Genomic DNA, 144,179 nt, shown 5'->3' on the forward strand with positions numbered 1-144,179 from the left:
CTAGCTAGCTAAAGGCTATATGGGGTTTCACAAAATCTAATGTGGCGCCCTCTAGCGGACAAAACATACAGAGTAAAAAAATAAAGTTAAGATAAATATGCAGTGTTTGGTATCATTTGAAAGCGCTTTACTTGTACATTTTGAATATGTATATATTACTAGCATTTGCTTGTGACTTTACCTGTATTCATGGACTGATTGCATATAATTCACATCTTTTCGTTCATAGCTTTTTTATTAGTTCATCAATTTAACGGAGTCCATTCCACCTGACTGTCAATTATAAAAATATAAAGCAAACATTTCGTTATATGGATTTTTTTCTTTTTCAGATTTTTCCCCTTTGAACCAACGAAAATGTACGGCACATGAAAAAATATTATCTATGCATAAAATACTTTAAAAATAAATTTATTTCGTGTTGTGTCAAATGACCCCCTGGAGTGGGAAAAGAGAGGGGATTACAACTCTCGATTTTTTCCCCTTGTCCCCATGATTTTTGTACGGCGTTGCGGAATAATGGATTAAAAGCAGTATAGCAATAGTATGACACAGATGCCGTGCATGGTCAAATGACCAAATTTACCCCCGGTAACTCTCGGAAATTAAATAAAAATTCCGACTTGGTGGACCACCATTTTTGTACGGCACTGAGCGGTTTCTTATTATTTTTAATGGATCTATCGATGGTTAAGAATGCCGTACAAAAATATATGACCAAAATTTACCGAGTCTACCTGTACTTTTCAATTCTCATCTGCACTCAGTTGGACAGCTTACAAGTGACGGCATAGTGATGAATCTTATTATTTTTTGCTCTGCTATCGTTCTAGATATGTCCCCTGGTGGTTCATTTGACCCATATTTTTGTCCTATGCGGGCTTGTAGTCTATAAACATTAATTACACTTCAATTTATAAAATTATTATGTATTAGTATCGTACGTTATTTTATTAAATGAATGACCAATATTGTCCCTTGAGACTAAATACTACTTATTAATTATGACGTCCGCGTCATTGTGTAACATTATCGCCAGCAAAGCCTATGCGTATGTTCCCGCTGCAGCTGATATGAGTTAAATTTAAAACGAACCACTTATTTCGTTTTCGTCGTTTAACAAGCGACACTTGTCACTAACATAAACTGCTAACTTGATTAGTTAGTTTAGTTAGTTCTTTGTCAATTGACAGTTTTTGTAAGCAGAAAGAAACATGCGCATTGTCTGCCAAATTTTTCGCATGGAGAAAAAACATCCATACAATATGAATATATAATACTTACCACTTGCAAATAGAACTTCCTATTCTCTTTGTATTTCTTCCTGCAAGTCATACCAATTATAACTTGCAATTTCTCTGTCACATTCACTTTATCTACTTGATAGTCATAATAGTAAAGACTGTGAGAGATATTCAAAAGCAGGTCTAAGGTTTCAGCATTTTTGACGCAGACCATTCGTTTGTTTAGTTTCATTAAGCCCATACCTAAGGGGCAACACTTACTTAAACAATATCCACTATCACACATATTTTCTTTTCTTAATTCCATCTTGACTACTGTTATATTGGCTGCTGAACTAGCAGCAACTAATAAAAAAGCTACACTTCTAAGGAACATTGCTAATTTACCAGACGTTGCACTCACTTTAAAGTTGAAAGACCAACTGAAATTTGAATTTATAATACACACGACATTTCGTGCTATAAAGCTAAAATTCGCAAGGGATTCAATGAAACATGGTTTATCAATTAAAATTTTAATACTGTTAAAATTCAACAATACAAAACATACCGGCACGAAAGTTAAAATAGAGCTATACACATAAGAGCTAAATAACAAAACATAAACATAATATATATTATAAGTTAAAGTAAATGGAAGAAACTATATTTATCAGTTAAGTACAATATGTATAAGCAGAAAATTTGTAAACGAATTTGTGCTTAGTTTAAAATTGTCATGAACGCTCAGTAATTCTTAAAATTTCTACGATATCAAAATTTTATAAGTATGGCATTGATAGATATCCGATCCAATATTAATAGCTTTAAAGATATGAAGTCTTATAGAAAGCGTCACTAATAAATAGAAAGAGAACTTTTTGTGTTCACACTCGCATTCATGCTATACACTAAGAGATCTAATTAAATTTACATCTCACACACGATAAACTTAAATTTCTACAGCATCTGGGAACACATGGTCTAAGTACTTTTGATCACAAAAACTTTGTAAAGGCTTAGGTCTCTCGTTTTTTACATTCAAATATTTAAAATTGTTAATGCTGTGCTTGTCGAATCGTGATGCGATTTCTTTTACTTTCCCTGGTCGAGGCATATGCTCATCTTCAATATTTCTACATTGTACTCTCGGTTCCTCTTTTAAGTCTTCAAACGAGCGCTCCTTTTCATTTATATTATTATCTACTATGTATTCTTTCTTCCTTTGCGAAGTTCTACGCACTTCTTCCTTATTAATGATATCAGTGAGTTTATCCGGTGCATTATTAACGTTTCTTGCAGAGTTATTTTTTTCGTACACATTCTTTTTGCTTCTGCGTAATCTGTTATTTCCCAAAGCGTCATTGTGTTCTGTCGATCTAACTTTTCCGAAGAAAGGGTCTCTCGAATATTCGATATCAAAATTGGTGTTGGAAACAAAATTGTTTTTATTTCTACTGCTTCTTTTGCTGCTTCTGTCAGACCGTCTAACTTTAGGCGGTTCCTGTTTGAAAGTGGTGAACATAATATCGTTATTGTTAATTTCATTTTGTTTAAAAGTTTGCGGGTCAAAGGCGTGCGTTCTTTGGTGAGTTAGAGGCTTAGACAGCGATAAATACTTAGGCGGTTCGCCGTGCTTGTTTATCATTAACTCATATTGTATGTGCGGGTCTAGTACCGCATATACGTTTTCTTTGGCTTCTTTTTCCAGCGACGATAAAGCTGCCTGCACAAAAAGAAAAATTAACTTTAAATATTGTCAAATAAGGTATGAAGGAGAGTGTGGGTAAGTAGAATTTCTTTGATACGCTTGGGAGTATTATATTACGAGACATTTTTCAAGATTATCTTTAAATTTTTAGCGATCGATTTTATAAGTTGTGTAGCCATAATCAATATCAATAAATAGCCTAGCTGGAAATATTGGAAAATTCTAGTATTCAAGAAGAAATCTTTTGAATCTGACTTTTAACGGACTTTAAGCTCGATTTATTAGTTATATTATTTATCCCGACGATTCGAATACTTTAGGATCTTTCTAATAATTAAAGTGCTAGTGACAAAACTCGTTAATTCGTATGTTAATCCCTTAAAAGCGAAGTCGTATGTCTGTTCACTTAGAGTAATTAAATGTCAGTTTACGGTAAATCATTGTGACAGGATAAACAATGAAGGTAGAACTATTTGGGTAATGAATGTCTCGTAATGAAGACTGCCTTAAAAAGTATTTAAATTTCACGTGTTATTTGAGTTTATTTGTTTAAATAGTTTGAATGGATCATTTCATATTCACATATCGATCCCACGAAAAAATGTTTTTAATAGATTTATAAATAAGTTTATTATCTTGACTAAAATTGACAATATACCTATAAAGCACAGGAGAGATGGAGGCTTCATCTAATTATATGTACCTATGTATATTGATATACGTTTACATTGGATCAATTTGGTATATGTGTAATTTTACTACGTCGTAAAAAGCACATGGACAGTCACGATAAATTTGAACACCGCGCCTCAGAACGAGTAATTTCAATTAAGCTTAATGGTAATTAATTATGTATTTACGTTTATTACAAGTTTTAGGGAACTAAAATAAAGTTATTTATTACTCGTAAATTAATTTTATGGCTTCTTAATGGCAGGTGGCAGGAATGGTTTCCCAATTTGATGCTAACCAAACTATGATCAATTCGATCATCATCGATTTCACTTTTTATTGTGTATTTTTTTATTTTTTTTATTCAACGATTTTTTTTATGTACTAGTACGCTATCTAGGTCTTTTTCATGTCACTTTTGATATAAAGTTGCATTTTCTATTAAAGTCGAGTCATAAAAAGGTAAGTAGATAATACAATTCTTCGGGCATAGTTTATTTCAGTAGAAAAGGACTTAAGTGCATTGCAAGTGATATCAGTGGAAAATTTAAGAAAATATACCAAAATCCCAGAAAAACCAAAGGTATTATTAATTTATACCTACACTACACTACATTATATCATTTTGCTATCCCAAGTTATCATTGTTAGTTTAATTATGATTGTTAGTTAATTCAAAACTAATCCTTCAATTCTTGTTAAAGCTTAGTTCTGTAGTACCTATCTGTAGTCAACCACATCTCGCTATGGCAAATTTACAGAGGCCACCTTTGCAAATGCGTTTCCCGCGAGTTACCTAAGGGAAGGATTGACGACTACGAGAATAATAGAGCGAACTGAATAAATGAAAACGACGGTTGGTAGCAGCAGAACAGCAGCGCGGCGCAGTTTGTCGTAATTATTCACCAACATGTTATTCTGCAAAGCTCCTTGACCAGTTAGTGTAAAACCATCTACCTCTACACTACTACAGTCCAAAAGCACCCGACCAGTTAGCTAGACCCATGAGTGCGTATCACACCTGTGCAGACACAGTTCACACGGTGGTGGGGGGCTGCAGCACAACAGCAGCACACCGCACCTGTACCGGCATGACGACCTAGCAACAAATTGTTCTGCGAGGCTGTTCGATCTGTTAGTATATAACCATCTACTAGAAGTACCCGACCAGTTAGCTAGACCCATGAGTGCGTATCACACCTGTGCAGACACAGTTCACACGGTGGTGGGGGGCTGCAGCACCACGGCGGCGCGGCGCACCTGCAGCGCGGCGGGCGAGTAGCGCGGGTCCCGCTCGCGCGGCCGGGCCACCTCGCGCGGCGCGTACACTGCGTCCGCGGGGAGCACTGTCTTCTCGCTACGGAATTATTTAGAATTAGCTTAAAAAATATAGGATATAAAAAAGTATAGTAAGTGTACCGAGCATACGTGTCAGAAGTGAAACTTCTTTTGGCAAGAATGAAAGATACTAAAATCGTTGCCTTACTCCATGACATTACGGTACCGTATTGCCATGACGCGACCTTGATATTTTACTCTCAACGCGCCTAAATAAATTTCACTTCAAAAACTAGTTCTTCTGAAGCTACTAAAAGTAATTGTAAGTTTGTTTCTAAAGTAGAGCATCACCAAAAAAAAAATATAAGTTCATGAAGTATGAGAGCTTGAATTGTATGAATCTGAATATCAATACTTCATATTGTCAATACTAACTTTAAAATAAACAATTTAACAGCTTACCTATCTAATTCATCAGTTTTGTACTCGACGCTTTCTAGAAAAAAAGGAAAAATACAATTATTAAATACACTGATAAATAATCATTATGTATAAGAATATATAAATAAAAAAGGACATGTACATAATACATATAATGTTTAATTGGCTATTTATTGTTAGAATAAACAATCACAATTCACACGATATATCCACAATCTAGAAGGTTTAAAACAAATGTATCTGGCAAGGGCATTTTTTAACTTCTGATAACAATTTAAAATAAGATCTGGGATTTAAAAAAGAAATAAAACACATATTTGACATAAATCTTACCCCGTCTTCGCCTGCACCGTAGAATAAGACACAGGACAATAACCAACAGAGCCGCTATAACCAGAGCGGCCACTATGAGCGGAGCCACGTGCGCGGTCTCTGTTAGCGAAAAATTATCTGTGAGAAGAAATTGTTGATGCTTTTATTTTTGTTATTGCCAATTAGTTTGGTGAATTTGGATTGGATAAAAGCGATGTTAAGTATAGGAATTTTTTTTTGCTTAATTACTACTAAGCAGTACATGTATGTGCACTAATAATAATTATATTTTTTATGTGCTTGACGATATTTAGGCACAGATAGAGCTTGTAGAAATTAATTAGATTAAGAGGCTCTCATTCACAGGTAATAACAATAAAGAAAGCAATTTGCATTTCAGTGAACGTGTTTTTATTGTTACTGATTAAAAATAGTCTGTTTTCACAGGTTTTTAGCAATGTTAACCTTCCATCATAGCAAATATGAGTGAAACAATTAAAAATAATGTGTTATGTCGTCACAGAATACTTAGATAATAGTACGCTATGTCGTGTAATATCTCTTTACATTATAATTAATCCATAACTTATACGTATGCTATATATTTATTTGTACCGGCAGTATACATAACATATTCTGCTAAGCACTCACCATGTACAGTGAGCGACACAGCGTGCGACGAGAAGCCGCGCTCGTTCTCGACGTGCAGCACGTACACTCGCGCGTCCGACACGCTCACGCCGCTCACGGTCAGAGTGTAGCGGTAGCAGCCGTTCACGCTTGATGCGTCGATCGCATTGTACCGACCTGGTGAATAAAGATTATGATTGCTTGGTAATATGATTTGAAATATTTTTTGGCATTCTTGGAAAAGCAGTAACAAATAGCTCTACAATTGCTGAAAAAGCAGATATAAGCAGATATATATATGAAAAAGCATCTATAAATCAATAACTCCCTAGTTCTTATTATCCCAACCAAATCTTTAAACAAGTTTTTCCGAAGATGCCATACAACCAGAGGATTCTACACGATAGCGGCGGCATATCAATTCCTTCAAAATATATCTTTACAACATCACATGGATATCTACAGTCTACACCTCTCACTTTCGCCTTTATAAACATCTAGGCTCTTCTACAACATTACATCAACATCTACTCTTGCAACATCTCTATCTCACCAATACAAGATGGCACATCCAGCCGCAAACTGCCCCACAGCCAAGCCGCTCTCCGTGGTGGCGGATCAGCATTCACCGTCGCCTGCACCTTCACCTTCCACACTAAGACACTAGTTATAGTCTCCAAACAACAAATCTCACCAATAGAAGACGGCACATCCAGCCGCAAGCTGCCCCACAACCAAGCGGCTCTTCTTGGCGGAGGATCAGCACACACGGTCGCCTGCACCTTCGCCTCCCCGCCGCTCCACGCGTGCGCAGTGCCTGTCTCCGCGCCCACGGGTGGGCCCAGCACGTTGAGTGTTATCGCTTCCGATTGGTGGGTTCTGTGGTACAACAAAAAGTATAAAATACAGTGAAACTTGGTTAAGTGGGACCTGGATAAGTGAGAAACCTCCATAACTGGAACTCATGCTGAGGTCCCAACACTTTGGCACTGAATTACCTCTGTTAGTGGGACGAGGTAAACCTCTATATCTGGGATTTGTTCTTTCGATTTATCATCATAGTTACCTCTATAACTGAGACAGCGAGTAAATTGTATATGCATAAACCTCTGTAACTGAGATAACATTGTTTGTTTACTCATTCTTATTCAACCCACACATTTCACACGTAATTCCAAGTACGTAAGTACAAATTTTGAGCTTCAATTACCTTCAGTTTTAGTTTCGCTTTACTATCATACAGATGTTTATTTGAAAAATGTCAAAACGAAAGCTACAATCGTTATCACCCCTCTGTAAATGAGACAGATATTTATTTATACCTGTATATCTGAGACACTGGGTAAGTGGAATACCTCTATAAGTGAAACGACATTGCAGGTCCCTTGATGTCTCACTTAACCAGGTTTCACTGTAATAACTTGCAACTTGGAATTTTAGTAGAAATATATGCGCTAAACAATGGCAATAAATTCATGTTTCTACGATGAATGGTTTCATAATGAATGGTCAAAACAAACTCAATGTAATATTATCACAATTATATGTATAAATTAAATCGAGCAGGAATAACGAGCTAAATCAATTCATTAAGAAATCGATTTAACTTTATACTTTCATAGAAATTAAAATTTAAAATTCCATTTTTTTCAACTTATTGCGTAGTTACATTAAAATAATAAATTTTGTTTGGACTCATAATAAATTTTAGTATTTTACCTTTCTTCAAGACCAATCTGATTGATGGCCACACAGGTATACCTCCCGTGTTGGGTGTACGATACATTATGTAGTTGTAACTGTGGCGTGGACGAGATTGGATATCCTTCATCAGGATGCGCGGTCATAGAGGGTGTTGGGCTGTAAGAAAATAAAAATAAAATATAATTACTGTATATTATCTATACTTACGTTAGTATTATAAAATATTAATTTGGCAGAATCTGTTGGATCGTTACTGTACCAATTGAAAAATAGTTAGGTCATTAAGAACAGCTACTTTTTGTGTTGAAGCATTTATGCAGTTAGTACAGAAATAAGCAAAATATAATGGATGTATTTATTGGTTGACTATTTATACTAGAAAATGTATATTATATTCCTATGATCATTTTGTATGTCACAGGCAATTCCACTTTCTATGAAATGATATGCTCATCAAAATCAGCATTCTCATCTATTAGACAGACTATGTATTACGAAATTGTTTAATGGAACAATATGTACTAAACTATATACTTACTTATGATACCACTGGTAGCTAGGCGGCGGGTTCCCCTCAGCCTTACACTCCAAAGTCACTTGAGTGAACAGATTGGCTTCAACCACCGTGTCCGGCCCGACCCATATCACGCGCGGCGGATCTGAGAATTCTCTTAGTTTAATACTTTCGGAAATTAAATGGGATTCAATAGTAATGGAGCGAATTGTTGTGTGTTTCGGTTTATATCCTAGAGATGATAATGCCATTTTCGCAAACGTTTTAATGTAGGTCATGGAGATATAAAAAAGTTTATGCGTCCATGATGTAAGTATGTAATATTGAAAGGAAGAGAGTTTTCAATTTGCTCTGTTTCGTTAAATAAAAATTCCAGCAACTCTAATAAGGCTTTTAACTTTAAATCAATTTCAACATTTCTGCGAAAGGAATCTGCGAGATTTTTCATAGAATAATATATTGAAACTGGGCATTCTTCAATAGGTAGGTGAATTAGTTTTAAAGAAATTATTATACATTCGTTGATCATTATAAAAATCAAAAGTAAATATATATAACAAATATTAATGAATAAAAATTAATTCAATTGTACCTACCTACATTAACAAGCTTACAATACTTACATTTTACATCGATTTCTATTTTAACAGCTTCCGAAGTGCCCAATGAATTTTTAGCTTGACACCCATAGATACCTATAAAATATTTTTTGTCAATAAACATTAATTTATATTAAGATCTGAAGAATTACTAACGATTACAATTACAAACTCTGTGAACAAACTATGTCTTCAAAATTATAAATCTTAAAGTTCTACTATTAAGAATATTAAATTTTGATCACGAAATTGGAAGAAGTTTGATGTACTCTTATTGAAAACGACAATTGAAATTTGGCGCTCAGCCAACGCTCTTCCAACATAATATTGTAGACATATTTGAGAGTATACAACAAGTAATACCATTTAAGAAAGAAATTCACAATATGTGAAATGGATAAAGACGAATTTTGTAGAGCATTGTCCTTTATCTTTGGATCTATCATTCTGTTATGCCTGTAGGTGAAATTTCAGGACATTTGGAACTATTCCCAGATTATGGCAATATCTTTGCCTTCTGCAAGGAACCCGAACATAAAGGCGAAATGGTTATAGACTTTAACCTCCTACAGTTTACGATGTATCTTAAGCCCCGTTTACAACATCTAATCAAAGTTTCCAGGAACATTTTTGATCAACTGCTTCGCCTCAAATGTTTACCAAGAAAAAGAGGCATGAGGCATGACAAAATTGAATTCATCTTCTGTAACTAAAATGATCATATCAATAGCTTACCCGAATGATTTCTATAAACCGGTGCTCGTATAAGTCTGGGACCATTTGTAGCGATGACCTGGCCATCTTTAGTCCACCATACATAAGGACTAGGGTTTCCATCCGCCCTGCACTCCAAGGTAAGAGCACTGGAACCTTCTTCGAGACTGGCTAGACTACTCGCATCAGATCCCACTATTGAGACTACAGGTACAACTGAAATTGAAGAATAAGAATTGTGTCAGATTATAAAGCTTCGTTAAAGTACACAGTATCTTCCTTTTCCAGATACCTATAAGTATACATCGGATCATTCCATTTTCTCAAAGGGCTTCTTAAATCAAGTCTATTTAACAATTAAGGAAACACTGGATGTTAAAAAAACATGCTTTTCATTATATTACAATATGTCATCAATAATACTTAAAATCCTAATTTTAAAAATTTTATCATAATTTTATGGCGACAATATTTAAGTAAATCATTCACTTTTTTTTAACACTTACTTCTCTTCGCAACATCTATTTAATTTTAAATTACAAACAGTACTTACAAGTAACATCAAGCATGGTATACGAGTCCCTATAGTACGGCGACGGGTACGACGGGTGGTGGGACCTGCAGGCCAGCTGCCTCCCATGAGCTGATCTTGTAGCACCAAGCTCTAGTACAGATCTAGCCGCCCATACACGAGGTCGCTCTACTTCTGAAGCATTGGTTTGGCTCCATGCTGTTAGACGTTCTTTGTCTGAAAATGTAATAGAAAGTTACGTGAAGTTAATCGTTATAAATATATTAGTGTCCTGGACAATTTTCAATTTTCCCAATTCGGAATACATAAAACATGGCTTTCATGCACATTGAATTTGCGAGACTGAAGTTGGTTTTAATACAAGTGGTATTGGAACTATATGTTGTTTTAATATTAGCATTTAATATTAGGTAGCGAAGTACTTCGGATAACTATCATTGTGTCTAGATTGAATTAACTGTCAATTGTCTGGCTCAATTCTATCATCTTTAAAATCTGAGTGTAACATAACTTCAATCGATAATCCCACGATTTGACACAAAATTATATTCATTATATCAAAATTGTGGTTTGGCTGTATATCAGAATATTTAGGCAATTCTAACCACTAGCCAGAGCGTGCTTTGTGCAATTGTCCGCGGTTTTAACCGATTTACAAATATGGTACTAATGTACCTATTTGACGCGTAGTGTTTTAGTCGTATATAGGATCAGAATGACCACGATTTTACAGTTATTGATAATTGAGGTTTGCATTTGAATCAAAATAGAATTATCAGTTTAATCGAAATGTAATAAAGTTTTGATACAATTTCATTAACTCATATATGCTCTGAACTCTATTATTTAATAGCTTAATGTTTGGAACATAAATACCCATTGACCACCGAGCGCCCCGATCGGGGCGCGACACAATAGATTTATCTATTGTGTCTGTGATTCCGGGGACTGATGGATTAATATACTTTCTTATAGATTTAATCAGGAACGACGGGCAATACAATGCAACAATATACTGCAACTAACAGTTACATAGGTATTTAAACTGCTCCTCTACTCTATCTTGTAAATTAAAAAAAATATGTTACTTACCTAAATACCACTCAATATACGCCGGCGGGTTGCCATATCGCGCTTCACACACCACAGTAGCTCTCGAACCAGCGGGGACAGTTATATTCTGCCCTGGCAGCACATGGGATCCATTGAACAGGATCCTAGGCGTTTGTGGTGGCACCCGAACTGCTAGCGCTGCGGGTGGACTAGATAGAGCATCCTGGAAATACATTTTAATATGATGTTATAAACATTTAATCAAAATTAATAATATTATAAATGGGAGTGTGCTTCTACTATTGGAAAGGGAGCGATTATATGATATGATTTTTGTGTCCGTGGATAGTCAGGATTGAATATGAAATAGGCTGGAATATGGACTATGCTGGAAATAGGCTACTTTTCCGGAGTTGAAATATCTCACTCCCATCGGAATTTATTTTGAAAACACAGGCGAAGCCGCGTAAAACTAGCTTTGTTATATAATGTTAAGACCTTTAATAAAGGAGTTAGAATGTGCTAGTTATGAAATTTTGGGTATGAAAACCGTTAGGTTTTAACCAATTAGTGAAGTTAGGGTTTCATTATTTAGATTTAGTGTCTGAATATTGTATTGTTTAAATGTTTGTTACAGTTAGAATGTTAGTTAGTTAGTTACATGAAGATATGCAAAAAATATCTACCGTTCTGATTTTTATTTACCAAAAAGTTGACAGTGATAGTAAGTACCTATATCACGCTTTTTACCCACAGCTAAAACAAATTTATGAATAGTGTCTTTCTACAGAACCAGTTTCGAATATTTACCTGTACATCATAGTTGCTGGCTGTGACCTGGCACTGCCACTGACCATCGTCGAGCTGAAGAGTGGCCGCTCTCACCCAGAGGGAGCAGTCGCCCCCCACAGGACTGTGCTCGTTCGCCCATTCGTACTTGCCTCTGTAGATGCCGACAGGCTGAAAAGGAAAATTTCAAATTGTTATGTCTTGAAGAAAAAAACATACGTGTGGCACTCGAGGACTGCCGCGGTAAAGCTATTGCATAGCATCGCATCGCTGTGCCGGTTGTAGTGGGGGTAGGTTTTTTCATTACGGAATTTTTACATTCGGTCGCCGCGCTCTAATTCTGAGATCAAAGCTATGCAATAGCAAATTTACATTAACCTACATGGCTTTATAATCTTGAATTGTGACGTGTGACGAATGCTTTACTTCTCTTCGTAATAAGAAAATGTTGACGACGAAAGAAGAAGACAATAAACTTGTGCGTATATAGTTTAATATTTAAAATTACAAAGTGCGTTTGGTAGAATTAATTAATTTTAGTGAGGGAGTGTCCTGCTCAGCGGTTGCGTGGCGAGTCCAAGTCGTAGAGGACAGTGGGGTCAATCCGCGGCCAATCGCACGACGCCGCGACGTGACGACGCGATGACGCAGTCGCAACGCTCCGTTCTGCACGATTTTATCGCGGCAACATGCTCCCGGCCTTGGAACGTGCTGGTTCCAACGAACTGTCGACCACGAAGCGAAGAATCAGCTATCTGGTGAAGGAAGCGGACAAATTTTAGTGAACGCCCGACGCACGATGCCGTCTGCAGTACGAATGTCGGCCACTCGTGCTACTCCATCCTTCCCCGGATATGTCGCGTGGATGCGCCCCAAGCTCCACTTCAACGGCGGCAATCGGTCGTCCTTAATGAGAACGAGCGTGTTCTCCTTGAGCTCCCCCTTGTGCTGGTGCCATCTGGTTCGCGTTTGCATCTCGGAGACATACTCTTTGGACCAACGATTCCAAAAGTGCTGGCGTATTTGTTCCACCCTCTGGAACCTCGGGAGACGAAGCTCAGGCACGTCGTATAGCAGCTCAGCCGTTACAGGTGCAGTCAGCGGACGACCAACCAGGAAATGTGCAGGGCTAAGTGGAAGGAAATCATTGGGATCTGTGGAAAGATGGGTCAAAGGACGGGAGTTCAGGACAGCTTCAACCTGGGTCAATACTGTGCTAAACTCCTCGAACGTTAGATGTGCGTTACCTACTACACGTTTGAGATGGTGCTTGCAGCTTTTTACTCCAGCTTCCCACAATCCCCCGAAATGACTAGCGTAAAAAGGTATCATTTTAAAATTAATATTTTGCGAAGTTGCATATGCTTTAATTTCATCAGAACAGGTAGCTAAAAATTTTTTGAACTCATTCATGAGACCGACAAAATTCTTCCCATTGTCAGAAAAGATAGTCACGGGTTTACCTCGCCGCGATATAAAACGTTTCAAAGCTAATAGATATGATTCCGACGATAGATCGCTAACAAGTTCCAAGTGAACCGCGCGTGTAACAAAACATATAAATAAGCATATGTACGATTTTTGTAACTTAGCACCTCTGCCTTTGCGATTCAACGTGAACACTGGGCCAGCGTAGTCGACACCACAACGTATAAACGGATAACCTGGGTCCAGACGCTCCTGCGGTAGATTCCCCATTATAGGCGCGACCGTAGTCGGTTGCAGTCGTGCGCAGCGCATGCACGAATGTACCACCTTCCTAGCGAGGTTTCTGCCGCCGACCGACCACCACATCTCTCTGAGCGTAAACAGTAGAAGCTGTGGCCCGGCGTGGAGTAAACGTTCATGCTCGAACCGAAAAAGCAAAAGTGAAAAATGATGATTAGCTGCGATTAAAATAGGAAATTTTTTATTAAAACTAAAATTTGGCGAATTTTGAATACGCCCACCTACACGAATTAAATTATTATTTGCGTCAAAGAATACATTTAATTTAGAAATTTGATTGTAGCCTGATATATTCGTTATATTTTTATTATTTTTAAGCGCATAGTAAATATCGGGAAACGATTCCTGTTGACTCAACTTTGCTAACGTTAATTCAGCACGATTTAATTCCTCGACTGATAATAAACCTGTCCACTTATTAGTTTTATTTCGCGCGTTATTAATAAAACGTAATACATAAGCAGCTGCGCGTTTAAGTCTATTATATTGTGAAAATCGAGAAAAAATAATTAAATTATCGTTTAAATTATTACTTATGTGACAACAAATATTTGTAGATTTAATTTCCGGTAAATCTGTATTAATTAATTTGGAATGTTTTAAATCGGACAATTCAAAATGTACATTATGTAAAAATAACGGACCCTCCCACCATAAAGATGAGGAGCTAAGCGCTTCTAGACTTTGCCCGCGTGAGACTAAATCGGCTGGATTATCCTTGCCTGCGACGTGACGCCATGGATGTTCCTTGGTCAGCTCGTGAATCTCTGCCGTCCTATTTTGGACATAAGGTTTTAATAAATTAATAGGCATACCTAACCAACCTAAAACGATAGTTGAATCTGTCCAAAATACAATTTTATCAAAATTTGAACGCAGTGATCCAATAAGCTTATAATATAATCGTGCACCTAACAACGCACCACACAACTCTAATCTAGGTATAGTTGTAGGTTTAGTCGGCGCGATCTTACCCTTCGAACATATCAAGCGCACTGTGACATCAGCTGTTGCATTGATCGTACGAGCGTATGCGCAAGCTCCGTACGCGACCTGTGAAGCATCGGTAAATATATGTAGTTCGGTTCGCACTGGATCAATGCACATAACGTGACGCGGTATTCGTAAACTACTAAGAAAAGATAATCCATTTATAAACTTATCCCATATTTGCGAAATTTCGTTAGGAACCGATTCATCCCACGTCAATTTTAACAACCAACATCTTTGTAATAAATGCTTTGCGATAGTAATAAACGGACTCAATAATCCTAGCGGATCGTATATTTGTGAAGCACACGATAAAATAATACGTTTTGTCACTACTTCACTCTTTTGTATAATTTGCGTGAAATAATAAATATAATCATCGAGACTATTCCATCCGATACCTAAAGTTTTATTGTTACAAGTTTTATTCAGTAAACATAGATCGTGTGTTTGCGATTCATTAACGCTAGGCGTAATTAAATTTAAATTATGACTAAAAATCCATTTTCGTAATTTAATACATGCTGAATCTAAAAGACTACTAGTTTCTTTACAAATATTTTCTAATTCGGATATAGAATTCGATGAAACTATGAGATCGTCAACGTAAAAACAATTATTAATAGTATCGGCTACATACGGAATATTCGAGTGTTTGGCTAATTCCTTTAAACATCTACAACTTAGATACGGTGCGGATGCCGTCCCGTACGTCACGGTGTTGAGTCGGTACACCCTCAGCGGCTCTGAGGGATCATCCCGCCACAAGATCAGCTGCAGGTCACGCTGATCTTCAGCAATATTCAATTGCCTGTAAAATTTTTCAATGTCAGCGCATGCAACATACCTATTCTCGCGAAAACGTAATAAAATAGAAATCAAGTCACCTTGAATAGCAGGTCCAATCATTTGTATGTCGTTTAATGATACGCCGGAACTAGACTTCATACTCGCATCAAAAACTACGCGTAATTTAGTTGTGGTGGCGTGCTCCCTAAACACACCATGATGCGGTAGGAAATAGTGCGGATTCCCATACGTATTGACGAGACTCATATGACCTAAATTAATATACTCCTGTATAAAATCAGAATACATCTTTTTATAATTAGTATTTTGCTGAAGACGTTTCTCTAACGCGTAAAAACGACGTTCAGCTTGTGCGCGTGTATTACCTAATAACTCAGGTGATTGTTTCAACGGAATTGAAACACAGAAACGACCATCGGAAAGTCGACGTGTTGTGCGAATAAAATGTTCCTCACAAGCAATATTATCTTCGCTCGATAATTGCTGTAATTTATTGCTAGGCGCGGATAATTCTTCTAATTCCCAGAAATTCCTAACTAACTTATCGAGTGAATCATCTTCCGTGGATAACGTCGAATAATTACAATTAATATGTGATAATTTTTTATTACTAGTATACGGAAAAGATTTCATTGCACCTGACACTATCCAACCTAATTTGGTGTTTTGAAGGAAAGGACCACTTTTCAGGCGCATTTTTCCTTCGGTTATTAATTCCCAAAATAAATCAGCACCGATCAGTAAATCAATAGGTTGACTTTCGTAAAAATTGGGATCAGCTAACAATAAATTGTGAGGAATATTAAACTGATTGAAATTAACCGTGGTTGTAGGCAATTTTGATGTAATTTGGGGCAAAATCAAACATTGAAAACGGGCAGTGAAGCTCCCGTCGCGCGATTTAATTTCAATGTTACAAGATTGCGAACATTGCGTAATAGAATTACCTACACCGTGAATATGTTGAGTGGACTGTAATATTCGTATATTTAATTTATTTGCAAACGATTGCGTTATAAAGGATCGCTCGCTTCCGCTATCTAGAACTGCGCGTGCGCAATAATACTCACCCGATTCATTATATACATCAACTATCGCCGTAGACAATATGACAATCTGTTGCGAAGAATTGTCATCCTTTGTATGCATAACGGTTTGTGCGTGATTAATACATTGAAGTTGCATGTGTGCGTTATCTACTGAAACCACTGAAACGGGATGCGTATTAGTAAGCGAGGGGTGCTCGTACGTAGTTAACGTCACTGTATTTTGTTTAATTGGTGATAATTTAATTGCATCACAAAGTAAACTATTGTGCTTTTGTTCACACTTTCTACACGGACCAAAAAGACAAGTACCAACTAAATGACCTGGGCGCATACAATTAATGCATAAGTTTTTATCCTTTATGAAATTAAACCTATGTTGCGGAGATAAGTCGAGAAACTTCTGGCATGAATACAGCTGATGCCTTTCGTTACATAGCAAACATGACTTGTAATGGCTGCGCGACTTATTGGATTGCGATTTAGATTGTTTGTTATCCGAAACTATGTTGCAATGAATTTTGGATGATGAATTTTTATTTTGGTAAGTAGAAAATTTATTTGAGTTATTTGACATACTAGGTTTATTGTGATTTACGGATAGTGTAGTTAATAAATCGGCTTTTTCTTTAATAAATTCTAATAAATCGTTTAGTTTAATAATTTTGTCCTTATGTAATTTATAAAATGTGTTTTTAAATTGTTCCCACTCGCGTTCAGTGGTAGGATCTAACTTTGAAACTACGATATAAATAATCAAAGTGTCCCAGTATTCCGTGGGTTCTCCTAAGATTTTAAGAATACGTAAATTTTTTAATACTGTATCAATTAAATTGTGTAATTGAATAGCCGATTCTCTTGAGACGTTTTGAAGTGAAAATATTGCTTTAATGTGACTTTGCACTATCAATCGCGTGTTATTAAAACGGTGTAATAAAAGCTCCCATGCAACCAGATAATTTTCGGATGAAAATTCAACGTTTTCTATAACGATTTTGGCATCGCCTTTTAAACTCGCCTTTAAATAATGGAATTTTTGAACCGGTGGTATTGTTTTCGAATTATGAATTAAGGATGAAAACGTGTCGCGAAATTCTACCCAGTGTTCATGTGAACCGTCAAAGCTAGGTACAGAAATAGTCGGTAATTTTACTGAATCGTTATTAAAATTGTTACAGGTCGTATGGTCGTGCGCTAAGGAACAGTCAATGGATTTATTAGATCTATCCTCGGAATTATCTGGGTTTACCATGCAGTCCAGCATCGCCAGGACAACATAATATTCCCTCTCAAACTCTACGCGTGATTCTATGAGTTTATCCGTTTCTGACTCCGGGACAAGATCTTCGATTTTACTTTGTACTTGGTTGAAATCGTTCATTAAACTTTGTGCACCTGGTATACGTAATTTTAGTTCTGCCCTTTGATGTGTATCAAGATCCAAGTTTTCAAAAGACGAAACATATTTCTTAAAATTCGTTAGCCTACATTTGATTAATCCCCTTTTTTTTCTCAAATCCTTAAGCTCCTTTTGCTCAGAAAGAGACATAATGACTGAAGTAAAAAGCTACAAGTACTTACGTGCCACGTGAAGCAGATTCTTCGGTAGCGTAAAAGCACGTGAGGAGGCAAGCAACACCGAAAGCTCTGGAATATACAAAGCACAGTATCACTCAGATGAAGCTTTACAGGGTTGGATAAATTAGCTGGCCGTCTTACCAAACTGCACTGTAATTTTGCGACTTCTTCGCCGATTGCGTCTCCAAAATCCAGGATGTGATCCGGTGTCGAAGGTCCAAAAATGTTGACGACGAAAGAAGAAGACAATAAACTTGTGCGTATATAGTTTAATATTTAAAATTACAAAGTGCGTTTGGTAGAATTAATTAATTTTAGTGAGGGAGTGTCCTGCTCAGCGGTTGCGTGGCGAGTCCAAGTCGTAGAGGACAGTGGGGTCAATCCGCGGCCAATCGCACGACGCCGCGACGTGACGACGCGATGACGCAGTCGCAACGCTCCGTTCTGCACGATTTTATCGCGGCAACAGTAAACTATAACTATGTTAATACGTAATTCCTTATATCCATAAAATTACATTTCTATACATAATTATAAAATCTGGTTAGGCATATCCGAAATGCCAGATATGCATTTCGGATATGCCTAACCAGATTTTAAACTAAACTAACTTGTATTTACTATTTGTGTATAATAATAGATCTCGTTGCATCAATCCCGCAATGCTTCAATCAACCTTTCAAACGCAAGCTTTCAAACATGTATCCTGTTTCAAAGTTCAGTCGAATACGAAAAAGCAGGATTCACTACGTGTCCTAACTCACAATATCGTCAGTGAGTTAGCACTAAAATGTAAGTGACATGTGATCTGTCATGCCTTTGCAATACCTTCGCTTATAAATCTGATTGTAAATGGATTGACCACATCCGACCTTTGTGGAATTGTACTGTGGCAGGTTTGATAGAGATAGAAGTAGTTTAACGTAAGGTTGATAAAATGTAATTTAGGTAAACTTTTGCTATTTCATGAATTGATATATCCTTTTATTCATACGTAAACCTTTATTGTACAACTACTTCTAAAGTGTATCCGAAACAGTTACAATACATAACAGTTTGCATATAATGCTAAATCTAGAGACATTTAATTTTAACAGTTGTGTTTTTATTTTAATAATTATACCATTAACACTAATTATAATATTGTGTTATAACTTAAACAAGTGGGTAGATTGTAAATATAAAAGTACCTGAGTCCTGACACTAACTATCTCTGACGAGGTGTCCCTGCGGAGTCAAAGTTTTAATTGCCTCGATCCTGTTCGGAGTTTTTGGAACTTATTAACATTAACCACAAGATATTGAACAGAGTGATAGAATTTTAATTATTACAACGTACTTATAAATATAATAGAGCTATCGCATATATCTAAAATGTTTAAATCGGGCAAATCGATTGATACATAAAAGTTAATAAACATACTTTAGAAGTGACCGTTGCTTAAAACTCTACATTTTAAAGTTAGAGATTTAAAAAATTCAATTAATTTAATTAAAAAATTTAAATAAGGTTGCTAATTAAAATAGCACCTTATATAAATTACAATCTAGCCTACAAGACTAATAAGTAATTTTATGTTAACTTAAATTTCTAAATAACTTATTCTAAGAGAGTGTCCATTGTCACTTGCTTAGTGTATGTTAAGGAGAAGTACCTAAATCACTTTGCTCGTGTGCTTTGGTAATGGTACCACATAAATATATTCTATGACTAGTCGAGCTAAGTACTAAGATCACAACTTCAATTCTCTTGATGAACATCGAAGTTATCAATACATATTGACAGTTAGAATTCGTTGAGGGTTCAGTATTTTTTACCTTTTCCATTGCCTGTACCAGATCAGTAGAAAACATAAAACTTAACTATAGTAACTTAGAATATAATATATATACAATAGAGGTTAAAACGAGTGTTAAAACTCGAATAGTTGTTGTAAGGATGGATCTGATCACTTTATATTCGCTTTACTATGTAAGTAGGTACCTCTTTTCTTGATATGGGTAAATGCAAAAGGTAGGTATGATGTTTGCATAGAAGCAGTACCTAATGACTACCAATTAGGTATTTCGAGAAGTTGCATTTAGATTGATAGCAAATACTGGGAAATACTAAGAATGCCATTCAGGGCGAAGCATCGATATATTCCTAAGTATAAAATATAATATAAAATATAAAGTAAAAATAAAATAAAATCACTTAAAGCCTGACCAACCTGGACCCTAAAAAATTGATTGAAACAAAAAAAAACGACGCCATCCAATTTATCTAAGTGCAGTGAAAAAAACATATATTTTTTATTGAAACTAAAAATCAACTCGTTTTGAAAGCAATATTTCATTCTTAATTAATTTTTATGTTGCAGCTCGCCACTTCACGAACGCTTCCATGATTGATATGAATTTATTGGTTTTTCATCGTGCTTTTGCATTTTAATTAGTGTACCTATATTTATATGGATATTTTTTCAATTTATTAAAACACACCACTCATTTAAGAACATAAAGAACTCTACAAGTACCTGAAGAATATGTTTGAACATTATTATTTCGACTTTTGTTAAAAATAAAATATTATGATGACTTTATTATTTCACCACTTTCATGATAAAGCTAAATAGAATTCTGCATTATCTCTAGAGTGATCGTTTATTATCGGCTTTTTTATAAACAAAGCTGTCGGTAATGTACGAAATGTTGTTCTTTGAAAAGCGAAATATACCTATTATGGATTATTTCAATGAGAATTACCACCTTATATAGTGATGAATATATTCATTGAATATGTCTTACTAACCATGAAATAATTGTGAATCAAAGAGGGTTTAAACACAAGAAGGGTAAGGGTTTAAGCATTCGCAACTTAATGTAAACATGGTCCTTTGCGGTATGGTCCTTTCGGTACCTTTGTTCTAAGCTTTTTTGTCAATTTCAAGTTTAAAATACATATATATAAATATATATGAAATGTATAGACTCTAGTATTAACCATTGGTTTAATGCTCTAAGATTAACCGAAAATTCCGTACAAAATAGTTAAACCTTCATATTTATCTACAATTAACGTATTAAAATGAAGCGTAGGTATGTAGGAATAATATCATAATGGTTAATTGCCTACGAACTCTATAAAAAGTAATTATTGAAATCTCATACAAAAATAAATATTCCATATTGCGTCCATGCGAGCGTAATGAATTAACTGAAAATTTTCAATTTAACAACAGTTAATTCCGAATGTTTGTGCCATTGTAAAATTTTCTGTTTGAAAGCACTTTAATTGCTACGTTACGGCGGTATTCATTAACTGTATGTATGTATGATGCAAGTAAAATATTTTCAAACAATTGGATTATGCTTTCAAAGGCTTATTATGGCTTAGTTAATGACATTTTATTTATTGAGTATTAACCAAGCCTTTTACAGTTTGTTAAATACCAGGTCGCATTAGTTTGTTGAATAAATATTGTTTAATTTCCTACCGCACTGCATAGTGTATTAATGTACTATTTCTATGTTGAATTATTAAATACAATTAATAGCATTGTAACGGATTTGCTCAGATTATTTAATGCTTTAAATTTACATGATGAAAAACAACAACGCCTTACAAAAATATTAGCAATCTCCAAGAACTCTTAAATACATAAGCTACAGGAGTAACAAATTATAATAATATATTGAGATTGATAATTATTGAGATACGATATTAATTAATTTGACAGTAGGTAATGATAATATCTTTGCCTTATAATACGATGCGAAGAGAAATGCGATTACTCAATTTACATCAATTGATGATGACACATCGAAGCTCAATTATTATTGACAAACCAAATTCATTATAATATTAAACTTCTGAACATTCCCATTACTTTGAATAGACGAATAGAAATAATTCGTCCGGAAGTCGATAGCTATAAAAAGGGTCAGGGTTTCTTAATAATACTAGGGATTATAATATGCTCTATACAAACCTTAACAATAGTTAAAATCCATTGAGCGTTCTTGATACGCTGTGGAATGATTTAATCTATATTTTTTATACAAGACCATACATCGTCTAAAAATAGTATTAGAATTCGCGGTACAATTTCAATGTCTGTATTATTCTTTTGAAGCCCACATCATTAAAACACTTCAAATAAATTTAGGTAGGCGTTAGGATACTTAATATTTATGAATTAATTATTTGTAAGCAATAATTTTAAAGTAAAAACGCAGAGAAGAATATTTTGCAATTAGTATTTTAATGAGAACGTGAAGTATTATTTTTTTTAGATGTTAAATGAGAGCTGTGATATTGATAATCTTATTACATAGGTCATAGAGTATAGAGGTATGAGGAAGTGAATATAATTATTATTACATAGAAGGCTTGTATCATAAACGGTATAATAATTCGTATTGGGTGTGGATCATTCAGTAAGTATCTTCGAAAGTTGCATGCTTTGTTTTACAATTAAAAATGATACGAAATTCTTATTATGCAGAAATATTTGTTTTCATTGTATTTTAATCTATGTAAATAAAACTCAAAGGTGACTGATATAGTGATCTATCAACGCACAGCCCAAACCACTGGACGTATCGGGCTGAAATTTGGCATACCTACAGGTAGATGTTAGGACGTAGGCATCCGCTAAGAAAGGATTTCCCGAAATTCTTGCAGGAACGGGGAAAAACGGGGATGCACATACAAAGTCGTGGGCGGAAGCTAGTCTAATATAAAACATGTCACTCGCAATATACCCACTTCATGTTATAAGCCATACAACGAACGTTCGCTGTTGAAATTCTAAGAAAAATAATAAATGCAAAGGAAACAGCTATATTAAGTTGCTGGCTGATTCCTACGATTTCATCTACGTGATATAAGTCTACGATAGCACGCAAACATAACTTTAGATTTTACTACGATTTCAGTTTTATTTTCAGTCGCTACGATATTTTTTTGTTTTATTTTTTTTCTCATATATTCGGGTGAAAAGAGTCAAAATCAAGGATAACTCATATTTAGATATGCGAGACTATTAGACGTTTAAGAAATTAGTTGTGTAAATATTAAATGAGTCTACAATAGTCTCGTTATCAATGAATGTACCTTACCTATTAGTTATATATCTTCTTATATATAAAAATGAATCACAAAATGTGTTGGTAAGCGCATAACTCGAGAACGGCTGAACCGATTTCGATAATTCTTTTTTTATTATATTTCTTGAAGTACGAGGATGGTTCTTATGTAGAGAAAACGTAAATATTATGTACCACGGGCGAAGCCGGGGCGGACCGCTAGTCTTATATATAAAAATGAATCGCAAAATGTGTTGGTAAGCGCATAACTCGAGAACGGCTGAACCGATTTCGATAATTCTTTTTTTATTATATTCCTTGAAGTACGAGGATGGTTTTTATGTAGAGAAAACGTAAATATGTACCACGGGCGAAGCCGGGGCGGACCGCTAGTAACTTATAAAAATCGTTTAAACCTTAAGACGTTTTTGATAACATCGATAAAAAATAAAATGAAATCTTGGAATAATTGTTTTATTATTTTACTTCTCTTTTATTGGACAATATCGATAAGTATGTTTTGATTGAATGACGAATAAGACCCTCGTGTATGATAATATTTTCATCTTTCAAGTACTGCGGATTTCTTATCAATTTATCGATTAATCATAAATAAAAAATGAGGTAGAGTATAAATCTATTAAATTAATTTATTACTTATATTTATTATTATCGGATGAGCTACAATAAAACTATATTATATCAGATAAGTGCGAATCGGACTTGCGACACTAAAGGTACCGTACAAATAAGCACTTTTCTTTGAGAAAAGAAGAAAGAGAAGAAGAGAAAAGAAGAATTAAGAGTCTTTTAAATAAAGATTTAAAAGACTCTTTTGAATCATTTTCTTCAAAGACTCTTTTGACGACGCGGTTGGCGCAGTGGTAAAGTAACTGCCTACTGAGCCGACGGTCCCGGGTTCGATCCCCGGTCAGGGCAAATATTTGTGTGATGAACTCAATTATTTGTTCTTGGGTCTGGGTGTTATTATCTATATATGTATTTATTAAATATTATATTAATTATCGTCGCCTAGTAGGTACCCACAACACAAGCCTTAATTGAGCTTACTGTGGGACTAGGTCGATTTGTGTAATAATGTCCTATAATATTTATTTATTTATTTTATTTATTTATTTGAAAATAGATAACTTTTATGCTTTTATAACAATAACTAGCTTTCCGCCCGCGGCTTCGCCCGCGTTTTCAAAGATTTCCGGGATAAAACCTATCCTATGTCCTTTCTCGGGTATCAAAATATCTCTATACCAAATGTCATGCAAATTCTTTCAGTAGTTAAGGCGTGATTGAGTAACAGACAGACAGACAGAGTTACTTTCACATTTATAATATTATAGTATGGATTATACTGCCTGTATAAATATATTAAATTATAATTATAACTAGCGACATAGGGAGTAGGGATATAGGGACAGTGAAAGCGACTTTGTTTTATACTATGTAGTGATGACGAGTAAAACTGGCATATAAGTTTCTATCATAAATATTTGTCTCATTTCCATTTCATTATTCTTTTTCTTTCGTAAATATTCTAAATATTCTTTTAATTTAGAAATTTTGAATATGTAGATGTAAGTAGTTACTAACCTAAAAAACTTTTCATTTTGAGAATTTTGGAATGTAATTTTTACAGACAGACTGATAAGAATAAACAATGAACAAAACATTATATTACGATTTATGAAACATTTGTAAAGAAAGATTATTAAATTAGTCGAATATATTATACTTTTCACTATTTATTTACCCTTTTATACCAAATTATGTTTTTATATAAATTCTTAGCATACTCTACATCATAATATCATTTTCCTATCATTGATCATCAAAATTAATTTTAAAATGGCTCATAAAGATGCATACCTAAAACCGCTCCAGGATATCGCAACAAAACAGATCTCCGGACCAAGTTTGTAAGCTTGAGACATTTGTTATTCTGCATTTAGTTAGCATTATTAAAGAAAACTTGGTATAAAGCATTTCTACAAAAATAGCGAATTTAAAATTGGCTCCAGACTTTAATAATTTTAGTTTGTATGGTATTCACATCTAGATGCAAATTTGATGGCGTTTGTGGTCTCTCTTACATACGTTGATTAGAAAGAAACTTGGTCTGAAGAAACTAGAGGATTTCAAACATAGGTTTTCAGTATACATTTTGACCGACCGCAAAGTTTCAGATGGAATTATTTCCTAGAAAGCTTGTGAAATTAATGAGTTGATGTACAAATGTTTAATATAAAACGTCTTCAGGTAACTTTTTGGTTTGTACTGGAACCGATTTAAATGGAAATTTCACTATTATAATATATAAAGCTACACTACCACTCACTCACTGACTGACTGACATCGGGTTTCTCGGAAACTACGCGGAAAGTGGGGGGGATAATTATGTGATTGTGTAGAGGTGCGCCGAGTGAGCAGAGGAAAAATATAGCGATCTCGATCATCTTCGAAAACCAAGTGGACCCCTGGTGGTGCGCAGAAACGGTGCCACCTGGAGGGGGGGTGTCTGAACAAAAAATGCTCGGAACTGGTGGCGATTACCAGGGGTGGTGGAAAAATGGCGATTTTCGCGAAAACAAGATGGCCGCCGTACTTTGCCAAAATCGCCGTTTATGAATCCTTACGTCTCAAATTTGGCACACGTGCTCTGTTCGAGCCGGCGAATCGATCGGTGCCCCGTTCGAGTGGCTCCGGGCTCCCGTTTCCGACTTTCATACATTGGAAAATCCAACGGCCCGCGGAAACGGTGCGAGTTGGGTGGGGGGTGTCGGAACTAAAAATGATCACCACCCTGGGACGCTACCAGGGAGCCATAGTGGGACGCTCGATTTTGGAATTTTCCCATTTTTGGCGCAAACATAAAAACGTAAATTTAGACGAGGTGGCGCAACGGAGAAATACACCAATGATGCATTCGTACTCGCCCAGCTCCCAGGATATCCAGAAAAATACGAAATCTTAAACTTTCCCTCATCTCTCGAAGACGGTCAACGGCCCGCGCAAACGGTAGCAGCTACATCTGGGGTGCTCAAACTAAACTTGTAGTAGACCTCGAGCAATTACCACAGATAGTGAAAAAAATTCAAAATGGCGGAAAAAATGGCCGCCGCCATACAAATGCTAAAACGGCCATCGCTGGTCCGATCGCGCTGAAACTTGGCACAGGGGCTTTAATCGAGCCTCACATTACGTTGAAATACTCATCATCGAGTTTCCATCGCTGGTTTCCGAGTTTCATACAACGCGAAATTCGACGGCTCTCCGAAACGGCGCCAGATAGGTGGGGGGTGTAGAACTAAAAAATGATCAGGAAGATGGGGCGCTACCAGGGCAATGGAGAAATTTCAAATTGGACGCAATTTTTTTTTCAAAAATGGCCAATTTTTCAAAGCAAGATGGTGGCGCCGGTTACTTTACGATCGGTCTGAAAATTGACTTCTATGCTTTAATCGGCCAGATTTACAAAACTGCATACTCAGAATTTCTCTCCGACCCCCGGTTTCCATTTTCCATACATCACGAAATTCAATGGTTCTCTGAACTGGTGGCAGGTAGGTCAGGGTCGCCGAAGTAAAAAATGCTTCAAAACCTGGTCCACTTCCAGGCATATAATTTTTTTTGTTAAAAAGCGAAATTTTTTTTTCGAAAATTTTGTATGGAAATTTCCATAGTAGGAAGGGTAATTGAATAGCAACGGCAAAAGACGGCGCCGCGGGCCGCTTGCTGCCCGCGCACCGCGCAACCTCGAAGGTCGACAGCCTCCCGGAGTAGAAAATATTTATTAACTTTTGAACTACCGCACGAGCCAAGCGAGCGAAGCGAGCGAATCACGGCAGCGGCTGGCGTAAATATTCAAATTGGTAGCGAGGAGCGAAGCGACGAGCGAGTTAGGTTAACTTTTGAACTACCGCACTAGCCAAGCGAGCGAAGCGAGCCAGTCACGTCAGCGGCCGGCGTAAATATTCAAAGAAGTAGCGAGGAGCGAAGCGACGAGCAAGTTAGGTTAACTTTTAAACTACTGCACTAGCCAAGCGAGCGAAGCGAGCAAGTCACGTCCGCGGCCGGCGTAAATATTCAAAGAAGTAGCGAGGAGCGAAGCGACGAGCGAGTTAGGTTAACTTTTAAACTACTGCACTAGCCAAGCGAGCAAAGCGAGCAATTCACGTCCGCGGCCGGCGTAAATATTCAAAGAAGTAGCGAGGAGCGAAGCGACGAGCGAGTTAGGTTAACTTTTAAACTACTGCACTAGCCAAGCGAGCGAAGCGAGCAATTCACGTCAGCGACCGGCGTAAATATTCAAAGAAGTAGCGAGGAGCGAAGCGACGAGCCAGTTAGGTTAACTTTTGAACTACTGCACTAGCCAAGCGAGCGAAGTGAGCAAGTCACGTCAGCGGCCGGCGTAAATACTCAAAGAAGTAGCGAGGAGCGAAGCGACGAGCCAGTTAGGTTACTTTTGAACTACCGCACTAGCCAAGCGAGCGAAGCGAGCAAGTCACGTCAGCGGCCGGCGTAAATATTCAAATAGGTAGCGAGGAGCGAAGCGACGAGCGTGTTAAGTAAACTCTTTAACAGTTTATTATGAAAAGTCACTGCCCGCTATCGATTAGACACCTCAAAATGATGAAATTCGGGGATCACGTTTCAAGAATTTAACCAATATTTGAATAAGTAATTTATAAACAGTTTCGACTGACTGTAGAATCGCTGTTAGCAGATGTAACAAATGGACAGGAAATTCAAATGCATTTTCAAATGACTGAAGATTTCTGCCCTGGGATGAGCCGCGAGCTGCTTGCAGCTCGCGCACCACGCACCCTCGAAGGTAGACAGCCCCCCGGAGTAGAAAAAATTTGAATGGGAAATTTATAAGCACTTCCGATTGACTGTGGAATCGCTGTTAGCAGATATTAACAAATTGACGGGGAATTTTTATGCATATTCAACTGACTGAAGATTTCTGCCCTGGGATGCACCACGTACCCTCGAAGGTGGGCAGCCTCCCGAAGTGGAAAATACTTGAATGGAGAATTTATACCTAAGCATTACCGACTGACTGTAGAATCGCTGTTAGCAGATGTAACAAATGGACAGGAAATTCGAATGCATTTTCAAATGACTGCCCTATTGCTTCAACCCAGAGGCAAAAGAGGCTCGCGGGCTGCTTGCAGCCCGCGCACCACGCACCCTCGAAGGTCCACAGCATTTCAAAATAGAAAATATTTGAATTGGGAATTTATAAGCACTTCCGATTGACTGTGGAATCGCTGTTGGCAAATAATAACAAATTGACGGGGGATTTTGATGCATTTTCAAATGACTGCCCTATTGCTTCAACCCAGGGGCAAAAGGGGCTCGCGGGCTGCTTGCAGCCCGCGCACAACGCACCAGCTAGTTCTCTTATATAATTATATCCTTCTTTTTATCGTGATGATAATAAATTCATATGATAAGCTTAGGTATTAAAGAATCACGTTAAAATATATTTTTGGAAATAAAAGTAATCACAAAGATAGTTATTAATGAATAATGTATTCTAATTTCTAAGACACTCAGGGCTGATTTTTGTCCTTGTTTTAAACTTATTCGTCTTATCGTACCATTTTAAAAATGTTTTACCTTGTTTTACTATCCGACAATTGGTTAAGATTGGATAAGTTTTAACCAAGGATTGAAAAATCGGCCTTTACACAAATTGACGTTGACTAATCTCTCTAATAAGTCTGTCTCTTTCACTTTTAACTAATAAAACCTAAGAAAGAAAGAATCAAAGTAGTAAAAGATTTAAGTATTAATTAAAAAAGTTTGTAAGTGCCTAATTAATCGTGAGCTTGTTTTATTAAGTGCTTTTATACATTTGCGTGTCTAGTAGAAACCTAATTACCCATTTTAAACTGCATTAGCGTTACCGCCTTTTGACTGACGCCATTTTTCTTTCCTATACAGTCTATTGAACCGGGGCTATGTTGGGATTGTTTACAAAACGAAACAGAATCCAATCTCATACGCTTTATGTGATTTTGAAATAGCACTGTTTGTTTTGACGTGTTTATTCAGAATTATACTTGTACGTTTAATATTTTTTAGGCCCTGCAAGGAAATAAACAGCCACGAGTTATGTGATAGACGCCGCAGTAAAAACGATGATATATGGCATTGAAAATAGTTTGGTGTTATTCAAGTTGCACGCATTGCTCGAACAGATATTACAGTAATCCATTTGCTAAGAACTGGCTGAATAGTTTTTGATACTTTCCTCTTTCTAAGAACGACATTTGAAGCATTGATAAACGATTTAATTTTAATAAACTTGCAGAAATAGAAACCGTTTATAATGAATGTGAAAGGAATATAAAACCTGAATTAGAAGATTATATTTGCATTAATAGAAGAAATCTAAAAAATCCTACAATTGAATTTATTCTATGAATTTAAATCAAACACAAAGATAAAATATATAAGCTTTGAATATAAATGCGAGAGCATTAACCTAAAACGCTAAGGATTATTTAAACTAGGGATGTAACGATACCGATACCGATACCGATATATCGGCCGATATATCGGCAAGCCGATATATCGGTATCGCCGATAATAAATCAACCGATACCGATATTTTTTTATTAAATTCTTTCTTTTCTTTTATGTATTTGCATTGTATTCATTCATATTGTTTTATTTCTGTTTCTGTAATAGTGTTAAGGAAGAGCGGAACCTCCTGACACAAGCATTTTATTTGCTTACTAGGAGTGTTCCAATCACAAATTTGTTTATGTAAAGGAAAGAAATAAATAATTTTGATTTTTTTTAATTATTAACGTGATAACGTTTTTAAAATCGTTTTAGTCGGGTGACATGTTCATAAACTTGTGTCACACCAAAACCTCACGAGCGCAATCGCAGGTATAACGAGAGAGAGACGGACCTATCTCCCGTTTCATCTCGAGCGCTGCCACTGCATTATGTTATCACGTAAACATCTCGATCGTAAACCTACTTTACAAACAACCAATTTTTTTGATATCAAATAATTCAAAAATCCGCGCCCAATGAACGATGCGGGAGGCCGCCCGCGCGTGCGCACTTTGTTTTCTGAAAATACTCTACCAATTAATAGTAAACTTTTGTTAGGTACTGATTGTATGTGTATTACTTAAAGTTTAACTGACTTCGTAAAATAATAATACTAAAATAAATGGTTTTGTTGTTTTTTGATTTGGCATTTTTATTTAAAAGAATACGATTAACAGTTGTCTCTGTTAAATGTTGGTAACTTTTTATGCTTAATTCACTATTTATTTTTCTACCAAGCCATCGATATCGGTATCGGTATCGGTATCGCCGATACATTACTACAAATATCGGTATCGGTATCGTATCGGCAAAATCATGTATCGTTATATCCCTAATTTAAACCTAAAAAGGTCTAAGAAAAGAATATTTAGCTGTCTTTAGGGAAACGTAATGAATGTATACAACAACATTTTAAATTACAACCGTAAAACTATGCCACAAAATAGAATTGTGGCCATGCTATGCAAGTAAACTTAGAAACGTTTCTGGCCGCAAAAAGCATTGCAAACTTTTAACTCGTTTATTTTCTGGAATGGCTTAAAATTACTTTAATGATCTAATTATTCAAATTTTCACTAATTATTGATATCTTAATTCATAACCACTTTCAAATGAACGTTTTTTAATAATGTAGAAATATCTACATCTCCTTTCGAGGATCCTCAATGAAGATAGGTACTAAGCTTGGTAAACAAGGTAAAGTAACTCCATAGACAAATCATGGTAACTCTCCCTTTTCTGTTTTATTTTTTACGAACAGTTTCATAAAGATACTATAGCTTATGAAACCCCCTTAAGGATTCTGTTGTTCTCGAATATTGAAAAGAAGGAAGATTCTCAGAATGAAAATTTACTCCACTTTCTTATCGGAACACTAGTTACAAATGATTTTCGCCAATGTTCGAAGATAAAATTGCTTTTGTTATTTATAAGCCTCAATTATTACCCACTTCACATAAACGAATAAAACAATAAATCGCATAAAAAATAAGTAATCAAACAATGACAGTCAGATAGCATACAATAATGTTAGAAATAACAAAATAAGGGTACTTTTCTACCAATAATGTGCGAGGATGTGTAGCGAGGAATGTGTTTGTAATTAGCCAATAGTATCGCTTCAAACTTCAAACTAAATGAAGCGATATGATTGGTTGTTTACAAACATATTCCTGGCAACACATCCTCGCACATGAACTGGAATCCCTAAACTGGAAGTATCTGTACACATCAAGTACACATTAACCTTCATAAATAAATCCAACATGCCAATACCATATTGTTCCCCAATACAGTACGTATACATATACCAAAATATTTCATGGTTCTTTAAAGAACAATGGCTATGCATCGTAACATCCTGGGTGTGGTCTTGCGATTTATGGACCGTGATCCGTAATTCAATAATTTCACTTTGGGATATAGGTTACGCAAAATAGTACTACCTAGTATAGTATTATCTCTTGACTGTACAAGTGACAAAAAAGACCATCTAGGTATTAACTTATTCTAAACTGCAATAATATGTTCAAATTCAGTGCTTAAGTATTAAATGCCTATTGACGAAAAAAACTAAATTTTGTATCGAGAAACATTGCAGTTGAACAAGCAATATTTGACTTATATTTCTAACAAAATATCGTAGGCAATAGTGTTTTATTCATATAAATAGCTGGTGTTAACATATATTTTATGCAAAGTTCATCAATATATGTATACCGTTTTATCTCGAAGAATCAATATGTAGGTACAATTGGATGAATATCCGGCTACTCTACATTTTTTCAAACAATGTTAAGTATCAAATTAATTCAATTTATTCGATCACGATTCCAAGTGTGGCTCCCAGTGCATTAACCAAACATATTTAAGGATGTCCGCACACGGACAATAATTCAAAAGATAACGTCATACCCCAGATTTATGGGCGAAGCGTCCGTTGGTAAAACTGAAAGCAAATATTAACTGATGACCGTGCACTATGAGTGTTATGTCTATGATTTCATATATGATAGTCATTAAAGACTTCTAAATGCATCTGTAAGGGTGGGTTCTTTAGGCGTTTAGCGTGCCGTTTGCGAAATCTTCTTCTTCATTTCGTCTTCCTGAATTATTAAAAAACAAACGTCAGGCTTAAAACTGATTATATCAATATTTCAATAGCAATTTCAAATTGATATAAATTTGTTTTATTAAGTCGATATATTCCAGACAAACGTGTGACCTTACAAATGGATAATTTTATCATAATCTTATTAATTTCAATGGATTCTATCAATCCATACTAATATTATAAATGCGAAAGTAACTCTGTCTGTCTGTCTGTTACTCAATCACGCCTAAACTACTGAACCAATTTGCATGAAATTTGGTATGGAGATATTTTGATACCCAAGAAAGGACATAGGCTACCTTTTATTGCGATATATGTACCACGGGCGAAGCCGGGGCGGACCTCTAGTTGCCTATAATTGAACTCAACAAGATTAGAAACAATTTTAAGTTAAAGACTCTATAATCAGTTTCATTTAATCATTCATTACTTTTATTAAAATTTCTTGTGAATGTAATATGTAAAATTAACACAATTTACAAATTTAAAATGTAACTGTTTCAGATTTTATCATTCTTCCTTTATGTGTAGATATAAATTTCCTGTAAAATGTAAACTATTTTTGTACAATTGAACGTGGAAATCAAGATTACCCTTGACACTGAAGTGAACAATTTTATTTTCAAAAGAAACTATTTTATTACCAGCACCATGCGTTTCATAAATGTATGTTATAATATGTATTATGTCTAGATATATCCCTTGTATATCATACTAATTCTTATTTATTATATATTTTTCAAAAAATTCCTAGACTTGATGCCACTTTTGTTATTGTGATAACAACGACGTGGCGGCCTAGTAAAGATTGACTGTCTGTATCAAAGCAGTAAAACAAAGCTGCTTTATCTTTAAGATATACAGAATTTTCCAATGAAGGGCTCAAGACATATTAATACTTTAATTTATTACTAATTCCTATCATTGATATGAAAATAAAGTATAAAACCCTTGATTTTTTAGTTTCAGTATCAAATACATTTGAATTGTAAGTATAAGCACATGTTAATTACTGCACTGTATAAAAATATAACATATCTATAAATAAAATTAAATACTATCTCAATATTGGTGTATATGTATAAACATTTGTAAATGTTGTTCGCAGGAAAAAATGAAGTCCTTCATTGCATTCGCTGCCCTTCTTGCCGTGGCTCTCGGCAGCCCCGCGTACCATGTAAGAAAAATTGTTACTGGACCAGCTGTTATTGAAGGTGCACCGATTTCCGTCGGACCCACTGTCGTCGATGGTCTCCCCATTTCCGTTGGACCCGCTGTTGTCGATGAAGAATCTATCAACGTCGGACCAAATGAACCCGTCAACGTTGGACCCCCTGAAATCGATGGTGAATCGATCAACGTTGGACCAAATGAACCCGTCAACGTCGGACCCCCTAACATTGATGGTGATTCCATTTCTGTAGGACCTGCAATCATCGATGGTGAACCCATTTCTGTTGGACCCGCTATTGTTGATGACTACGAGCCAATCTCTGTCGGTCCCGGCATAACAGTCGATAATGCTGCTAGCATCCCTCGCATTAAAGTCGTCGTTCTTATTGAAAATGGCGAAGTTACGGTAACCACAGAGTAAAGGATAGTACTCTTGTATAAGTCCTCATTCTTTCCATATACATAGGTAATTCATTGTATCTGTGATTGTCCTGGACAATCTTTAGCCTACTAAAATCTGAATATGTTCAAACTTTTATGTGATTCTCTACGTGATGTACTAATGCATTAATAAACGTTTACTTTTACAATTTTTTTTATATATTATAATTTCCTTTAATTTGTGCAAGAAATCATAAGACACAATTAACAATTTTAGGCTTACATTATAATATTAGAAGGTAGTACTTAGGTTGTTATACATATTTTTAAAAAATGTAGATTTTGGTGGTTTTTTAAATCGTTGACATATCGACCTTAAGAACAGGTACAGTAGGCTGAGCAAGTCATCAAAGTTCATTCGCAAAAGGGTCTGAGAATTAATGAGTTACCTTCAAGAAGCATGACTCTACACTTGGCATGTTTCTGCAAAATTACAAATACGCAGTAAATTTATTCCTCATTTTATTTGGCTTTGAATCAAGATTTACAAAATATTGACTTTTAGTAAACAGACTAAAAACGAATTATATCGGAAGCTAAATTAATATGCCGAGTTAAAAAAATTACATAAGTAGGTACTTCATTTATTAGTACCTACTACCTACTGTACTGTTGGGTAAAAACTGATGTGTGAAAAGATTTTAAATAATTATTGCATTAATGTATATTATACCTACTTATAATCTACGTCACAATTTTACATCTAAATTTTTACAAAAAATTCCATAAGCAGTTTCAATATTTATCGATACGACGCGGACGCTCAAATGGACGACTAATACGATTTTTCCATCAAATTTGCCCCATAATTGAATTTATTTATTCTCGCTTACCTGCCGATTTTTATCGTTGAAGGACATAATTATTCAGATTTCACATTATAAAGGTCAAACTCCTGAAGCTCGATGTTTCCTCGCACCCATTGATAAAATAGCTTTCAATATAATAGGCATAAATACCTAGTTATATATAATTCGATAACTCGTTAGGCTCACCATATTCGCTTGTAATTGCGGATAGGTCCCATTGTGTGTAAACAATGAGTCATTAAAATCGCGCTTTACAAAACCTTTGTCGGCGGTAATGCGAAAATATTGTTGGGCGGTTCGTTTTAAAGGATCAAAGTATTATGAAAATAAATTTTATTAAATTATGTTAAAATTTTTGTTCGCGCGAATTCGGTAAATAATGGTCCTAATTAAGATGATAATAATGTTCAGTAATAAAAGGATACAATGATGTTTTAAATACTTTACAGAATATTTAAATATAACAAGCATTCAATTCACTTTCTCTGCGGTAAAGAAAAATGAAGTTTTAAATAACTATAGGTAAACTACCACTAACACAAGAACACCGCTGTCTTAATTTAGTTTCGGAATATTTACATCATCCCAATTTTAATTTTATGTACGGACATTTTATTTAAGAAATAACGACTAAAATTAAACTTGCATCAAATCAAATACCAAAATTCTTCATAATCACATTTCACAGACAATTTTGTGTTTAAAGCTAACATTTATATTAGATCACTGGGAAAATAACATTCAAAGCAACGCATCTCCATAATTAAGTAAAATTCACCTCAATTACTTATAAATATTTTTATTTACTGTATCTTTAAACGTGAAAGAAAATGTAATATAAACGAGAGCAAATGTGTACATTATTATAATGGGATCTCATCGACCCATCAAGATTATTTGACTCAAACGCTCGTTGAATTTCAATTTGTAAGCGGATGTTAAAACGAAAGAGATCTAAAGGTATATTGCAATTTAAAGAGCGATTTGTTCAACATTTTTTAAGGTGAACATTTTCCCTTCCAATATTCTGCACAATCTTTTCGACATTTTGACTTAAAATTTGAATCGCGATGAGATTTTACTGATGTTTGTTTGAATTCATCTATGTCAAAAGCTGAAGATTTGATTGGTTCTTTTTATACCAGCTAATCTCAAATTTGTTCCCAATTGAACAATTATTTTTGTGTGTCCACGACCAATAGACTGAGGTTTAATGGAAATTGTTGCAAAAATAGGAAAATTAATCCCTTTGAGAACAGGTGATTTAACATGGATCAACTAATTAAAATAAATAATGCAATTAAGTATATTTGGATCGTTTTGGTCGAATGTGAAAACCTTAAATACGATTAAATTTCAGCTGGTGGATACGATCCGGTCATCAGGCCTGCTTGACCTAATTATGTTATTTTACTAAAATTTATTCCAATCCACGCAGGAATATATTTAAAATACGATTGTATACGAATTAAATGATTAATGTTCGAAAGTTCTGGAATATGAATTATGAAATAAGGCAAAGTCATTCATGAAATAAGCCTTAGATGTGAATTGAGCAAAATATTTAGACGTACTTGAAACCATATTGTATATTTCATAGAAAAAAGAGAAATTACTCAATTAAAAAATCATTATTGCAAACACCAAAACCAACATACATACGCGCTAATCATTTGCATATGAACGGGATAGGATCTTAAGAATACTTAAGATAAATAGGTAACATTATATACATAGATGAGTTTGAAAGCCGACCCCATTAAATCTACAATACTTCCTTAGCACTTGATAGTCTTCATATCCCATCCTCGATTATGCTTTTGAGATGAGACCGTTTTTTACAATTCCTGCGTGTCTCTTACTATAAATATGTTATGTTTGCTTACCTGTAACAAAAATTAAAACAAATTAGCTACAATATAATACCATAAATATTTCCCGTAAAACTCTGATTTTCATTTTCCATTGAAGAAACGAAGTTTATCTTTACAATAAAAATTACTTATTGAGATTGTCTACTTAAGAATATTAGTTTAAGCCTTTATTTCACCATACTTTCTAGTCATAAATTTCTCTTTAATAAAACTAATCGAAATCCACAAACATACTACCACATGGTGTTCATATTCAAGGCGTACAATGTAGTACCAAGCATGGCCAATACGTTTTGAATTCACAATAGCTCTATTCAGCTTAACGATATACGCGAAGGACGTAGGTTTACGAATATTTAATTGTTCCCATAGTTTTGAACATATCCTATTGTATAAGAAATAATTACACGTATATGGTATGAGTTGTGGGTATGTGGAATACCGATGTAACGAAAATCGATTGTGTCTATAATAGCTATTGTTTCTACTCTAGCTTTGATATATTGGTAACTTTTTTATTACACGCTGTTACGTGTTGTATAATAATATTCTTTTAATAGTATTTAAGGGTGCGTATAAAGCAAAATTACCAATCTTCTATTAGATGATACGTGTAATATTCAAGACCAAATCTAAAAAATAAAATATATATCAAACTAGATGATATGTTCAACGATTCTTTTTTTCATAAACAATTATATTAAAACATTTGCAAGATATTTGTCAGAGCATTTTGTGTAATTACTTTTAGTTTTGGTTTTATCTGCGATAAACCAGTTTTGGCGCTCTTTTTTTCACGAGATAAACGTTTGGTTTTGTCACGATAAAAGTGGTTTATCGCAGATAAAACCAAAACTAAAAGTAATTACACAAAATGCTCTGACAAATATCTTGCAAATGTTTTAATATAATTGTTTATGAAAAAAAAAATCATAATAAGTATTACCATGTCAAGTAGAAAACGTAAAAGTGTGAAAATTAGAGCTAACTTGGTGATTTTTTTTATCAAGTCAATTTTAATATTTTATGTTTTTGATTGAACAGAATCGTTGAACATATCATCTAGTTTGATATATATTTTATTTTTTAGATTTGGTCTTGAATATTACACGTATCATCTAATAGAAGATTGGTAATTTTGCTTTATACGCACCCTTAAATAGATTGCGCAGTTAGTATGCTATATTATCTTAAGGTGTTTACTGTAAGGAAAATTGGTGTCAATGTTATCAAAATTATTTAGATGATTGAAGCATTTTTGTCCCTTAATCCTATTCTTATTTTTACACATTTATTCCCTCATATCATAATAATAAATCCATTACTGATTTTATTGGTATCGCCATTAAGGAACGATCCATCGTTGCTAAAATTATAAATGCGAAAGTAACTCTGCTTCTGTAACATTTCGCAAATTAACTGCTAAATGGATTGGTTGTCATTTGACATATTGATATATTGGACTTCGAGAATTACATATACTTGTATCAACCACAAAAAGGAAAAGTTTAGAAAGACTTTTGATAACGTGAAGTTAACGGGAGCTAAGCTTTCATATTTATTTGAAAATTGTATGTTTAGTAAAAACGTTACCTGAATATGACAACTGTATATAAGATACCTACCTAACTCAACGCAAATGTTTGTTTATTTTTCTACTATTTATTTTAATCTTATTATATTAACTGTATGTATTTTTGTTTGTTATGGAAGCGTGTTTGTGGCACATTTTCTAAACAAAGATTGTATCTTTTGAACGACATGGTTTTATTCATTTTTGGCCGTTTGTTCAATAAGGGTGCATCGCTATGGTTACTTGCCACAGGTAAATAATGCAAGTTATAACCGTTCTTCATTTTAACAGCGTCGTCGCTTTGAGTAATGAGTAATGACTCTTGTTGTAAATTTGTTGAATGTTCTCCTAACAATTTGGTATAGTTTTAATTGACTCAAAGGTTTTTAGCTAATCAATAATTATGTTTAGTAAGTAAATACCAATAACTCATATCTGAAAATTAAGTGAACCAAGATTACAGCAAATGATTGCATTAAGAAAAATAACGATGTATTTAATAACTTGGAGTTATAATAACATAAAAACAATTCAGCAAAACAGTTGAAATTAACAAATGTTGAACTTTAACAGCTTCAAATTTTATTACCAGTTTAAAAGTGTTTATTGTGTTTAGTAGCGTAATAAAACGCTTTCCACCTTCTAAATTTTTAACTTATAGCTGTTTAAGATTTTATTATATTTTATTTTGCAATATCGCGTGAAATATGAAACTAAGCAGTTATTATCACACTCAATTAGTAGCTGCGGAATCGATATAAATGAAAATATAAAAGTACTATGGCTACTGTGGCGGACACATTCCTTTTAAATCCTTTACAAATCAGTCTTTAATCCGGTAGGTTTATACTTTCCGCGACAAGCTGACTCACTCATGCGAAAGTATGTTCCCACCCCACCTGTACATCAAACCGTACAACCTATAATATTATCCTTTGATTACCCGCATATACTAAACGCTCCACGTGTGCCCAAATAAGATATACCTAATCCCCTGAAAGAAACCCATTCACTCGGATGCATTGAATCGATTAAGTCGTATTAACATCGATAATGTACCGAGTGAAGGGCCTTTATTCGGTCCTCCAGGAGGCTTAAATCGAGGGAGCAATGAATTGAGGGGATTCATCGATTCAATGTGCTTTCTTTGATGTGTACGAGACGATTATGTAATCGATCTCGCTTTTCGGCATTAACTATTGAATAGCGCAGCGTGTGATCAATATTTAGAATGTGGGCCGTGCGTTTGAATGTAAATTTGTTGTTTTGGTTTATATTTATAACTAAGATATTGTTCTTTATTACTAGATAGGTATTAGGTAGGTAGATTGAATATGACAGTCTTAACCGCTTTGAAAAAATCAATGTCCTGTAAATCCTTCACTCGACATTCGTCAGTGTGTGATATTTATCAATTATTCATATTTAACGGTAGAGTTCACACAAACAAAATGTACTTGAATCTAAATTAGAATTTTGTAAATGTAGGTATTAATTTCTTTAAATTTTAAACTTAGTCAACATGAGATAACTATTTTGCCTCTTTTGTTAAGAGCTATAAAAAGTTGTATCAAATCTTCCCATGTCATGTATGTACTCTTCAACTAAACATCATCTATTATGTTCGATAATGAACCAAACACATCTAAGGTCATGAATATCGGCATATCAACGGGTGGCAACCATAAGGCATGCGTTGGACAATAGTAACCAATGGTTACCAATAATAATAATATGTTAAAGTTGGGGTTTGTATGAGACATTAGCTTAGACATTAGGATAGGGACACTATAAAAATTGAGTTTTTAGGTTATAACTTTATAATTATTATTCCTCGTGTTTTGAATAAGTCTAAAAAATGTAATTTAAGGGTAAAATATGTAAATTAAGGTAATTTCCTAAACTTTTAAGTCTAGCTATTGACCCATTTTATAAGTGAATTTAATTTAAAACAAAATCGCAAGGGACAGGTATAATTAGATACAAAATTATCCAACTATAAATTTATTCAAACGTTATTATTATTTATCATACATTTATTATTATATGAATTACTAGATTTCTGCCCGTGGCTTCGCCCGTATGCTTCGTATGTTTTAGTATGTTCCTCTTAAATCACTCTATCTATTAAAAAAAAAACCCATCAAAATCTGTTGGGTATTTTTTAACATCTTAGCATACAGACGCGACGGTGGAAAGCGACTTTGTCTTATACTATGTAGTGAGAACGTTTTAAGAATATAAGTAGATAGTACTGAAGTCCCATGGTAATAAAAACTATGCTATCCATTTATTTGATTATTTTGTAAAACGACGTTTCAATTTTGTCGTATAATAAAAGTATCATCATCATTTAACCAACCAGTAAAAAATAAACAGTATTACCTAATGCATGTTTTATTTATAAAACAACTCAGTCATGTCCCCAATTATAAAACTTTTTGGACGCTTGTTTTTACTTTTGTTTTTTCTACAACGACAATTTGCTTTCAGGATTCTGGATGGTAAATAATTGAGTACAGTAAATTATGGTAAGTAAAATTTGCTATCCTATAGCATAAAAAAAGTCGATAAAAAATAAATTAAGTATATATAATTATAATGCTGGTATAAGCAGAAAAACTATAATTAGCTTAACTAACTCTTTAAATAACTTTGTAAAAGTGTTTGGGAGTTGAAAACGGAAAGATTTTAATAAGTTACGAAATAAAAGGAAAGTTAAAACTTTTTGCTACTTGTGTGATTCTAGAAAGGGGCTTATAATAAACCTATCATAGAGCATATATAGTCATATTCTGATTCCTCAATAATTCATCTGGAACACAAAATATTATCTACAGAAAACTGAATTGCACCCAAAAAAAAGATCTGATAACATCTTCGCAAAATTAATCACTAGAATCGCAACAAATCTAAGGAAAACTGTATTCCTAACATCCAAAACATGATCTGATAACATCTCTCCAAAATTCGATGACTGAAATTGATCCCTATTAACTAGGCCCTAGGGACTACTTAAACTAGCCCTTCTAAACAAACAGCTAATTACTAAACCATCGTGAGTCAGGGCCAACGTGGTCGTGACCGCGGCATTATGCAATTTGCACGTATGTAAATTGGCTTGTCCTATCACGATATCAATTGCAATGAAGATTGCATATTGATTATGTTTTAAACACCGTTTTAAAGAAAGGATCCGAGGGTCACATTTCGACACGAATACGTGATGGGATTACAAAATTTATATATTGGGAACGTATTCGAATTAAATTAAGTACTAGCTGCGCCCCGCGGTTTTACCCGCATTGCTCAGCTTCTCTTGGTCTAAGCGTGATGATAATATATTATAGCCTGCATCGATAAATGGATTATCTAAGGCCGCCTTTCCATCTGCAAGAAAACTTCCGCAAGAAATGTCCCACAGTCTGTCTGACAGTAGCTTGCAAGTCTGATTCCGCGTTTCCAACTGCAAGTAGACTTGCAAGCTGCTGTCAGACAGACTGTCGGACATTTCTTGCGCAAGTTTTCTTGTAGATGGAAAGGCGGCCTAACAGTACAATTTTTCAATTCGTAGTTTATTGAGATTAGCGCGTTATAACAAACAAACAAACTAATCAGGTTTATAAAATTAGCATAGATTTAAATATTATATTATAAAAGATTACACTTACAATTACAACATTCGAAGCATTCTTTAAGGCCAATTCATGTAAGTATAATGAGTTTAATTCCTTAACTAAGATCAAAGGTTGCTTGGAATTATATTTCATCAACAATCAACTGTACTGATTTGGGTTTAAACGAAATTCCTGTAGTTAGTTACTAACTTTCTGGATTACACATAATAATTCAACTCGTTAAATATAAACCTTGTTAACCATATTAGTATCGCTTCAATAACAGTAGGAAATAATAAAAATAATGAATGATGACCTGTAATGAGATGTTATTTAAATTTAGCTTTTAGATCATAATTAGTTTTTATAATTTTTATTCCATAAATAGCTGATTTTCAATCGCATATCTCGTACCAATTCATTATTTCTTTATCTATACTAATATTATAAAGCTGAAGAGTTTGTTTGTTTGTTTGAACGCGCTAATCTCAGAAAGCACCGGTCCGATTTGAAAATTATTTCACTGTTTTCTAATCCATTTACTAAGGAAGGCGCTATATATGTACTATAATAACTTTAAAACCAATAGAAGCAGAGCAATACGAGTTATATGAAACTAAGTTTTATTCCATGCAGCTTGTCGTGGATTTGAATGGTTTTTATTTGGTGAAATCGACCCTATTACTGAAGTTGTTTACTATTATCAATAACACGAATAAGCAATAGAAATTATTATGGATGTTGAAAAAGTATTTTCAAAAAAACCATAAACAAATCTGGATTTAATTAAAAACTCGGACCGCAGTAAATAGCATAACCTGCTATGTTAACTTTTTAGTTTTTATGTTATCTACAAAACGCTTCATGGTATTTTATTATCTTCCATCTAACTAAATGAATAACCATAATATAAAGATAGAGGGACACTCATAAGTATTACTTTTTAACTGAGGAAGCTTTGTTGTTGATAACAGCACGTTTCATTTATCATGTTGTAGACATTAAAAGTTTTTAAAAAGAAAATGATGAGTCGGTTGTGTTAATTAGAGTTTATTTCATCTGTTTTTACTGATTATCTACTCTTAACAATTTCATTCATAAAAGTTGTACATAAAGCATATTTTATAAAATGAACTTTTTTGATTTAAGTATTTTTAATCGACCCGAATTCGGATGAAATAATTAGCGGGGCATTCATTCTTTATTAGTTCAAATTGAAGATTAATTATATTATAATTCACATAAAACACTTTATTTCTATAGCAGTGCCAAAAATGTATTATTGTGCCATTTTTTTGGTTCCATTGATTAATTTTTTATCTGAGTACGGGCGTACTTTATTAGGCGGTAGGTATGCTCTGTGTTGACCCGTCTATTGTGCGATAGTCTTTAGATTTTGGAAAATAACTAAATTTACCATACCTATCTGAATAGGTGGCAATGTATCCAGAATACTTAAGTATAATGGAACTCAAGGATGTAGGTAGGTACTAAATGCACATGTGAATCCCGCCCGCCCAAGTGACCTGTCTAAAATATTATCCTCAGAAAATATGTCAGTACAATTTAATGAGTAAAGTTGGGGTCGTAAATATATCAGTGAGGCACGCGGGCCGACTGATAAGCGGCAACTAAAAAAGTTCGCGAAGCACCGCCGCATGGGATTCCTAGTTAGAAATATGTTTAAGGTGATGAATTAATTTTTCTAACATTTACGGCCCTTTTTAAACCTTCGTAATTTTTATATTATTAAAGTTGTCGTGATGAAAATTCTTGACAAGAAAGTTCAATAGTAACACAATACGTCTACCGTTTTAGAAACATGATTCCATGATATTTTCTCGATAGAAAAAAAATACAAAGTTCTCATTGTTATTTTTTTTTAATCTCTGGCATCTTCAAAATAACAAACGTAAAGTTACGACTTTTTGGATATTAACTATAAAACATACAACCTATACGTCTACCGATTTAGAATTTTGAAATATGCGATGGTTTTGAAATAAACAAGAAATACTTGAAATTAGCGCGCGACTAGCCAATATAGCGAGAGCCGCCCTGTACCTTCCTACCCCGATCGCTGCACGAGTCATTCCCGCTACGGCCGTCACACGGGGAACTTGTGTCGCTCGCGCCATCGTAAAAAAGGGTGACAACACAATAAGACAAAATGAGACAAATGGGGACAATAAAGAAAATAAGAAGAAGAAACATAAAGATTGGAGGAAAAAGAATGCTTACAATTAGAACAAATTAATGAAGTAAGTTGGTTTTATTTTAAATTTGATGATAATTGTATTATAGACGATGTTTGATATGTACCCCTGTTTTAAGTACATAACGAATGTGTAAGATTTTTTTCATTTATAGCATAGATAATCTTTTCAGAAATCCGGAATCCAGAAGGAAAATAAACCCACTGATTGTTCACAATGTGAACCCACTCCTTCGTAAGTACCTTTATTCAGTCAAAAATGTATGTTATCAACGCTCTACTGGTTTTATCGCATGATTCCATTTTTAGCAAAAAGCAACAAAGTGCAAAGAAATAAAAAATCATGGTGAACTTAGTGGAAGTATGGTGGCCGTAATATGGAACAGGAGCTCATTGGAGTAGTATTATATTTTAAAAAATACGAAAAAATTTCAAGAATTACATTTCTTAGTAGGTGGTAGATAAGTATGTTGTACTTATAAAGAATTTGATGTTGATATTTATTTCATTTATACTTACTACACCTGTGCGGGAAATTGCTTAGTACTAAAACAGGTTTATATTCATATTTACATAGTAATGTGAGTTTTCATTTCGAAAAATTTTGTGTAAGTATATTAAATTGAGTTCCTGGGTGATCTGGAAACACAATTGGGCCCGGAAGATGGCGCTGCAGTCACTCCTCCTAATCACATGTACCGATTTGGATGAATATTTGTGTGCACATTTCATTGTTGTGGGATGATTGGTTGATTCGTTTTCACATTAGCTAATATTATGTATTTTTGTTGTTAACTTAATTTAATGTTTATAATACATTATTATTGGTATAAATAAGCCAGTGTTCGTCTCAAATTGCTGTACCTGCCTACCTACCCTACCAGGGCCTAACTTTGTTCTGGCTATTTTATTTTGATTATTTGTAATGAATAATTACAATTATAATAGAGTGCAAAAAATAAATACATGCGTCAATATATTTTGTGTTTTTTTTAAAACAATTTTTTTATTTAAAAAAATATCATTCCGACCGCGGCTTTGCCCGCGTGGAATTAGGTTATATCGTGAATCCTGTTTTTTCCCACAGAAGTGTTCAGTTCGGATAAAAAGTATCCTATGTGTAAATCCAGGCAATTAGCTATATTTTATCAAAATTGGTAATGTAGTCTTGACGTGATTAAGTAACAACTAACAAAAAAATATACAAATTAACATCCAAAGTTTCGCATCAGTTTTACTGTATTAGTGATATCTTCCACTCTTGACTTTGACTGAGAAGAATTAGGGTTTATAACTTCTTTCAGAAATAGTACCTTTCATTTCTGGGCATGATGTAATACCTACGTCAGCATCAAATTCTGTCTAAATCAATTCAGTAGTCCGCGTTATTGAGTACCATTTCATTTTTTCAGAGTAACAATATTTTTTGTTATTTTAAAGATTATTTATAACCTGTATTATTTTGTAATAAAGTAAACATTACGAAATGATAATAATTATTAATAATGTCTAAGTAGTTGTTAAAAAGAAGATTATTTGTTTATAAGCAAGAAAATAAAACCAATAAATCAACAATTAAATAAATGTATGACAATATTATAACTGTATGACGACTCCATACATGTTTGTCCCGAGTCGGCCAGCGGCAGCGCGGCGAGTTTGCAAGAATGACTTCGCGCACACCCGCGTTCGCGATAGCGAGCTATTAGACTCCGCCCGCCAAGCAGTGGATTTTTTTTTGTGTATCGTCTTAAAATAATGACACGTTTTTAACACGGAGATATGTTTTACTCTTGTTAGGTATATGTGCAACTAACAACGTTATATTTGGTGTTTATTACCGGATAATAGTTCAGTACCTAGTTTTGTATTTTTTTAAACTAACGGTTCGCCCCGTCTTCGCCCGTGGTACGTCTGTTTTCTCTCCATAAGAACCAGCCGTACTTCAAAGAATATTATTTAAAAAAATAACGAAAGCTATTCAGATTTGCGCTTAGCAACACATTTGGCGATTCATTTTTGTTATATAGATTCGCCAACAAATTTTATATGGTTTGTAAATCCTGTGCATCCGTTTATTATATAATGCAATAAATTATATACACACTGACTGATAATTATGGTCTCATGACAGTTCACTCAGCTACGCCAGCTACGCGGAATATTCAGGTACTTATAACATCTACCTACAACATGTTGGTAAATAGTTCGTAGAAATTCATATTTTGTATAATTTACCTACACTGTAAATTGTTTATACAAAGGCTTATAATTAGTTAATTACGCTAAACTCACTGTGATTATTAATTCTGATAGGTGAACTTTCTTTTTTTACATTTTCTTATTATGAAAAATATTATTTTAGGGCGGTGAACTTCAGTAGGTATTTTAAATAAAACACCTAAAAGCAAAAGCTGGTTTTACTCAAATGTTATAAAAATAACTTACAAGTAATCTTTAATCATAATATTACTAAGGTAGAGTTCAAAATTGTTTGAAATTTAAAATAGACAAATTCCGCATTAGGTTTTATTAGCAACCTTTTATCATAAACCTTAACGTCATTCGGAGGTCTATTACACGGGTAATTACCAACCTTTAGCTAAAATAGGGGAGAATTATTTACGACTTGAAATGTAGCAATTATTTGTACTTATTAAAATATCGCAAAATTTTGGGGCAATAACGACTCCATTCCGTTTTTTGTCGGCAATAAAAAAGGTAATGTAAAAAATTATGATGACAAATTTTACCGCGAATGGCTTTTTGCAAGACACAAAACGTAAAAAGATTATCGTGGTATATCGATTTTTAAAAACCACCTGAGATTCGTGAATCATTGCTATCACATCTCGATATTCGCAAATCGAAAGACATTGCTGATCTGTATCAAACGTAATTCAAAAGACGCCTTTTAAAGTGAATGATCTTGAACATAACTTATCTGATTTATCATTTTAACATGCTTTGTAGCTCATCAAGATCAACCTTTGCATGCTATACTCGTTTATGAAAAAAAAACCTACTTACGAGAAATTCTGAACCTTTCAAGAACTTCTACCTATAACTTTAAATATAGGCTTTATACTGGTAAAAAGTCGCAAATAAAACCTAGTTTACCTAGTCCATTTAAAATGATGTAGGTATTATAAAATAGGACATGTTTAATTTTCAAACAATTAACATGCTACATCCAGTATCACATGGTCCGTGATAAAGTTGGATATTATAAATTGTTAAAATACTTTTGTAATATAAATTCTGTTCCTAATCAACATACATTGTTTAAAATATAAGAGCAAATATCGTTTCGTATTGCTTCGACATTAATGGGAATGTATGAACAATTTTTCATAGCCATTTTACGATATTGCATTCGTAGGTACCTACATGAGTTATCTAGATGTGAATTATTATTGCTTCGTGTAGAATTTTGTCGAATAATATGCGATTTCATTCTTGCTCTTGTAAGTTTTGAAAATTATGTGTCAAAGAGCGATAGATAAACTCAGACACATGTGCTTTTCGATACAAATCGTGATTTATTTATTATTTTTTGCCATATTTCTTTATTTTACTGAGTATATATTAAAGATAGAGTTGCTACGTTAAATAAAATTTACAAAAAGTTTTATTATTACTTATTAGATATTCGCGGTCCGCCCCGGTCTCGCCCGTGGTACATGTTTTTGTTTACGTTTTCTCTCCATAAGAACCCTCCTCATACTTCAAGGAATATTATAAAAAAATAATTATCGAAATCGATCTACCCCTTCACGCGTTATGCTGTGACAAAGGTAAATAGGGATTCAAATTTATATTTACGTTATCGTAATTGTAACTCATTATGTATGTAGGTATATTTATTCAGGCAGTTAAAGGAGATCTAGGTCTCTCTAAAATATTAATGTATCATTTAAATACCTACCGTACCTACATTAAATATGTACCTTAGGGCTAAGTAGGTAGTTAAAATATTAAACAGCACTTTATTTGATTACACGCATATACCTAGAGGTTTTTGTATATTAATATTTACATAATATTAATAAAATATTACTTGATGTGTTCTTTGAGACTTATACTTATTTATCCAAAAATAAAACGCCTCGTATTGATACACTTCAAAGCTCTTGGGAAGGTCGATTAAATTTTTGTCCATAATATTTATTTATTTGGTGTATTCTTTGTCGGTTTATGATATGCGAATAAAATATATCATTCAGAATTTAGAAACTTACTTTTACGTCAGAAGAAAAATCAGTTAAAACTATTTTATTGTAAAGTAGACTTAAATGTAAACACAAGGAAATACTACGTATTTTATCATCGTCCAAGAATAACATAGTCCACTACAATACGTATGGGAAAGACTTAGTAAGCTTAAATTCGAGACCAAACGATTATTCCTAGAAAAGTGTCGTATACAGTAAATGTGTCTCATGTCCTAGTTGTGACCAATTTGTACACTTTCTTGAGGTTATAGAGCGTGTACCTTACACTTTATTTCTTTATGGCTGAGAGATTGTAGGTTATTCAAAAGTTTAAAAGTAAACGTAAGTATGTGTTCTGATACGCAATTTGGTTCTAAACTTCTGTTTATTACCATGTTAATCGTGTATTTTGTTTTCTATATATATTTTTAAGGATTTTAGTGGAAACAAATAGCCAAAAGGAAAAGTGGAATAAGATATGTAACAAAATTTTATTTATTTATATATTCTAAGATTATAATAATTATTATAAGATGTAGAGATTATAAGATGCTTAAATATGTTGTCTCTACTTAAGATTGAATATGTACGATGTCTAAGTACCTTATTATAATCCACCATTTTAACATCCTGATTTGCAATAAATAATTAAAACTACTTGAATTAATTGCATTCTTTGTAAATGCAAATCTTTACATCCACAATTGGGGGTCTTCAAGCGAAGAGTGAACGGGTACCTTCTAGGGAAGCGCGCTCCATCATAGGCCACATCTCAGCTTACCATCAGGCGAGATCGTGGTCAAGCGCTTCCCTATAGCACAATAAAAAAAAAATAAAAAAAAAACAATTACTTCCAAACAAATCCTACAGACGCCTTCCCTAACCATTCTCAATAATTTGAAAGCTTGCCAAATATATATTTTGTACTTGACAATTCGCACAAGTTATTAAACGTAGCGACAATAAAGAGCACAATAAGCAAGTTCCTACATTTTCAGTGGCGAAAGAGGGCAATGCGAAAAATAAGAACGCATTTTAACACCGAGCTGCACACGATACGTGAGGCCCGAAATGTCAGCTACGTAGCACAGGGAATGCAAGCGCTGAGTTATAGACTCACAGCGATAAATTATCTGTGGCCGTGTTGACAGATGTTGTTTTTTTTTCATAAGCGGTCAACTGAAGCCGCGAAAAGCAGGTGAAACCCGCGAAACTGGAATTGGTGTTTAATATTTTATATTTTACTGAAACGTTTTCTGTAAGATGCAAGAAGCTTGCAAAATAATTTACGGATCAACATTTAATTTTAAAATTAATTCTAAAATTTCTTAAAAAGGATAATTGGTATCAATAAAATCGTTCTCTAGATGTGGCAAAAAAAGAAATTTCTAGATATTATTTTAAGCGGAGTCATACACGCTCAACATTTTCCCTAACCCGGAGCCCGGCTTATTTATAAATGGTAGATTATTATAATTATGTTCAATATCATTATAAGCAAGCTAAAGCGTATAATTTGCACCACACATACACGGTACAATGCGCTGGCTCAGCGTCGGCGCGGCCGTGAGGCGTGACTAGCCACCGTTCCGTTGTTTATGGCGTTTATGCCGTGCTATATGACTTGCCATGTGTCTATGGTTTATCGTTTATACTCAATGGCACTCTGTAATGGTTGTCTATGGTCGACTGTAAGAGGTTGTGACTGCTAGGTATTGACTTGCATGGGTGATAATGAGATCACTGTAGTTATGAAGAATTTTTAGGTTCAAAACTAACCATTGGATGAGAAGTCTTGTTAGATTTGTCAAATATCAGCTATGTCATTTTTTTTTGTTTATAATTTATTAGGCTGGAACGAACATAGATTTCCCCACTATAAAAAAAAAGGCTGGAACGAACATCCAAAAATTAAACTTATGAAAAGCAAGAACAACACACTAGTCTGTGACATTAAAAAATACATTAGATAATTCTGGTATTAGGTTTGTAAATAATATGAGCGAGCAAATCAAATACAAACACACCTTTTTTAAGTAAGTATTTAGCGAATCATAAAAACAGAATTTCAAGGCAGCGTAGAATTTTTAACAACCTTTTTTGCTTCCATGGTTCTCTTTCACGGTAAAAATCTGGATGGATTTGAATAATATTTCACACCACATGGTCAGACCATAGATAAAATATAGCATGGTTTTTGCAGTACTATGTGACCGAAGCTTTTAGCAGACTCATTTTTTCTGCATTCGCATGAACTAGACTATCCCTAAAGTTTCGAGTAAATCTGACGTCACACAAAAATCCAAAAGTCCTTTTTGTGATCACCTACTATATAGAATGGTACAGTTTTTTTGTAAAACTATTAGACACAGGTCTTTATATGATAGTTAGTCATGAAGGCAGTGATTATTACTTGTATTTATAGAGACAATTAGGAGAGGAACTACATCTATTCCAATATAATCACCAATAAAACAAAATCAATGACGTTCATTTACTTGCACGTGGCAGAAAAACGTAAATTATCACTGTCAGTTCCGTCTCAAAGGATAATCCCGTGTTAACGAACTCCTTTGACGCTCGGCTCGATTTGAGTAATTACAGAAACACTTAAATCCGTTTTAAACAGTAGTTAAAAAAAGGTTGACGACATCTTTATCTGCTCGGGTTGTTTGTTTTATGGAATTTAAATAGATTCCCGGTGACGTATCGGCGTTTTGTTAATGCTTTTCGTTATTTACATGTTATTTAGTTGTAGTTTATTTGTGAATTATTTTACAGTTTCAATTATTGTAATGAAGTAATCACATGAAATGTTTCCATTATAAGTCAAATTACAAAATATTTATCTTTTTTTTTAATTAATTAAAGTAGATAAACTGTATATTATAAGATCTTTTTTGTGGTTGACATCTAATTGTATTGCTACCAAATTGCTCCATAGCAGCGTGAGAGACAAACATACATACTATGCACATTTTTGAATAAAACTTATTTATACTTGCGTAAAAATTAATATATTTTCATCAGCTCATCTACTAGTGATATTCTAAATAATTATTATAATATTACTAGGTTTCCGCCCGCGGCTTCGCCCGCGCAGTCAAAGAAAAACCCGCATAGTTCCCGTTCCCGTGGGATTTCCGGGATAGCGTCATTTTCCCGGGATAAAAAGTAGCCTATGTCCTTTCTCGGGTATCAAAATATCTCCATACCAAATTTCATGAAAATTGGTTCAGTAGTTTAGGCGTGATTGAGTAACAGACAGACAGACAGAGTTACTTTCGCATTTATAATATTATAGTATGGATTTGTGATATAATATTTGTTATGTATTTATTTTTACCATTTGTGTTAAAATGGTACATCAATGCGCCATTTATAAACGACGCGCGACACTCACACCATATCATTTCATAACGCGAAACCAAATATTTTATTTCACTGCCAATTCAATATAATATTCATTTCCCAGTACGTCTCAGGCCAGAACGAGCTTTAAAAAACGTACTCATATTACATATCCGTATCACAACGAGGTTTCTTAGAAAGCAAACTGAAACATGATATGTAGTGATCATGTGCGCTCATTTAGAGGTCTGTATATCCGCTGTTCGATGGTCGATTTAAGGGAATTATCCTTGTAAGTATCTTGTTGTTTATGATAGATATGCTTGGTATGTGCAGAAAGGAAAATAAAATATTTATGTAGTCTGTGTAATGTCGAAATAATTGTCTAATATGAAATAGGAATGTAGATTTCTGGTGGTTATATAGGTAATGTTCGATATCGGGTAAGTAGTTTTTGTAAGAGGCATTAATTATTAGCATTAAAACAACAAAAAACATTTCCTCTTAATAATATGAACGCATACATACGCATAAACTTAGTTATTATATACGGAAATAATAAAAAATGTAGGCCTACGATGATATACAAAAATCAATGTCATACTTGATCATAAACTGTTAATTTTCTATAGTGTTAATCCAGATTATAACCTATAGTAAGTAGATAATTAATTAAATTTTATAATACCATCATTATCATCTCACATTATTATTTGTCATTGTCAATGATAAACATTTATAATTATTATGGCAATAATAATTATTACCATTATTCTAATTCTATTCATGTCGCTTGTCAATTATAATTATAACTGTAAAATGAGAATTGACACACTTGAGATAGAGTTTCATCCATTTCCTTAACTTCTTCCCTATTTAGAGTCCTGTCATTTATACATGCACATTTCATAAATTTTATAGTTATTGAAGTGAAACTTCATGGCGACAGTCACGTCATGGCAATACCGTCAGATCATAGAGTAAAGCAACGATTTTGGTATCTTTGAATCTTTCAAAGAAGTTTCACTTCTGACACGTGTTCTCGGCACACGCGCTCTTTTTAATTTGACATGGAATATTGGAAAATTATTTGTAATGCTTATATTTGCAACAGTTTTGAGGGATCATGCAAAACTATTGAAATGCTTTGGCTGAAGTTTTATAATATGTAGGTATACTTACAGCTTATAACTTGGAATAATAAATGGTTTAATAATTTCTGCGAAGTACGAGCTTTCCGCTAGTTAAACTATGAAATGTTTAACATAATTATTGCATGTATTACCACGTTCCTAAGTTAAATAAGTAAAAAGTGATTATGTGTTGTGAACTATTTTAAACTGGACTAAAAAGTAGTATAAAAATCATTCTTTGTAATTAACCTAACCTTTAAATTATATCAATGTTTGGAATGTTTTTTATAATGCTTTGGCTCTATTACGGATTTTTTTAAATATTACAACAAGTGACAATCACATCTAGCTATTACAATTTCGGATTGTAAACTCATACTAATTAAATCATAAAATACTGACATTACACCAAATGACAATTATTTTAACCTGCAAAAACAAAACATTCGTACTTCAAACTCAACCAAGTTAAATCCATTGAGGCGAGCACAAAAAAGTGTCTACTCCCGTGTTTTTCACCGTAATATTTTTGAAGTGTATAACTGGCTATTGTGAAATGCTAAGAGCGCTAAACCGTGCAACCTCCGACCTTCAGTGCAACCACAATTACTCCACAAAAAAGATTTTTTATCTGTGCTGTCATAATTTGTACTGTTAACTTTGTTTTCATCTAATGATAGTATTAATTTTTTGTTCTGTTTAAATATCGAAATCTATTGATTGGATTTCGAATGTCTTTTATTTTTATTAATTCAAATGATACCTTTTTATCGCGTGCTTGTTTAAATTTCTAGAGCAAAGTTTCCACTTGAGAAATCCTTCTTCCGAAATGAAAAAAGACGTCCATTAATCTTTACCACATTTATTTTGATATCTGTCCAAGCGCCGCTTAATACTTTTTGGAACCACGGCTTATATGAATCAAAACTACTAAATCTAAAATACAATTCACAAAAAACTTTATTCCAAACGATTAAATATTTCCGCTCCACAATACATAACGTTCGTAAGATTGAACGAGCTCGTTCCACACATTCAAATCTCGTGTTACATGTTAATATTTGCGTTCAAAATTCATAGTAATCTATGCAAAACACGGAGTATCTTGAGCTTCGCCTATTAAAGGCATTCATTTAACAAGCGGAGGCGTGAACCGACGGCTATCTACCGGCACGTATTTAGTATGAACAATCGTACCGCGTTCTGAATATTAACTAGGTTTAGTCACGACTTTCAACGTAATTTTTAACGTTGCAGGTGAGCCATATAATGTGAAATCATAGGATGGTATGCGAATAAAAATTCGGGTATAGAGAGAGCTTCGTAAGAGCTTGGTTTTGTGAGTAACCCTTCTAACAAACTTGGGATCGGTTATTAAATGTACCTACATTGTTCAATGTTCAAAATGCCTAATGAACTTGTAACTGATACCTGTAAAGTGTATATTAGGGAAATTATTATTAATGGTTTTCATAAATATAGTAGAGTCAAGAATTATATTAGATATTTGTCTTATGTATTTTTTTCTACACAGCTTGTCTTATACATGGATATGATCTTCACTTATTTATGACAAGCGATCCGCCCCGGCTTCGCCCGTGGTACATATTATTTCGCAATAAAAGGTAGCCTATGTTCTTTCTCAGGGTCTAAAGATTGTCTGTGCCAAATTTCATCAAAATCGGTCCAGTAGTTTATGCGTGAAAACCATACATACATACATACATACAAACCTTTCCTCTTTATAATATTAGTATAGATAGTGTTCAATGAAAATATATTGTAAGACTACGACAGGTTGGGAATTATAAAAAACGTTGTTAGTTACGAATATTGTTTCTTTAAAAACATTATTAAGTAAGTATAGTAACTCAAATTGCTACGCAATCTTCCCGAAACTTTCTTAGTTGTAAACTGTAAACTAATCTTCAATAATATTTGTGTTTACGAGGTTTGTATGATAAATGAAGTTATAGACTCAACAATTAAACTTTGTGTATGTCAAAACCCTTTTGACATTAATTATTACAATGTTAACAATACTTGAGAAATCAAACCAATCTCCTAATATTAAATACCAACCCTTTTAATTAAAAGTAACAGCAGGACTTATTTTATGTTCATTTAAATCGTAATATATTAACACCACGTGTAATTCAGAGCGTAAAAACATGTAAACAATACCACATGAAAACAAGCTAGTTGTTTTCATAAAATTTTAATTATACAGTTATAAAGCTAAGGCAATAAACAGGCTGTCTATAAAACCTAACGCTTTTCATTTAAAAGCACATCTTTTATACCTTAACTGCAATGGGAGATAATAGCGTAGTAATTATGGTAATGAATTCGTCCTACAGAACACTCATTGTCAAGATTGTTGCTTTTACCAAATGACCATCGTGGTAATGGAAAATAATATGAGTAATGGCGCGTTAACTACCGGAGGGATTCAGATATCTCTTTAGGAATAAAGATAAGAGACAGGAATGTGACAAACGATGAAAGTTATTTTTGTTGCCATTGGAATTAAAAATCAAAAGTGATTTTGTCTCTTATTTTAACTAGCTATATTATGTTTTTTTTTTTCGATTTAAAATGGAAGAAAAGAGCGTGTGTGCCGAGCACACGTGTTAGAAGTGAAACTTCTTTGACAAATCTTTTCAAAGACACCAAAGTCGTAGCCTTACCCCATGACGTGACGGTATTGCCATGACGCGACCTTAAACTTTTACTCTCATCGCGCCTAAAGAAGTTTCACTTCAAAATATTTTTAATTACGTGAAATATAGAATCTACAAAGGTGATCCGTTATGTATTATAAATATGATAATGATGAATCTATTTAAACTACATATTTTAAAATTAATGTTTGGAAGGAGACATTTATCATAATATTTTCATTCGCAGTCGTGGGAGTCATGGCGAGAAAAATGATAAATAAATACCATTTTATTTACATTAAAATGTTACCGATATTATTTCTTGACTTTTAATAACGCCTTATTTATGCTATGAATATTATAATATGATTTTTTTATGTTACATAAAACTTTAGTGTTACAACGTTTGTTACCAAACTCGGAAATAGCATGACCAATTTCTTTTATTTTTGTTTTGTATAATCATTGTTAAGTCTAAGAATAGGTAATAAACCCCCAAGTGATAAGTGTCTTAGCAGAGAAACGTTGGCCAAGTCAGCTAGTAATTAGTATAACTATAAGATATAGATAATCCCCATTTTATAATATTTATTTCCTTCGCTACGAAGACGCTTCATATTGATATACAATCATTGTTACATAATTATATTATGTACTAGCTGTGCCCCGCCGTTTTACCCGCATTGCTCCGCTCCTGTTGGTCTTTGCGTGATGATATTATATAGCCTATAGTCTTCTTCGATAAATGGGCTATCTAACACCGAAAGAAATTTTCAAATCGGACCAGTAGTTGTTGAGATTAGCGCGTTCAAACAAATAAACTCTACAGCTCTATAATATTAAGTATAGATATTAATTATGTTTAGTCTATGACAATCAGCCTACAAAACAATTATTGGTTTCTTTATACAACAGTACATGAGTTAAAACATTGTGCAGTCAATTCTGAATCACGACAAACTGTTTGTTGTAACTGTATTGTCTTTTGTTTTGGCATTCACGATCGATGAGCCATAAGCAATGAGTTATGCGGTTAAAGTATGAAGCATCTATTTATTGCTAAGGATAAGGTATCGATCAAACTGTGGAGGAAAATTTGTTAACTTGACGATGTTATCATTGAATGACTGTTAGATGGAGTTAAAATTATGAATTGGAAGATCGTAAGTATCTATTGAAAACCGAATATGATCTTGTATTTTTAAACTTAGGTACATAATAATATATTAGCAGAAGATTTATTGAACTGACTGCAGTAGTCATATTATAGGTTTAAAATAAAATACAAATTTATTTCCATTATAAAACTAGTTACTGCACCCATTGGTTACTTTAATAGTTTTTTAATGTATCACAAATCGATGAGAAAATCCTTTGAATAATAAAAAGGTTTTATAGCATTGAACAAATAAACGTTATCTTTACATAAACGGATACAATTTATTAGGTTTAAAGAAATTGGTTTAATGTACCTACCGAATCCCCTTAGTTTGCAGCCTAGCGGAGCCAAGGGCTTAACTTGAAAGCTAGGCTCAGGTCCAAGCAGAATGCTTTTATTAAACGAGCTCTTATGTATTGACAAATAACTTTTATTTTATAATATAACTAGCGGTCCGCCCCGGCTTCGCCCGTGGTACATGTTTACGTTTTCTCTACATAAGAACCATCCTGGTACTTCAAGGAATATAATAAAAAAAGAATTATCGAAATCGGTCCACCCGTTCTCGAGTTATGCGCTTACCAACACATTTTGCGATTCATTTTTATATTATAGATAGACTAGCGGTCCGCCCCGGCTTCGCCCGTGGTACATGTTTACGTTTTCTCTACATAAGAACCATCCTCGTACTTCAAGGAATATATGTAATAAAAAAAGAATTATCGAAATCGGTTCAGCCGTTCTCGAGTTATGCGCTTACCAACACATTTTGCGATTCATTTTTATATAATATAATAAAGAGGTAAGATTTTTTTGTTTATTTCACACTGTAAGGATATTGTACTTTCTGGCCTTATTAGTCCAGAATCTGGACCCGCATTCACCTGGACTTTCCCGCATTCACTCAGTCATCTGGACTACAGATTAAAATGAAAGTAGCTAAAACAAATAATGGTATTAATAATTAATATAACTTCAAAAACCAATAATATACTATTATTATTTTAAAATACGCAATGAATTATGAGGCGAAAAACCCTCCATAAAATTAACTTTAAAAGCAATTCATAAAGTATTAATAAAAACATCGAAACAAAGCAACCGTCTAACACACGCTCCGGTAACTATTTGTTCACTGACGCTTTTAAGCAAATAGAAGTAACTAAAACATTTTAATATTTCTGAAATGTTATGAGAAATAAAGCACACACTGCATAAAGGAGAATATGCATTTTCCTGAACGCAGAACGACTTCAATAACAATCTACGTTCTATCCCTTTATTTTTATTATGATATTTTATATATGAGAAATATTTACGTTTAATATATAGAGGCTTTAATGATACTATTTTTTTGTAAAAAAGTCATGCAGGAAAAGGTATGATCTTTCAAATTATGAATTTGGTCCTTTTCGCATCGTTCACAATTTGACAGTGTGTCATTAAAGTATCGGAAAATAATAGCTTCAAATTAAAATGGACTTTAGTTGTTCAAAAAAAAATAATATAAATTTAAATAATTACAATATCGGAAGAATGTAATGGTTACAATTCATAAGTTTAATGAAAATATATATCCTATGAGATAATTTTAAGACTATTTTTTAACTTGGAATGGAACTTCTACTATTTCAAACCTTATAGTTAATTTTTTTAGTCATAATATGTTTTAGTTATATATTCGTGTTTATGGCAACACTTTCCATAAAATCGAATGTAAAGTATATCTGGGAATAAACAAACGTTCCCATGCGCTAAAATTACAACGTCACCTAGGAAACCTGACGTTTTTGCCGGTGTTGCAAGCGGCAAAAAGCATTTGAATGAAGATTTAGAAATCCAACAACGGAGGCTAAATTATAACCTGACACGATCGATCACTTTCACTAGTTTTGATAAAAAATCGGTTACGATTCGCGCGGCTGTGGTTATGAAAAATGGAAAATAAGTATCAAATTTAATAGCTTGTTTGAATTATAAAATGTAGTGAAGAAACTATGATAACTAAACATTTAAGTCGCACTGGCTACGTATACATTTTTTGACGTGACAACGTCATATAATTCGATAGAGCCGGCTGCACGCACGAAAATACATGACTCATGCGACGTTACCTCGCTCTGAGGCGTTCCATGTAAGGCTTGAAGTGCAAGCGAGAGCGCGGAACGACAAAGACAAAGAAGCACAATCGGACGTTGTCACGTTCAACTATCGTCAGTAAACCGACTATACAGACAACCAATTTTTTTTTCAGTTGGATATGTTCTATGCTACTCTATAGACATGACATGATCCTTTTGTTTTATTTTTTTCTATCGTATTATAGACATACTAGTATATCTGCTAGATACAATTAAGTTTCTGTAGTTTCTATATGTATAGTATAGAATGATTCACTTGTCCCTTGACTTGTCCTAATCTATTCTGATGAGATTTTATAGTTAAGCGATATTTTTGCAAACTATACTTTAACAAAAACAAGTCATAACACAACTCTATAATGAAAGTTAATTATGTAATTATAAGTTGAATGTGTGCTTCATATGATTTCAGCGTAACGAATACTACGAATTTTCACATACTTAGGTATTTTCTCTTATAATTAAGTATGAAATTTGAATTTCCAAACTTACTCATTGATAAAGAATTTTAAGACAACATTTGCCTATAAATAATCGTAGCATATCTCTTCTTCTGGGGACAACATAACTTCTTTCTTTGTATCTTAATAATTATTAAATAATAGTAGCCGAGTATACATACACCACAGATAACCAATAGGTACAAGATATCTGCTAATGTAATTTGCTTAAAAGAGAGCCGTTTTGGTGGACAAGTGAAACTAAAACGCAGTAAAAAATGTTATTATAGATACTTCATATACATTTAATAAAAATCTTATTTTCTCACGGTAAGATAAAATTTTATTTATATGTATTTATAAAGATATTAAATGACTAGAATTACAAACAGCTTTGTCTTTCCGTAAGGAAATGCACAAACCGACAATGTAACAGTTACGATGCGAATCGTTGTTTTTCTAAGAATGTATAGAATAGAGGATGTGACCATATTCATAATTACAACAGCTATGATAATACCGTCAGTATATTAATTGATCTATATACTAGATATTATGAGTATTATGTTTAAATAGCCGAATAGATCAGCTCTACGCTCTAAAGATCTAATATTTATCTAATGTTTTAGACATAGAATGTAGGTTTAAAAGTAATAATAGTTAGATAGAAATATTATGGATCATTTAGAAATACTTTTCTTATTTTTAATGCAAGGAAAATTTACAATAGGTATTCCTCTTAAAAATTCACACTAAAAACACAGCGATACCACGCTTAAATATAGGTGGGTAAAATTCACACATCTGCTGATATATTTCGCAATAAATTACGTACTGCGAATATGCAAAAAACACACTAAATTTTCTCAGGAAGAAAATGAAAATGCATATTACGGTAAAGCTGCAAACGTATGCATTTCTAGTTAATCCTACTAGTGGGCAAAATGAACGACATATCTGCGAAGTTTTTGCTACATTTTAACTAAAATGCTGCGAACTGCGGTGGTTTTATTTTGATAAAAGCTATTTTTATGTAATACATTGCGTTTTGTAGTTACGTACTTTGGCTGTTATTGGAACAAGCTTTTGTGTAGTAATAATTACCAAAAAAAGCTTCAAAGTGATTTAAAGACAATTTAATATTTTAGTACCCACCGTCATTTTAATTTACGTGTTCATCATAAACATCTTATTCCATAAAATACCTATAAAATATGTATATACAAATCGTAAATATAACGGACTTTAAAAGCTCTCTAGAACGACAAAGTAGAGCTACCTTTATAACGTATTTTTAATTTCAATATCGAATGATTTTTCTTTTTTCTTTTAATCGTTACGATAACACATTTCGAACCAACCATAAACCACCTTTATCGCTCTACATTATTCTTATGTAAAACTTATGTTATAATTTCCAATAAAGAGAAACAGAAACTATATAATGTTCCTTTGCGATACGTAAACCACAATGTATTTTAACCCGATTCAGGCCAAAGTGAGGGCCAAAGCTTGACAACGTACTACGAAATACGCAGAATTGTTGTCAAAGGCCCATTCATCCATACAGGCTGATCACGTCATGGCTTAGCTGCAGACCCTTCAAACTGCCGAAACTAACTGCATAGAGACGCTGTTGTTCCAATATTTATTTATAATATACTTTGCTGTAAGCTTTCTTAAAATTTCCAAGACTATTATGTCCAATGTTGGCATAATAAAAATTGGCATAATAAAAATAGATTATACTAGCGGTCCGCCCCGGCTTCGCCCGTGGTACATATGAAAAATAGATGTTGGCCGATTCTCAGACTTACCCGATATGCACAGAAAATTTCATGAGAATCGGTCCACCCGTTTCGGAGGAGTAGGTATGCAGACTAACATTGTGACACGAGAATTTTATATATAAGATATTATTTATCACGAATAGTAAATAGAAGTGCCTTCTTCCTTATTAGGGCGTGGGAATTGACTTAATATTCTATATGGGTAATCGGCCTTGCTCTTGCCTTACTAGACTGATTCTTATTTTGGATCTAGTCTGTAAGCAGCAATCTATCAAATAGGGTAAAAGTGGGATAGATGCCCTACTTTTTGAAATAGCCTCATAATTTTAAATACATGAATCTTATACGAACACTTTGTATGAATATAGCTAGGTTAATTATCTGTTTTGAATTACTATATATATTTTTTATCCTATCATTTATAGATAATGTGTAATAAATATTTTTGTAGAACACCTTTTTTGAGGATAGATGCCTACCTAGTTGGATAGTTGCCCCACCATGAAAATACTAAGGAGGATAGATGCCTGCAGAGTGGGATAGATGCCTTACATACTCTATAAACGCGAAATCTAATAAAATTAATATGATAAACCAGCAAATGTCATGTTAACATAGTTGTTCTGTTGTCCAAGAATATACTTGCGCTCGCACTCCTTCTTTTCTTTTGTAATTTCGTGGCGTGGTTCTCCTACAATCAGTATAAGGACAGATCATTAATAAGTAAATATACATAACAAAAAAAGCAAATTAAACGAGTAAAATCGGTTAATATAGAGAAAACCTCTGACGCAATCAGGTAAAAATATAAACAGTACTTGTGATTATCGATAATAACATGTACATATGTATTGAGGGATAGATGCCCTTAGAGGCCCCTAAGGGCATCTATCCCTCGAAAAAAAAGGGGCAACTATCCTTTTTGATAAGGATAGCTGCCCCAGTATTTTTTTTATTAAATAAAAACAAATGAGCCACTATTTTCACTTAGATTTGTACTTAATGAACCAGTGTATAGACATAATAAGAAATATAGTGAAATTTATTAATACTTATAAAGTTATGCAAAGGCAAATATCAACCTTTTTAAATTTTAACGTGTTCGTGAAGTTCGCCGCGGATATTATAACACGCACTAGCGAAACACGTCTTCACCAAACAACAGCTCATGCGTACCCGAGGTGCGGGATGATAGGAGCTCCTATTTAAATCATTAATTCGTAGTCACGACTCTGGGAAGTGAGGTTTTTTGAAAATGAGGCATCTATCCCCGTGCGGCATCTATCCCACTTTTACCCTAGAGCAAATTTGTTATCAGAATCTAGTGTTTTTGAAATATATTAAATTTTAGTTTTAAAATAATGTTTTACCTTATTATCCTTTTGCCACGAACAAACTCCCTTCTTGTCTGAGATTCGACAAGTGAGTAAAGCATCTTCACCCGGATTTACTTCTGTGTACGTGGGAAATTCGACGAATCTTTGTACTGCATCTGTGAAAAAAATAAAATTATTAAATTGAAACATATATTAAAATAAACTCTATTTGATATTAATACAAACTTTTTAATAAAACAAATATACAATTCATGTGAGTTCAATAAAAATCCGTTTTAAATTCATAAATGTTTTAACATAAAAATATTGTTTGAGCGGTTTTCATGTGCATGATTACATTTCAACTGACTTTTTTGGTTAATTCAACAGATTTTATTTTAAAGGTTGAGGTTTTGTATTTTATTTAAGCTATAAAAGATGATTTTCGTTAATATTTCCCATAGAACTAGTATTGCATAGTGCGAAGATAGTACGTCTACTAATTACATTAATTAAAAATGACATCTAACATTATTTTATTCCAAGGTGGAGTTGTCGTACGGACTGAGGAAAATCAAGTAGAATCGTATTACCTGATAGATATGCGGAAGGACACGAATGAAACGCTAGACGGCTGTTAACGAACTGACTTTAATGTCACGTAAGATGACAAATCAATGCACATACATAACAGTCCCTCCCCCATAGTGAAACACAATTAAAAATACTTTTTGAAGTCAACCTTGGGACGGTTGCGCTTCTCACGCGCGTTAGGGGCCGATTGGTACGGCTGGACTTCATCGCGCTGCTGCTGGCTCGCTTCCGCGTCGTGGAAGCACTCGTCTTCCACATCGGTCTCGGGCGGGCGCCGCACGCCTCGCGTCGTCGTCACCCACGACGGCCGCGGCGGCGAACGCTGCTGTCCGTCAGTGGCCGGTTGAGGCGAGCCGCTGTTTACAGGTGAATCTGTCACCCTGTCGTCCCCTCTCTCATCCGCCTCTGCTCTCGGCACGGACGCTTCTCGTGTCGCGGACGTTGAAGGCGTCGGAGAATGCGATGATGTGCCCGATACGTAAGAATTTTCTAAGTCCCAAGGTTGCTTATCTAAAATATCGCCTTTGTATAGAATTATTTGATTCTTGTGTTTTTTAACTATCGAATTTGTTACAAAATCTTTAATACAATATAACATTTTCCCCATTTTTCTTATAATAGTACCTTTACACCATTTATAGTCTTTCTTATTAAAATGTTTTTTATATAAAACGTATTGTCCAGGCACAAATACTACATCTCTTTTATGTACATTTTTAGTTTGTGAACACTGATTAAAATATGTTACATTACTATTAGCGGATGCGGTCGATGAAAGCGGAAAACGAGTATGATTCATTAAATCAAAACGGCACCTCAGCTTGCGCCCAAACACTAACTCAGCCGGAGAAACATTTGTTATCGAATGCACAGAGTTACGGTAATCGAATAAATATTTGAGTAAATTCAATCTACTATCTTTCTTGTTTTTATTACTCAAAATACTAGATTTAATACCTTTTTTTACAATTTTAACGTATATTTCGGCTTGGCCGTTACTAGCCGGGTGGTAAGACGGTGACGTTAACTGATTGATACCGTTTAACTGACAGAAATATCTAAATTCTGTTGACGTGAACGCTGTACCATTATCAGACACTATCGTATTAGGTAGCCCAAAACGAGATATAAATTCATACATTTTATCCGTTACGGCGCTCGAGTTACAACTACTCATGTCATAAACTTCGACCCATTTACTATAAGCATCCACTATGACCAAGTACATTCGACCATTTAGAGGCCCAAGGAAATCCAGATGTATTCTATAGAATGGGTGCGGTGCGGCGGGCCACGGAACAATAGGCGCCTTTGGTGGTGATGACCTTAATTGATTACAAACATCACAGGTACTTATCATTTTTTCAAGCGTTTCGTCTATGCCAGGAAACCAAAATCTCGCCCGGGCTTCCGCCTTAGTTTTAACTATACCCAAATGTGACGTATGCAATTCCTTTAAAACCTGATTACGTAAAGAACTCGGTATAACTATCTTGTGCCCGCGCATAAGACACTCATTCTCATATGATAACTGCAACCTACACGCAAAATATGGTTGAATTAAAGCATCGCTTACCTTTCTAGGCCAGCCGTTTAATACATAAGTAATAACTCGATTCAGTATCGGATCTTTAATAGTTGCTTCTCGCAACTCACACATAGTGATCGGTAACGCGCCCTCAAAAACAAATCGAATATACGCTGCGCGGTCGCAGGTGTCTGCCTCCCCGCGCGCTTTCCCCCCGTCCGCTGGCGCGAGCGGTAGGCTCGCCCGCGATAGATAATCAGCTGTATTATCTTTACTCTTTACATATTCAATCTCGTAATTGTAGCTACTTAAAAATAACGCATATCGTTGTAACCTATTTGCCGATACTTCCGGAATGCCCTTATATGGACCGAATATTGATAGAAGAGGCTTATGATCAGTTCGTAAAATAAACGGTGAAGTACGACCGTACAAGTATTGATGAAATCGCCGCACACCAAAAATAATAGCGGTAGCTTCTTTTTGTATTTGCGAGTAATGCTTTTCTGCGCTATTTAAGGTACGAGACGCAAAAGCAACTGGTCTTTCTTGCCCATCACCCGCTATTTGGGATAAAATTGCCCCTAAACCACTTGGTGATGCGTCCACCGTTAAAATAATTTTTGCTTCTGCGTTGTAGTGTGCTAACACTTGATCGGAAGCTAATATTTCCTTTATTCGGATAAACGCTTTGTTTTCTAGGTCTGACCAATGCCACTTAATACCTTTTTTTAATAATTCATATAAAGGACTTAATATAGTCGAAGCATCCGGTATAAAACATCTATAATAATTAATTAACCCCAAAAATGATTGTAACTGATTTAAATTAGCTGGAATGGGGGCTTCCAATATAGCTTTAACTTTATCCGGATTTTTTTTCAATCCATCCTTATTAATAATATATCCTAAGTAGTTAACCTCATCCTTAAAATATTCACATTTCTCCCGCTGTAAAACGAGCCCGGCTGCTTGTAAGCGTTGTAATACCGTGTGTAGCCTTTCGAGATGTTCAGCTCGGTTGCGGCCCGTGATACAGACATCATCTAATAAACACAGTACGCCGTCGATACCAGAAAGCAACTCGTCCATTGCGCGTTGAAAAATAGCAGGCGCGCTCGCTAACCCGAAAACTAGCCTCGTAAATACAAAAAGGCCGCGATGGGTATTGATGCAAGTGTACTTTTGTGACTGATCATCTAGAACGAATTGGTTATAAGCCATTGATAAGTCTAATTTGGAAAACTGCTGACCGCCGTGAAGCTTCGAAAATAATTCTTTTATAGTCGGTAATGGATATTTGTCAACAACTAATTGTTTATTTAGGCTAACTGAGTAATCAACACACAATCGAACCGATCCATCGCGTTTTAACACAGGAACGATCGGCGACGCGTACTCTGAGTGTGATACGGGTTTGAGTATTCCTAAATCTAAAAGCCTGTTTATTTCCTGGTCTACTTTATCACGCAATGCGAACGGCATGGGGCGTGCTTTGAAATATAAGGGTTTTGCGTCTAGTTTCAAATGTAATGAAACTTTATGCCTATTAAATTCGCCTAATTTATTTGAAAATATATCTGGATAGCGTAAATGTAATGAATGTATATCATTTGCAACTTTACAATTAAATACCGGTGATAGTTGTAACTCGAACTTCGCTATAAAATCTCGACCGAGGAGGGGCGGCCCGCCGTGACGAACAACATACACTTGTAGTTTATTCGTACGTCCCTTCCATTCGACCGTCATAGGTGCACAGCCTATGCATGCAATGACCTCACCCGTGTAACTGACGAGTTTTTTATTAGTGTTCGATAATGGTACATTCGGAAAATACATTGAATATGTTCTATTAGATATGACAGTAACGGCCGAACCACTATCCACTTCAAAAGGAATTTTTACAACGTTTACACATACTGTTTCCACTAACGGCTCCCCTTTAATTGATCGAATAAGATATAACTCACCATCGTCATCGCTCTCACCGGTCGCATCCGTATTTACACATTTGACTGCTTTGCACATTCGACGCAAGTGACCCTTTTTATGACATCTCTTACAAATAAAACTCGCGAAACGACACTCTGACGACTTATGATTTTTATAGCCGCACACTGAACACTTTTCTTTATTCTCACTATTGTTCTTGTTATATGGCACTTTATTCGCGATTTTAAACAAAGCGTCGGATGTATTTGGCGTAGCCGCAATGGCGGCCGCGCGCGCGCTGCGTAGATTCTCGACCAGCTCCACCGCTCTGGCTAATGTCAGCTCTGCCAGGTCCTGCACGTACAGCTTCTCTTTCTCGGGTCCAGGCAACATTCCCATTATAAATCGATCGCGCAACACCTCTTCTACATTACTGAAGTTACAGTATGCTGTGAGGCCGCGAAGTCTCGCCGCCCATTGTTGCGTCGATTCCGTAGGTAGCTGTTCTGCCGAATAGAATTTATGCCGTTCACCAAAACCAACTTGTTTCGGCGTAAAATGTGCATCTAAAAGGCGTAGAATGTCTTCATATGGCACCTCTTGCAATTCTTTCGGCAACGCAAGGTCAGATGCCAACTTGTAGGTACTATCTGACAATGCACTGAGTAAGAACGCTCGTCTTTTCACTCCCAAGGGGTCTTTCACCGCATCTATGTCGTTCGCGATGAACCATTGAGCTATCCTGCTTTTGAAAGTCTTCCACGTTTGCAGACTGTGATCGAAATTGGATAAAATGCTCATATTCGAAAACGACATTTTTATTTTATTTTTTTATATCGCGGGTATCTCGTCGCCACTGATAGATATGCGGAAGGACACGAATGAAACGCTAGACGGCTGTTAACGAACTGACTTTAATGTCACGTAAGATGACAAATCAATGCACATACATAACATTACCTATATTTTTCTTTTTTGTGTGTTTGTTAAAATAAACACCTCCTTTGAAATCATAAATAAAAATACTAAAAATATCCTTCTGTTATACAATATTCTTGTGTGACACAGACATTACAAACCCACGGTCTTTTTTAATTGATTTTTAATGAAGGCGTGACAGTTTTTCTGCGAAAATATATTTAGCCGTCCATATTGGTTGAAACCCTTTTTAACTTTATATTTTTGAACAGACTAAAAAACTTGTTACTGTATATAAAAGAAAATGAGAACGTTATAGCGATTAATGTATTTTATTAAACGTTATTTTAATAGGTCGTGGTATAATTTACATAGTAATATTTATCATGTTCAATATGTGTGTTTAATGAAATGTCTCTTTGAGATGTATCGTTAACGTTATATATACTTTTATTATGTAGGTACATTTACGTTTGTAACTAAACGTTTCTATCTATCCGATGTCTTAAAAACGCAACCGTTTTAAAGCGAAGCCGTTAAAAATACAAGATCACGGATGTGAATAGGATAGGACCAATTTGCAGTAAGTTTCTCTTAGTGAGGATTTAAATTCAGATCGCATTGTGGCGGCCCGTTAATGCCTTACTACGGATCGTTCGTATTCTTTAGCGCGCCGAGTTCACAGCTTGTAACATTTACTGTTATATGCTGACTATTGTGACGAATAATATCGAAAATAATATAGAGGAAGAGTAGATTTTTTTGTTACGACTTATCCAAAAAAATCTTGACGCGAAAATTATTTTTAACTAAACCGCGTTCAAATTGTCAGAACTAGACAATTTATTGGAACCGAAATTTAAAAGAATCATCAAAATCAGTTCACCCAGTTGAAAGTCTGAGGTAACAAACCTCAAAAAAACAGTTTAATGATGCATAATTATGTTATAGTCAAACCCCAAAGCTCGGGCACTCCTAGGTTGGACTGCTCAAACGTCATAATGACTTTGTCAAAGCCCATATAAATGTAATATTTCGGCCTTTTACTAAATAGTTACAGTATATTTTGTTTTTAGCCCGGGCCAAGATGGGCGAAGCGACAACACACAGCTACTTAGTTATTATAAGGACTTCGCTCTTCTACGATTTCTTCTGGGTTAATTGCTTTTCACACAATCCATAATAAATGTGGACTTCTAAGAACATCTAATGTCTTCGTTTAGTGGAAATCGTTTGAAAATTTTATCTATTATCTTTAATTATGAAACATTCAAAGAATTTTCAGCTAAATGTGTTGAACACTTGTATGGGAGCTTTTAAGTATGGAAGTTTTTAATTAATTATATTCATTTGCCTCGTTGCCAAATTTCAGTTCTGCACCTTTTAGTTTAATTATAGTAAAGGGCTATAAAGGAGTGACAATTTAACTACATACCTATTTGTTTACTTACACAATAAACATGGGATTGTACTATGTGAAGCTTTCATAGTTTAGAAATGAATTTATTACAGCCGCGTTTATTGTACGATTTACAAGAATCGTATAGTATTGAGTGTTGACCACCTAATTATATGAGTTAACGTCATCATTATCAGCCTAAGATTTGTCCACTGCTGGACATAGGCCTCAGCCATGTCATGCCACTGAGCCCGGTACTTAATTGTTAACAAATTTCTTTTAATTACCCAAAATATATATGTCTGTAATCTCAAAGGTAATTTAACTCCTAGTATATTTGAAAAGTAATAATTTGATGTTTACACAAGCAAGTAGATCGTTTAAATTAGCCTTAAATCTTATTACAATGTAATTCCCAAGGAAACAGCGTTTCGAATTCAGTGGGAACAAGGATAGGGAATGAGTTGGTACATTTTTTGTGTCCATTTGGTAAAGTAAATATTTGAATTGGTCCGCACCGTAAAATGAATTAAAATCTCTTTCAACTCACAGCGGGAAATAAATATTACTTTATTGTGCTCCAGTGGTTTGTTTGTATTCTAAAAACTTCGTTCTGCAGCCTTTTACGGGTTTTATGCTATGTTTAATTACATAGTTATTTTTACATTCTACGTAATGGAATTTTGAATCGCTATATAAGAAGCGAACACGGTGTAACAAAATTACTTAAATCTCTGAATATAGAAAAAGAAAATAAGTGTTCATAGGACACTTTCACATAACTCCGTTTGATTCCGATCCAAGCAAAAGCATGTAATAAACAACTGATGAACTTATTTAATATCTTTATTAAATTGTTATTTTAAACTCAACAACACTTATTATAATATTACAATGATCAAGAAGATAAACATGTCCATCGTAACCATGTTCTCTACTAGACTGGACCATTGCACCATTGGATTGCACCATTTTTATTATTTTTGAAACTATATGTGAGCGCAGCTAAGCATAAACTTTTGAAACCAAAAACGTTTGCGTGGTCGGTGGTATTTGATCAAACAAATGTAGATACAAACGCATAAACGCCGATTAAGTAATTTCAGAGTCAATCAACCAGACTTGCTTTGCTCAGCCAATACTGTTTAACTGATACACTGTTAAAACATCACAGCATAGTTCTAATTTTTATTATTTAATTATTATGCAGATTACGGAAAGAACATTAATATAAGTATCGTCATACTATGGTCGCAGATAATATTATAATACTATGCTAGCTATGATGAAAATTGCGGTAAAGTAAATCTTATGAAATGCTCATATAGACGTATCATTCGTTTTATCTTCACTTTATTATATTATAAAACTATGTAGGATGCGGATTGCGATATTAAAAAACGACGTAGGTACGTAATTAACTGAATCAAAATAAAAAGAAAACTCTTTTACTAAACATATTATTAAGCGACTTCTTATTTAGTAAAGTATAATAATAGGTAGGTATGTTACGATTACGATAAATAAATGATCTGCCAATCATTTTATTCTAACGTAATTTATACTAAAGCTTAAAAATAACACTTTCATTGTATGTAAAATGTAAATGTACCTTAAATTTTACAAAACATGACCTAAAGTTTCTAATGTCACAACAACTTTGCATGTTCTTTGTGTGACGTTCGCACTGGCATGATTGGAACAATTACACTTACCTGCCACTCATTTGTTATACATTTTATATAAATACGAGCTTGTAAAACACCTATGAGTTGATAACGTCAAACGTAATCACGGAATGTAATAGTATTACATCTAGATGCGACAAGTATGAAAGTCAAGAGGCTGGAAAACACTAAAGGTCTAAAGCTCTTATGAATAAAATATTCATTAATCTCTGATAAAAATACTTTTCATTTAGGATATATAGCTTATTCATAATACCCAAAACATTGTAATTTACCACTAATATTATGTGCACAAATACGTATAGAGCATAATTTCCTTTCATAAAAATGTTCCGAAAATAAATCATAACCACATAGCAAATTCAATATCCTATCATAATATTATGCTCTTTTATCGCTGAAAGATGTTATTACTACCAACTTACGACAACATTTTTCAACACAATTCAACACAACGCGCTTTACGCCTAAATTGCTCACAAAACTGACACGCTTACTTACACTCCTTGCCGTATCCAGTTCAAAATAATATCTATGATCGCGACGTACGAATAATTAAGTCTTAATAGCAGAAACATTTGAAACGACCTCACTAATAGCTATTTAATAACATGGGCTGTTCTGACTGAAATTTTAATTTTAATTATTACAACAATACACAAGTACAATATATTATGAACAATTATTGTGAAATTATGAAATGAAATACGATGTATGTTTTATTAAGAAAGTTTGTTTTTGTAAGAGCAATGCTGTTACCAATAAGTTTGTATTAACAAAGTATAAGCATACCTACCTGATAAATTTTTAAACGAAAGAAAAAATTGAACATAGCGGGAATCGAACCCGCGTCTTTCGCTTGCCTTTCGGCCGCCCGTGATCCCCCCAGAGCAATCGATCTTATAGGTACTTGCATTCTGTAAACCGATGTGTAAACCTTTGCATTACTAATACATAGTAGTATTTTTAGCTAAAAGCAAAATAAATTACGTTTATATAGTCTATATAGTCTGTTTGTAAAGTGAATATAACGGCATGTATAAAAAATATCACCAGTAAAATCTTCACGGTATTCAGATGCGCCCGCGCACGCGCTGTCACACATGGCTACCGTCTTGTCTCTGTGTCATAAAACTCATCATTTCCTCTTCATTAATGTATCTATTAAGTTATAAAATATCAAAAACACCGATTTGTTGACAATTTTTAGGCGGTACGTTCATATCTATTTAGAGATTTTTAAAGTTAATTTCCGTGTTAACTTTCCGCCGGCGGCTCCGCCCGCGGTTTCAAAGAAAAGCTCACATAGTTCCCGTTCCCGTGGAATTTCCGGGATAAAACCTATCCTATATTACTCGTGGATAATGTAGCTTTCGAATGGTGAAAGAATTTTTAAAATCGGTCCAGTAGTTTATGAGCCTATTCATTACAAACAAACAAACAAAGTTTTCCTCTTAATAGTATTACTAGTGTAGATGTATATTATTTTCTGTATAACCTTCATGTTCTATGAAAATAATTATCAACACAAGGTTATTTCTACATAAAAACTATCAATTTATCATTTTCTATAGACACATAATTAAACGGTATTAACGGCTAATTAATGAGTAGTATGTTTGTGCATCATCACTACATAGTATAAAACAAAATCGCTTTCCCTGTCCCTATGTCCCTATGTCCCTTTGTACGCTTAAATCTTTGAAACTACGCAACGGATTTTGATGCGGTTTTTTTTAATAGATAGAGTGATTCAAGAGGAAGGTTTATATGTATAATAACATCCATTAAATAGTGGAGAAGTACTGTTATTTTTGAGGTTTCTAATGTGATGTCGTAAAAAATTACATTGTTTCCGCATATATTGCAAACGCAGGCTGAACCCTACGAGTTTTATCAAAATAATGTACTAAGTATTATACATATTGAAAAGGTCTACAGAAAAGTCCGCGATGGTATATGTCTATCTCTTATGGATAACCCACAATAAAAATTTTTTGTCATTTACTTTTTACGACAAATAAAAGCTAATTTTCGAAGCGATTTTCACCAATACAGCATTAATCCTTAACCAATTAAATACTTTGAATACATTGTTCATTTAATAGATCTATATGGCACTTTACACCGTATGATTTAAGTGAATATTTTCGAAGATATTACAGATTTAAAAATAATTTGGAAAATCCAAAAGTGCACGCCTCATAATTTTTTTTTAATAAATATTTATTAATTATTATTTTTGTTTATTTAATAACAATTAAACCACATCGAATCATACCCTGAAAAATGAAAGGGTTCTATTCCTGAGCATACTCAAGCGTAAGAGAAAAAAAAAGACTCGATTAGTAAAGTATTTCGGTCGCTATCGTGTTAACAAGAAAAAGGATCCGCACATACAGACACACGGACGTCCAAGACAGAACTTTTTTAAACTGTTTTTTAACTAGTTTAAATAACAAAAATGACATCAAAAATATCATGAACGTTAAAAATAGTGTTTTTTCTTAATATGTGTGTGTATGTATTATCTTACAAGTGCAATGTATGATACATAAAGACATTTTAAGTTTGAAAAATCAGACGTTTTGCGCGAAGTGACAGTAGTACCCACCTCAACGCTTCGCTTATGAGGCGTGCAATGAAGAATGTTACTAGGTATGCCAAATCCCTTGAAATTGTGTGTCAGTAAAGCCTGTATGTATACAAATACACTAGTTTTTGTCGTAGTCAAAAATACCAAGTAGTTTTGATTTTATACGCATTCAAAGTTTCGAAAAATATCGAGTCCCGCTAATAGTCACGTGACCGCTTGTGACGTCACGTCACAACGCACCGCGCGGCCGCGTCCCCGCGCGGTGTGTATAAAGCAAAATTACCAATCTTCTATTGGATGATACGTGTAATATTCAAGACCAAATCTAAAAAATAAAATATATATCAAACTAGATGATATGTTCAACGATTCTGTTTAATCAAAAACATAAAATATTAAAATTTACTCGATAAAAAAAAATCACCAAGTTAGCTCTAATTTTCACACTTTTACGTTTTCTACTTGACATGGTAATACTTATTATGATTTTTTTTTCATAAACAATTATATTAAAACATTTGCAAGATATTTGTCAGAGCATTTTGTGTAATTACTTTTAGTTTTGGTTTTATCTGCGATAAACCACTTTTGGCGCTCTTTTTCTCTCGAGATAAACGTTTGGTTTTGTCACGATAAAAGTGGTTTATCGCAGATAAAACCAAAACTAAAAGTAATTACTCAAAATGCTCTGACAAATATCTTGCAAATGTTTTATTTAATATAATTGTTTATGAAAAAAAAATCATAATAAGTATTACCATGTCAAGTAGAAAACGTAAAAGTGTGAAAATTAGAGCTAACTTGGTGATTTTTTTTTATCGAGTCAATTTTAATATTTTATGTTTTTGATTGAACAGAATCGTTGAACATATCATCTAGTTTGATATATATTTTATTTTTTAGATTTGGTCTTGAATATTACACGTATCATCTAATAGAAGATTGGTAATTTTGCTTTATACGCACCCTAGTATCAAGTCGGCAGCGCTGTAGTAGGTGTTATATCTTGCGCAGTATTTTGATGGGTTTTCGTCCGCGAATTTCGTTAATAGTCCAATAATAGTAATTATTATTCGTTTAATAAAATAACAGTCATGCCAAAGTTTCATCTTTATTTAATAGTTTCTCAAAATATTCTATACGATTGCGTTTTTGCACTGCTGATCTCTGAGGTTTATCTTCATTTTCCTGTTGACATTTGAATTTGTGTGGAACTATACCCTGTTTTTGTTTAATTCTTCTCCCGACCAACTTATATTTTAGTATAGTTCTCCATATCATTCTCAACTTAAAACAAGAAAATATCTTACTAGCCATCTACCTATACTTAGCCCATACGAGCAGAGCAGAAGCACAGTCTAGTATAGATTAAAACTTGTATAGAAAACAAAGGATAACGCAAAACAGCTGCAATGTTCTCAAAATATGTATTATAATATGTAGCTTACGTCCTTTGCAACTATAAAAAACAACTTATCCGGCGAATTGGTAGTTGTATTTTTACATTTAGGAACAATACATGATTTTCTGGTATTTGGATTGGACATTTTTAAAAGTATTTAATTATAATTTCGACGGCACGGGCGCGCGATCGCTAGCGGACTGAGTGAGCCAGATTGAGCGTGTTGTGGTGTGACGTCACACCATCACCGGGCGTTTACAACACGTTTACAACTTGTTTTACTTCTAAATCGGAAACTAATTGACGTATCGAAGTAATTTTTTCACTAGTATTATTTATTTTTGACAGAGAATATGGAGTGCTAATAATCAAAATTAGTGAACATTCTCCGTACCGGCCGGCCGGGCCGCTATGTTTTTATATACAACGTTCACAGTTTTTCTGTAGTGTATTTAGTATCAGCATTGCACCCGTGCGAAGCCGGGGCGGGTCGCTAGTACATAATAAGGCACTGATTAAATATATTTTCAGGTTTATTAAGGCCCTTAACTTTGACCTTGAAGGCACGGTGACAAATGTCGGGGTAAAGCAAATATTCATAACAACTACCCAAGTAGTTGTTATTACCCTGATATAACCTATTTCAGGGAATTTTCAGTCCATAATTAAAAAAATACTTACTTCAGTGTATTATTCAGTACAAAATAAACCATCATTCTAAAACCTAATTGTCGCCTTAAATATGAATTTAACAACGAAACATGTTTGTTTTATTGTAGAACAAACCACACCAAAGAAAACACATTCGACATGGAAATCGAGCATAAAGACACACGAATCGGCACAAAGGAATCACAAACAACGTAAAATCAGTATAAATGAAATTTGCATAGAAAATGGCCGCGACGGAAAAGTCGTAGGAGCCATGTGTGTAACAGTGATTGCAAACAGAATATATATTGCTTGGCGCATGAATTTCGGAATATTACGTATGCTGAGTGGTCTAACCGCAGATTTCGCTTTGGGTCATATTTTTGGCATGTACCGTGATTTGTTTTCAAGTTGCATTTAGTTTTGAAGTACTGTCTGATATAAAAATATTTTGCTTGCAAGCACAGAGTTTCAGGCCGGTTCTTCTCGGTAAAAACTGCTTTCCAAATCGATGGTAGATGGTAAAACACAGTAAAACTATGTTATGACGATTCAAAAGTGCTTCTGTAAGAAGTCTAATTGAATAAATAACTGTTTGAGTTTGAGTAAAGTAAGTTTAAACCCACACTTGGATTGAGAATGTCTAGAAAATTCTATCAAGACCGCATCGGCCATTTACGCCCGTTTGGTGCATTACATATTTTAGGTTGGAGAGGATTGCACTCACATTACATTATCTAGATAAAAATTGTTTAAATAAGCTAGCTTTTAGCCAGTAAAGTATTTTTTATATGAAATTGTAATCGACACAAAGAACTATAAGAACAAATATAACTCATCAAATAGAAGCCATTTAAATGCTACACAAACATAGTGCTATATCGACATTTCACATGCAGTATTTACAATTTTTTACAATATCACATAATCGATTGAAGCTAATGAGCATCTGAAATGCAAATGAAATGTGATTATTACTTCCCATACATATTTTTACATACTTTTTTATGACTCAATTTGCTTAACAGCTTAAGTTAAAAGTATCGACTATCGAGCAGTTTGGACAAGTTACATCTACTAACTTACTAAGTTAAATCTAACTTACCCCTACGCTTCATCTTCTTAGTGGACATTTGTAAATTTACATATTTTACAAGAGCATCGATAAATTAGGTTCAGTACGAAACGAAAGTTTCAGTAGGCGCTATTTTTTGAAGTGAATCTTCTTTAGGCACGTTGAGAGTAAAATTGCAATGTCGCGTCATATCAACACCGTCACGTCATGGAGTATAGCGACGATTTTTGTATCTTTGAATTGTGTCAAAGAAGTTTCACTTCTGACACGTGCACACGCACTTTTAGTAATACATACCTAAATAAAACACATACAAAAACTACAGTCACCGCCACTACATAAATAAACATCAACTTACAAATACTACGAATGTTACAAACCAAATTACCCAGAATAAACAATACTACCATTAGCCCTTTCAATTACACGGCGTGCTATATTAAAACTGCCAGGGCAAAAAACCGTCTGACCCAAATGACAGACTGCAATCAAGTGCGCACAATCCTGGCATTCATTTTTCAAAGCAAACTCGACAATAAGGGCCCATCAATCATAGGACAAAGACGTTTGGACTGCAGGCAAATACTTTTGTGTTTTGCTATTAAGTGTTCTAGTACTGCGTACAGGACGGGATTTGTGATTTAAATAATATGTACTAGATGTATATGTATCCGAGGTATGTAAAGATATTTGACTCTACAACTGTTTGCCGATTCGAGTCTGGACTCTGGAGTGAAGTTCTATGTTCACTAGTGGGGTAAGGGGCAGATGCATTATACATCTGTTTCACTGATCGATTTTCTTTAGGGACAAGTAGGTGATCAGTCTTCTGTGTCCTGCCAGACCGAGACTTTTTTTCTTCGTCTCCACCGGGAATCGAACACAGGACCCCTCGGTGCTATGCTCACGCGTCAACTGTACCAAGGAGGCGGTCAACGAGTCTGCAGTAACGTTGTTTTAATCTGAGAACCACACGAGCGAAGTTGTGTAATGAAGCTATAGTATCTTAATTCATTAGTTCTTAGAAATATCCGTTTATTCGTTGAAGCGAATAAATACGCGTTTTATGAAATAAAATGTCCAAAACCGTAGAATATTAGTGTTTTATGAAGAGTAGTGGCAATTTGGAAAGTAATAAAATCCGTGAAATTAACATTTATGATAACAATTGTTTCTCACTGCTGAGGAAACTACGTTTTGTCTGTTTTGTTCAACAGTAGCAATTGGTTCCATAACATTTACCCAGACTACACTTCCTAGAGACTTTATTTATACCAGACTAGGTAATTATTACAAATAGATAGAATTAGACTTGCTTCTTAGCATTATAGTTTTGTCTCGACAAACTCGAGAGACGGCACGTGTTCTAATAGTGTCTTTTTCTAACATTTAGTGGGTTTAAAATTTTAGAGTATTCTATAATAAGAGGATTATATGAACCGAATGTAGACGAAACTAATTAAAAAGCAGTCCAACAAACTGTTTTACAGTTTGGCAGAGTACTATGTTATTATGTATGTGTTTTTTTGTTCTGAAATGAAAAATAAATAAATAAATAACATCATCAAAACTATCTATATCCTTCAATAACTCACGATAAAGAAGGTTTTAATTGACATACAATTAATGACAAGACTTTGGCTCCCGTTGTGAAACAATTACAAAGCAATTTATGTTAGTTTGTAAATACAATATGAATTTTAGATACGAACTATCATTGTGATAATGAATCCCACGAGAATTATTCCCAAACGTGAATATTTCACGCATTATGTCCAAATTATTATTATATCCTTGGCTTTTAGGAACAATTATTTATTTTATTCAGTTTGAATCATGCTCAATAAGAGCGTAGGTAATGCTTTTTATAGACGTATAATTGTAAAGAGAAAAACATAGACATTAGTTTTAATTTTTCTACATGATTGATTCAATAATTTCTTACTTGAAAATATCGGCTAAATATATCTTTTATACTTATGTACTGTTTCTATCGTTGATAAATGGCATCATACAAATAACGTTAAAATAATCGTTAAGTCGCAAACTATAGTTAAGTATGTATATTAATTTTCGTAAACTCAAACTTTTGAGTTTGATAGTGCTCTGCTTGCTTGTTATTTTGTAGACCTACTTTTTAGTTACTAAGAAGTTTACAATCCGTCCCTGTACCAGCTTATTAAAGAGTTTGTAAAATACATAATCTACACTAATATTATAAAGAGGAAAACTTTGTTTGTTTGTTTGTTTGTTTGATTGTAATGAATAGGCTCATAAACTACTGGACCGATTTTAAAAATTCTTTCAACATTCGAAAGCTACATTATCCACGAGTAACATAGGCTAGGTTTTATCCCGGAAATCCCACGGGAACGGGAACTATGCGGGTTTTTCTTTGAAAACGCGGGCGAAGCCGCAGGCGGAAAGCTAGTATATAATAAGTAGGTAGCTAGAAAATTTACACACCGCGGAAGGAGTGTTAAAATGTGCTAATTAATAACAATTATATTTTTTGTTTAAAATTGTAGACTCATAATAATTTATTTTTACTTACTATTGCCAATTTATTTGTTTATAAAACAAAAACTCAGACAGGCGTACATGGTACGTATATACCCACATAAGATTTTGATTGAAACTCGCAACTCAAAAATATAGAGCTCGCGTATTTATGCACATGTAAAATTATGTTTGAAAGAAAGAAGAAAAAAAGAAAGAAAGAAATCATTTATTTCAACACACACAACTCACAAGTACATAATAAACATTACAAAGTACGAAGTTTAAAAAATAAGAAGAAAAAAAATTAAGTAACGTAAAACAAAATAATAATAAAACCATAAAAATATGTGAGGTTGCGTGCGCCAAAAAAGGATGCCACTCAGGATACCTGAGGCATAACGCCTCAGCACTGATTTTCAGTGACACCCTTCCGACATCCAGATTATCAGCCGCTTGCATGTTAAATAGAATTAAAAATAATATATTAAATATAATTTGTGGATACATGAAACGGATAAATAAATAAGGTCACCATAACTTACATAAAATACGCTTATATTATTATAGATAACCTACATGAAAAAACTTTAAATAAAACATAATAAGTTAAATGAAATAAATAAAATAAATAAATATTTCAGGACATTTTCACACACATAATATTAGGTACCTATACTATTAGCACAGACTATTTAGTTAATAGTATTAAGTTACCTAATCTATAACAGCTATCCCGCTAATCACACTTCAATCAACGAATCAAAAATCCACCACTGTGCACCGACTTATCGTAATTGTAAACAGTCATCATATAGTTCCAATTTAGGCACCGCATGCACTCTTTGTGTGATAATGTACCTCGTGGGAATCAACCCGTGTGTTCACTGTTACCTCATATTGTGGTCTCTATTGTTCATTGATTTGTTGTTTAACTGGACCACGAGCGTAGATTTTGTAGTGAGTTATTGCCGTCCTTAGCGTACGTGAGATAATATTTCCTGACCCATTTTCTGTAGTACCGTCGTCCGTCTCCGACTACGTTTGTCCTCCTCTCGATAGATATTGCAGTAGCGTGGCGAATTTAGTTTGTATTCGTTGAGAGCTTGAATTCGTTGTATATATTCGCTCAGTAGCATTGAAAACAATAGCAAAGATTTTAGGGAGAGCTAATTTGGAGCTAGATTTTTTTACAGAAATTAAAATACATAGTATGTTTCCTTCTTCTCTTACGGATTCCTTATTATGTCATGTGCGGCCTCATAGCAACAAAAACGAAAATCAGCACTGTAGCACGCAACGAAAAATACATCCTCATAATCTGTTTCGCTACTGAAATTTAAGTTTTTATTAATTCATCAATTTGTCAATCACATTCATACTCAAGCACTATAACAATACACCATATTTTCAGACCCACGGCCACGTAACGCACGCACTTAACAGTTTCTAGGGTTGCCCCTAACACGTTTCAACGCTCAATTGGGGTAGCATTCCGATTCATTGTTATAGATAAGGACAATTGCTACTCAAATACTTAGCTATTCATTTACACCCTTTATTAATGCATTTGTGAGTGACACACTCTGACAGTTTTATTGCAACCCTAAAGGAACACAGGATTATCCTTCTGAAGTAGGAATGGTACAAATTGATTTTTTTGTTGCAACTAATAAATATGTAATGTAGCAACGGTTTAAGTTTAATCTGTCCTAAAATAGTCAAATCAGATTATAGTAAACCTAGCCAAGCAAATAACGAATAAAACCAAAAATACAAACTTTATTGCATGAATACGATTTCCGACTCGAACAAATAACCAAAGAATTACTAGAAATGAATAGTTTGAACGTAAAATAAACATTTCCATTGTAAAGCTCACGATTTACGTGTCCTTATATTCCACTGAAAATATATTAATCTATACTAATATTATAAAGCTGAAGAGTTTGTTTGTTTGAACGTGCTAATCTCGGGAACTACTGGTCCGATTTTAAAGATTCTGCGGTGTTAGATAGCCCATTTATCGAGGAAGGCTGGCTATATAATATCATCTCGCTAAGACCAACAAGAGCGGAGCACTGCAGGTAAAAGGTTGAAGGTTACCTGGCAGAGATGGCTTAGAGCCATAAGGCCGCCATTTGTAAATTTTGAATGGTTTTGTTGTACCTACTTTTATTTTATAAGACTGTTGTACAATAAAGAGTAAATAAAATAAATAAAACCGCGGAGCACAGCTAGTAAATAATAAATATTAAATAGTAATTTTGTATAGATAATTGCATGACAATAACATGTCAACGGTACGCCCTCGGTCCTTCATGATTTTCCATTTATCTAGGATCAGTGAATAACAAAATGTAATCGCCCACAAAATATGAAACATTTATGCTACAACTACGTGAATATAAATATTTTAATAATTCATGAAAAGACAGAATAAGGTGAAACTTAAAAGACGAATGGAGAATATTTTGTGGGTTCTGTTATGAATAAAATGTACCGAAAAGTTAAGTGTTCGTATTTACAGAAATGATTGAAATTGCAGCCTTGTAGCTTGGGAGCTAGACTTTATATACCTAGTGTTGTAATAATTAATTTTGCTCTTAATATAAACCTCAAGCTGTTATTACCTACTCAACTTTAAGTCATTTGTTTATAATATCGTTTGAAAACAAAACCAAACATTTTAGAGATTATCCAATCAGTATTGCATTTAATATGTACGTAACTATTATGTATTTGAACAATGTAAATGTGCTCCAGTATTGTAGCAAATTCCATACAATGCGCGCTGAATTCCAATAATTTCTAAATAAGTACATAACTGTTGTATCCCGACGATATTAAATTAGCCTATTCAGGATTGAATATATTTTCATAGTTGATATAAATCTCTTTTACTCTTTCCGAAACGTTAAAAAAAAACAGAATTAAATTTAAGATAATAAAAATCAATCAAAACTCGATACCTAGTACCTCATCGTATTGATGGTTAACTATTATTCATTAATAATTTTTATTCATCAAGTATCTAGTTTCGATTTACCTCGCCAAAAAATGAAAATCACCAATCTATCTACCAATCTATCTACCTATCTTCTATTAGAGTAAAATCAAACGCAAGTAAATACTAAATCACTACGGTCAAATAAATTTTAAATACGGAATTCTAAAGCAAACAAATATTATATTTAAATATCATCGAAAATAATGTAAAAAATATGCATCACTGGACGCAAACACAGTTATAAAAACATGTTTTATTCATAACTTTGCTCCAAAACAATATCTTTTGGGCTACCGTTGTCAATTATTGGTTTCCTATCATATGAAATATTTAAATTTTATTACAAACAAAGCCCCTGTGTATTTTTTGCTCCCTTTGATGGCCTATGGATATTTTGGCATAATGCATATGATTTCCCTTGGATATATTATCTGGTATAAAACAGAATTTGTCCAATGGGGATAGTTATAGACCAATTGGGAAATTGAGTTTTAAATGGCCTTGTTAGGAAAATATAGAGCCGATAGCATTTATACTATTCTGACCATAATATAGGTATCATAGGATTTTGACTGTATTAAATTATGCCTGTGCAACTAATATAGTGATTTCAATGTTTTACTTTATAATTAGGTATCTATTTGGGTTTGTAGAGACAACCATAATTTTTAAAATGTTACATTTTATTTCAGATTAAGCTAATAAAGTTCCAAATTTATGAATACCAACACATTTTTGTTTGTCTTATTTACGTATGATTGAAACAGAACAATAAAAGCATTCAAGGACCATCATCAATTTGCCTAGAAACCAACAAAATCTTTCTTAAAATAAAATGGATATCAAAGCCGACAACGTCAAAGACATCAGACTCCAAACATTACTTAATGAAACGCCAAGAAATACCAAATATTTATCGATATCCATAAAAGATCAAACCCACCTTAGTCATAAAACAGTGCATAGCGGTTCCTATCGTAATGTATTTTTAATGGCGCCCAGCGGGCAATCAATTTCAGCTCGGAAACTATACATTCTGTACTCCAGTTTCCTTCGCTACCATCTCTTTTGTTTCCATTTTAAAAATGCATCGAAAAATGTATTCGAAATCAAATTCTATGCAGGCATTCGATTTTGCACGTGATTTGTGTTTAACCGTGCCATAAAGTTAACAATAAGATTGTTGTTTTTTGGTGCAAAATTACATGTAAATCGTATGATAAATGATTTCTTTCTTGAATTTCAAACATTTTAAACGCTTAATGTATTCCTAATACGTTAAGACGTCTGATTTTTAGTTTTTTTATTCGTTTTTAGTTTGAGTCTATGGTCTTCGTAAAGTGTAAGAACATCGCGTCGCAGCATACTTATTCAAATTGAGCGTCTTTAAACTTTGAATAACAAAACTTGAGAAAAGTTCAACTAGCTGCTTCGGAAAAAACTGAACTGAAACTATTATTGGTCATTGATAGATTACCTACTTATGGAAAAGTAACTATGCAACTGTTAAATTTGAGATTTTGTTAAATATCCATTTAATTTGTGGGGTGATTTAATCCATATTTGAAACGGTATATTAATATTCCTTTACAGAAAGATATGTTTTTCTAAGCATGAAATGCAAAAGCGTTGAAATACTTCATAAAAATAATGCTTTTGCTCATGTCAATAACAGTGAATAATTTACTTTCTCGGTAAATAAGCATAGTGTTATTGCATTTCTAAATGAGTTAACGCCCAGACAATTTAAAGAGCAATAAAATGCATAGCTTTCAGTAACAAGCTCAGATTTCTGAGAAACTAATGCAAGTCAGGTCACAGGTACCATGCTTAGAGGCAGTTATGATTGAAACGATAAGGTTCCTGTAAATAAAGAATTAGGTAATTCTTCAACTGGATATAAAAGGAATATGATTGCTGATGGCTGGATGCTTTTACGTTTCTTTTTCAGAGTTATATAAGTTATTCTATATAGAAGTTAAATTGTGAATGTCTCATTAAATACATATAGTATGTATATTATCTATACTTAATATTATAAACCTGAAAAGTTTGTTTGTTTGAACGTTTGAACGCGCTAATCTCAGGTACTACTGGTCCGATTTGAAAAATTATTTCAGTGTTAGATAGCCCATTCATCGAGGAAGGCTATATAATATAATCACGCTAAGATCAACAGGAGCGAAGCCACGAGAGCACGGGAGCACAGCTAGTTTGAAATAAATAGCTACGGTATAGAGCAAACCGAAGTTAAAAGTGTTTATTTATAAATTATTCACATCAAAAAAGTTCCAATCAAGGAAAATATCGTCATAAAATCAGAAAGTTTGATAACAAGATTCTCTTATTTTTAATCCTCTTAAAAAATTTAACAAAAATATAAAAACGTTATTTGAGAAAGGTTGGTCGAACAGCGACGGGTCCACCAGCTTGTATTTATATTATAGCCTTTCAAAATCATGTACGAGGGCGGAATAAAGATGAAAGGCCCTTCTCATTGTTATTATGATCTCGAAATAAGATGACCGGTGTAGAGGGTCTCTTATAAATATTTTGGTGAAGTATTTTATAAAAGAATGGAGTAGGCGTGAATAATGAGTGCTATACGAAAATATTATGTGGAAATATATTGATGGTTTTATTTCGTAGGTTCTGCTTTATGAGGCGGAGAAGTTGTATATTTTCAATGTGCAAAAATAACGAAAATATGACATTCAACGGTTGTATTGATAGAAGTTATTTCATTAAGTTTAGACTTTTCAGAAATAAAATGCACACAACTTTGATTTGAGTGCACGATGAAAACTATAAATTCTCAGGTCTCTGTTACCCAATAGGGGTAAAAAGTAGGTCCAAACTATTGCAACGAGTAAAGTATAAGAGAGTTTCCATGTAGTTTTCCGAGCGTCGCACAATTATCATTACATTTTATTATATATATTATTTAACTTTTGCATATTCTTTTATATAATAGGTATACTATCCATAACTAACAAAACTTTTACAAACCCTTTGAAAGGAGTAGGAAAAACATATATTATCATTTGCTAGTACAAATATTGTTTATAAAGTTTCTAATATCATTTGCTGGTAATGTTGAATAAAATCTTATGCTAGAAGCTGTAATGTGATATCAGCAGCTCTCACTTATCAAATAACTTCACGGAATCTGTGCGAGCAGTAGCGAGGTATTTAAGGTATCAGTTACGCGAATTATATGTAAAAATATATTTAATTCCTTTTGTTTATACGCATTCCAAGACGTCTATATTTGATGGATTGTGTGGAATTTTTGCGATCGAATAATACGTTCGAGAATTAGATATTTGAATTATGTGATAAATAAATGGACCGGAAAATAAATGATGTTTTTTTTTCTTCTTTTAAATTAGGTATAAACTGTGTAGAGATTTTTTCCTTTTTTAAGGCGGCACATAAAAAATGGATTCCATGATTTCCATTCAAAAATATGTATAATGTCATTTATTGAAGGTTCCTACTAGGTGTTGAAGGGTGTTGATTTATACTTCAAATGACGTTGTAAGGGTAAAATTTCAAGTTAATTTCAACAAGGTATTTTCTGAAATTTCATCCAATAATGTAACTGAAGCTATATTATTTCTATTTATAAAATGTCTACGTTGTCGTAGGTACACATGTAAATAACTGACCTAGCCAAACTATAAATTATGCCATCCATGCTAATATCATTCTGACAGCTTTTGTCATATCGATGTCTCTAGAGAACGAGACATATTTATACGATATTTTAAGATATTTATTTATACCACATTATCTTCGAAATTTCAATAAATTAACGGTATATTGATTAAATTGAAACTTTTAAAAGATAATGCAAGCTAGTTATATTTTAATGAAATTGATATAAACTTATTTTTCTAATTTTATACACCACAATTTCAAGTGCTTAAATAAAGCTTATTATTTGCTCTGCTGAATCGGTCAATGATTATATGTGTACCTAAACCTACCCATAATTATTATTTCAGAAAAAGATTCCACACCATTGGCATTTCTTACTGCTTATGGAATAAATAATTTTAATTTACTACAACAGATAATATAATACTGTGCTACTATAACATCAATATGCCACGGCACAAGCATTTTCACCAAAAAGATAATATTCCATAAATAATAACTGTTACCGTCATATAAATTATACAGCAGGGTAGGTATTATAAATTGCTTCAATACATATACAGTATATATTGTTATTCATGCATCAATTAATAACTACATAATACATTCCACATAATATACCTGACAACTGTTATACTTCACACATCTATAACCAATGCTATTGTGAGCTACAATACGTGAATATTCTGATACGACAAACAAAGACACATTTGTGACTATATCGATTTATGAGTATTACAGGCTTATTTTTAAATAATACAGATATTTATTTCGTTTTGTTTACAAAGAATACTTTATAGATTAGAGCAATAAAAATGCTCTTAGTTCACTACCGATGTAATGGTAAGACTTAGAATCATTGCAAAAAATAATATTTTTTAAATATATGTTGTTTGGAGTAATGAATCAATTAGGTACCTTATTTGTGTAAGCACTCTTATCTCTACATTATAAATAATAAAATATTATAACGTAGCGTTTATTTTAATTTTCCGTCATCTTTCCATCCTAATACCCACTTCACACCTTAACTAAGGATAGAAATGACAAAAAAATTCATATTAAAATATTGTTATTTCCTCCCTTCATATTAATATATCGACACAATCATCCTACATCCCACTAGTTACTACATCCAATCTAATAAAAACGTCACCACTCTATTGTTCAATAATCACCTACGTGTCGTGTGACGCCTGCCATCAGGTGACGCAGATGTCATCCGACTCAACATAAAAAGTGTAACAGGATCCCGCCTATCCGTCACACAGACATAAAACTAACCAATTTACAACAACAGACTTATTGTTGTTCCAACTGTTGGAATGCTACTTAGAAAATATAATCTTATATTATCTTATATATAAAATTCTCGTGTCACAATGTTAGTCTGCATACTCCTCCGAAACGGGTGGACCGATTCTCATGAAATTTTCTGTGCATATCGGGTAAGTCTGAGAATCGGCCAACATCTATTTTTCATATGTACCACGGGCGAAGCCGGGGCGGACCGCTAGTAATTTATAATATTATTAAACTAAAAATATAGAGCTAAATACTTTTATTATTGGTTTGAATGAATCTCAGAGAGTAATGAAGGTTACATAATAATCACCAACATAGCAATAACATATTATTATCACTCTATTAATTTTACATTTTCCATATTCCAATATGAAAAATGAAAAATTAATAGAAATAATAAATATTGGAAAGTTTTATTGTAACAATGTTATAAATTAATTTCTTTTCTTTAATAGAACCATACTGAAACAGTGAATTCAAGAAAATATTAAACTGACTGACAACTCAAACACAACCCGAGTTGAATAACCAAACTAGGTATTGCTTGTTAAAATCTCGGAGCTCAGAGTTACAATCGAAATTCCTTGATGTCTAGCAGAAGTCAAGTAGAAAGCAAACATCAAGGCGTTTCGTTTTACTTGAAGAGCACTAAAGAACTGCATTTGTCCCGCCCTCAGAAATTATTCCAACACTGCCTGGGGGAAAATAACTATATAAGTACAGCCAGCCTGAGGACCCACAAGACGTGGTCACAAATTACAGGCTTTATGCCGTAACAAAAAATTCAACAAAAACCTAATGATATACTTTTGTTGTAGCTATTTGTGATGTTATTCGATTAGTATAGATAAAGATTATTGTTTTAATATATAATAATCACTGAGTCATGTTGCTCAACACGGTATTGACGAGAATACATCTTGGTATTATTGGATACATCCATGTGAATGAGGATGTTTGTTACTCTTCAACGCAAAAAATTGCTGATCGGATTACCCAGGTATGTACCAGGCGAAGGAAGCTACGGGATTCCTATAGTAAATGTCTATTGAACAGTTAAACCAAACATTTAAAGTTAATATTCCAAGGTATCGTAAAGGCCCATCAATTTTTTACGGTTAACATTAGCAAATAATGTAACATCATCGGCATGACGGGGTTCATTAATAACATAAGATACATTCTTAGATAAACAAACATCCTTCACAGTTCATTTACTATCAATATTTTAACGTCCATATAGTTTCAAGGAATTCAAACAAAAACGCCAAATACCAACAAGAACTTGTACGAAAACTTCAAATATTGCATTGTCATGATCACGGAGTGCATCTATTACCGATATAAAATAAAAAATCACTACAAAAAGTACTCGATGTCACGCTCATGCAGGTCGCTGTTTCCCACGCTCTGAGCAAACAAAACCTTCTACCACGTGATGTAAGACGACACCGAACGACCCTACGAGCATTCTCAAGAAACATTGCTTGCTAGCTATGAAGGCGAAGAAATGCAGTCAAAGTACAGCGGCAATGGATAAAGAACGGAACGGTGAAAGGATGATAGAGCATAATAGTGACCGCGAAACAATATCCTAGGTTTGTGATCGTATTATATTTTGGTACTAGAGCTCGAAAGGTTATATTACATTAAAGTTCGTGAGAGGCCCATCTAATACATTCAATACTCATTGCCCATGCTTATACAATATTGTATAGGCTTTGTGTAGGTGTCAAATTCTATGTTTATAGAAAGCTAAATAAAATATTATATTTAAAAATTACAGCTTTATCGTCGGTGACAATTTAAATCCTTTGATTTGAAAAGGATTTATCCCCGAGCTTTACAAAATTGTATTAATCAAAGATATTTTTTCTTTTTCATTTAAATGGTAAATAGAATGTAATATTACTAACCTTATTAATTAATACAATATTTTTCAATATTTTAATACGCAATAGATTATAATATATTACCTATCTGTTATTTCATTTTTGTACATTTTTTTATCTGTCATGTCAAATAGTTTTAAATTTAAAAAATAGAATTTCCAAACATATCGTTCAAATCACAGATCATCGTTGACTCAAGGCGCTAAACGCTAGGCGCGAACTCATGTGGTACATCCCGTGGGAACACGTGGGGGCGGACGATAATTGTTTGCGCACACCCAGAGAGCCCAGACCCTTCGGCGAACGCCTTCAATAATTACAGGCCACTACAAATTATAGCCCATGATATACCTTTGATAAACTATTCCGGATCAAAGAGGAATGCGATATGAGCGGAAAAAATGTACATTTTAAAGCCGGGCTTTTAGTTTATTGAATTATTGATTGTTATAAAAGTTTCGAACTAGAACACGGTTTGAAACAATTTTTGTTTTCACCGCTTGTTTTTATATAAATTGTAAACTCTCGATTAATAATTCACGCTGTTTTCCGTAAAATACTAACGTTCAATTTTTATAATATATTATGTGCTTTGTTGTAGTAAAACAATTATTTCTGTATTTTCTTATTGTTGGAATAATTTCTCTCAGCATTGGGTTAAAATTCCTTTCACATAAGTATTATGTTTTAAGGTCATGCTCATTACCTACTTCAATGTTACGTCGTTCTCATAATCATAAGATATAATTACTTTGAACATTCAAAGACACGTCATAAGTCATAACCTATTTTCTAAATGAAATATACATGTGCTAGACAGTAGACTCCATTTTTATTGTGTAGGTACTATACTTGTAAATTAGAATGTTAGAATATAAATGAGCCAAAGTGGTCGGAAAATACGAAATTCTATGTTATTATTTTGCAAAAATTTTTGATAAAATATTTAGGGCCTATTTTTCAATTAATGGTTAAAATATTTATCTATCCAGTAAAATATATTACTGTTTAATTACGATATTCTACAAATACCTAGGTAAGTTTAAACCAAAGATTGAAAATTAGCTCTATTATAATGAATTTCTGACGAAACCGTTTGTTTAAAGCACGCAAATGCAAAATTAAATACTATTTTAGGAGTTTCTAATTGTCTTTTTCATTTTGGTTTACTTTGTAGAGCTCACTCTCGTAATCCATACTAATATTATAAATGCGAAAGTAACTCTATTTGCTGTCTGTTACTCAATCACGCTTAAACTACTGAACCAATTTGCATGAAATTTGGTATGGAGATATTTTGATACCCGAGAAAGGACATAGGCTACCTTTTATTGCGAAATATGTACCACGGGCGAAGCCGGGGCGGACCACTAGTAATTTATAAAGTTATTTTCATCGTATTGACCACAATCTAAATAGACAAACGTAAAGCATTTATTATATCTGTGACAAAAAATAGTAATATTAATAAATGCTTGTCAAAGAATGCAAGAATATAGCACATAAATACTATGCTGATCGTATTATGTAAGTACATACGTATATAAGATTTACGGTGTTAATTTTTATTAAAATATATTTATTTGGAGTACTTTTTTATAAAAAATTGAGTGCATGATTTCCTATTATCACCTTCTAGGGAGTGTAAAAAAATAGGTGTTACCGACATAAAAATATCGATTTCCGTTTGTCGGCGCGGGCGCAACGATGCACGACCTCACGTTGTGTTGTGGATTGTTATGAATTCTTTTATTTTAAAAAGAATCTATATCAAGCATAAAAGGCCACATAGTACAATGAATTACTGCAATAATTAACTGTGTAAAGTAAAGTAACAGTACGTATTGTGTTGAAAAATATGTATTTGAAAGCAATCTCTTATGAATTGTTAATAAACCTTGAAATGATTTCATACACTTAAAACATTACTTACATATTCTGCCCATACTTTCAATCATTTTCTAACTCGACTGTATGACTACAAAACCAGACATTTTAAAATTACCCGGTTCAAGTGTTTACCTCCAACATCTAAGTAATCTTGTTGGGACTGAGTAAACATTTGCTGAGCCGGTAGCGACTAAAAAAGGACTATTCGTAAAAGGCATGAAGTTTGACAAAAAAATATCCAAAGGATATGAGTTGAAGGGACATACATTGAGCAGTCAAGCGTCAATAATTTTGGAGTAAATTTTTATGGCTATTTCTAGAAGAAGACTAGAAGAAGTTTTGTGGAAGTTATTGTTTATATATTCATTTTATTGTAGGTAGTACCTACGCACGTCTTCAATTAGAAGTATATAGGTACAGAATATTTAAGTAAATACATATATATTCACGAAAGAGATGTGTGAATAAGCATTTAACAATCTTTTCAGAAGGAACAAAACAAAGTTAAACGGCTATTCCATTAAAATTAAGAGCAATCGTCGCGTCTCTTTATAGCGTCTTATTTTGTAAATATGTATTCTCTAGCTCTTACGCGGCTTTATCCTCGTGGAAACATAAAATATTATATTTACTACTCATGCACAGATTTATAATTTATTTACTTGCATTATACAAATATACAGTGCACCTTAACAATTATTACAAAAAACTAAAATTTACACTATTCAAAAATTTAAACCAGAATTTGCCTCTACTGCATACCTAAACAAAAAGGCCGCATATAGACAAATTATGTTCATTGATTCTTTTGTTAGTCCATATCACACTATTATACAAAAAAGAAGTGTATCAGTAAACGACTTATACATAATATTAGTCTTTACAAATGGATTTGTCATCACTTTTTTGCGAATTACGTCACTAAGGTAAGCCCCAGGGCAAGCTGATAATGGCTTTTTAAGACCCCTCAAACGTTTATCGAAAATAGATAAGGGTATTTCTTGTAATGTGTTTGTAGAACTATCTTATACAAATGTATCATATCAGTATGACGAAGCCTAAATATTGACTTCCTTTTATTTATACACCTTTATCGATTTTAAAGGTATTTATGTAGGGAAAGTACAATTTTAGAACGCTCATTATCAACTATTTGCCTCCGAAAATGGTTATCGACATATTTTATTTAACATAAATTGTTTTGTAGGAAGTCTGAGTTACTTGATGTAATTACGTTATTACATTAAGATACGATATAATTACATTAAGAATGACTAGAAATTAGAAAAGATTAGTGTAGCGAGGCATACGAGACATATTAACCACATAATTCATCTAAATAATTTCGCGTGTATTGCTTCCTATTCCATTCTTCTTATATTCCATAACTCTATAATAAACCTCCTGCGAGTCGCCATTTTATAAATACCATTAGGAGAGCAAATTTTTCTTTTAGAATATAAATTTTTACACGCTAAAGTATAGATTTTAAGCCTCCAATACCCTTATATCATTGTTACTCTCATGATATAATAACTCATTAGAAGCAATTTTAAACGTAAAATTTTATATCATATATCTTTATTAGAGCCCGTGGTACGTGCCACGTTCGTTAAGATAATAAATCAGACTGAACGGGTCAAGCAGCTTCCTTTGATGAGGTTTGAATCTAGATATAAGATCGTTAACAAATTGAGGTAGATGAGGTGATGAAGTGTATAGAAAAATAATTATGGAACAAAGGATTTGTTTCAGTGCTGTGTAGTATGTATAGGGATGGTTGGTTTATTGCATTCTTGATATGGTTACAGTTTTGATCGAAACACATTTTCCGTTTAATATTTTTAAATATCGTGTACTCGTTAAAATTGTATCAACATACTTTTTTAAAAGCTACTGCACCGATAAAATTGTAATTTTATATAGCAATTATTTTCATGTTAAAATTGCAAAACTATAATTTATTACAACTTTTACCTTTTTGACTATTTAATAAAAAGGTATGCGTAATCTACACTTTCTTATAAATTATTCATAGGTAAAAGTACCTCACAAATTTCTCATAAAACTGCACATTTTGTTACTATTCTTGCTATAGAAGCAGATGCTATAGAAAGCGATACACTATCCTTATCTAAACTTGGATGTGTTGCCAAACCTCAAAAGTTATTGGGTTTTCACAGTCTTGTAAGAAAAGTTAGGAATATAGCCAGCTGCACTTATGTTTATAATATATTTTTATGAAAATGTTTGGAAAGGACATTATGGATTAAAATAACTCTAATATCCTTCGTCTAAAATCCTTATCAGAATTTTCAAAAGACACATAAAGAGAGCATGATGTACGAGTTTACAGTTTAAGAGAGTTTAAGAGTCTAGAATTTAACATGAATTGAAATTAGATTTCATAGTAATTATCCTAATTATTTAAGCCTTAGTCGGTCTGTCTGTTCCTGACACATATGAAACGCAACTAATTAAAATAAATTCAGTCTACTTTACGAAGAAAAACAATGAAGTCTGCATAGATTAAAACTCGCTCTACAAATTGGAAGCTATTATTTGATGAATCTTTAAACAACTGATTGTTGTCTGAGACACAATCCATAAAAATACCGAACAAATTTTTTATATATAATATGAAATCTTTTCATAAAATGCAATCTCTTCTCCCTCCATCGAATGAACGAACAAATTGGGAGTCTCCCCAATATAATTTTTCTGTCATCACTAAATTGCATGGTCCCTTAATGTAAGATTAGGATTTATTGTTATAAGGGTGCATTGTGTTAATATAATGTCTTTTATGAAAATATTATGACATTTATTACAGAGGGTAATGGAACTTATAACTGGTTTGAGATTTTTAATACTCAGATCGCGCTCTTAATTGTCGCTTTTAAAAAGCAATCATGGCGCTGGTGTTAATGTAACTTATATCTTATTTAGCTTTTGCTAAATGGTGAATCTGCGCTTTTAGATGAAATTTATGTTTATTTAGGTATAGCTTATTTTAGTAAGTATTATTCCTTATTATATAATACCATATAAATGAAGGCTTGTAAGTTATTGTAATAAAACACATTTTAAACATTTTAATGATACCGTGTAAATGTCAAAATGATAATATCTGCTCTACCATTTCTATTTTTCAATAAACTTACTATTACATACAATATATTGTAATCTGATTGTACAGGAAAACTTTACAGTTTACAATATACCATCACATCACTAGTATATGGAACATTCGAATACTTCAGAATTACCTGAAGCAAAAAAGCTGCTATAATATTCAATATTACCTTCTGTTATTGTCAATCGATCAACTCATTTCATACGATACTTACAATTTCGAGGACACTTCTGCAGCTCTCAATAAATGAAATGAAACAATTGGTGTATAATAAAAAATGGATGAAGTTTTGTATAATAATGTTATGTAAGGCTTTATTGTCTATTTTAGGTCTCTTTATTATCACAAGATAATACATATTTCTTTATTATGATACATAGTATAGCCTAGAGTGGGGCATTGGCTGTGGATTTATTTATTTCATTGATTATGAGTTGTATTTATTGTTTGAAATATCTCTACAGAATTGGTACAGTATAATAATATTTTATAACCTTTTTTGAAACATAAAAATACACAAACAACAGTTGATAATAAGTGTTTATGAATACATACTGATTAGTAGTTGATAGGTAAATCTTAGAGACCAATGCTATGTGCTGTTACTTTATTACGTCACTATAACGTAAAATGCTTCTAAGAAAAAAAATTTAATACCTAAATGTGTGACATTAAATTCAAATTTTCCCCTGCTATCTAACATTAATGATAATAAAAAAGTTAGCAATCCTGAAAAAGACATACCTAGTACCTACATATAAACCAACACGTAGCATGTGTTTTACTCAACAAAGTGCAAAATTGAAACGCCTCTATCAAACATATCTGCTGTAAAATATTTCATACAATAACTCTTCACACATCGAGTTCACAACAGATGGTATACGAATTGATTTATTATTTCAATACGAATCTATACTAGTGAATAATATTTCATATATTCAGAACACATTTTTTTTACGTGAGTTGAAAAAAGCTTACTTACTTACTTACTTTTACTTTTACTCATATAATATCTTCATGAGTACAACCACAGTCCACAGATGATATAATACCACACTAGTAGGTACGTATACTACATTGTACTAATAATTTAAGTATAATAATTCCTTCAAGAAAAAGTTGACACAATCGAATTAGGGGGCTGTGAAAGCATAATATAAGGGACCGACAAATTATTTTTTCCTTTGATAAAATATGAGTATGAATTAATTAACTTGATGTTGTGTGTTAATGTAACAAGAGCATTGAGATAATATTACTACGTATGGAGGAGACACCACGAACAAAATCTGTGCGCCATTTTTTTGCTCTAAGTTTTAAAAATTATTGTCTAGTTAGGTACTTACCGATGAAAAGTTATGTTAGTCACTTTTCCGTATTATTTGTGCAATATCGTAACACACACGAAGGCATATTTGATGCGTTTCACTTTAAAACAAATAAAAAATGAGCGTGCAGTTAAGCCATATGGCTTATGTTGAGCGGAACATAAGTGATGTAGGCGCTGTCGTCTCCATATGTATATCTCAATGAACAAGAGGCATAATTTATATCTTGTTTAATAAAATAATGAATATTAATATGTAATATATATGATATTATTTTAGTCTATTCCATACATTGCCTTTTTTACACTATAACCTTTTATTCAATATCTGATTAAAATTAAAAACTGCTTCTTCAAAATAGAAGACGAAATAATTCAACACCTAACAAACCATAGATTTACGTTTAACATTACCTAATAAAAACCAACATAGTTATTAAACATTTCCACGCACACGAAAAACCGTTTACCAATTAAACGATAATTCACAAACAAGCTTACACAATTAAATAGTTGCTCAAACACGATTACGCTAATGCACCGTTATCAAGCCTTGACTTTTACTCTCATCCTTGATCTATTGAACCATCTTGAGATTCTCACGGGCGGATCTTGTAGTGAACTGTTTTTTTTTCTAAACTCTATTGTCTATGGTAATGTTTTTTTTTATTGAACAGCGGGCAACGGGGCAAGCCATGTTTTTGTTAAATTTCAAATTTCGAATGACATTTAATTTTTCATAAACTCTGTTGACTATGGTATCTAATATTTTTTTTTCGAACAGCGAACAAACCTTGGAACAAACCATGTTGTATATATTTTTGTGGAATGACATTTAACGTTGAATCTTTTTTGTGAACTAGGTAGTAGTTTTAGCTAATAAAATATAGAGCTTGATTCATACAATTAACTCTTTCAGAAAAATAGTTTATGTTATTCGCTAGCCAATTTTCATTCACTGCAAGTTCACTCTAATCGTAAAGCGTAATTCATTCTCAATAAAATAAATAATTAATAGTTAATTTTATAAAGAATTATTGCACGCCTCATAAGCGAAGCGTTGAGGTGGGTACTACTGTCACTTCGCGCAAAACATCTGATTTTTCAAACTTAAAATGTCTTTATGTATCATACATTGCACTTGTAAGATAATACATACACACACATATTAACCCTTAAATTGATTTCGTCCGTTTTAAAGGACATAGTATTTACACACATGCTGGCGATGTTACAGTAGACCTAGGCATTTCCAATTGGTATATTGGGAAGGTACTAGCTATGTCCTTCACGTACATGCAGGTTTCATTAGCGAAGCGAAGTACAGTCGCGAACGGTGACCATTTGAAATTTGCAAAAAACGGATCTTTTGACTCTCCTGATAAAATTGGTAATAACTGTAAGTATTTTGGCTATTTTGCTTATAATGTTATATTATTAGTTAGAATACGATTGTAAGTATAGTATTTTGACATAATTTTTACATATTTTACAATATTTGGAATAAAAATCTTAGTTTATTTATGATGTCCTATAAAACGGACGTTGACAACTTGGAGTATACACTAGGGTATTCTTCACATGTCCTATGTAACGGACGTTGCCAATAAGGCCCTCCATTTTCAACATCTTCATTTTGATATATTTTTCTCTACTTTTATTATGTTTTACAGAAGCATGACTTGGCAATCAATAAAAAATTCCCTCACTACCTCTGGCGGAAGCTGAAGAGAGTTGAGATGACGATTTCGAAGGAAATGTAGACCTACGGGAGTGATTTCACTATGATAACAATGTTAACCATTTACCCCCAGCACCATACCTCCGGAATAATACGATATATTGATTTGAGACCCAATGAAGACCCAAAAATTCAGAATTTTTACCATCAACAAAATATTATTGCTGCAGAATTACAGCCATTACATGTGGTGCCAGATGAATCTTCCCTACTTCTCAGTAGTTCTTCAGCCACAGCATCATGTTACTTACCAGAAATACCACCTAATGTTTGAAAATTTAAATAATAATACCTTACAAATTAAAAAACAGGTAGCAAATGGATATATATGTCTAAGAATCCAAAAAAAAGCGAATTAAATTTCGTGTTTGTTTTCGTACTTCAGGCATGGTATATACGACTTCTTTGCATACGATGAAGCAAACACATTTCAATCTGTACAATTTAGAGAATGGGAAGAGGACTTTCTTGGTGTATAAGATAAGTTTTCAGGCTATGAAATACTATTTCTATTCCCATTCTTAGCATATTCTTAGGCTGTGATTTTTGGTAGTGTCGTTTTTTAAAATCCATTATTTTTAACGATATCGTTAAAGTTTTAACCAATATTTTAAGACAGATGTTTGAAAAGCTTATACTAGATCGTCCATTATTATAATTTGATAACAATTTTGAATTACAGAGCTGAAAATGTGCATTATATTCATGTACCACGGTTGCAGGAACAATGTGCATTGTCCGTTATATGTGACGGTTGGAACATGTACATATAATTGGCAATGTCCGTTTTATGTGACATAGTGAAAACCATAGAAAAAAATAAAATTTTTCATTTTTTTTTTCATTTTCCTCTTTTCTATCCTAATTCCAACACATCCTCCAAATTTCGACATTATACACACAAGTTATCTAGGGGTGACAATTTAAGGGTTAAGAAAAAACACTATTTTTAACATTCATGATATTTTTGATGTCATTTTTGTTATTTAAACTAGTTAAAAAACAGTTTAAAAAAGTTCTGTCTTGGACGTCCGTGTGTCTGTATGTGCGGAGGATTTTCTTGTTAACACGATAGCGACCGAAATACTTTACTAATCGAGTCTTTTTTTTTTCTCTTACGCTTGAGTATGCTCAGGAATAGAACCCTTTCATTTTTCAGGGTCTGATTCGATGTGGTTTAATTGTTATTAAATAAACAAAAATAATTATTTAAAAAAAATTATGAGGCGTGCACTTTTGGATTTTCCAAATTATTTTAAATTTTACTTCCATTATCCATTTAATGGAGTATTAAGTATTTACTAAATAATTAATACTGTTTAAACCTACAAATATTATAACTTTATGTAAGTATGTATAATTAGTAAAGTAAACACGAATTGATATTTTATTTTATATTTAAAAAAAAATATTCCTCTTTCGCGGAAACGGCTTATCGAATCCCTACAATTGCAATACATTTCATTTCAAAATGAAAAGGAAAAATAAATTCAATATCATAATTTCTAGAAAACACTGAAATCTCTCGTATGCAAACCCGCGGTAAAATGCATTAATGTCGGATTAATAACGATTTTATCGTGCTTTAAATCCTTTGTGAAGTATTTTAATTCTGAAACTATAATCCCATTTGAAATGAACTAGATTAAAACTATTTTAATCTATAAAGAGTATACTTATTATAGAGTAGGTATTGCGATATGTTTGTGCTTTGAAGATATCCAAAAATAAGTAGGTACACCTAACACCTGCAATCGAGTTTTAAAATTATAATAGCCCAATAGTTACAATGAATCATGCCGATACGCAATCAATGCCACAGATTTATATATTTTTACCTTATTTTAAATTTTTAATAAATAAATAGGTAGTTTATTAATTATTACGTAGTACCTTCGTGGAATTATAAGTTTCTGGTTGCACAGTGAATATTTGAGTTTTATAAGTGGATTTACGATTGAATAGTATCTCAAAACTCAGACATTTATTGTAGTACAGAACTAGTAACAAAGTTTGACTGGAATCAAGTCGAAGCGTTGGTCAAATCTAGCGAACGAAACAACTTTGTCGAATTCTGCACTATATTATTCATTTCGTATGAAGTATTTTCAATAGGTACGTAGTTCTGTAATGCAATCATTTTAAAGTTCTGTGTAAATTTATATTTTAAGCTAATACAAAAACGAGTGAATTGTATTAATAACTAGCGGTCCGCCTCGGCTTCGCCCGTGGTACATGTTTACGTTTTCTCTACATAAGAACCATCCTCGTACTTCAAGGAATATAATAAAAAAAGAATTATCGAAATCGGTTCAGCCTTTCCCGAGTTATGCGCTTACCAACACATTTTGCGATTCATTTTTATATATAAAGAAGACAAGTACAATCAAATATTATATATTACTAGCGGTCCGCCCCGGCTTCGCCCGTGGTACATATGAAAAATAGATGTTGGCCGATTCTCAGACTTACCCGATATGCACAGAAAATTTCATGAGAATCGGTCCACCCATTTCGGAGGAGTATGCAGACTAACATTGTGACACGAGAATTTTATATATAAGAGATTATATATAAACTTGATTATACACAGGTCACAGAGTAGTTTTTAAAGGCGTGACGAGCTTGTTTTCAGTATTTCTCTGCGGAAATTAGAGCTTATTAAATTATTAATCGCATTATTACGCGATTTATCTATTTATATTAAATAGATAAATCGCGTAATAATGCTTGTAAATGGTTCAACTTTGACACTTCATATCAAAGAAAATACCCAATACATTTTAAAACATTAATTTAGTATCGGATAGCATCGGTATTATGCAGATAAAAGTTTACAAATGGTTCCGCGCCACTGCCGTAAGGGAGAGCACAAGTCAATAACCGCAATTCCGCTTTGAATTACTATTAACTCATTCTTCATTGGAGAGAAGCCTTATATTTCATTATAATATTATATAATGAACTAATTTCCCTGAACACTTTCTTTCTTAAATAGGCAAAAGTAAATAAGCCCAAATTTAAGGTTATTCTACTATATAAAAATAAGTCGGGTTTTTCTGCCTGACGCTATAACTCCAGAACGCACGAACCGATTTCCACCGTTTTGCATTCGTTGGAAAGGTCTCGGTCTCCGTGAGAACTCCGTGATAGCAAAGAAAATTCAACAGAAAAGCGGGAAAAAATGAAATGTGGTGGCGAAACGGAGTTCGCCGGGTTTGCTAGTAATTCATAAAAAAATATATGGTAAAATAAACATTTACCTATTGTAATATGTAGCTTTTTCATTTTCATACGAATATTCTCTTCCATCATGCCGAAAAGTATTTTTTAATCGTCCATCGAAAATGACTATTTCCATTATGTATCTTTCGTCACTTGGATGTTTTCCCTGTATTATTAAACTGAACTATGCAACTCTATAAAAGTTTCTCCATTAAAAACTCAATAAGTACCTATTAGTAAAAGTCTTGAGATATTAGCAAACTGGCGATACCCATTACGAAAAGAAGTCAATCAATCAACTGTTCAGAAATACTTGTAATTTACACCCTACGTGAGCACTAATGGCGAAAGTGTTTTGCACCTTAATGTTTGATCAGGTAAAAGATTTCCACTCTCATCCGTTGAAAGTCGTCTTGAGAAAAACTTGTGAAGTGAGGTATAGATCTGATAATAGAAAATCTTGTTGGCACGTGCCTTCCGTGTTTTCGATACATACCTACATGCGTATAATTATGGTTAGGTACTTATATAATACTAATGAATTTAAATAGAAAAATGTAAGTTCGCTTCGGAGAGAGATTTTTTTGAATACCTATCATAATATATTTTTTTTAATTACGCGTAGAATGAGTAATACCACAATACTTACCTACTTGTTAGTTATTACATATTATTATGTTATTATGCATCATTCTCATATTTTACATTCATCCATGCGTGTAACTCTGATAAATTAAGTAATAACGTTACTAATACCTACTTTATTAAAAAAGTCTAGTTTATTTAAAACTAAAAATTAAACATGTCTTCCGCATTTCCAAAATAAAGTTTGAGTCTAGATATAAGTTCAAATGTGTTTTGTCGAGTTCATTAGGCGAAACACAAGTTTGTTAAACTTCGACTGCGTCAAACGGAATAATCCCAAACCACCTCAAAAGTTGAGCTATTTGTATGTGGCAGCAATTACATGGAAAATAATACATGAAAGTTTTCATATCAAGGCATGAATTTCACGCCGTTTCTTTTAGTGGTATGCCATTTAGATTAATTTGGTAGAGGCAACGAAACAACCTAATTCAAAAATTTCCGAGGGTGTTGTTTCAAATACCTTCATAGTAAGTATAGGAATATTAGTACTGATGTTCTCATCTATGTATTTGATCTTTTACAATAATTCTTGTAATTTTAAACTAATTCATAGGTAGATAGTTTCGAAGAGGTCCCATTTTGATCTATTCATCTCATATTACATTCTGTTTAATTGACGTACCTATCTACATTATCGTGTATCACAAATATTAATAATCATCAAGAAATGAATTTCATATGTTTAAGACTTAGATGTTTAAGATTATTTAAATGCTTTAATTAAATAAATAAACAGGTTACTATTTGTAATTATTTCCAACCGGCTTTCATGAACTCTACATCGGACATCCCCTTCTATATTTTGAAACAGCAACACAATATAGATTAAAAATTTCACAGATACGAATTTCCCACCGAAAAATAACAGTAAATTGTTGAAAGTATTATCAGAACTGATTTATTTGTGATTGTATCAAATTCTAAACAATAGCCGACCGTATTCGCCCCGCTTGACCATACAGCGTAGTAATTGCATATTTTAGACGATTTTAAACGAATTACAATGAATTTACGCAATTTAGAATGGAGATGAATTTGCTAGAAGGAAGCTGATTAGTATTGTTGAGAAATTAGTCGAGTTTTGAAATTGGAATCGTTTGCTCGGTGATTTATTATTTAGTTACGAAATGTATTTTATTTTTACTGTATGAAAATTAATTCAAAAGAGTAAAAAATATTATAACATAGTAAAGAATGTACCTAGTTACTTATTTTTATCTTAAATAATTTATGGCAGAATTAAAATTTATGGAAAATAGAATATATTTTATTTTTATGGCCTTTGCATACAGATGGTAAAAATATACTGTAAAAAAATAAAAGCGTGATTTGCACGCGAAGAACCTAAAAAAATATTTCAATTTTAATTTAAACATAATTCTTAATAATACTAAAACTTTTAAACTTAATTGAAATAAAAATATCTGCAAAGAATAATTTACTTAAATCTAGTTACATTTTTAAATTATTATGCTCTACCACAAAAACTGTAAACGGTAATTTCATAAGAGTCATATGAATAAATTACGAAAAAAAACACACTTACCAACACTAATTGCACTCATAAAAAATAGAAAAACTCGCACAAAACAGTTACTGTTAATATTCTTCATTGTCGTAACGTATCCTAACTTCACAACATTTCACAAAATGCTCTAATTATTTCTGAACGCAGGTTTTGTTTACTTAATTACCACTGGATATCGTTGTTTTTCTGTTAATTTTTCTTTCATCTTTCGTCCATTATCACTTTCACAATAAAAAAAATAAACAAACTTTTTTGTCTATTCCCGAAATTTGAATATAGAATAATTTTTGGCGCGTAACGCGTTCGGTAAGCACGCGAGTAAGTTTAAAATAGCGGCGTAAAGGCACGCACTCACTGGTGATCGACCCCACCGGAACCACACTCAATGGGCTCGCGACTGCCGACTCCATGTGCACCGCACCGAAACGTGCCTTCTACCAACTTAACAATACGCCTGCGTGAGGAAACTTTATACCTTACCGCCTTAACTTAAAGGCTATATTTAAATCACAAGTACTTTATAAGCTTTTTTCTTAATATGCAAATGCTAAAATTCGTAGCTTTGTAGAGCGTACGCGCATAGAAAAGCACGTTCTCTATTGTTGGTATTGTTAGTGATCGGAAAAACAATGAGTGCGGTAAAAAAATAAAGGACAGTGAGATAAAGAAATTACTAAGTTCTCAGGAGTAAATGTTTGAGCAATAAATCATCATTGTTTAAATAGGACAAAGCTACTAGTTTTACTATTTTGTGCATTTTGATGAGTTTTGTGACTTTTGGCTTAAGATTGATAAGTTATCGAAACTTTTAGGTAATAAAATAATATGTACCTATGTAATTAATGGTATGACTTATAACTATAGCGTTTTTTATTTTATACTAAATAAATGTATTTTAGCTATTTTGCTCTACCACAAAAAATAACCGTTGCATTTTAAGATAGTAATTTATTTCTAAGTAATAAAAAATTATGATTGTAATTAATAAATAATTATAATATGAATAGTTCACAAGTTAGGGTTTCCTTAAATTTCGCATTAGCGAATTAAATATGGTTGCTTCCGGAATAGGGTAACCAGATGTCTCGTATTTTTTAGGACGTCCGTTCGTTTAAGTTCTCAAATTTCATAAGTAAGTGGTGCATGCAAAAGTGGTATTTACTTGACTACGCTATAGCAAGGATAAACGTTAATTGAGCTTTTGGCACGGTACCTTTAAAGTTTAAATTCGATCAACTTTTTTATTTCTTTATTTATATTTTTTTATTTCAATTTTATAAACCGACGAGCGTTAAATAATAGAAATAATGTTGTAAAAAAATAGTCTAATATAGATAAAGTCCTAAATGTATTTTAACTTAGCCTTATTAAATAATAAATTCTAGCATATTATTATGAATTAATTATAATCTAAAAATATTTTTACAATTCTCGACAACATAAACAGTATTAGGGTGTCGTCATTTGTAATTATTTAAAATTACAACAGGCTATTGGCTAGAGCCATCCAAATACCAAACGATACTTACTATACTAATTTTCTAATTTGCGTACAAATATTACCTATTCATAACTAAAGAATGTTAGAATATATTTTATAATAATTGTCAGTAGTGGAAACGTGAATTCACTCTTGACGCCCTGACTCGGAGCAAAATCAGACATTATGCATGTAAATTTACCGATGGTAAAATTATACAGTACCTACAATGTTTCAATTGTTTAGTCCTTTACCTGCCGCCTCTACCAAAAACTGCTATTCGATTATAACCTAACGATTACTTACTTAATGTAGAGCTCACACATCTGTGTTAGAGCTATAGGTATCTACTTAATAATAATAATTCAGATAATGTTTGTTGATATTTTTATTATGTAGAGAAATACGCAAAAATGGTAAAAGAATAAGAACTTGGCTAAATACTTTATTATCGAACCTTTTCATTTCGTTTCAGTCAGTTCAAAACCTCCAAATCTACCTACCTACTACCTGTTATTTTTTTATTTATTTTTTTGTTGTGGATAAGGTTAAGCGCTTGACCACAGTCTCGCCTCATGTTAAGCTGGTAATATGTGGTCTAAGCTCATGTTAAGCTGGTAATGGTAAATATGCAATGGCATATTTCCCATCTTACATCTACGAATGCGTAAGATAATATCCATACAAAGTCGTTGAAAATAATAATATAAAGAAGTAATAATGACGTGTAGAATGTAGATACTAATGATTATTATTCTTTGTCTCCGCATTATATGTGTTTGTTTATTTGAACGCGCTAATCTCAGGAACTACTGGTCCCATTTGAAAAATTATTTCGGTGTTAAATAGCCCATTTATCTAGGAAGGCTATATATCGTCACGCTAAGACCAACAGGTGCGGAGCACTGCGGGAAAAACCGCGGGGCACAGCTAATCTGCTATACACAACCAAATTAACGTTAATCATTAGTTTTTAAAAATAAAATTCTCGAGTCACGAATCAATCACTCACTATATTAAATAGGTATTAGTGGCAGTATGGAATATTCTCATTATTTATATTGATGTAAAGTACAGGTGATAAATTGATAATATTATACATATAAGTAGGTACTATTTATTTCTTTTAATAACTTTATTTCAAACAGACCTAATGTTATGTTCCAATAATTAATTTTCATAAAAATGTAGGTACTAACTAGTTACTAGTGATAATTATTATTACCTAGGTACTAGGTATTCTTAGGATAACTTCATAAAGGATCTTGTGTTGCACCATTACCCGTGCCATTACCTACTGTGTTCGACCCATATATTTCGGAAGTCGTAAAAACTCGCCATACAATTTTATGATTTTAGAAGCGCGTGTAATAAAAAAGTTTCGTGAAATTTTTTAGTAATGTATGTCACTTTAAAGACCTTTAAAAATATCCTTGTATATTTTTAGCTCATCTTTAAAAAAAGTAAAAGTTGCACGAACAGACGAACTTCCAAAAAGTTTTCATTTCCTTAAAATATAAGCAAACAATTTATAAGTGCAAAATACACTAAAATATTATCCACCTGTCCCGGCTTCACTCGGATAAAAAATAACATTTAAAGATTATATTATTACACTGGGTAAAAAGGTAAATTTTCTGACGGCAAAAGAAATTATTATTAACTAATAACTTGATTAGTTAACTAATAACTTGATTATAGATACATGTAAGTAGTTATTGAAAAAAAATAATTCGTTTATTTTTTTATATTTAAATTGTTTTCATACCAAGACATAAGCGTCCTAATAAACATAATAATATATTTTTTTTAATTTCATTCATTTTGAACACAACGCCACCTAGTAAATAAGCAATGAAGAAGGCGCGGGACATATACAAGCGGCGCAGCGCGCCGCGGGCGCGCCGCGGGCGCGCTGCCGGCATGCATCGGGTGCGCTATTGGCATTTTGTATGAAATAATTTTGGAAAGGCGGCGCAACCTTGGCACAACCGCGGCGTGCCGTCTCGACGCCTGTCCAAAATTTTTTCATACAAAATGTATAAGAAGGACGTGGTGCAAAACAGATTCAAGAGGTGCGCTTATGGCACGCCCGCGCCCGCGCCGCTTGTGTTTGACCCGCGCCTTAAGAAGCGACAAACGCGCAAATTTAGTTTGCACCATGTGTGCACGAACATTTTTACAACAGCATAATGTTGTTTGCGCAAACAGCACGTGCAGATGTGAAGTTTGAGCTAGGTACTACTTCCAAGTTGGCGATCTAAAATATAACTCGGCCACATTGAGATACTATTACCTGTGCTATTACTGGCTACGTATGGAGAAGACACCGCCTACATCACTTATGTTCCGCTCAACAGAGGTCAACCGGCCACACCAAGGGAGTAGCTAGCCATGGGCTCAAGGTGGGGCAACAATAAAAAATAATATGTAAGCAACTATACCCAAAGTTGATATATATACCTATTGATTGTGACAGATATTTACAAATTTCGCCTATAGCGGTGAGTCGATAACATAGTCGATAACATCGCTTAATCTATGACTCACAAGCCGCCCCGCGCCGCCGCGTTCGTCGAACAGATTTTGTTCGTGGTGTCTCCTCTATACGTAGTAATAATACTCAATGCTTGGCCATAAGGTCTCGTAACCAAACCAGGCCATTAAATCTTAAAAAAATGCAAGTTGGCGCGAAAGTTTGTGATAAATTCAGTTTAAACATTAGTTTAAATTTGAATTTATAAATTACCTGCTGTTTCAAGTTTAAAACTTTTGTCATTGATTTCTTTTTTTTATCACACGAATTTAATTTAGCTGTTGTAGAATAATATTACAGTACCTAAGTTTATTGGAACAAAAAGATGCAGTAACTATTTATTGTTAACTAGATTTCCGCCCACGGCTTCGCCCGCGTTTTCAAAGAAAAACCCTATGTGTTACAATGAAATCTAGCACACATATTATATTATGTGTGCTAAATTTCATTCGGTTCAGTAGTATTTTCCTGACGTATAGAAATTTTCCTGGCTTTTCGAATTTTCCTGGCGTATAGAAATTTCCCTGCCTTATAGAAATTTTGCCGGCTTATAGAAATTTTCCCGACGCATAGAAATTTTCCTGACGTATAGAAATTTTCCTGGCTTATAGAATTTTTCCTGATGTATAGAAATTTTCCTGGCTTATAAAAATTTCCTGACGTATAGAATTTTCCGGACTTATGGAAAATTTCCTGGCGTATTGAATTTTTTCTGGCTTATACAAATTTTCCATATCTATATAATTTTGGGGCAGAGAAATTTTCCTCGCGCATAGAAATTTTCCTTGTTTATAGAAATTTTCCTGGCGTATAGAAATTTTCCTGACGCATAGAAATTTTCCTGGCTTAAAGAATTCTTCCTGACGTATAGAAATTTTCCTGGCTTATAAAAATTTTCCTGACATAGAAATTTTCCGGACTTATGGAAAATGTCCTGTCTTAAATTTTCCTTTCTCATGGAAAATTTCCTGGCGTATAGAATTTTTTCTGGCTTATAAACATTTTTCTGGCGTATACAAATTTTCCGGACTTATGGAAATTTTACTTATCTATATAATTTTGCGGCAGAGAAATTTTCCTCACGTATAGAAATTTTCCTGGCGTATAGGATATATTTTCCTGACGTATAGAAATTTTCCTGGCTTATAGAATTTTTCCTGACGTATAGAAATTTTCCTGGCGTATAGGCATTTTCCTGACGTATAGACATTTTCCTGTCTTAATTTTTAATTTACGATTAAAAGTGCTTCTAGAAGTAGTCTAATTGAACAAATAAATGTTTGAGTGTGAGGAGATTAAATTATTGCATCATCACAATAATTTCAAACAGATTTTTTTATTCATAAAAATAAATGTATTTACATTACCTGTGAGCATTTACGTACTTTTAAAATAATTTCATAGAAAAGGATGATTATGTAATTTGAAATAATAAAAAAACACATCTTTTAAAAAAACTTTATTTACAATACATTCAAGCGCTTTTATGCAATGGTCTGACGTTCCTGTGGTTTTGCAGACATCTAATGGTACAAAATTTGAAGGAATCATATTCAAATGGAGTCTTTGGTAGATTCGCTCCACATAGAAAACATTTAGGTACTTCTGCTTTTACCTGAAAACAAAACAAATATAATATGTACTTTTTTTAAATAATTGAAGATAATAAAAAAGCAAAGTAAGATCATATTATGCTATTAAAAAATATTAGGTGCTATATATAAAAAAGGTAAGAAAGACACTTTTAACTCTCCTATACTAATATTATAAAGCTGAAGAGTTTGTGTTTGTTTGAACCCGCTAATCTCAAGAACTGGTCCGATTTGAAAAATTATTTCGGTGTTGGATAGCCTATTTATCGAGGAAGGCTATAGGCTATATATCATCACGCTAAGACCAACAGAAGCGGAGCCACGCGGGTGAAACCGCGGAGCGCAGCTAGTAAGAAATATCTCCCAGGTATAATAAAAGTTAGTATTTTTGGTCTAACTGATATACAATTACAGTTACATACAAATAACTAGAAATAATAACACATTAAATAAGTATATAATATTAACAATAATATTATCTCTAATAAATTATATTTTATGAGTATATCGAAGAAAAAATCAGGTAATATTTTTGAATAACTCTTAGTTTACTATTAAAACTGCAATAATTACAAACAAGGCCACACATTGCTCTAAAATAAAGATTACATATATTCCACAACCTACCTTCTGGGAATCAGTCATTTGCAAGAATTGGTTAGTTTTATTCTTCTCTATTTGCTTCTCTTTCTCCCTCTGCCGTTTCGCGCGTTTCTGCTGCGCTTTCTTCTCTTTCTCTATCTCTAGCAATTCTGGTGTGATTGGTCCCGGGATTTGAGACTGTAAAGAGATATTTAAATTACCATATATTTAGATAAACATAGTCAAACATAGTCATTGTCATAATTTATGTTAGGATTTAGTAATTGACCAGTAAGATTTTCGGGAATCTTAAAGTTTCGGATGAATGTTAAATCGCACATATATCCCTAGATCACTAATCATTCGTCTCACAGTCGACCAGCACCTGTCGCGTTCGATGTTTAGGTATGTTCCCAACAATTTCTCGCCCCGCCCCTCTCAGTACCTTCCTGATTGGCAATTTATTGACCCGTGTGAAGACGACGCGGACGCACGCTTTCTATTTCCGGAGTTATAGCAAAATAGTCGACTCACAGACGAATGTGTAGTGACTACGCGTGCAAAGTGAACAAAGGTGTATTTTTGAATAATCGATTTTTTTATTGTTTATTGATACCGATTTATAATAGATGTTGTACAATACTTATTGTAGAAAGTTTATCTGCCTTTTTGCTAGTAATGTATACTGTTTCCTTTAATAGTTTTTGGAATAATACGAAGTAAAGAATTTAACCTTCCTTTTATTGTATAGATTAATTTAGAGAGAGATCAATAATCAATATCTTCTATATCGAGTATTCTTGAAGAATGTGACAGCCACAATGAAGAGGGCGAGACACTTGAACATCAGTTGGATGGTTTTCGTAGCTCAGATTCCGAAGGCAATTTAGAGAGAGATTTAGCAATCGCTACTGATGAAAGTTAACAAGAATCTGATACGTCTTCTGACCAAAAATTCAATGTTAGAGGTAGAACTATTGTATAATGAGGATAATAGACTCTGACGAGGATATCAGCACGCAGCCAGAAGGCCGCCACCAGCTATAATAGCACCAAAGGCGCAGTCGACTCAGTTGACCAAATGTGCTCAACAATCGGAAGACCAGTAGGTGGCCTTAGGCTATATTTGATAATATTCTAAATTTATGCATGGTTAATATGTCATTTATGTATCTAACATGTTGAGGCTGCGTCAAAAACCATTAAAACTAAGAACTTTCATTCAAAAAATGGCAGATGGCCTAACTGAACCAGGGTTGCAGGAGCGGTACAATACACCAACTTTGAGGTAAAATATCAAAACATACATAAAAGATATTCTAAAAATCGATGATGTTTTTCCTAGTACATCTCAAGGACGGACAAATAAACGCAAAATATGCCGATTTTGTCCATATAAAAAACGCAGAATGACTAAAAACTCATGCCACTCATGCAGAAAGGCAATTTACGGCGAGCACACAATTCCTACATGTAATGGCTGCAAAAAATGAAAAAAAAAAAAGACCTTCTTATTACTTATAATAATATTTAGATAACTAACTTGGCTATGTTGTTCATTATTTCACTTAAATATAACAAATAAATAAAATACATGCATTTTAATTTGTTCGTCTGTAAGTCGAATGTTTAGTGTCAAAGTAACACCGAAATATGTTTAGTGAGCTTGGGATATATATATATATCAAAATTGCATTCATAGTTTTCTTTTATAGGATTTTTTGTATTGTTTATGTGGAGTGTCGTTAAAACTAGGTGCTAAAATTTTATTTTATGTCGAGTACTAAACATTTTAATTACTTTAGAAAATTTAATCTAAAACTAAATTGTTCTTCATAGTAAATATCCTTAACCATTCAAAACTGACCTTATTATAATTATATTTATCAGGGAACTGCGCCTGGAACATTCTGAACGCAATCCTAGTGTCATGGTGCGGTGACGCCGCGTATGGAGTTTGTAATTGGTGATTACGGATACAGGGATCGCTGCCAGCTGTTAGGAGTGCACTGAAATATGAAAATTATATTATTTAACTAGATTTCCGCCCGCGGCTTCGCCCGCGTTTTCAAAGGAAAACCCGCATAGTTCCCGTTCCCGTGGGATTTCCGGGATAAAACCTACCCTATGTGTTAATCCAAGTTACCTTCTATATGTGTGCTAAATTTCATTGTAATCGGTTCAGTAGTATTTGCGTGAAAGAGTAACAAACATCCATACATCCATAGTTACAAACTTTCGCATTTATAATATTAGTAGGATATACTTATCCAAAAAAAAAACAATTTAATAAGATTTATTCGCCAAACATAACTGCATATACAAATTTCAAACTATAAAGGTTATTTATTATTTTTCTTCTAGAGAGAAAATGTAAGTGCTTTATTTATCTTGCAATCTTAAGGGTGCTTTTCCACTAGTAATGTGCGAGTATGTGCAGCGAGGAATGTCTTTGTAAATAACCCATAGTATTGCTTCAAATTTCAAACTAAATGAAGCGATATGATTGGTTCTTTACAAATTCCTCGCTACACATCCTCGCACATTAATGGTGGAAAAGTAAATCATGAATATCTAGTCTTAGGCCTACAATTGTCCATATAATACGCAGGCGCTTATTATGCATACGCTTTCGCCAAATGATGAAAACTATGGCAACGGATGCACGATGAACGAGCTGATGCGACGTTGCCGCTCCGTGCACATTTGTAATATTTTAACGCAAGATGCAAACATTCGTCTTGCAATTGTCAATTTACGAACATGTCATGCGTATTACGTGAATAGTTGCAGGCTTAAGCCTAGATTATGGATCAGAATAATGAAAGATCATATTGTATAACATAATTGAAATTATACAAACACACATAAATCTTTACGTAGCGTACAATTTGAACAAAAACAGTTAACAAAAAATGGTGTCAACTCTTGACTGAACTCAAATTCAAGAATCTGTTTGGGTCGCAGAGTTAATTAAGTAAGTATATTTTAAACAGTACTACGACTTTCTGTAACAAGCAGAATAACTATTTAACCATTATATTTAAATATATTTAACCATGTGTAAGTTCATGTAAAATAAATTAAAAATATACTCACGTGACCATTTCAGGTTTAGCAGCTATAGCCGCTTTATGCAGCGCGGTGTTACCATCGCTCGGGTCTTGAATATTGCACGCCTCTTCCAAATCCCCCTCCCACGCTTCTAGAATCGTCTCTAGGGAACTTTGCTCGTTGCCAGATATCACTTTCCACATCTGTAACAATTTTTAGGGAATTTATAATTTGTTATAGGGCAACACCTTTGAATAAATGTTACCACTTTTGTAAAAAGTATTAAGTAAGTATCTTGAAAAGTTGAAGTTTCGAAAGAGATATTTTATTTATAAGCACTTTAAAACAGTGTATAATAAATACTTTTGAGGAGGAATATTATGCTTATAATATTATGATTTATTTCTAACCAGGATTTTATTAAAATTTTAATAAAATACATGCTATCCAATTACAACAATCTTAACTTTAAACTGTTTAAATTTTTTAGTCTTTTTAAAATCAACAAAAAAATCCAGTCGACAAATGTTATTGTTGAAAAATGTGCTTTATTATCAATGCCATAGAGGCTAAATTTCAATTTTATCTAATAATATAACTAAATCTACACACCTTTTTAACATTAGCCGGTATCTTCTGCACCACCACCGGCTTCTTCACCGGCTTCTCTTCTTTCTTCTTCTTTTTCTTCTTAACTCTCTTCTCTTGTACATTCTCTTGTTCGCTGCAAGAACTATGGGCGCTTACTGAATGATCGTTTAACAGGTCCTTCCTTGAGTTTGTTATAACTCCTTTTGAACTCTGTTCGGAAAGAGTTTTTATCCAGCCTGTGAAAATAAAATGTTAGAATTATGATTTGATTTTAAGAAATTACTGCAAAAAATTGTTTTAAATTTAACTTAACTTTGGAAATGTACAATAATATGTTACGTTGACATTGTTATTTTATTTAGATTTGTATGTATAATTATGATGTTAATTATTTGTTTCAGCTTGCTCAAATTCTCTGTGAACAAGTGAAAGTGAATCTACGGACAATCAGTCTCTCTTAGTCAATATATTACGCTCTGTGGCTGTCCTGATTATACCACACCCCGGAGTCCGGACACTCCATACAAAATTATCGTTTTGACAGTCACACTGTAGAGAGTGCAAATGTGTGTGTTAACGCTTTAGGGTTTGCACATTAATTGTGACTAGCGTAAAGAAATTCGCGTTTTTCTGATGAAATACATCCGTAAACAGCACAATATCTACCATTTTCTACGAAAAACGATATTCACAAATCCAAAATAATAAAATTACTTTAAGTCAATTTGATTAATGTTGTCAATCTTCGTTGCGTATCGTCCTTTCGGAAAAATGCGGGACATCTAATAGCCTGATCGTGCGGGGTGAGGTAAGTGTTTAATTTTGGCGGGAGGCGGAGAGTGTCCGTTCTGTAGCGTTTAGCTACTATTATGTATTCTGTGATTATACTTCTCAGATATGATGACATAACTCATTACTACATTATTATGGAAAAGTAAAGTTAAGCAGTGACAAATGTACAATTTAACAAAAAATGATCAAGATTTTATTCAAAACAATTTACATACCTACAGGAGTTTCAGAGTCTATAAAGCATGGACCCTCATCTTCACTCGATAGCATTTGAGTTGGCAGCTCGCGTGGAGTACGTTCCCTTTAAAAAAATATGTTTCTAACCTACAAATGCTCTTATTAATAACTGAAGAATTATTTCATGATAAAAGTTAAACTATATTTATTTATTTTTTTTTGTTTTGTCTATTGACTGTTTACAAGTTACCAATGCAATGATCATAGTATTAAAATATCTATCTATCACTAGACTATCTACCATTATTAATTGAAATTCGTACATTAAATTTATATTAAAGACGATACTAATATATTAACCTTGATTTTGCTCTATCGATAGGTTTTCCAGGGCTCTTCTGTGTTTTCTTTTTTTCAGCATTGGGATCAGCCGCTTTGCCGTCTTTCACAGTCGACGCGATTAGAGCTTTTTGGAATAATTCCATTGTCTCTGAAAAAACAATTTTTTTTTTCAAAAACTCTTTCACTAAAACGAAGGCTCATGGACATGTGCATCTTGCCCATCCTCACCTACCGTGCACAGACTTGGTCATTGACTGATCGCCAAAAGTCGGCACTTGGGGTTTGCCAAAGATCAATGGAGCGCAGCATTTTGGGCGTAAAGCTTTCTGATCGTATTCAAAATAGAACGCTGCGCTCAAAATACAGATTGTCGACGTAGCCCATAAAGCTGCCGAGCTCAAATGGAACTGGGCTGGACATGTTTGCCGGATGTCCGAAGAGTTGTGGGCGAAAATCACCACTATGTGGATCCCCGACAATGGAAAAAGGCTGCGTGGAAGGCCCAAAATCAGATGGCGCGACGAACTGGACTCTCATTGCAAGGAATGGGCTAAAATTGCTCACAATAGGAAGACATGGACGAAGGGAAGTGAGGCCTTTGCCCAGCAGTGGGACAGCCATGGCTGAATAATAAAAAAAAATAATAATAAAAATATAGCACTTAATATTGGATGGGTATAACCTGACTTGAACACCACTTTAACTAACTATTTTTAGCGAGAATAATTTTGTGAGAACCATTATCATGATAATCTTATATATAAAAATGAATCGCAAAATGTGTTGGTAAGCGCATAACTCGAGAACGGCTGAACCGATTTCGATAATTCTTTTTTTATTATATTCCTTGAAGTACGAGGATGGTTCTTATGTAGAGAAAACGTAAATATTATGTACCACGGGCGAAGCCGGGGCGAACCGCTAGTTGATGATATATTTTCATCTCTCGCACATATCCCACCCTGATCGGATCGGTATACGAAGATAAATTTTTATAATTTATACAATATAGTTCAAATAATTTTACAAAATTGCAATTGCTAGCCAATTCCGTTTTGATTTGGCATGAGATTAAAACAAAAGCTAGAATTCAGAAATCAATTTAAAAATACATTTATTTCCCATGATACAATAATTAGTAAATTAAAGAAATAGTACTCTTTGATATTTTTGGTTTAATGGCATTCAAATGCTTTATAAATATAAATAAATGAAATATGAAATAGTACTACTTATAATTTAACACTTACCATAAACCTCTATGCTAGCCAAAGTACCCCGTTCTCACCCGTTTCACTTCTTTATACGTGGGTTTCCTCGTCGGAAACGGCAAAGCTCTAACTCTAAAGTCATCTCTATTGAGCGGAGAGTTCTTGCCGAATAACGCCGCCTGATTGGTCGAGCCAACCGCGCGGTATAACACTAGTGAACAGCCAATCAGATCTTCCGACCAAGCGGATATTATTTCTTGCACATGCTGAAAGAATTTTAATTTTTAAAAGATTTTGTTACCACATAGTGATCGTAATTATAATAACTATTGCCATATTGGAAACAAAGTGCATGTATCTGTATCAATTTATTAATTTTTTTCACAGCTGTAACACAACTAGAATTTGTTCAAAAAATTTTTGGTTATAGTCACGTACCAAAATTTATTCATATCAATCAATATCAACACAAACTTTTTATTCTGGGTTCAATTTCAATAACATATTATCTATACTATAATATTATAAAGCTGAAGAGTTCGTTTGTTTGAACGCGCTGATCTCAGGAACTACTGGTCCGATTTGAAAAATTATTTCAGTGTTAGATAGCCCATTCATCGAGGAAGGCTATAGGCTATATATCATCACGCTAAGACCAACAGGAGCGGAGCCACGCGGGTAAAACCACGGAGCGCAACTAGTTATAAAATACCTTCAACATACAAAAAAAGACGGGATGCACTCCGGGAGTGCCGGCAGAAGTGAAAACTTGATTATTAACGTTGAGCATGTTTGATATTTTGGAATGGTATCCGTCTTACGCTTTTTCGATCAGGTCACGTGTCCTGACGCGAGTTTAAGATTTTATACCCATTGCCGCTAAAGAAGTTTTCACTTCAAAAAAAATCTAAAATCTCCGTTACTGTCCCTATAAAGAGCCACAAATAAGTTTCCCTAAATTCCCCCTCACCTCCAAGAAAGCCGCTTGGTTGTATCGCCTCAAGCTAGCGCCAGCAGATCGCGGCATGTTCCCGTGCTGGTCCCGAGCGCTCTGCGCCTGGCCCTGCCCGCGCCGCGTCACGTACGAGTGGTGCGTTTTGTGCACTACCGGTACCGCACCGGAAAATATGGCACCAGCGAAATGGCCCCCGGAAACCTGTGTGTTTGGTGAAATTATTTATCTTTATTGTATAAACACAGTGATAAATATAAATAACAAGCGGTCCGCCCCAGCTTCGCCCGTGGTCAGAAGCGTAGCGTGCCTTGGCGGGGCCCGTATAAAAATTTGTTTGGGGGCCCTTAGGAAGGGTAAAGATTTCTCACAAAAGAAAAAAAATGTTTGCATAAAATTAAAAGAAATATTTATTCATCGATATCTGTCACTTATTCCAAAATTTTTACAAACAATTCAAATTAAATATACACACTCCTGTGTGCCAGAAAATTGCTTTCTTTTACTTTTGTTTTGTTTTGTCGGTCAATATAATTGGCGCAGTCGGTAGGATAATCCTTGAGAGCCGTCTCTCGGAACGCGAAACTACAAGCATCGAGTATCGCTATTCCATCGGTGGGACGACGACGGGGATCCAGAACCTACACCGTTGGCCGCCGCAACGCGAAGGGTATCCGAACATTGATACTGCAGGAAAGGCCGAAATGAAAATCCTGTAAGTACACTAATTCTCTTAGTGACTTGCCACTCCTAGATTGTAAGTTTTCCTAGATTACCCATTCACGGGAACCGAGGAACTGTAGTGCGTAGGCTTAAAATATATTAATTCATCGCGAATTAATTGTAGAATTTTACAAAATCAATTTGTAAAATTCAAATATATAGATATTAGGTTGATAAAAGATTAATAAATTTAAATATTAATTAATTATGAATTGAATTTCGAATTTTACCATTTAATTTATTTTATAATTTAAATTTAAATATATTAAGTAAAGATTATTAAGTATTTTTTTTTATCTAACGAAGTTAATACATTTAATTAAATTCAATATATTTTATAGTATTCAATATAGATATCTAAAATGTCAGATTTGGATAAAACTTTTAATGCACTTTTGCCAGAATTTTTAGTAATGTTAAATAAATTACACAAATTTTATGGCAAAGAGCAAATCCTTCAAGTTAATTATAGAGAATATATAGAAATATAGTTATAGTTTTTGTTCCCGGTTGTCCTTGCTGCTACCTTTGAATTATTTAAATTATCCATAGTTCCTAATAAAGATAGTAAAGTCCTAATTCCACCCTATACTTTTGTGGCAATTCACGACGAGGATTTTATGTACATGGAGGCAGAATGCCCGAAGTATGGCCTAGGGTATCTATGTGAGGACAAGCTGAACCATCATCGATCCAAAAATGACTGCGTGTATCACCTTATTACCACGCAACGAGTCGTCGCATCTTGTCTCTTCACGCCTGTGGAACTCGGAGCGCCCGCACTAGAAAAATTAGACGACGCCCACTACGTCATCAGTTTCCCCAAGCCATCAAAAATTCACCTATCATGCTCGCAAGATCAATATGACGTCATTAATAAAAAAAGCTACTTAGCCACAATACCCAAGAACTGCATTCTACAAACGGAGGCTTTCAGACCAGGAGAAGACCACATCAAAGGACAGATAATGAAAATTGCAAACCTACCAGATTCCAGCCAATATAATACAGATGGAGAAGCAATCATGATAATCAAAAAGAAGAAATAGAACATCAATCGGCGGAGTGTGAAATTTCAGCGATATTAACGAGCCTTGCCCGCCAATAATCGCTGAACTTCAGGAGGGAGGTGTTATGTACCTACATATAACACGCCTTAACTATTAGAGGATGCATGGGGCCACCCAAGAAGGACTTGCACCTGTTAGCAATTGCGACATCGCGCACACCTGCGATTCCAGAGAGTGTTGCGGCAATCATCGCCACCGCGACGCTGTAGCTGCTCCGCCGAGGACGACAAGCACTCTTTGTTCCAACATTGAACGGGAGGGACATAGTTTAAGTTAGGAATAATTTATAATGTAATTTTTTTACAATAAATTATTAATAAGTAAATTTCGGTTTTTTTGCGCCTTCGCGGGTCGGTCAATATAATTAGTGTAGATTATCAATGCACAATAAACAATTCACACACAACATTTATCCAAAGCAAAACTCTGCCTGTATACTGTGTATGAGGCAGACTTTTCTACTTACCGGTTCAATAGACTTTGAACACTACTGCAACGAAATAAGGTGCTAATTTCAACTGTTTTACAAGTTAAACAAAGTATTCAGGTATTTTTAAAACCGCGTGTGTATTTCAATACAGTCAAAATGTTTATCTTTTATTTCTTACCATTAATACTGCCCACCGTTGATAGCCTGGTATGGTTAGACGTTGACAGCGCTCCACCCATGCGTAACCTTCGCCATCGGAAGATAATTCTTCCTGAAATAATTATATTTAATTACTACTTATTCCAAGGTTTTTAAAATTAAGTTCATTCTAATTTTGATATTCTTATAAGAATAAGGATATAACAATAAGAATTGCATTTTAATTTAATATAAGTTTACACTAGAAAATCCTATATTAAAATTGCAACAGCCCAATGGATATTAAAATAATAAAAATTATAGACAAAAGAGCTAATTGTTAGAACTTTAAAACATAAAAAATAATTAACATAAAACATCTAATTGACTAACCTTTTTATGGTGCAATATACATCTGTATATACAGAAGACTTGTCCAGTTTTATTAGTGAAGAATGCCTTGCAATGTCTCGTCGCTGCTGCGAATAGATCACTTGCTGGTTTGGAGTTTGTACTCTCTGTCTCCGAGTCACTGCCTGATACACTTGAATTATCATCTGAAAATAAAGAATTTATTGTGATTGGTCTTTTAATAAACATTTGGTAAATTGGTATGATGTTGTAAAGCCTAATAAGTTTGTCATAAACATGAAATACGAAAAAAATGCAATCGCAGTTACTTATAGGTATTGATTGCCTAAATTATTGATAGTTTCAAACACATACATTAGTTTATATCTCTTCTCTATAATTATATAAAAATGAATCCATATTTCCCTTGGTCACGGCATCACGCGTGAACGGGTGGACGGATTCTGAAAAATTCTTTTTTATAATATTCCTTGAAGTACGAGGATGGAGAGAAAACGTAAACATGTACCATGGGCGAAGCCGGGGCGCACCGCTAGTATTGTATAAATTAATTATGTATCATCAATCCACATTATAGAAGTGAATTAAAGATGAATTTCAGGGAAAGATGTAATTATAAAACAGGCAATGAACTGAAAACACACAGGTTAACCGTAATACTTTTAAAATAAATTAATAGATATGTGGATTCATGTCCGTTTTATAATATTTTAAGTGCCATTTTATTAAAATACTGTTGCATTTGCTTCTAATCCCTATTTCAATTAATCAACCTTACCTTGTCTAGAATTAAATTGTCCCAAACTGAGCGCAGACTTCCCAAACAGCTTCCTCTTCAAGTTATGTGTATGCCAGTGATGTTTATAATGTGCAGTCTGTTGCGCCCGAGTCTCGAAAGGACCCACTCCGCAGCATGAGCAGCAGTTACCATCGCTTGCTCCATTCAATGTAAGTGCGTTAAGACGCTTGATGACACTTTGTTCGTCGACTGGAATAATTTGGGTTAAGGTAAATTAAATACAATTTATTATGTTAAGGCAAATTTATAAATAAAAAAGACGTGTGGCACTCGGGGACTGCCGCGGTAAAGCTATTGCATGCTATGCCTTCAAGCCACACCTCCGTGCCCGTCAGAGTGGGGAGCGTGACGTTTTTGATTTTTCGTTACGGAATTTCTGGATTTGGTCACCGCGCTCAAGGCCCGCGATAGAAGCTATGCAATAGCTTAAAAATCTATATGATAAAATACTTTTGTTTATTTTATCTCTGTTCTATTATAAGGTATACTTAAAATTCACATTTATTGTGATAACAATATTTAATACTCTCAATAGAGAATTGTATAAAAAAATGCCTCAAGTAAAAATATTGTGCAAGTATTGGAAATTTTATACACAAAGTTTAAAAAAAACAATTTTTAGATACAGTAAGAAAGGAACTTTATAAGTATTAAGTATAAAGACTTATAAAGTAGGAAACAGAATTTATACTAATATGTGCAATCACAAGATTCATTACATGGATTTCATAACATTTCACTCATGGTAATAGACATTATTACACCACACTAGGTGGACCATTTAAATCCATATATGTTAAGGAAATATTTAATACTACTTACCAATTTGATGTGATTCTGTTATCATACATGCTGCAACTTTTATTCCTCTCAGAAGTTTTTCAAAATCATCTAAATCGAAGACCCTGACCGTTTTAGGCTTGACAATATCCGTTTTTGAAGTCATTTTTATATTGTTCAAAGTTAATTTACATCGTAAAATTTGTATTATATTATGGCGTGAGTTTCACCTGCAGAAAAAATTATGTTATTTACTTTATGCAATTTTATATATTATTCAATTTACACTTTGAAAATATTATGCATTTTTAAGTAATAAAATTCAAGAATTAAAACGAAAACTTAACCTGTTTTACAGTCTGACATTGACATAATATGACATAAACAGCTGACAGCTGTCATTTGAGTTTTGACACAAACTCAGTGTTAAGACGCGTTTTCACTATAGACCTTCATACGACATGCAACAATTGGTGGCAAATATATATTTGTAAACAACTCAATGATATTTGATCACATTATTTAATAATGACATTGTATTTCTTAATGAGTTTTATTCTAAAATATGGGATATTTAATCTTTTACAAACTAATAAATTCATTCTCTTCTTGGTTATTGGGATATGATATTAAATGAATCATCATCATCATCATTAACAGCCTATGTTTGTCCACTGCTGGACATAGGCCTCAGTCATGGCACGCCATTGAGCCCGGTCATTCGCTCGTTAAATGAATGAATGAATGTAAATATTTCCCGCCTTTCTTAAAGTACCTACAACGAGTTGACATCCGTGACAGATTTGTTTTTTCTTTTTACTTTTATTTATAACAGATACTTAGTTTGTATCTACAATAATTCTGTGATATTTTAAAATTTTAAGTACGTATTACTAGCTCTAAATAAATAAAGTATTTTAACCGTATAGTTATTATTATCCTCCTGAGACCCAGGATTTTTTTCTCTTTCTTTTTTAATAAAAATTAGCTGTATCTGTTCTAATGCAATTATAGATATTCAAAAAAATGGTAAAAAAAATCTTTCGTGGAAAACTTGGATTTTCTTTATGTCATGTATATATTACAGGTGGTCCCAGTTCCAAGTGTAATAAAGTTATGAAAATTAAGAAAAACTACATGTTTTTTTTAGTTATTATATATTTTTAAACTTGAATCTAAATATTTATTATTCTATCCAATATATATCTATTTTTTGTACCTTGGTTCAAAGATAGGTAATTATAAGGGTGAGAAATGACCAGTTCAAGTATTTCAAACTCAAACTCAAACATTTATTTATTCAATTAGACTTCTTATAGAAGCACTTTTGAAACGTCATTACATATTTTAAAATTTACCACCGATTCGGAAAGCAGTATCTACGGAGAAGAACCGGCAAGAAACTCCATAGTTGCTCTTTTAAATCATGTCAGTTTTACAATTTTAACATCATATATAATAATAACATGCCAAAGAACTGTCCTGTGGTTTTTTCGCGACAACTCTCCATGGGTTTTTATCGTCCATATATTCCTGAATACTGTAGTACGCTCTCTGAACTAGTACATTTTTTATATAAGTTTTAAATTTAGAACTACTAAACTCTTTAATATTATGAGGAATTCTATTGTAAAAGCGTATACCTTGACCCATAAATGAATTTTTAACTTTAGCTAACCGGAAAAATGGCATTTCAATTCTATTTCTGTTCCTTGTGCCATAACAGTGTCTATCTCCTACTCTTGTGTGTAAGTCGGCGTTTTTGTGTACATGCAAAATATTATTAAATATATACTGTGATGGTACAGTAAGGATACCAGTATTCTTAAAGAGATCTCTTAGTGAGTCCCGAGCACGTAAATTATATATAGAACGAATGGCTCTTTTCTGTAAGATAAAATATATAGTTTCTATATCTGCTGCCCTGCCCCATAGTAGAATTCCATAGGACATAATACTATGAAAGTAGCTGAAATAAACCAATCTAGCTGTATCTTCATCGGTGAGATGCCTTACCTTTCGGACTGCATATGCTGCTGAACTGAGCTTACCTGCAGCGGTGTTGACATGGGCTCCCCACTGTAGTTTCTCGTCCAATGTTAACCCAAGAAATACAGTCGATTCTGTAGGGTGTAATACCTCCCCGTTCAAGGTAATATTTCTGTTTAACTTTTTAACGTTTGGTAGTAAAAATTCAACACAAGTTGTTTTTTTGGCATTTAATAATAAATTATTAGCAGTAAACCAGTCGGATATGTGTAAAAGAGCACTGTTCACTTCGTCAAGACCGGCGTTTTGCACCGGCGCGGCGGTGTAGGTATTTATATTGTCACGTCCACCCCTAGGTCTTATTTCTTATCCATCCTCTCGGTCAGCCTCCTCTTATGCTTGGTCCACGTCATGTGCGTCCCCGAGATGGTCTGCCAACATGAAGATGGCATACATAGTGACGATTCTGTTCTGAAATGACTCATACTCATTGGACGAATGGAAGAAGAATCATTTTCTGGTATTTGGGTGGCTTCATCTGTATCATTTGGGGGATTACCTTCATCTCAAACATTTATTTATTCAATTAGACTTTTTCTAAAAGCAATTTGGAATAGTCACAACAGTATTAACATTTACCACCGATTCGGAAAGCAGTATCTATGGAGAAGAACCGGCAAGAAACTCCATAGGTCCATCATATAGGTCAATATTTGACTCATCCGGGTGTTGGTAGTTCTCAGTAGGTATCTTATAATCCTTGAAAATTATAATAAAATCTGTACCTAACATAAACTAAAGAATGTCATATAGGTAATACCCTTGTCATATAGGCCCTTGTAACCAATACCAATTTGGCAAGAATTGAGACCAAATGTCTTACCAGTATGACATCTAGAAGAAAACATTCATATTTTTCACAAGTTTTAGATTTATCTTACAAAATAACTATTGCGGTTGCAGAAATAATATCTATTATCATTAGATATACAAAGATATATTGCAATATACGAATGGTTTCACTAGAAATGTAAGATTACTGACCACGTGTTTGCCGTCGCACAGCCACCGTCAACTTCGAAATGAGAATACTTCAAATAACTGTCACTTATAAAACCAAAAACTGTTTAGTATAGTGGATGACATACCACTACATCGATTTGAGGTATTATTCCCGCATATACGCAAAAGATGGCGTTGAAATATTTTTTTATTGTTTATGTAATATATATATGACCGCAGGCCCCAGGAGGTTATACTAGTTTTTTATTTTACATAACATTATTAACTAGACTTCTCCGGTATTATAATACACATAAGTAGAGCAATAAACTAACATATTAAAGGAATAATAATAATTATTATGATAGTTCTCCGCCCTCGTTTTGTTTAACAATACTTCTATCTCTATTATTAGATAATAATTAAATACCAGTAATTGAATTTGCGTTTTTTTTTAATCTGCTACCGGTAAATAGTTATGTTTTATATTTTGGGATGAGAATTATGGGAATTTTGTCGATAATTCTTCCATAGGTATTTTATTTCTTTTACCAAGTTATAGTTCTAAATACCTATATTCTAACGAGAGTACTGGGTAATTACTCTGACAACAGACAGGGGCTCCCTAAAATCGTATTAAATGACAACAACAACGAGATTGGAGTATAGTTTATTATCCTTATAATAATAATATTATATCTTCCTTTTGGTGGTACCCGTGTATTATGGAGAGATACATATAAGTAATATATAAGTATTAATATATAAGTATTCGTAACTAATTAGATAAATAAAACACGATACATATTGAAAATATACGTTTAGTTACCTACTTGTTTAATGTTTAGGTTAAGTATATTCTTAACGATTTTAAATTTAACCTAGAAAAGTTATATTCCTTACAAAATGACTTTATATGTCTACTTTTTCAACAATAAAATAATAATCGACTCAAAATAATTATTAACACAACTAAGCACAACCAAAACGACCGTTACGTCCGAGAGCCCAACGGAAAGTGTGTCAAATCCGCTGTTCAGCTCATTTTTATAAACACCCACTCGGTTCGGGTTGCCAGTTGGGAATTAATTTATAACACGGCCGTTCCTGACAGTGCGGCGTCCTCGACCGCAGCATGACTTCTACCACTAGCAAGTAACATCAGATCCATCCAACCTGCTTGCTTCATCCCTTGAAATCTACTCAACATCGCCTTAGCGCTGTCTCAGGAACATAAAGGAAACTTGTTAGCAATCAACCTAGTTTTCGCGTAATAGTCTGAAGCGTATATGTTATGCAGGGGAACGAAAAATGACCTTCATCTCTATTTTACCATTACCAGTGCCATGGACGCAAGCGTGCACTCAAGCGGCCATAGACAAGGTGTATTAAAAAGCAAATACTTATTACAGAATTAGATACCTTCAGACTTAACACGAATATAGATAAAACTCAAAATGTAATACACCGTCGTAACGACAGTGGCTCCAAGTGCTCTCATAAGAGACAACCTGTAAAAAAACAGAGACCCATACATTTTGCATGTTCTCTAAGTGGCCTAAACACATTAGCACCACAAAAATTTAAAACAGAGAGACCCATACCTTTTGTACGTTCTCTAGTGGTCTATAAACAATAGCTACACAAACTTTCAAAACAGAGACCCATACCCATGTATGTCCTCTAGTGGTCTATAAACAATAGCACCACAAACTTTCAAAACAGAGACCCATACCCATGTATGTCCTCTAGTGGTCTATAAACAATAGCACCACAAACTTTCAAAACAGAGACCCATACCCTCGTATGTTCTCTAAGTGGTCTATAAACAATAGCACCACAAACACAAAGTCTTCGACAGCAGCGGTGAGTGGCTACCGTCGTTCCTCGTTCACGCAGGCATCCCGGCGCCGTAGATTGGTTGCAAGCAGCCCGGAAGCCCGTTGTCAGCAACTGCAGCGGCGCAGTGGATGTACAGCGCACGTGCCATTGCCAGCGCACAGCACATCGTACCACTGGGAACCCTTGTTGCCTCCTTCAACACGTAGCATGTTGGGAACTGTCCGGTAGCACCTGTTATTATCATAGCAACTAGTTATTTTCTTGACAACTTTGCTTCCCCGACTCGGCCTAACCTGACCATGACTAATCAATAACCCCAAGGTACTTAATGACTCCCGCTCACAGGACGCAACGGATGTTATTTCGCTACGGTTGAGATAATGTTCTTTCAACACTGAACAACTGAACTGAACAACAACTAATAAGCACTAAATTTAGATGGCAAACGGTCTAAAACGCGTGGCAATCCCAATTCTGATCTTAACGATTTTAAATTCAACCTATAAAGGTTTTATTCCTAACAAAATGACTTTATATGTCTACTTTTTCAACAATAAAATAATAATCGACTCAAAATAATTATTAACACAACTAAGCACAACCAAAACGACCGTTACGTCCGAGAGCCCAACGGAAAGTGTGTCCAATCCGCTGTTCAGCTCATTTTTATAAACACCCACTCGGTTCGGGTTGCCAGTTGGGAATTAATTTATAACAATATTATTATTTTATAGTATGAAATTTAATAAAATAGGTAACTATAATACAATGTCAGCTTCAGATTCGCCAGATTATTACTACTATATTATCTAACTCCACGTTTTATACACAAAATATCTAATAAAAGATACTTACACCATACTAGGGATTTATTTGTTAGATTGAAGCAAAATAAAATAAATACTGTAGAAATAAGTGTTATTCAGTGTTTGGTTCAGTTAAAAAAAGAGATACTTTGGCGAATGAGATGTGGTGGTACCTATAGAGTGTGGAGCATTTTATCATATGTAAATGTTGTGAAGTCCGAACGAAGCCATATGCGAAATTATAATATGCGATTTCTTGGAAAGAGCTTTCGCAATATGAAAATTGCGAAGACATCTCTCGTAAATCTAAATATTTGTACAGTTAATATTCAAAATGCATTCCTATTTTTAATGTAAAATCTTATGATAATATTTGATATAACATGGATATTACTAGAAGCAAAATACATATATCTATTTACGTCGAACAGCAAACACAAGGACCATTATGCCTTCCTCATAACTCTTGAAAGATAAAACAAATCATACAAACACGAGCATTCAAGCGGAAAATTTAATCTCATGCCATGAAGCACTATTTCCTCGTACTTACAATAACTTATGTGAATACTGAAGACTGGGAGAAAATGCAATTTTGTGCCAATATAAAGTGCGATGAAGTAAAGGATGAAGTCTGCGGCATTCGCGAGGAAGGTGATGGGTTCCGATTGAAATTATTTGAGAACGAGTGTCAGTTGTTGCGTTATGGTTGTAACGTTGACGAAAAATTGGGTAACAAGAAAATATATTTTTCCATTATCATGTAGTACCTAGATGACAGTAAAACAATAAGTTGAGATTCATATGCAAAATATACCTACCTATGTAGGTATTAACAACTCTTAACATTATCTAAAGAATAAAGTAGTTAGCAATAGCATTAATTAATTTAAGGATAATGTAAAGCGGTGGTTGCATAATATAATAGTTCTTTCTCATAATTATTTTTCAAAATGTAAAATTATAGGTAAGTAAATTGCTTTCCAAATCGGTGGTATATCAATTTTTATGACGATGCATAAGCCCTTCTAAAGTCTAATTCAATTAAGTGTTCGAGTTACAAAGCTTGATTTGATTTGATTGAGATTCCCCTTATGCTAATAAATTAGGACAGACGGCACGGACTAATCTCTTATACATATCCATATAGCTTCCATTTTTCGCAATATTGGTCAGGCCACGGAATATTTTGTACTATGCAGGCAGGGAGCCCGCGGCTGCAGACCCATAACACAATAAAAAGCTCTAAAGTGTTCCCCCTCTCGTCTCGTCGTGTTTGACCTGTGTAAGCCGCCTCTTTGCTTGATACATAAAATTACCACTGGCATAGTTTCTGCCAATCGATAAACACTATCGAGTTCTATATTTAAATATAAGGCGGTATTGTGAATATTACGCAGTACGCTCGTAAGGATGAGCGAGCGCGTAAATTCACGAATTTATTAAAAAGGATTATAATTAATTACTTTATATACAATTAATAACAAAATAGAAATATGTACTACTAGTAACTGTTAGAAATTTTCACAATGCAATGCAGACAATAGAAATCTTAAAGAACACACGAGAAAACATATTGTAAAACGTGTTACATTATTATACGTAGGTAATTCTTGTATTCTTTCTTTAACTTTCAAGTACCTATTATAGACGGGACTATAAACTTCTTTCTTTTTAATTCTGTAAGCTTACACAGTCATGTCAACGATTTGGTTAGGGAGCCAGGTGCAAATTTGGTTAACTATTTCCTCTCAAGAGATAATTCGTCAGACGCATGAGAGTATAGTATTATAAAGCCTCGTGAACGTCAGCTGGCGCTCGGTTGGGGGGGTGAGCGGTTGTAGCCTCCCACGCACATAGGAAAAAAAATACATTCATTCATTCATTTCCTCTCAGCTAAAAATTTGTCAAATTGTAGCTAACCCAATATCTCAACGAAAAAAAATAGTCAGCTGGTTACAACATGGTGTATTATACGTCAGCTGGTGTCTCGAACATGAAAGTTAAATTTAAAGAAAAATTTATTTTCCGTTATTTCCTCTCAAACAAAAATTTACCTGATGATAGCTTATATGTAACTGTGGATAAATATATATGTCAGCTGGCTGTATCTTGGTGGAAAAACCGTCAGCTGATACGGGAGGCTACAACTGCTCTTCCCCCCAACCGAGCTCCAGCTGACGTTCACGAGGCTTCATAATACTATACTTTGATGCATTTTACTAATTACCGCTTGAGAGGAACTTGGTCATAAAATCTGCTGCTGGCTCCCGGACCAATTGTAACTCACTGACGTGCGAGGATTCATTGTATAAGATGTTATAACTTCATAGTTTATTTCTAAGAAGTCAACGTACAGTAAAATGTATTCAAGTGGCTTTTATCAGCTTACGTCATTCGCGTAGAATAAGCCGCTTTCCCAGCAACAAGTTAATTTTAGCAAAACTGAATTTTAATGCGTTTAAAAGCATTTGAGCTCATTAAAATAATATATTGTGAGTGGATGAATTATGTTATTGCGCTATTATTTTAATATGAGGTGAATCTAAAATACATACTTAGTGGGTTTAATCGGTAAAAATAATTCTACGCTAGATTTTCCTTTCAGTAGATTATTGATTTTTGAAAAATTAGGTAGGTTAAACAAACCTCGGACATTATTGCGGATAACTATTTTATTGATATTGTTCAAATAATAACTCCAAGAGAATACAATCACTGTACCTAATTCCTAACTGTTTATCATAAGAGGTACAGCGCTTTTTCAAAACTGCAAAACACAATAAGAAAAAAGTCATAACACGAACTGAGACCCTTGTCCATGCAAAAACAACCTAAAACAAAAACCTTTTAGTCTCCATTAGGATTTATTAAAGCCTTCACCAGACGGATTAAATCTACACAAAATATCGAAATTAAATTAGCTATGACAAATTTAAACGCATGGAGCATATTGCATACTAAATAGAGCTATGATGAAAAAAATGAATACCTTTAAAAATTAAAGATTTTAACGGATTTTAAACGCGGTTTATTCATTATATTATTATCCCGACGTTTCACTTTGTAGCGAACGTTAAAATCTTTAATTTCTAAATATATAATACTGGCATAAAATCAAACACTAGAAAAAACAACATGAATATTAAGTTTTACAAAGAGATGATGAAAACACTGATTTGATTCTGATTAAAAATAAATTAAATTGTAACTTGTAAGGTGATTTAGGTACTTAAATAATATAATTGTTTATTTTCTTTGCAAAAACATTTTTTTTTTCAACTTTCAAAGATCCATTTCCATCTAGATAAAGATAAAAATCTTTAAAAAACCAAACACAAAGACTGTTTGTTTCATTAATGACGTAGAGTCGTTTTAGTAGTTATAGTAATTATAGATAAAATGTTTGTTAAAGCAACCGTCAATGTTATAACATTAATTTTATTTAAAAGTGCGTAAATTTAATTATAGACAACTTTTGTCCGTAACATGATCCTTTAAAACAAATTTATTACATTTAATACAGTTTTAATCATTCTTTTGATGTTCGGTCCCACGTAAAATAATCTCTTTTCATATTTTATATGAGAATTTGGAAAATGTTCATGTCTGGCAAATATTCTGCGCCGAATACTGCAAGTTTCATTGAAATATCGGCGCTTTTGTTACCGCTACGTTTTTGGGATTAATTTTCAGTTAAAATAATATTACATTTTCGATTCCATTTAAATTACATCCGCTTTTCGAAATAATATTTCAGCTTACGGAATAATCAATATGGAGTACTGTAATGAAGCTTTTCCAAATGAAAACAGGACCAATAATGTTACAAAATTAAATGGCGACATTATAAAGGATAGACTTGAAAATAATTGTGTAATTCATGATTGTAATAATACTGAAAACAAAGAAGTATGTGGTATACGACAAGACGGACCGGGATATAAAATAAGATTATTTCGCAACAAATGTGAACTATCCGAAGTAAATTGTAAAGAACGCACAGATTTCTTTCTAACAGATTTATTTATTTGTAAGTCAGCACTAAATTATAGTGAAACCACTCAAGTACAAGAATTAAATGACATTAATAGAAACATCAAACATCAAATTAATGCTATAAGAAATTTGGTTATTATAAATGGCGCTATGCTTGGGAAAAATACTGATATTAATGATACGATTGATAATTTCTTTGCCGCGACTCATGTTTTCGATTTACCGATGAAAGAAATGAATCCTCTCAACACAAGGCGTAGGCTGATAAAGAACGCTGGGCCAATCAAGATATTTGTACCTTTGATTGATATTCCCAAAGAAAAGAAAAATGATACTTATCACCAGCCTACGCTATCGTCATGCTACCACAAGTGCCCAACGGTATGTTGCTCATTATAAATCTATTAATATAAAAACGATCTTTGTGATATGATCTTAGATGTAAAAGATGAGGTAGGAGGTAAGCTTACCAATTAATGTTATTTCAATGGGGAAAAAGCGCGTAATTTTTAAGGTTTTTCCAACATGAATACAATATTACTTTAGGTAGGTACTTTAATATTTCATAATCATACTAATTTTATCTCTACTACGGGGACAAAGACGTTCCATGTGGGTTTGAGGTAGGTAATGGCCCACAATGGTAGTCACATGATGTCAGACTTTAAACTTCTAGAACTTTTATTATGACGATATTTTCATTTTATTTCGATTCACGTACAAGTTCAATTTGGGTTGAACATTCGATTTTCTGATTAAAGTACGTGTATAATATGTATCGTAAACCTATATACGATACGATATACAGTCTATAGACTGAACACCCGACACACACCGAACAGAAAGTTACACAGAAGTTAGTCACAATAATTAAAAAAGTTAGTTTTCCCAAAATATTTTAAGATCATTCAAAAAATTGAAATTATTGTTTCCATCTCTAGCCGTCGCGTCATAGCGGTCACGTACAGTCGTGAATGTTTTTGGTTCTGCTATGGATTGTGGCAAAAAAGGTTTTTGTTTCGCATGTACATGATTTTTTAATAAAGGTGTTATTGACAGGTTTTGATGTTCGCTTCTAATAGAAATGAATAAAGAATAAAGTTTTGTTAAACGTGTAGTATTCATACAAAAGAGAAAAGATTTAACTGGTGGAAATTTGAATGAGGGTTAGTGAAATTATTGAGTATTTAGAGTAAGGATTTTTATTGCATCTCTATGAAATAAAACTGATTAAGAAAATTTTCAATTCAACCTCGAATTAAACAGACTGTCGATTCAAAAAATCATTTGGCTTAATATAAATGAATGCGTTTCAAATTCTTTTGAAAATAACTCATCCAGGGTACCTATCTCGATATAGAGTATTGACTATTGTATGAAATAATCCCCGTCAAGGGGGGACGCCCTTCGCATGTCGCTACCAGGGTGAACCAGAGACACCACATAAAAAAATGTATGAAATAATGGCCATTCAAATGAATAAGTCTTAAATTAAATTAATTCCACTCGGTTGCACGACGACCGACATCAGTAAAATAATAGTTTATCTTATACTAGCGATTACCCTGGGTTCGCATCAGTTACACTGAATGGAAAAACCAACCAACATAGTTAGAACTTTCCGTTGAATTTAAGTCTCTTTTCTCAATAGATACCAGATAATATTATTTTATTGTCCCGTTCGTGTATTATAACAGCTGTATTCACTTTGCTTACGAATGGCTGGACTTTGAAGTACGATTTCTAGGTATGATAAAAAAATTTATAAGATTTTTCTTTCGAGAGATTCTTAAAGATATTTCAAACATTACTTGGTGGACCTTCTAGTATTCTCAATTTGAATAAAAGAGTAGATAAAAATGTTCAAAATCCTTGGAATTAAAAATTTCCTAAAAATCCTTAAAATCGATTTCTTTTTGGTGCGGTCGGTTAATATCTGATCAAGTAAATTGTCAGCATCTTAACAATATATATTTTCGAATTTTTCTATACATACATCTGATAATAATTACATTTACAATTTGTAGGCCAATTTATGCCGACGGAACATGTAACATTACATAGAGCGCATCATCAATCTCTCTGAATATAGATTTAAAATGCAAATATCGTTCTTATTTCTATTTAAATTAAATTAAAAACTCTTTGAGATATTGTTTAATGTATTTTATTGAAAGAAAAATAATCCTTTTTAATAATTTCTTTATTGGTTTCAGTAAAATTATGTCTTGTCTGTTTTTTATTGAACTAAAGCTCTTTCTTTCTTCATTATTTATTTATAAATAGATATTTAATTAATTTACAGAAATGTCCGGACACTTACGCACCGGTTTGTGGTGTTCCCGGAATAGTGGCCCGGGAACCGGCTTTAATGTTCAAAAACCATTGTTTTATGGACGTAGCTCAATGTAAGATGTTTTGGGAAAATAAAAGCAGTACTTCACATAGCTCGTGTGAGTATGAACTTCGTTTTTTTGAAATCTATTTTTTTTTTTGTATCAAAATAAGACTCGTATTTTTTATTAATTACGTATGTAGAGTTTGAAATAATCTTAATATATATAAATCTCGTGTCACAATGTTTGTCCTCAATGGACTCCTAAACCACTTAACCGATAATAATAAAATTCGTACACCATGTGCAGTTCGATCCAACTTGAGAGATAGGATAGTTAAAACATGTAGGTACCACGGGCGAAGCCGGGGCGGACCACTAGTGTTTATAGATTTTGAACATGATTTAAAACTATTATATACCTACTGTATTATTCATGTCTTTTATAATGATACTTTTTTGTATTATATAATTATATTATAGTAGTTTAATATTATGTAGAGCTTTTAATAATATTTGTGAAAGAGGTGATGACGTTGAAAGACTACCAATGGATTAAAAAATATTTAGTCCAACGTCTTAATTGATTTTTGCACGTCGTTGTTTGTTTAAAAAACTGAAGTATCATTACTAAATTGTAGCTACTCACACAACTACACACAAAAGAGCATTCTAATATTATATCAATCAAATATCAATGCAATATTATACATGCCTATCATTTACGTAATAATTGAAATAGCAAAAATATCCCCTCAAAATACGGGAAGAGATTCATGGCACCATAACATACTTTACAGTAGGTCAGTCAGTCAGCGCTCACATGCTCGTATCGACTAGATTCATTGTGACGAAATAGGTATTTTTTTTTCTTAGCAGTCATTCAACAGTTTTTACGTTAATTAGGTAAGTAATTCAGTAGAATACGATAGAATAGATGAAAGAATAGTGATGTACCTAACTACTTACGTCTACAAGTTTATTAAGTTTGTTTATTTTTGCTGTAGATTTTGTATGGAAATGTATTTTTGTGCATTAGGTATATTTTAAAGGTAATATTTAAATTATTAACGTAACGATTTTTTTTTCTTCTTAGTTTTGCAGATTAAGCATTGTAAAAGAATCGAATTAATTACCCCGCTGCGAAATATAAGTAGGTACCATACTTGAAAAGCTCAACTCAATTTAAACTGAAATAAAGTTCCGTAAAAAGTGTCATAATATTATTAAACATAGCGTGATAAACTTAAGTTTAAATTAATATTATTATCTACTTTAAACCATATCTATAATATAAAAATGAATCGCCAAATGTGTTGGTAAGCGCATAACTCGAGAACGGCTGAACCGATTTCGATAATTCTTTTTTTATTATATTCCTTGAAGTACGAGGATGGTTTTAGAAAACGTAAATATGTACCACGGGCGAAGCCGGGGCGGACCGCTAGTTATCAACAAAAAGCTTATCATAACAAAAAATGTTTCTAAAATAAATACATGTTTTTCGATCGCGTCTTCTCTTACATAATTGCGAGATACAAATTTATATTCTAATCTCTTTTCCACATCATTCAAGGTTTTTCCTGGCAAAAATACGTCCTTCATCCGGGCTCTATCTAAAAATATATTATAATCTTTTTAAAATGTCAGGCTTAAAATATAGAAGATAGACAGGGTTAATTTTCATTTATAATTTTAGTACGGCTCTTCTTTTTGCTTATCAGAATTATCTAATTCGTATGCAGAAAAGAATAATTTTGGAGTAAAATCAATTTTCATGACTACTATTTTTGGTTTTTAAATGAAGACTAGTTATAAGCACCTTTAAATCTCCATTTCAACTAGAAACAAATAAAAATTAAAACAAAAAACTTTGAAAACGTTGTGGATGGTAAGGCTTATCCAGGTAATATTATAGTTATGCTAGTAACTATTTAATTATCTTTGGTCAGGATAATTATTTAAATTATGTGCGTAGCAACCTATAGGATAAGTTGCTATGGACCTAATTTAAAAAACGACGCAGACAATTCTTTTATTTTTATTTTCTAAAGATTGATAATTGAGTTAATTAATTCCTAAAAATCAAACATTACAGAAAGCTTTTTAATTAACAGAAAATTCCTACGCACTTACACAGCGTAGCCAAAACAAAATATTTTTCAACAAACAAAAGACAATGATATCAATGCTTCACAAAAACGTTGCTAAGCAACCAATTTCAAAGGTGTATCCTTATCAAACGAAGCAAAGTACAGATATAATGGGCCCTCTTCACAATGGGCAGCGTTGGGCGAGAAGAGGCAATCAGGATAACGTAGAGGGCCGTAATTTCTATGATCGGACGTCATACGTAAACATAGACGATCATTTGTTTTTCCAACGCTGAACATTCTGAAAACGGCTTAAGAAAAGCACCCGCTTTTCCACCAAAGATGTGCGAGGATGCGTAGCGAGGGATGTGTTTTTAATAAACCAATCATATCGCTTCATTCACCTCGCCTCGCTCAGCACAGCTCTGGTGAAAACGGCTCACCGGTGCTAGGTTTTCTGCGCATACAAAACAAGCGTGAGATGTGTGCGAGAAATGTCTGCGAGGAATGCGTGCGAGGTATGTTTATTAGTACTATAATTTTGAGCAATAGAAGACATTTCACAACTAAGCAACACATCCTCGCACAGCTTGCCTTACGGGAGACATTTTCCTCGCACTTCTCTGATGGAATCGCAGCTTAAATGTCTATGATCGGCCGTTATTATAGATGTTTAATGTTTATGTATCACCGTAATTATTTTCTATTTATTTAATGGCGGCAAACATCGACGTTATTTTGTTGGCCCAACGCTGGCCATTGTGAAGAGAGACCATCGCAGGTATATTTGTGAGGGGTCGTCTTGCAGCCCACGCGAAGTCCTCCTCAAGTTCAATGTCAAGAGCTCACGGGGCCCACTTGTATCCGATATTTGTGCCTCAATTATTTTGGGCTTATAATAATTATTGGATGAGTAATTATCTGTTGTTGATTGTTTATCGCATTGCATACGTTTTTCGTAATGATAATTAGAAATTATGAAATGATGATACTGAAACACATTCATTGAAGTTTTTTGCTAATTTTATTATTTTTTCTACTCTTTATTTATTCTTCGATTAAACTCAAATGTTGAATGGTCTTTTTGAGGGTAGTTTATTTTATCTAAAGTCTTTATGTCTTTTTACTATATAACTTAATTGAGATTTACCTACTCGTACTCGATACGATATACATTAACAACTGAGCCTTCAACTCAAAAGCCTTCAGCAACGACGTCATGCCTTCAGCCTTCAACAATATTGAAAGGCGTGAAAAAGCACACATAAGAATATTATGTCCTTGAATTTGAGCACCGTCAAAACCGAATTTACGCCTGCCATCCCGGTGCCAACGGAATCGCTTTGTGATAAAAATAGCACAATGAACGCGATTTTTAAAAATTGTTCTCAAAGAACACGTGGACGGCTATTGATTAACCTCGCTTCATACCCTTTGAGGGTAGTGCGCTAAAAAATGACCATATCAATATTGTGATTGGCATCATGTTTGTAGTCAAACACAGGGCAGGTTGGCTGCACTGCTAGCCCGAGGCGCGACGGCTGCGTTGACACACGTTCGTAGCTGTCGACGTCAAAGCGCTGGATATCGGATATCAATGCTATATTACCTGCTATTGAGATTCGGTTGTGTACACAATGCGTCTGAGGTCATGTAAAGCCAGGTATTGCGTGTTATATCCGATTGGGCAGTGGAAATGATACAATGTGGTTGAATTGTCAAAGTTATTGCATTCGATTTATGTAGTAATTCGATTGGTGGTACAGGCTTCTTAACGACAGTCATAGGTCTTAAATAATCATGATCATACATTTTTAAAGCAATTCTTAAAACTAAACTTGGTGCAGCATGTACTGACAAGAATCTAAAGAAAAATCTTTCTCTCTGTCTTACCATTTAAAAATTATATCTTTTTCTAAATAAAATAACCCCAATAAATACACCCCATTATAATATAACGTTTATTCCGTATTTACTGATTGTACATCAACCTCAATAGTTTCAGTCATGTGTCCATTATCTATACTTATAATAAATCTGTAGAGAGGCCAATTCTGTACATAAAATATATTTAAAAAAACTATGAAAGGGTGATAAGGGATCGCTACTGATGGCAAAAATGCAATCAGTAAAATTTTTGTCTGTCTGTCTGTCTGTATATTCGTTATAGAAACAAAAACTACACGACGGATTTTAACGAAATTTGGCACAATTATTTTTCATACTCCTGGGCAGGTTATAGTATACTTTTTATTACGCTACGATCAATATGAGCAGAGCAGTGAAGGGAAATATTGGGAAAACGGGAGAAGTTACTCCATTTTTTAAGCTTCCGTCGCGTGTGCAGCCTTAATGGGTAAAGCTACATAGAAATCATGTACGACACAAATGTTCTTAAATTATTATTATTATATAAAAATAAATTCCTAGACAGCATAGTTTATCTTTTAAAATTGACTCACAATAACACGTGAAACTTCAATAGCTTAGCAATTCGGAGCTTTCTGATTATATCTGTCTACTCTTACGTTTACAACACTCTCACTCATCCCTAATTAAAAATAATTTGGAAAATCCAAAAGTGCACGCCTCATAATTTTTTTTTAATAAATATTTATTAATTATTATTTTTGTTTATTTAATAACAATTAAACCACATCGAATCAGACCCTGAAAATGAAAGGGTTCTATTCCTGAGCATACTCAAGCGTAAGAGAAAAAAAAAGACTCGATTAGTAAAGTATTTCGGTCGCTATCGTGTTAACAAGAAAAAGGATCCGCACATACAGACACACGGACGTCCAAGACAGAACTTTTTTAAACTGTTTTTTAACTAGTTTAAATAACAAAAATGACATCAAAAATATCATGAACGTTAAAAATAGTGTTTTTTCTTAATATGTGTGTGTATGTATTATCTTACAAGTGCAATGTATGATACATAAAGACATTTTAAGTTTGAAAAATCAGATGTTTTGCGCGAAGTGACAGTAGTACCCACCTCAACGCTTCGCTTATGAGGCGTGCAAAAGTTAACATTATTACCTATTCAATAAAAAAAGAATCATGTAAATCTAAATCGGTGTAGAAACACCAAAGTTATACATGAAATACGCTATATAAGTCATCGCGCGTGAATACAGAATCATGCAGCCATAAGGATTATTTTTGTGTATCAGTTGCCGCGTTCGACGCGCTTCGTGGCGGGAGCTATAAAAAGGCGGCGGGTCCGCACCCGTTTCGCGTTGTCACGGCATCACGTGTGAACGGCTGAACCGATTTCGATAATTCTTTTTTTATTATATTCCTTGAAGTACGAGGATGGTTCTTATGTAAAATAACGTAAATTTGTACCACGGGCGAAGCCGGGGCGGACCGCTAGTACGCAATAATTATATTTCAACGATTCTGAGAAATCATTGAAAAAGCGCGTTTCAAAGGGTGGAGATGGTTCCCGGTACGGACTAAAGTAACTTTCACAATGTATTTCATAATTAAATGGATAATTTTTCCAATCTTACAAATGCATGCGAAATGCATTGAATGGGTTTATTATATTACTAGCTAAAAAACCCGGCTTCGCCCGGGAGTTGATATGAGATGACGTGGTAGAGTCGAAGTAAAAAAATAAACTATGACGTAAAAAGTAAAAAAAAAAAGTTTATTGAAAACATTTTCTCATTATTTACAATACTTGTTTATAAACAACATTTTTCATTTTATTGTCCGGAGTATAATATATACATAATTTTTTCGGATTTCCTACTCTTGAGCAAGCTACATATAGCTGACCGTGAGAGAAGCAGGATTCTTTGAGGTTAATGCCACAACATTATTTTAAAGTTTGTCCTTGCGCTTTGTTAATTGTAAAATTAAAGGCTAATTTTATTGGAAACTGCAGTCTTTTAAATTGAAATGGCAATTCCGAAGAGATCAGAGGTATTCTAGGTATAAATACTGTCTTCCCAGAAATAAGTTCAGCTTCAATGATATTATTCGATAGCTGTTTTACGATCATTCTAGTTCCATTACATAATTTTGGGGAGTTGAGATTTCTGAGTAGTATGATTGGAGTTCCAATTTTCAGACGAAGGCAGTGTAATGGCATTCCTGGTACTTGTAAAGAGTTTAGAAATTCAGTGGGGAAGTTTTTCGCTGTTCAAATTAAACTAACTCTGGTGAGCGACACCGGGCTCTTGTATATTCAGAGACACTTCAGAGAGCTAGGCTCTAGAATATTCGAGAAAATTTGAAAATATTTTCTCTCTCACACCTTCTAGAGTATTCTGGTCATTATCGTCCGCCATAATAAAAGGTTCTATAGCGGTAGCATTTGTAGTAAAAGCGCAAAATTTAAAAACCTTAATTTTTTAATGTTTTGAGAACTAATTTGGATAACTAATTTTATGTCGCTTTAACTCCAAAATAAAAGTTAGCTAATGACGTATAAATACACAAAATTTAATAACTTTATTATAGCAACAAATTAAATTTAAGACTTTATTGAAAGTGGAATTTTAAATTTCATGTCACTACTACACATGCTACAATTGCTCGCAACGCTTTTGGAAATTCAACCCAAACAATCGTTGTCCTGAATGAAGTTTAAATATTCGATAACAGATGGCGCCACTATGTAGGATTGGAAAGTTCCTTATATCTTTAGAAACACGCCCTTTAGATTAAAACGGGAACTTTCTAGCTTCTGTAGCGGTAGCGTATGAAGTAAAGGCACGAAATTTAAAAACCTAAATTTTTAAATATTTTGAGAACTAATTTGGATAACTAAAATTATGTCGCTTTAACTCCAAAATATACGTTAAATAATGACGTCTAAATACACAAAATTTAAATTTAAGATTTTATTGAAATTGGAATTTTCTATTTCGCGCCACTACTACACATGCTGCAATGGCTCACAACTATGGAGACTATAATACACTATGACTATTGTGTATAGTCTCCGAAGTTCAAATATTCGATAACAGATGGCGCCACTGCACTTAATTTCCAAGTTGAATGGTCGGAAAGTCCCTTATATCTTTAAAAACATGCCCTTTAGATTAAAACGGGTACTTTCTTGTTCGAGGGGGGACAAAGGGCTATCACACCACATAAGTCCATTTATCGTGTCGGGACTCCTTTTTAAGTTTTATCGGCACGCACATTTTATCGACTTAGTTTTATTATATATATAGATGAGGATAGATGGTACATTATAAGTAATAACGACTTGATAAAAATGCTTCATATTGTTAAGTGAACTTTGTATTAGTACCATAATATATTTTTGTGTTTCAATGTTGACCTGAAACTTGTATCCTAGGAACCTTATTCTATTATAACCTCCTTAATTGTTAGTTTCACATTATTTAATCTAAACGCATTTTTTTTTTATTTCAGCTTACATAGAATCGTCGTTCTTGTTTTGTATGGGAGACGAGATGAATGCTCTGTACCGGTTTCTACCAGCAATAAGAACTCTTCAGAGAATGGGGCGCTTGAAGAAGAAGGGAAAATTCAGAGCCAAGTTGAAGAACTTCAGGTTTATTAACGAGTTTCGATCTGGACGTCCTAATTTCATGGGATAACCTGCATAAGAGTTATTTTAATACTATATTAATATACAGAAAAGAAAGAAAACAATTTGATTATATTGAAAATAAATCGTGTGGACTTTGCTTTATTCGTTTGACACATTTCATTATATAAAATAATTAAATTGCTCGTAATTAAATCTGCATGCATGGCCGCGGATGGAACAAAATTTTCCTAGAATGTTCAAAAAATTAAAATTTATATTACTTCCAGAAACAATTATGAAATAATTTGTGAGGTACAGAATTGATTAAATTTCCTTGAATTGAATCATGAAAATTAATTTATTTTAACCCCCATTTCCCCCTTTTAGTGAAAACTTAATTATAACAACGCATAATATACCGAGGTATGTATGTATTTGCACAACTATCACCACATAGAGCTATTAATACAATATTCTAATTAAATTGTATGTCTGCCATGCAAGTATAGGTAATAAAAGGACAGAGAGATTCTTCTTATTTTGATTGCACCGGTGTTTTGTCTCCCATTTCGCGTGCACAATTGTCTGTGATCCCGGCGTTCATTTTATTACACAATACATGAGCTTTATTAGCTGTTTTGTTTTGGAATTTTCCGATACGCCGAGCCAGATAATACGAATAATACGCTTTGAATCACAACATTCCATGCAAAGAAATTAACATCATATTAGTGCGTTCGCAGCGTCAAAGGATGTTTGATTGGAATCGAATTGATTTAAAATCCGAGCTATAATAATATTGCCGGTGAGTTTCACCGAATGATAGTCGAATGAATACCGGGTACATTACATTGGTATTGATGGAATTCCATGGAATTTACAAATAATGCAAACACGTATGTATAGGATGCATATTAACGATACGCGGAACGTAGCTATTGGAAAACGGTTCACAAAGGGAAATATTAATTTAAAATTTCATGTTCGTTTAAAATATTTAGTACGAATTTTGTTTGTATAAGTTTTCCTCGAATTGAGGTGGGAAATATTTGTAAATAACTAGCGGCCATAGCTGATTCTACCTACCTCATCCCCACTGCGTCCCTCCTCTTTTTTATTACGTCATGCGTAAATTTAAACAAGTTTTAATTGCATACCTACATTTTAAAGAGAAATAAGTATTTGTTTTGAAATTAAAATATACACATCTTCTGTCTCATTTGTCCCTCATTCAGGAATGGAAAAATAAATTAATGATGATGATCATGTTGCATTTGATTAACATGCAAAGCACACCTGGGGAAAATTCCTAAAAAAACGACAGAAGGAAGAAGGCGTACCTAATTTTTAATTTTATGAAATCAGAAACATATCAAAATTGGAACTATATTAACCCATATAAGAAGCAAACGAAAGAAACCCAATTAAAAACACTTTATCCAAGTTCATAGTAAATATTCATTCTTTAAATTCAGCGTGTGTCCAGTATTTTTCCCTAATTACACCCACTTTCTCCTTCTGATACTTATGAGACTTATATTCTATAAATGTACGGATAAAAAAATAATTAATTTCAATATATTATGTCTGTCAGTCTTTAAGCTTCTAAGAGAGCGTGGGAGCCGCTTCGCAGAAGCTAGATATTGCAAATAAATTATTTTTTTTCTAAGAATTGTAGAAAGCTTAATGATACAGAGGTAAATTAATGTTTATTGTATCGATATTAGCTATGGTACTTTTATAAAATTTATTTATTCAATTAGACTTCTTATAAAAGCAATTTTGAATCGTCATTACATATTAACATTTAACATTTACCACCGATTCGGAAAGCAGTATCTATGGAGAGAACTTTTGCTAGAGTTTCGATTTCACTGGTGTAAGTCATAGATTTCTATTAGATATTCATAGTTTAATAAACATTGGTACCTACATAAATAAATTTCATATCATTCGTCTAAGTATAAATTAAAGGTAATATTTCTTTAGTGTGTAATTTCTATATTATCTTTAATCTATGATCTATGATCTATTACGGTAAGTATCGTAAGTACATTAATACAACTTATAAACTGCCGTCGCATGTCATGTTTTTATTTGCCTTCTAGTAGTAGGTGATCTCATTAAATCGCACAATATTGTATAAAGTTCGACCGGGCAGTCTATCAAACAAATATTGAATAGCGCGGTATTTATATTGTAACAAAAAAGGTAATACTATATTCTGAATAATGGTGGATCCTATTACAAGGGAACAATGCTTGCATACTGTTGCATTTTATACCTAAACAAAATACACGTAGAATGCAATTTTGAATGCATTGCTTTCAAAGCCCTGAGAGGGATTTAGTTAGTATAGCGTAGAACAAAAGGTATGTCTACATTTAGGTTCGTAGCTGTGTAGTGTTTTGACCGAAAATACCCTGCTTCGAACAATAAGCTATAGGGAAATTCAATCACGATTTTGTAGAGCAAAATAAAAACTAACAATCTTCCTACACATCAATATAATAAATATGCTTTTAAACTTTGTAAATTTTCAATCCACTCGCTCTGTCTGAAAACCTTTTTATTTCAGTCAAAACGACTATGAAATAAAATCACATTTAATATAATCGCCAAGAAAAGTCAGAGTCAATTTGTATTTTCACACCTAGAGCAATTAGGTATTAATTATATTACCTATACGATCGTTACGTGTGATAAGCCCTAAAATAATAATTTTTCACCTACTTTATTTAATTAAATCTGTATCTATGAATATCATTTCGAGCTATTTTTAGCTGAAACCAAGAAGTCTGAAACCAACGCAAAGACATTGCTCATTACCATTACCCTTACCATTACCACATCATTACTAATAAAAAAAATATATAAAAACTTTATAGATACACCTTGAGATACACAGATCTTACAAGTGGCCAGGAAAATAAAAAAAGTTTGTACCATAACCACACCAATATAATAGAGGAACGTTCTGAATTCAAATCTGAAAAAAACGAACCTATTCTGAACGATGTTTGACGACGAACCTATTCTGATGATGAAGATTAGGTAGGGAATATATAAATAACGTGGTTATTGATTTTGCATTGCATCCGGTGGCTGAGTGCACCGGAGACCTAATTTCCGTTTCTTTCGTTTGATTTAAGGGAAACGTTCACATCTTGTTGTTCCAAATAAAACAGGTGGATGTACAGTCTTTATAGGTAAATCTTTTTAGTGTTTGAAATAAAAAATATTTTATTCGTTTGGAACAACTTTATTGCAGTAACAATATGATTTAAATTGAAGCTGAAAATGAAGGCGTAACATGTCTTGTAACTTTTAGATTAAAGGTAAGGTTTATAATATATTAAGAATATTAAATGCGCACTTTATTAGCTAAAGCAAATGTTACATGTTACATGTAACCTGTTAGACATTGGATTTAAGTGCCATTTAATTAGCTTTGCGTATTTGCAAATCTCTGAACAATAGATTATACTAGAACTATTTGATCCGTGTTTTCATGCTAACAATACTAAATACGTATAACGTTGGTTGTATTCAGCATAGCTAATATTTTTTGCTTTTTTATCATCGACTCCTGGCACTAGGAGTTTTAGGTTGGAATCTCGATGATAGAAATAATAGTATTTTTTGTTAGTGTGAAATATTACAAGTTTTTAATTTGTAACTATAGAGCTACAAATAAAAATTTTGTAATATTTCACACCTTAAAAATTTCACAAAAACTTCTAGATACAGAATAGTACAGGGGATTTTAAAATGCACTGGTTTTGGTTTTCGGGTTTTTGTAACACGAAAACCAGTGAGCCCGCACTCGCAATCAAGCGGTACCTAGATAACTGAATTAACACACCGACGACATGAAAAAAGATACACATACAGACTACAGGTATACATTCGTGTATTTTTTAAAAGGTATACAAGGTCTTCTAAATTCCATCTTATCTATGCTTAATATATTAATATTATAAAGCTGAAGAATTTGTTTGTTTGAACGCGCTAATCTCGGGAACTACTGGTCTGATTTGAAAATTTCTTTCGGTGTTAGATAGCCCATTCTTCGAGGAAGGCTATCATCTCGCTTACTGCTAAGACCATTAGGAGCGGAGCACTGCCAAAATTAGACGTGAATTTCGGAAATAACACGAGTTATTTACATGGAATTGTTTCTCCAATAACGCTATCTATACAGGCAGCGTATACTGACAAATGATCCTAGTGAACATGACGTACAATATGCTTCGTAACAGGGTTGTGCAAGCCTGTTTCATAGATATTGAATGACCAACCTACTATTGTTACCGAATAAATGGTAGGTGCACCTACCTATAAACAAATGAAAAAGCAGCAGCTCCAATTTGAGGATTTAAAAAAGAGACGATGCTTTTCTTTCATAATAAATAAGGTACTTAGTAAAAAATTTGTTTATTTAGTTCAGTTTATGGTAGGTAAATTTTTTGTTACAGGTTACTTATAGGAAAAGCTCTAGGTACTATACATGTGCATATATAATATTTGTTATTGAGACAAAAAATACCACGACGATAAAACTAAAAATCAAATTAATTGGAACGAATAATCGGGATAATGAAGGTAAACATTCGTCTGCTCTTTTATCGAAATCTATACCTCCAATTAGAGTTTAAGCTGCATTAAAAACAACACACTCATGGACCCTGAAAAACAATACGCGATTTTGCATAACAACCTCACCTTACAAATGGCGCATTTTTTTCTTTATTTGCTACACAAACACAATATAATAGGAACAATTCTTATTTAACTT

General features: G+C 33.4%; 5 protein-coding genes and 2 long non-coding RNA genes across 10 annotated transcripts; 3 read left to right on the forward strand and 4 right to left on the reverse strand.

Annotated features, from left to right (window-relative positions):
• Positions 1-2,515: 2,515 nt before the first annotated feature.
• On the reverse strand, positions 2,516-102,562 carry LOC149483575 (kin of IRRE-like protein 3). 2 transcript variants are annotated; one of them, XM_089702712.1, is made up of 15 exons: positions 102,189-102,562; positions 62,572-62,693; positions 12,194-12,343; positions 11,423-11,606; positions 10,352-10,546; positions 9,820-10,014; positions 9,109-9,180; positions 8,510-8,630; positions 7,987-8,127; positions 6,962-7,146; positions 6,289-6,444; positions 5,659-5,757; positions 5,347-5,380; positions 4,807-4,963; positions 2,516-2,949 (listed from the first exon to the last, which is right to left on the reverse strand). In XM_089702712.1, the coding sequence occupies exons 1-14, from the start codon at positions 102,253-102,255 to the stop codon at positions 4,822-4,824; spliced, it is 1,863 nt and encodes a 620-aa protein (XP_089558838.1). In that variant the 5' UTR covers positions 102,256-102,562; the 3' UTR covers positions 2,516-2,949; positions 4,807-4,821. The 2 variants fall into 2 exon arrangements, with proteins under 2 accessions (XP_089558838.1, XP_089558837.1); XM_089702711.1 differs by having other exon boundaries at positions 5,659-5,775.
• On the forward strand, positions 16,794-18,145 carry LOC149483576 (uncharacterized). Its single transcript, XR_016316503.1, has 2 exons — positions 16,794-17,290; positions 17,925-18,145. It is a non-coding gene; the product is annotated as an uncharacterized LOC149483576 (long non-coding RNA).
• Positions 17,924-18,785, reverse strand: LOC149483577 (uncharacterized). The gene is made up of 2 exons (XR_016316504.1): positions 18,466-18,785; positions 17,924-18,393 (listed from the first exon to the last, which is right to left on the reverse strand). It is a non-coding gene; the product is annotated as an uncharacterized LOC149483577 (long non-coding RNA).
• Positions 33,723-34,371, forward strand: LOC149483578 (uncharacterized). The gene has a single exon (XM_089702974.1). It carries the CDS (start codon positions 33,723-33,725, stop codon positions 34,200-34,202), a length of 480 nt encoding a protein of 159 aa, XP_089559100.1. The 3' UTR covers positions 34,203-34,371.
• Positions 63,673-67,524, reverse strand: LOC149483579 (uncharacterized). Of its 3 annotated transcripts, none has more exons than XM_089702676.1 (2): positions 65,988-67,524; positions 63,673-63,841 (listed from the first exon to the last, which is right to left on the reverse strand). In XM_089702676.1, the coding sequence occupies exons 1-2, from the start codon at positions 67,388-67,390 to the stop codon at positions 63,805-63,807; spliced, it is 1,440 nt and encodes a 479-aa protein (XP_089558802.1). In that variant the 5' UTR covers positions 67,391-67,524; the 3' UTR covers positions 63,673-63,804. The 3 variants fall into 3 exon arrangements, with proteins under 3 accessions (XP_089558802.1, XP_089558803.1, XP_089558804.1); XM_089702677.1 differs by having other exon boundaries at positions 63,703-63,841; positions 66,613-67,523; XM_089702678.1 differs by having other exon boundaries at positions 63,736-63,863; positions 66,613-67,523.
• Positions 102,563-107,630: 5,068 nt separating the features above from the next.
• Positions 107,631-120,132, reverse strand: LOC149483580 (tRNA endonuclease ANKZF1-like). The gene is given in 14 exon segments (XM_089702710.1): positions 107,631-107,801; positions 108,406-108,558; positions 110,228-110,369; positions 111,460-111,617; positions 112,027-112,241; positions 113,013-113,098; positions 113,335-113,464; positions 114,567-114,597; positions 114,599-114,793; positions 115,498-115,683; positions 117,881-117,973; positions 118,234-118,397; positions 118,991-119,200; positions 119,834-120,132. Coding segments are annotated over 14 exon segments (2,028 nt in total). The 5' UTR covers positions 119,958-120,132; the 3' UTR covers positions 107,631-107,660.
• Positions 120,133-125,957: 5,825 nt separating this feature from the next.
• On the forward strand, positions 125,958-139,448 carry LOC149483581 (uncharacterized). Its single transcript, XM_089702069.1, has 4 exons — positions 125,958-126,162; positions 129,191-129,810; positions 131,735-131,882; positions 139,261-139,448. The coding sequence occupies exons 1-4, from the start codon at positions 125,958-125,960 to the stop codon at positions 139,446-139,448; spliced, it is 1,161 nt and encodes a 386-aa protein (XP_089558195.1).
• The last annotated feature ends 4,731 nt before the right edge of the window (positions 139,449-144,179 follow it).

The sequence above is a fragment of the Colias philodice genome, chromosome 13 (assembly GCF_061535455.1).
Source record: "Colias philodice isolate Cphi_HAF_F1 chromosome 13, ilColPhil1 Martin Lab GWU primary, whole genome shotgun sequence".
Classification (NCBI taxonomy): domain Eukaryota; kingdom Metazoa; phylum Arthropoda; class Insecta; order Lepidoptera; family Pieridae; genus Colias; species Colias philodice.

Bases quoted from the DNA above. Each gene is read 5' to 3' on its own strand.
- LOC149483581 (XM_089702069.1), top strand. From the start codon at position 125,958: ATGAAGCACTATTTCCTCGTACTTACAATAACTTATGTGAATACTGAA. The intron at 126,163-129,190 runs GTAACAAGAAAA...ATAATATTTCAG, and splicing joins TAACGTTGACGAAAAATTGG to CTTACGGAATAATCAATATG. The intron at 131,883-139,260 runs GTGAGTATGAAC...TTTTTATTTCAG, and splicing joins CAGTACTTCACATAGCTCGT to CTTACATAGAATCGTCGTTC.
- LOC149483578 (XM_089702974.1), top strand. From the start codon at position 33,723: ATGAAGTCCTTCATTGCATTCGCTGCCCTTCTTGCCGTGGCTCTCGGC.
- LOC149483579 (XM_089702676.1), bottom strand. From the start codon at position 67,390: ATGTCGTTTTCGAATATGAGCATTTTATCCAATTTCGATCACAGTCTG. The intron at 63,842-65,987 runs GTGTGTTGATTA...TATTTTAATCAG, and splicing joins CGCGATGGATCGGTTCGATT to TGTTCACAAACTAAAAATGT.
- LOC149483575 (XM_089702711.1), bottom strand. From the start codon at position 102,255: ATGAAGAATATTAACAGTAACTGTTTTGTGCGAGTTTTTCTATTTTTT. The intron at 8,128-8,509 runs GTAAGTATATAG...ATTTTCTTACAG, and splicing joins AGCTACCAGTGGTATCATAA to CCCAACACCCTCTATGACCG. The intron at 5,381-5,658 runs GTAAGATTTATG...CTTTTTTTCTAG, and splicing joins ACGGTGCAGGCGAAGACGGG to AAAGCGTCGAGTACAAAACT.